General features: G+C 48.0%; 1 protein-coding gene and 2 long non-coding RNA genes across 6 annotated transcripts; 2 read left to right on the forward strand and 1 right to left on the reverse strand.

The window, feature by feature from the left end:
- Positions 1 to 18,503: 18,503 nt before the first annotated feature.
- Positions 18,504 to 37,033, reverse strand: LOC136338302 (uncharacterized). Of its 4 annotated transcripts, XR_010731947.1 has the most exons (5): positions 27,071 to 27,281; positions 24,011 to 24,081; positions 22,691 to 22,885; positions 22,318 to 22,461; positions 18,504 to 19,457 (listed from the first exon to the last, which is right to left on the reverse strand). It is a non-coding gene; the product is annotated as an uncharacterized lncRNA (long non-coding RNA). The 4 variants fall into 4 exon arrangements; XR_010731946.1 differs by lacking the exons at positions 22,691 to 22,885; positions 27,071 to 27,281 and adding an exon at positions 36,903 to 37,033 and having other exon boundaries at positions 22,318 to 22,640; positions 24,011 to 24,293; XR_010731945.1 differs by lacking the exon at positions 22,691 to 22,885 and having other exon boundaries at positions 22,318 to 22,640.
- Positions 37,034 to 47,372: 10,339 nt separating this feature from the next.
- Positions 47,373 to 112,051, forward strand: TAPT1 (transmembrane anterior posterior transformation 1). Its single transcript, XM_066279170.1, has 14 exons — positions 47,373 to 49,702; positions 60,702 to 60,832; positions 76,823 to 76,941; positions 90,367 to 90,529; positions 91,822 to 91,957; positions 93,310 to 93,407; positions 93,587 to 93,656; positions 95,088 to 95,168; positions 97,065 to 97,174; positions 97,940 to 97,999; positions 98,382 to 98,450; positions 102,193 to 102,269; positions 107,228 to 107,388; positions 109,156 to 112,051. The coding sequence occupies exons 1-14, from the start codon at positions 48,901 to 48,903 to the stop codon at positions 109,371 to 109,373; spliced, it is 2,295 nt and encodes a 764-aa protein (XP_066135267.1). The 5' UTR covers positions 47,373 to 48,900; the 3' UTR covers positions 109,374 to 112,051.
- A 6,699-nt stretch (positions 112,052 to 118,750) lies between these two features.
- LOC136338572 (uncharacterized) lies at positions 118,751 to 121,311 on the forward strand. Its single transcript, XR_010731976.1, has 3 exons — positions 118,751 to 118,955; positions 119,169 to 119,262; positions 120,828 to 121,311. It is a non-coding gene; the product is annotated as an uncharacterized lncRNA (long non-coding RNA).
- The last annotated feature ends 21,735 nt before the right edge of the window (positions 121,312 to 143,046 follow it).

A 143,046-nucleotide genomic window follows, 5' to 3' on the forward strand; every position in this document is an offset into this window, starting at 1 on the left:
GGTCTCACGTAATAAAGATATTCTAGCATCCCCCCTTCTCTGAGGTTCACAGTTTCTTCCTCCACGGCTGTCCATGCTCTTTTCTGACATCTCTCCTTCACGTAAAAGGCCGTTACTGTTCTCAAGCTCCCAGGAAGTTCCTCCAGAAACAGGTGAGAGCCATCCTGCGGGACCTTTGTCAGGATGTTAAATGCTGCGTGATGGAGAAGAGTCCACACCGACAGACTCCGTTTTCCGGCTTTGTACTCCTGCCACTTGGTCCAGCAGGCTCAAGGTCCACTCCCAGTCCCCCTCCCTGGTCCTGGTAGTACCTGCTGTTGGTCCTACAGCGCCTTTGGTACACAATCTCTTTTTTTGCCAGGTGGGATTGACACTTTTCTTTCTAGTCATGTCCAGCTGAGACTTAACTCTAAGAATGACTCAGGTGGACAGCAGGAAAGGTGAACAGAGTCTGATAAGGGCCAGTATTCTATAGGAAATCGCCTGCTTCATTTTAGGCCTCTGTATAGTTTTCAAGCAAGGGGGATCTCTAGCCTCTAAAAAGAAAGGGGGGCCACTTCTGCAGGCCCAGAAGGTTCAGGGGAGTCTGGGTGTCAACATCTCATGTTCATCTATCTTGCCACATATCCCCATCCTTAGCCTCAAGGTGCCATTGTTTTTGTATCCAATGACTTTTTCATTTTCACTGGATACTGGCCTACGTTGATCTTTCAGACTTATATACAGTTCTGTTATTCTTAAAATTAAGTCTTGTGCCTAATCTTAAGCCATGTCTGCCCTGTAGCAATAAAGGCCTTTCAATCCTGTCAAGAATGACCTATGACTCTCACACTTTGCTTTAAACTGTTGATTAATAGATCTGACACTGTTGTATTTCCTTTTTAATAAATCATTGTTGCCTAGAAACAGACACCTGATCCCACAGTTCTTATAGTTGTTATTTCTATGATATTTCTCAAGTGCCAAAGATATTGTACACTTACTGGTACAGTAAGTGTATATCCTTCCAGTCGTTCGTCACAGGTCAGAGTCTCAGCCATCATAGCACTTGACCATGCCAGGAACACCTTGTCCTCCACCCTACCCCAGTGCCCTTTGCCATTCAGCCAGCAAGAGATCCAATTTGAGATCCCCATCCTAAGACCACACACTTCTGGGGCCAAACGTCATCGCCCTGGTTTCTAGAAGCAGAGCCTTCTCTAGAAACTGAGTACCCAACCAACGACAGGTGTTCTCATTCCAGGGATTTACTCCGGAAAGACTGTTCAGAGAAGGACAAGTGCAGAAGGTGGACAGCTGAGCAGGAATATGGTCTCGGTTGACAACTAGCTTCAATTTGATCTCATAGCAAAGCCTTGGAAAACAACCTGTACCGTGGAGTAATCTCCACTTCGAGTCAATGAACCAGCGTTTTGGTACCTCCTGCCAGTTAGTCATGGCTCTGGTCTACCTCCTGAGAGGAAGGGCTGGCTTTTGTTTGGCCGAAGAAAAGTCTATGAAGGAGGTGGCACAGACGTGACAGATTAAGTGGGGAGTAGCTGGGAGGGAGGTGAGGTTAACAAAGTTTTTTTTTTAAACTTTGCTATTTAAAAAAAGTTTACTGTTGGGAGTGATCAAGTAGAAAGTGAAAATGGAAAGCTAAGTAAGAGAACTGCTGTAGCTGAGCAATAAGTAGGGAGAGGCTCCAGTTTAAAAATGAATGGGGACCCTGGCCATTGGCTCAGTGGATAGAGCATTGCCCGGCCTCTGGACATACTGGGTTCAATTCCCAGACAGGGCACACAAGAGAAGTGCTCATCTGCTTCTCCAACTTACCCTCTCTTCCTTCTCTCTTTCTCTTTCTCTTTCCTCTCATTGTCATGACTTGGTTGGAGCAAGTTGGCCCTAGGCACTGAGGATGGCTCCATGGCTTTGCCTCAGGTGCTACAATAGCTTGGTTGCCAAGCAACAGAGCAATAGCCCTGGATGGGCAGAACATCCCTAGTCAGGGGCTTACCAGGTGGATCCCAGTCAGGGCGCATGCAGAAGTCTGTCTTCTCTGCCTCCCTTCTTCTCACTTAAGGAAATAATAATAATAATAATAATAAAATGAATGTGGCTGTTTCAATAAAACTTTATTTATAATAATAGGCAGCAGGCTGGATTTGGTGCATGGGCCAGAATTTGCTCATTCTGTTCTAGATTATTTTCAGTGGCAGCTGTGGAATGCTCCTTCTCCTCTCTCAGCTTCTAGACATGCTGTTCCCTCTCTGTGCAATACTCTTGCCCTTCTCCCAGCAGGCTTTTCTCCTCTCATCCTTTAGCTCTGGACTAAAGCATCACTGCGCTGGGGGAAGGTGCTGTCCACACCTTTACACTATCACATCCCCTGCTCAGTGCTTCCCAAATGGATTTCCACGTTCCTAACCCCCTCCCCCTTTATTGTAATTACATGTTTGGGTCTTTCTTCCCTGACACCAGGAGCCTTGCAAAGACAGGCATTGGGTTTGTCTTCTGCACCACCTGATCCCCAGGGCTTAGCCCAGTTCCTTGCGCACAGTAGGTGTCTGATAACTACAGGGGGAGAGACGAACGCTAGTACAGAGAGCGTCTAAGACACACTTCGACCACGTTGCACTGAGTCTACGCCACTCTACGATTTTTCCTAAGGCTACTTTGTCCCCAAGAAATGGATTCTGTGCTTGGATATTTTGTTAAACTCACAGGCAATTTGGTTTCGACCTCATAAGGTAAGACTCAAAATGAGGGGACGTCTGCGAAACACATGTCTGAGGCTCTTTCTGTCTCTCACCGCTATTTCCCAGCAACACTGACCTTTCCGTTTCGCCTGAGTGTAAGTGGGGTTGTCAGAACATCAGCTTACATTATGCTACGTGGCTTTTTGTGCCTTTTAAGGGTGGTGTAAGTTCCGATGAGGACGGCACTGCGGGAAAGGTGCCCTGGTGATGTTATCGAAGCCCCCGCAGCCAGGATGAGTCTGGAAATGGCTCAGCAGGCAAGAAGACACAGGCTTCCAGGAAGTCAGTTTCGCTGGAAACGGGTCCTCATTCATCTTTCCAGAAAATACATCACCCTTAGCTCTCTCACGGCCTCGCCTCTTCAGGCCGACTGGAGTGAGCCCGGTGTCTGAGGGAGATGCGTGGAATTGTGCCGCGGGCATTATTTGATTCTTGCAGGGGTGGCGTGTGGCCGTGTGTGCTGGCACCTGCCCTGAATGGTGGAGTTGCTGGTTGTCCCACCCAATCTGAGTCCCAGAGGGCTCCCAAGGGTGGCAGGCAGTTCCTCCTAGGCATGAGCACCCCCCACCCATCTCTGTAGCAGTTTCATGAGCTGCTGCTCCACCTTCTCATTGATAATCAGTTCAAAGGTGGAGCTAAGCAGCTCGCAGGGTCCATTTCTTCAGGGCAGTTTCAGAGGCCTCGCTGCTGGAGGGCCAGTTGTGTGGGCTGCAGGCAGGAGGAAGGGGGGGAATCGCGCCCCAAGGGATGAGGCACGGGCTTCTGCGCGTGCTGTTGTGTTGCCATAAAACAGAGACCTCCTGCTCTGCTCCCATTCCCGAAGAACGTGCTGTCAGCGAAGACTGGGAAGAGAGAGGGGAAGCAAACGGTGCAGACAGAGCTTTTCAATGGGAAAGAACCAACAGGGCTCCTAGCTTGCTCTTTGGGGAGCTGCAGTGTGGCGTAATCAAAGGACACCTTCTTGGGCTTTCCCCCCACCCAGTTCCCGTTCCAACAGTAACAGCCCCACATAAATGTAGTAGTTAAACCCACTTGTTGCGGACGGGCAGAATCATCTAATACAAAGAAGAAACGGATTCGGCACTGACTGTATTCCAGGCACCATTCTGATTGCTGTTCACTGTCAGGCAGAGGCATATGAAACTGACATCCTCCTAGGCTAAGAATGGCTAAATACCAGCAATGTCCTGTTTCCATCTAATATTAGCTCTTTTGATTTGTATAACAACCCTCTGAAGACTGTTGTTTTCCAGTGCGATGAGCTCTGGTGGAGTTGGAAACTCACATGGGCCACTCTGATCAAGGTGGTTGGTTTCCCTTTCTTGTAAAAGGAGGCTAACACTACTACTTGCTTCACTGGGTTCTCGGAGCACCCAGGGACTCAGTAAATGCAGCAGCGCCTGGCACGGAAGTGTATAGGTCATTATTGTTTGCTGTCCATAAAGTGCTGTTTAAGGTCTTCATTCCAAATATTCCTATGCAATATTCTTCTTCTTCTCCTCCTCCTCCTCCTCTTCCTCCTCCTCTTCTTCTTCCTCTTCCTCTTCCTCCTCCTCCTCCTTCTCCTCCTCCTCCTCCTCCTCCTTCTTCTTCTTCTTCTCTTCTTCTTCTTCTTCTTCTTCTTCTTCTTCTTCTCCTCCTCCTCCTTCTTCTTCTCCTCCTCCTCCCCCTCCTCCTCCTCCTCTTCCTCCTCCTCCTCCTCCTCCTCCTCCTCCTCCTCCTCCTCTTCCTCCTTCTCCTCCTCCTTCTTCTTCTCTGATTGCCCCTCAATTTCCCCTTCAGGTCACTCATCCTCCTGTTGCTAAGGCTGTCAGCCAAGGACCCTTGACTCCCCTGGCTTGTTGACAGGAAGCAGTTTGCCACCCCAAAACACGCCTCTTTGGGATATTGATTATTTTAGAGAGAGACGACTCAGGAAGACCCTCTGGCCTTCCTCCTAACTGCCTAAAAGAGACTTTAGATAGAGAAGCTGTTCTAGGAAAGCTGTGATCATCACAGGTAACTGCAGCTCACCATGCACTGGAGTGTGATCAGCGAGGAGGAGCCTAGCGAAGCCGACTACATCGACCTCTCCAGGCCCCGATATGACATGAAAGATGGCCCAGCAAAGATTCGTTTACCAAACATTTGCTCTTCTATCTCCATGTGAGTTGCCTTCCTTCCCTTTGAAGTTCGAAAATACAACCCCCCTTTGTCTTAGCCCAAGATGGTACGCGAACCTCAACAGCCACATCTCCCTATATGCACATAGCCAACAAATTGGGTTACTTTGGCCCGTCGGCATCTCATGAATGTTGTGTTAAAGCAGCCAGAAGAACGAAAAGGGCAAAGAGGGGAAGTACTCCCTCCCCCACAGGCTTTCCCTGTGGGCCAGGGGGTCTGTCCCCACCTCCCCTGTGTCCTGCACTTCCCGGAAACCCCCCCATTTCCTCTCATTCTGCAGCTACTCTGTGTCCTTCCAATAAACTCCTTTTTTTTTAACACAGTCAGGGAGGGAGACAGTGGGTAGAGGAGATAATTTAGCAGACTGTTAACAAGTTAATTGGTTTTTATTGTTGCAACCAAAGATCCTTAACATACATATCATCGGGAAGAGGCATTTTAACCTATTCTTTCTAAATAATGAAATTAGTGAGCACGTACAGACTCTCTGTCTAGACCTTCCTTCTGTGGTTATGTGTGACACCACTCTGCAGCCGCGGGTGTCATCGGCCCCTTTCACGGAGAGGGGAATAGAGCCCTCAGATTATTCAGGCGCTGTGTCCCCCAGCAAGGCTCTGCACCTCTCTGACCCTCGGCCTCCTCCTGTGGGAAGTGGGAAGTGGGGTCGGTGGTGCTGCCCAGCCCCTGGGCAGCTCTGAGAGTCAGACAGAGTGATGGGGGTGTAAGAGCACCTTGTAAGCTGGTTAAGTTCATATGAATTTAAATCATGCCGAAGGATATGTTTTAACTCTTCTTGGTGCCTAATTTAAGCCATTTGCTCCTCTTTCTACCTCATCATAATACTTTTAAAGAAACAACAAGTATTTAAGTGAAAGTCCTCGCAAACCCGCACCCCAGGGTAACGAGCGCCCAGTTCTGGAAAGCGACGCTGGGCCCAGGGACTGCCTGCCGTTCCCACCCTCGCCGGGCCGATCGTGGCTAAAGCTTGTGTTCTTTGCTCTTCTGATCAAACTTTGAGCCCCTTTCTCTCCTGCGACTCTTATTTCCCGCCTGTCTTTCCCAATCTGACAGCCCCTCCCCACGCACCCAAAAATGCCAGCAGTGACTACACACAGCCATAGCACGGCCTTTTAGTAAATTAAGGATTAGATCCAACTTCCTGTAATGAGGACTAGGTGAAAAATAAGCAGGAATCGTGAAAACTAGGGATATTATTTCCAAATGCTAGTATTTTAAGTAGACAAATTATGCAGATCAGGCTGCAGTATATCAGCAAAGGATAAAGAAAACTGAGAGGTAGGTAAACATTTTATTTGTGCCCACCGGATGAATATTCTTATTGGCCCATAGTGCCATCTTGTGGACCTGTTTTTAATAGGATTTAGGTTTTTTGGTTGCAATGACATCAGCTTGGCTATTCTTAATCGCATAAAGCGTCCGTTAGAGCAGGCAAATGACTCCCTGTTAAGGCAGGAGGGTCCAGACGAGCACACTGGACAGAACTCATGTGTTTGCTGACCTCCCGAACTTGTCAGGCACGGTCAACCACTCGTCCATGCTTGAACTCTTTCCTTCCTGGCCCTCTGCAATAGTAGATGTCCAGCGTTCTTCTCTCTGACAACTTCCCCCTAGCCTTCCTCACCAAATCCACTTTATCCAGATAATTCCTAAGTTGTGATTGTTGTTTTCTAACACTATGTGCAGTGAGTGGTTCTCCACCTCTTCCTAGGTCACATGCCTCATAGAGCACCTGTGGTCAGCCAGGGACCACGGTTCTTTTCTTCCAGAAAAGGGTACTCAGATAAGCATCCACCACACGCATGTCTTTATTACAAACACACACACGTACGCATCCACCACACACACGTCTCTAACACAAACACACACACATACGCACCCACCTCACACGTCTCTAATACAAACACACACACATACACACACACATACATGCTCACACATTTTTTGCCGGTAATTTCAAGGAAGTCATGAAGCTCCTAACTCCATATTTAGAACGTTAGCTGTACATGGTTTCTTCAGCGATGTTATGGAATCCCAGACTGGCAACTGTCACGTCCATAAAGAAAGACATCTCTCAGATTGCCCCGCTCCTTTCTGTATGCCGTCCTTCATTTGTAACCGCCCTCCCTATTCCCAGTTTAAACACCCTGCCAGTGCCTGTAGCTAGCCTATAATCATGTTGGGCCCCTCTCATGAAGTGCCTCCGGACACATGCAAATACTGTCCGCCATTCAAAGCCTGGCTCATCTACCCCCATCTCTGGGAAGCCAACCTCTAATCAGAGAAAAACAAACTTTCCCTTTTGTTATCTTTTAGACCATTTTTTTAAAAAATTCTTTGCACAAAATATTTAAGGCTTCCCTCAGTTTATAAATGGCCAAATAGATAGTACGGTCTTGAGAAACAAAGACAGCTTATCCTATTTATCTTTGCGGCTTCCATAACACTAGAGGGAGGGCCTTACCTTGTAGCCTTTCCATTATTATCTGCGATGTCGGGAGACTTGGTTGAATTTCTCACCCTGCACCTTACTGTAGGAGCATGAGCAAGGTTAAGGTGCCCAGGCTTGGTTCCTCCTCTGGGCACACGGGTCTGACGGCTCCTGCACATGCGTCCTTGGGGAGATTTGGTGAGGTGGTGCACATAATGCCCTTGCTACATTTCCTGGCACATAGTGGGGGTCAGAGTATGTCTCTCTTTTTTTCTTTTTTTTCTTTTTTATAGTGACAGAGAGAGAGAGTCAGAGAGAGGGATAGATAGGGACAGACAGACAGGAACGGAGAGAGATGAGAAGCATCAATCATTAGTTTTTTGTTGCGACACCTTAGTTGTTCATTGATTGCTTTTTCATATGTGCCTTGACCGTGGGCCTTCAGCAGACCGAGTAACCCCTTACCCGAGCCAGTGATCTTGGGTCCAAGCTGGTGAGCTCTTTCGCTCAAGCCAGATGAGCCCGCACTCAAGCTGGCGACCTCGGGGTTTCGAACCTGGGTCCTCCACATCCCAATCCGATGCTCTATCCACTGCGCCACCACCTGGTCAGGCCAGAGTATGTCTCTTGAATAAAAGGACCATCATGAGAGGAAAAGGGGCTCAGGACACTGTCTCTGAAAAAGATCTTACGATATAGAAAATAAAAGTCTTGTCTCTTTTTTCAGTAAACAATTATTAAGAATTCTCTAGATGTTTGGAACCAAACTAGATACTAGAGATACAAAGATGAATCAGCACTGTGTCCCCATACGCCCAATCTTTCAAACTTTGCAATCAATACTGAGACCTCCCCCAGGAGGCATTACTATACTAATCAGATTTACAGAAGTGATTGTTTAAAAACCACTATTTTATGTCGGCCCATGCAGCTGGTTTTTCAGGCTGAGCAGGTGGTTAGCAGGGGAAACAGGAGGTGGCCAGTTTCGGGCCCGTGGAAACAGTGGTTTGCACAGCACCTGTAAATCATCCGTGATGCAGTAGAAAAAGCACTAAAGTTCAAGGTAGAGAGTCTAACTCCCAAGGACGAGACCTTGCCTCCAACACGCTCTGCTCAGAGAGGAGTGAACCTGGACTTCCGCCCCTCACTGAGGTGCTCACAACTGTTGATATACCATATTTTCCCACATATAAGACTCACCTTTTTTCAAAAAGTTTGGGTTCTAAAACCTGGGTGCATCTTATACAGTGGTTGTAGAAGTGTGTGGCATTTCCAATGCCATAGATGGGAGTGAGGACGAGGCAATATATGAAGACAGTGATTCGTCATCAGACACAGATGAGGACAAGCTAATGGATGGGAGTTTTGGCAGTGATGAGAAATTGTATGAATTTTATGATGAATAAAACTTGAGTTCAATAACTTTAGTAATACATTTTTTTTTTCAAATTTTGGGCCTCAAAATTAAGGTGTGCCTTATACATGGGAGCGTCTTATACATGGGGAAATACGATAAATGTGCTGATGCCCTCCAGCGTGATTTTGGTGCAAAGTTCTATTGATGAGTGTATAGTTTTAATTAAAATGTGTTTATGTTATAACTGAAAAAGCACCTTCCTGACTTGTGCCATATTGCTCGCCAGATGCCTCCCCAGGACGCTGACCCGGTTAAACTCGCGTTAGCTCAAATGTTTCCCTGCCTCCCTGCCACCCCTGTGGGACTTCCTCTTCTCCCACGATTGGAACAGGCCCCAGGTGGCGTCTCACTGCTCTCAATCTCCCTGTGGCCTTTCCCGCCAGGCACCGCCGACCTCTGCACTAGCTTCCGGGGGCCATCGACACAGCACCTCACGTTGTGTGGATGAGAGAAAAGATAGGTATTGTCTCACAGTCCTGGAGGCTAGAAGTCCAAGGTCAAGGTTCCCTCTGAGGCCTCTGAGGAAGGAAACCTTTTCCAGCCTGTCCTCTAGGTGCTGGTGGTTCGCTGGGTGCTGGTGACCTTTGACGCCCCTGGGCTCGCCGAAGCCCGCCCCGGTCTTTGCCTTCGTCTTCACGTGGTGCTCTCCCCCTGGGTGCCTGTACCCAGAATCCCCCTTCTACAAGGACGCCAGCCACACCGGAGTAAGGGCCACTCTGACTTTAGTCTCACCTCATCCTAACTAATTATGTCTCAAATGACCCCATTTCCAAAGAAGATCACATTCCGAGGTACTTCAACATCCACATTTTGGGAGAAATGCTTTAAACTAGAACAGCCTTCAGAGAACCTGCCAGGCCCTCTGCCCTGAGTGCTGGAGTCTTATCATCTACTCACCTCCTTACATGTAGAGCAGAGTGAAGAGGAGGATCGCCCTCGCCTGCGGCGGGCACTGCTTCTCTGTGTCTCCAGCAGGGGGCGGAGCTGACGCCACTGTCTTCCCGATTTGCAGAAAACAAGGGAGAGAGAGCAACAAACAGTGCCTCTCTCTCCACCCTGAGCTGCCATCTCCCCTCCAGATTGTGGCACGGCCCCTGTCTTACCTCTGGGGGTGCAGTACAGTTTCCATGCACGGCCTCAGATCTCCCACCTTCTATATTGTTTCCTCCATTTCAGAGGATGCTCTCCAGGGAGGAAGGCACGGTCCCTGTTTATTCAGCCGTGAGTCAGAATCAGAATCGTCCTTTGCCTGAAGCTGTTTTCTCGACACCTCGGTGTGCGAGCCAACTGTCTCTGACAGAAGGAAGGCCAAAAGAGGAGCTTTCACAGTTCTCACAATGGAGGCACAGGGGTAAGTAATTAGAGCTCAAAGTAAAGTTTTAAAATACCGTTTAAAGTTAAAGGTTTTTGTTCAGAAAAGACTAAGCAGCTATAGAAAAGCGAGGACATTGATAAACGATGGTTTTCCAGACGTGCTCATGGTTGAAAACAGGACGCTTGTTAAAGGGCCATAGATACAGTTGTTCCTCTTCTCAGCATTAGTATGAGTCAGAGCTTCTCAGCATTAGTATGAGTCAGAGCTTCTTGGCGTGGTTCTTCGTCCTGGGCTAAGGCACCTTGACCAGCTGCAGGTAGTGGCAGGGGCCCCTGGACGGAAGGCAAAATGCTCGGGGCCTTGCCATTGTCACTTAACAGAGTCACCTTGAGCAGGTCACTATGCCCCATTTTTCCTCTCTGTCAAGCAAGGAGTCACATTCTCCAAGTTCTCACCAAACTCAACACAAAGTGATGTTTGCTTATCATGGAGTCAAGATGGGCGTGCATTATATTTTTTGTTAGTTTCTCTGAGAACAAAATGAAACTACATCAGTCTCCAAGGGATTTTGCTCTTCCTTCCTCTCATTTAGTTGGCTCACAGATAGTTGAGATAACCTCGCTGAAACGGTTTGAAACTGAGTAGTGTTACACATCTGATGCTAACATGCAGTTTACAAGCACGCAAGCGATTTGGCGTGAATGTCCACATTTTTCTTTGGATAAAGAATGCATACATTCTGAAAACTTCTGAAAGAACGCAAAAAAAAAAAGCAGGTGCTCTTTTGATTGAAGGAATTTACTTCAAAAAGTGAAGGAGTTATAACAGGCCCCTTTAAAAGGCTCGGCATCCACCCGGGAGCCCTGAGGGTCAGAGTTTCCTCTTCTGGCAGAGAAAAAGACCCAGGCCTCCGGCCCGGGGCACCCAGGGTGCTGGCCCTTCCGAGAGAGGGACACCCACCTGCCATGCAGGAAGGAAACATACAGTGTCCTCAAAGGTCCTTTCAGTTTAGAAACCATGCTTTCCTGTTGTGGTTGTTTTTTAAATAGACTTCATTGTTTCAGAGCAGTTTTAGAGCAAAACTGAACAGAAAGGAGGGAGTTTTCAGAAGCCCCTGCCTTCCTGCAGGCCCGGTCTCCTCACGATCAAACCCCGCGTCCGACTGGTACAGGTGCGGCCACTGCTGGACCCGCACGGCACAGCGTTACCCTCCAAGTCTGTGACCGGCGTTGGGGTGCCCTCTGGGTGGTGCACGTTCTGTGCGTTTGGACAAATGTGCAAGGACAGCTCTCCACCGGCGCAGTATCACACAGAAGAGTCTCACTGCCCTAAAAACCCTCTCTGCTCTGCCAACATCCCCCCAACTCTTACATTTAAAAAAAAATCTCAACAAACTTTTTTATTTCACAATAATTTTAGATTTCAGAATAGTGGCAAAGATTTTACACAGAATTTCTGCATGCCTTCAACCAGTTCCCCTCATCATTAACGTCTTCCATTTCCATGGTTATTTGTCAAAACAAAGAAACTGACAGCGATCTGTTGCAGTGAACCCGAGATTTTATTTTTAGTTCACATTTTTTTCTCAGTATTCCTTATGGTTCCAGGATCGGGCTGAGGATGTCATGCTGCGGTTGGCGGTCACATCTTCCCAGTCTCCTCGGCTGTGGCCTGGGCTGCTTCTCAGTCCGTCCTTGGTGGTCAGGACCTTGAGAGTCTTGGGAAAGACTGAGGGGAGATTTAGGTTTGCCTGATGTTTTCTCTCATGATTAGCCTGAGAGTGTGGGGGGTTTTGAACAAACATGCAGATGTGCATCACCCTCCTCATGACATCACATTAGAGGATGCATGATGCTGTGTGACATAGTACCCAGTGTCATGCTAATGGGGACTTTCATCATCTGTTTAAGGTGGTGTTTGCCAGATTTCTCCACTGTCAAGATACTTTTGTTGTTTTCTTTTCTTTTCTTTTCCTTATACTATTATTTGGAGGGAGTCACTGAATATAAATAACTCTCAGTAGTGGGGGAGGGGACTGGCTGTATAGCAACTAAGCTCCAACGGTTGAAGGGCAAACAATCAACATATATTATTGGGAATTTTCCTTTATTGCTTATTCTTTTGATGTATATGTTTTATTTCATTTTGTTTTGTTTTGTTTCAGCCATATGCCAGTGGTGTGGAACAGTTGCTCATACCAGCTTGACAGAGCCTATTGTTAAATTTTAAGAGATTTTGCAAGCTGGTTGACATACGCTGGCAGTCTGTAATCAACCATGGTGGGAGTATTTACACCACAGATACTGGCAAACACCACATATCTGGGCTTCCACCCCCCCCACCCCTACCCCACCTCCAGAGAGCTGGTTGTTAAACAAATACCAGCACACCTTCATGTAGTATGCATGACAAATAACCATAAAATGCAAAAAAAAAAAAAAGTGAAAAAAATTTAAATATTAGTATGGGCCCTTTATTTCTTTGCTGATTGAAACAAACAAAAAAAAGGAGTCAGAACATGGCCCCTCTCCACCACCTCACTCTGACATCAGACTTCCACCATCACATACAAAGAGGCTCAGTAGTAAGTCTAGACAACCCTTCTGCTGTTTGCCCCCATCAGTGAGTAACAGAGAGCACTCTGGGATTTCCAGCTGATATGCTTTTAATAGCAATACTTATTTGTATTATCCTGAAGGAGAACATGAAGTTTCCAGATCACAACAGGCATTATAACTTAATTGCTAACATAACTGCATCCATTGCGCAGGTCCTCAGTGGGCCCCCTTCTGGGTGATACAGTGAGAAGCACACGGGCACAAATGGAGGAGGGCACCCACACCCACGAGGGAACCTGGAAACGTGAGGCTCATGGCTAATATCCATAATGCCCCTCCACCCAAGAGGAAGAAAGAGAAACCTAATCTCGACAAGTATGTGCTCTCTCTGGGGAGAGAAGGGAGGGTCCCTGGGTTTTTACCCTTTAGAATAGAAATAAATGTCTCCGGGAAGTAGAGACAACGACACACTGGGGTTTTTAACCAAGGGTTTCTCCCCTTTTGAGTTGTAAACATATGGGGAGAGAATCCCTAAATCCTTCCTGAGGTCTCTGGGCTCTTCAGTCACGCTTTAACTTCCCAGGCTGGTTCTTCAACCCACGTCCCAGAGTCCCGTGCTCAGCCCTAACCATGTAGAAACATAACCCTGTTTCCTCTGCTGTCCCACACCAGCTTCTGGAGGAGGCAGAAGCAGTACAGATTCCGAAGTTTTATTTAACAAGAACTACAAGGAGAATGAAGCTCTTTGGCTGTCCTCAATCTCTGGGGTCTTGTGTTTTCTTTCGTTATAATCCCAACACCAGTGTTATGGTTTTATCAAAAGAGGAGAGGCAGGCCCTGGCCGGTTGGCTCAGCGGTAGAGCATCGGCCTGGCGTGCGGAGGATCTGAGTTCAATTCCCGGCCAGGGCACATAGGAGACGCGCCCATTTGCTTCTCCACCCCCACCCCTCCTTCCTCTCTGTCTCTCTCTTCCCTTCCCGCAGCCAAGGCTCCATTGGAGCAAAGATGGCCCGGGCGCTGGGGATGGCTCCTTGGCCTCTGCCCCAGGCGCTAGAGTGGCTCTGGTCGCAGCAGAGCGACGCCCCAGAGGGGCAGAGCATTGCCCCTTGGTGGGCAGAGCGTCGCCCCTAGTGGGCGTACCGGGTGGATCCCGGTTGGGCGCATGCGGGAGTCTGTCTGACTGTCTCTCCCCGTTTCCAGTTTCAGAAAAAATACAAAAATACAAAAAAAAAAAAAAAAAAAAAAAGAGGAGAGGCAGCCTGTTGGGCAAATGAGTTTGTAAAATTTGAATTTCTTTAGTTTGCTCACTTTTATTGTTACAAAATGGCACTGGGCAGCGCCAGGTATCTATGGTCTGTGAAATTGCAAATTATCTTCCTGCTTGGGAAGGACCATTGTTTTTGCTAATGTTTGCTGGAGGAGAGGTTTTCATGCCAGAAAGTTTTAAAAAGAGAGAAAAAGGACAAGAGGCAGAAAGAAGCTATGTTTCGGCAGAAAGAGAGCACAGAGAATGCAGAGCGCCCAAGAAGAAATCAGTTTGTGCAGAGAGAGAAGGTGTGCAGATGGGGAACCAGAGCTGAGGGGCTTTGCGAGCTCCGCTGAGACTGGTGGGGCCTTTGATCCTAGGAGAAAGCAGAGAAGATTCTCCTGGGTGTGGCACCCAAGAATGTGTCAATGGCTTTGGGAGCCCTGAGTGAAAGGGAAATGTTTTCCCTGTGTTTGCTCGTTGGCCGGTGCGAGACTTTAATAAAGGAATGGCCCACCATTTTTTGTCTCCACTCTTTCTTTACCGTCTGCCCAAACTCAGTGAGAACCTGCATGTGAATGGCCATGACGGTCGTGATTACTGGCCCTACACAGCCCTAATGTCTAGAAACCTAAAATTGAGCACATAACATTTTTAAGCATAGCGTTTGGTCTTGTGAAGAGACGTAACAAATCCTGCTTCTCCCGGAAAGTAACGAGTAAGTAAGCTCATCAGGCAGAGTTGGTGACATGCCCTCAGCGGTCATCCCAGATATGCTGGAAGCCCTTTTGAGGGCAGTGATCTCAAACAGAGCCCATGGCCACTCTGTCTCCATCACTAGGGCCCAGTGCCGAGACCCTGAATGGGCATCTCTGAGCTGCTGGTGCCGGGAATCCAGAATTTCACAGTCTCCCGGTGATCCCACAAAGCAAGCGGATTTGGCCTCAACTGCTGCTCCAAGGTTCCTCCCAGCTGAAAATATGTTTCTGGAAAAGGTCACAACCCCACTTACAGGTGATGCTCGGTTTTGCAGAAACTCAATATACACTGTCAGCATAAGATACGTTTAAACCTGTAAGAATTCTTTATGAGTTTATTTGAGCCAAACTGTTGACAATTGCTGGGAAGCAAAGTCTCAACAGACTGAGAAAGTGCTCTGGGAAATGGCGGTTTCACCACCTATTTTATACCTTAGAATCAGAGGGGAAGACAGAAGGGGGTTACGTGAAATTGACTGGTGATAGATTAGGGAGGGGGAGAAAGCAAAGTGGGGAAATCAATCTCTGGGATTGGGGAAAAAGTAAAATGTATACCCTGAAACTTCTTATACGTGGTCAGGAATAAGATAGTTAATGGTTAATTTTATAAAATGACAATAACAACGAGGAGGTAAGAAGATGACCCTTACATTTCCAAGGCACATTATCAGGTTTGTTATTGTAGATGCCAAAGACAACAGGCAGGCTCCCTAAGGTCCGCGATGACCTTTGTTAGAGAAAAACACCTGCCTAGGATATGACTACCGACCGTGAACCAATTTTAGTGAGAAAGTTTTTATTTCAGACCCTCCCGTGTGGTAACTTTGGCTTTCTGAGTCTGCAAGGCCACCCTGCTGGTCTCCCCTGAGCTTGTCAGATTTAGTCTGTGGTCCTGTCTTTATTTTTCTTTTCTTTTTTTTTTTCCCTGTCTACAGCACCAAGTTCCCAGAACGGGCCGGCTCTGCCTGGCCCCTAGCCCGCACGCTTCCACGGTCCCATCCAGCCTCCGAGGCTGTTTGGGTGATGCGTATGCACCTGAGATTGTGTGTGCGTGTGTGCACATGCATGTGTGTGTCCGTAAACATAGGCTGTTTCATTCATCTTTCTCGAAAATGAAAACTTAGAGATTAAATAATATTTGAATTGCAGCAAGGGCACCTGACATTCCAAGTCATTTTTTCAAAGACTCCCTTTGTAAGGGGAAGGCTGAGTCTCTGGTTTTGTGGTGTCTTGCTGTGCAAACTCAGATGTCCCTCTACCCGTATCTAGTTTACTTAAAGCATATTACACAGAGAGAGAGCATAGGCGAGAACACACCTGAATTGCCTGGGGAGCCTGTGATGCTCCTGTCAGGTGTCATTTGTCATGTTGGAGGAGGGAGCAAGGTGAGAGAGAGGAGGGGAACGAGATGGGTAACTCACACTGCTACATTTTAAAATAAAATTTCCCTAGACCAATCCCATTGTTTTACCACTACACAAGTGGTTTAGAAACTAAGAGGCATTAGAGGGACCAGGATGGAGCAAACTGAGACATCAATTTTGAACCTAAAATGACCATAGGTTGAGTGGGAGTTGTACATCCTTAATTCTCCCGTCTGACAGGAATTTCCACGTGATTAATGATAGCCCATTGTACGGCATTACCAGGAGGGAAACAAGTCCAGTCACCAATGGAGTTGAGCCATAACTGCGGCGCAAATGATTTCAATAATGCAATAGAATGGGCTGTCTGGCCATTACAGGGCAGACCACTCACAATGCTAATTGAAGGTTAGTCTGCCTTCTGAAAGTAAATAATATTAACAGTAAAATTAACAGTAAAAAACCCAACTAATATTAGGTTTGATTTTGCTTGTAACCAAGGGGAATGGTCTGCTTCTTTAATTACATTTTCATTAAAAAGGTAATCCCGACTTGCTGCCGTCTCTGTTGGAAGTCAAATGACTTCAGATTAAAAACGCCAGGAACAGAATGATACTGACATGAGGTTCAGGGGTTGAGAGGAGAGGTCAGGAGTCAAGGGTGTTCAGGCCATAAGACAGACTTGGAAACAGACAATCTTTAGTTTTCAAAGTTGCCCAAATATACTCAGGCAGGAGGACATAACATCTCAGAACCTGGTGAGCGAGAGGGAACGAACAAACAAGGAAATGGCCAGTATGTCATCCTCCTAACTAAATCCTGTCTTCTCCAGTCTCTCTTCCATTACCCAAGTTGAAACCCTACCTCCCACCTTCTGGTCCTAATTGTCTTCAAGTTGGTTTCCTTCTCCCTCCCTCCCTCCTTCTCCCCAGCTGGACCTACCTCTGGCCCGTTCTGTACGTAGGAAATGAGGCCCTTCCTCGCCCGCCTGAAGCCCCATGCTTTCCATCTCTAGGGGCCAGGACCTGACATCTCCTTTCATCAAAACCTTTCTCTCCCCCCATTCTGTACAGCCCCTGGAAGACAGGGGCACACGACCTGAGTTGGAGCCACCAACTCATTGTCTGCGGGCGCCTAGGAATGGAGTCCGTTATTCCCGCAGAAAGCAGCGCCCTGGATCTTGAAGGTTCCTGAAGCTATCCTCCCCAGCAGATGTGCCGTCGGGGACACCTCCCCTCCTGTCGTTAGGCCAGATTCTCCAGCTCCCCTCTCGTTCCCTGATCCTCTCAACAACCCCCTCTAACAAACTCCCCTGTGTACAATTGTGTGGCTCTCCATAAAGAAACCCAGTGGACCCACCTCTCCGGCCCTGACGCTAGATCCCCATGGCGTCCGGTGGAGAGGGAGAAAGAGGGTCGTGACTGTCCGGTGAGTGGGGTCCGTTCCCGTTTGGAAGTGGCCTGGGAGTAGAGGACATCATCAGGTGAGGTTTGGACCTCATTTCCTCCACTTCGTAGCTGTCGCGGGACCTTGGGCAAGTGGCTCACAAGGAAAACGGGAAGAGTGAGGACACATCCCTCCCGGGGCTGCTGGGAGCACGAGTCGGGGACACGTGTGGGGTGCGCAGCGCAGAGCAGCGCAAGGCGCAGAGCAGAGCCGACCGGCGAGCCCTGGGGGCAGGTGACAAGTGCTTCTCCAGACTTCTGAAAACCGGCTCCAGGTATTTTCACCATAAACTTTTTTTTTTTTTTTTTGCTATAAACATCTTTGCTGAGAGCGTTTGTTTGTTTGTTTTTTCTACAAACATGTTCACTGCACAACTAATTGGCCGTGAGGCAGTTTCGCTGTAAAAGATGAAATGACTGGTTGCCGGTTCGGTTTACACTTGGCAGACGTGCTGAAGGGAGCTGTCGGTTTGGTTTCACTTCTCTGCTGCCGAGGTTCTCACAGGGACCCCATTTTCCTGTTACTTGATCTCCCCGTTCTTTGGGAATGGCCTCTAGGCAGTGAGGAGTAAGTATAGTCTCCCTAGAGAGAGGTCTTAAAATAGCGGATGGTAACAACTACACGGATAAAGCCAGGCTGCAAAGCCACGTGGGAAGCCAGATTGCGTCCTGTGCCTGAAATGATCGCACAGCAGCCTGCACACCTTCCGGAGCACGGAATCCCCTCTCTCACACACACCTGTCCACACCAAACCCAGCCCCCGCGAACACGCGGGAGGCAGCTGCTCATTCACAGCCGACTTCCAGGGTCTTAATTATCGATCCTTTAGATGGAAGCTGACATCTCCCTTAATAAAGGAAGAAACTTCATTGCTTTTTTTTATGTTTACAGAAAAAGAACAAAAAGTATTCTGTCAAACAAAAAGATGAATCAAGAAGCCAAAAAAAAAACAAACCCGTATGATATAATACTATGAAGGAAAGACGTTGAAGACAATGTATTTTCATTTTTCACAGTAAAATCTTTTTAATTTTAATTTTGTAACTAAGTGTTCATATTTTATTATGTCCTATTAATGGCTCTCTTTTATTTATTTATTTATTTATTTCCATTTTTTTGTTATTTTATTTATTACGGTGAAATTGCCTTACATACAATTATAGACACCGCGAATGTCATTGCTGGGAATTTGACTATTTTGTTAGTCTTTTCAAAAACCTTTTCTAAAATTCATTTGTGTTGACTATTATTATTTTCATTTCCTATTTAATTTCTGGGAGATGCAGGCCAAGTCGGAGTGCTTGCTGGGAGGAGCTGGTGGAGGAGGGCCCCTTTCTGTAGACAAACACTGAAACTCATGATGACTCTTTTCCCTCAGAAATTCTCCTCTGTTCTGAACTTTCACATCTCTAAAAAAAAATGATAGTTTTCAAAACAAAGTAAGCTATATGTAAGGATAAGACCTTTTTAAAATATAGCATGTTTTGTAATTTTATTTTAGTCCTCCAAAAATCTAACTCCATAACTTCAATCTTTTTTAAAAAGAAAGGACTAAACATGCATGTGATGCAGACCTCCTATTTTCTCAGAAATCTTGCTTCTACCGGTGTTTTTTCTAAAATGTTACACAATTTGGAAGAAGCATAACCCTTAACCAGAATTCAGATACAAATTCGGACACAACGCCGCATCTGAATCCTGAAACAGCTCCTCTGCCATTCCACTAGGTGGCAGCATGCAATAACGAATGATGGTACTCCAAGGCAATAAATAACAGAACCATGAAAAGCAACTTAACAAATGTCAGCCTCGCAGAGATTCAAAACAATAGAAAGAACTTTAGAGCTTTTCCAGCTTAACTTCAAAGGACAGTGGATCTATTAAAGGCATTGTTCTTCTCCACACGTTCAAAGCAAAGAGAGCTCTCAACAGACACCACCAACCAGGTATAACAAAGCCTTTCACAAAATCAGATCTTGAATTGTATTTGGCAATTAGTGACCTAGAAAAGAAAATCGAAATTTTAACTAGGGAAACACACCAAAGCAATTGAGATAGTTAAGGCAACAGATAGCAGCATGGCAGTCTACAAATTCAGGATGTGATCATGTTATGCTAGGCTGGAGGAGTGCACGTGTGTGTGCGCGCGAGCGCGCGTTAAGATTTGCCTATATTTAAATTTGACCTGTTTCATACAAGAACTCAGATTTATGCCTTCTCTGGAGCATCCAGACGATCTGCCTGTATTTTCACACATAACAAGAGGCTGGGGTCAAGTGCTAACTACCCTGTTTAACCAAGCAAGAGCCCATCAGTTTTCCTTGTTTGCTATCCTAGCTCTATTAGCTTTTAAGCCTAGTAATTTAACCAGGAATAAAGATGCTGTGTTACTGATTTGCTGATATTAGCCTGACTAGCCATAAAATAGAGCTAAATAAGGATGTACTAACAAGGTGAGGTTAGAAAGAATTTCTATAAAAATGTTAAATCTAGTTTTTCATTCTTATAACTATGATTCAATATTACTAGTTAAGTGATCACAGCGTTGTATTCTGTAACAAGTCAAAAGTATATCATGGATCCTGTGCTTTCACCTCTGGCTAAGTTCTTGCTCCAGGTAAAAAGCCTGTTCTCTGGCTGACGCACATCAAGGGTTAACACCCGAGCAGGAAGAATAAATGTCAACAGCAGCTACATCTCAACTCCCTCCACCTCTCATGCTGAGGCTTACAGTTCTGATCCTCGCTCGAGGCCAAGAGGACAACCTGACTGGGAGCGTGTGACCACCTGTTACATAGAGCAGAAACCCTAGTTTATAAAGTTGCTTGTTAGCTTCAGTTTCTGTAACAACCAAAAAAGTACTCTGACCTTCAGATGAGCCCGTTCTGGGGTCTTTGCTGACCTTCAATCAGTTATCTGAACAAGCTGTGCTGAGTCCCCTCAGCAAACTCCCAACCCCCTCCTTCTGATTCCTGTCGTCTGTTTGTGCTTATTCCCCCCTTCTCTCCTTACAGCAACCCTGCCTGCACCGAAAGAGAGAGGTGGGTTTCTGAGGACAGGAGTCCCTCCATTTTCTCGGGTGGCCAGTACTTGAATTAGCCACGTTCCTTCCCATTAGCATCTATGTCACAATTTTGGCCTTTGTTGGCCAAAAAGCAGCTGGACGCACAGGTCATTTTTCCAGTTACAATCATTGTATCAGCATAGCTGTTGCCTGCACCTTTAATGCGTGATGTGTGGGAGTGTGTGGTCACCAGGCCCCATGCTTTCCGCACTAGTATACACTGAGGGCTCAGCACAGAGAGCAAGGGACTCTCAGTCTCTCCGCCTGTACATGCTTCACACTTTTCTCTGCAGCTTTGTACACCTGCCTGTCTCTGCATTATCCTCACTCTTCACGTGTGCAGATACTAAAGTATCAATAGCTTTGTTAACTACGCATCTATCACAGGATTTACATAAAAATCCTGCCAGCCATAAGCTTACCCTAGCAGACTCTGGGACTAAAAAGCCTCATTGCCATCAAATAATTACATGCAGAGAACATCACATATTTATTTATAAATACTGCCAGTGGGAATAAGGTTCTTCCATGGAGTCACAAGAAAAACATGTTGGGCACTTAAGCATAGGAGGTTGTGAGCAATTGTGACAAGGTTCACTGAAGCGGAAACAAAAGACTGTTCCCAGGAGCCCGCTGTCTCATCCACAACCACACAGCTGACTCCACCCTGCTGTGGGATAATCCCAGACTCTGTGGCCAGAGCCCACACTTCTCCTCGCCAAGCCCAGGAGGACCGCGGCCCAGAGTTCCAGACCTTCTCTGTGTCTCATTTCCCCATCCGTATGTCTTCTGCCCAGGCTGCCCTTAGACAGTGACTGGTACTGCTCCAAGGCCCCCACCTGGGTCCCCGCGTGGCCGAGGGAACGTGCCCCCACCTGGGTCCCCACGTGGCTTAGAGAATGTGCCCCCACCTGGGTCCCCGCGTGGCTTAGAGAACGTGCCCCCACCTGGGTCCCCGCGTGGCCTAGAGAACGTGCCCCCATCTGGGTCCCCACGTGGCCAAGAGAACGTGCCCCCACCTGGGTCCCCGCGTGGCCAAGAGAACATGCCCCCACCTGGGTCCCCACGTGGCTTAGAGAATGTGCCCCCACCTGGGTCCCTGCGTGGCTTAGAGAATGTGCCCCCACCTGGGTCCCCGCGTGGCCGAGAGCACGTGCCCCCACCTGGGTCCCCGCGTGGCCGAGAGAACATGCGATCGAAAGAACGCATAGGTGAACAGGAAGAGGGAATGGCGTTTGCTGGGCTTTGGTTGTATCTCTTTGGGTTTGGGAAGGGGCAAGCTTTCTTTCACACTAACCCATCTCTTTCCTGTTTCTTCACTGGCTTGTGCTGGGGAAGGGGCAGTTGTCCCCTGGGGAGATCAGAAAGCCAGAGTGGGGATGGTAATCCCTGGGCGGGGCAATTCTACTGTTCCCTGGGGATGTCTGGAAACTCTAGCTCTAGTTAATCTGGCTTAATTACGTATCTGACTCCCTTCTCTTTCTTTAATATCTGCCTAGCTGCCTACGCTAACATAGGGAGTCATATGTCCCCCCAGTGAGCCAGGACCCACCCGGAGAAGGTGGGAAGGATATGGCCAACACACAGCAGGGAATCTGGTTTGGGGGGGAATCCGGGAAACCTATGCATCCAGATAGAAAGGAAGAAGGGCTAAAAATGGAGGTATTTTGAGGAGGGAGGCTACAGCTCTGGTGGCCCTTTGTCTTTGCATGGGAAGGAGGTAAAATGGACAAGGGCAAGTTGGAGCTAGAGAGAAAAAATTTTGACTGCCACTGTGAGGAGCTGAAAACACACTCACCACAGGAGGGCAGCAGCGAGTCCGCTCGGGGCCAGCTGTGGTCAGAAGTCATCAGTTCCCAATGGTTCCGTCCTGAGTCAGTAATGTGTCTCTTCTGAGAGTCCTGGTCCTGCTCTCTGCCTTTCCCGTGCAGGCTCTGGGGCACTTTGAAAGGCAGAAGATACGTAATCTTACACAGGCATTATATCCCTCCGGGTGATAAGTATATAGAAGTGCTACAACTGTTGTGTCGTCATATGTCCCTAAGTCTTCTTTCCAGTTCAACATCTCAGCCTGGGACTATTCCTCAAACAGCCGTTGCTTTACCATCTTGGCAGCTTTCTCTTGGAAATAGACAAATAACAACAAAAGAATTAATAGTTCTTCACGTTACCTTAAATGATGGTTAATTTTTTGTGTCCATTTGGCTGGGTTACAGTGCCCAGAGATTTGGGCACATTGTTGTGATGTTTCCACAGAGGTGCTTCTTGGATAGGATTAGCATATAAACCGGTGGACTGTGTGGGTAAAGCCGATGGCCCTCCATCACGTGGCTGGGTGGCTGGGCCTCACTCAATCAGCTGAAGGCCTGAGTAGGAAGAGACTGATCTCACCCATGCAAGAGGGAATCCGGCCATCAGACTGCCTTTGACTTTGCAAAACATTTCTGTCCCTGGGTCCCCAGCCTGCTGGCCTACCCTGAAGATCTTGGACTCACCAAGCCTCCAAGATTGTGTAAGCCAATTCTTTAACATATATCAATAAATGATAGATAGCTGATAGATAGATAGATAGATAGATAGATAGATAGATAGATAGATTTAAAGATAGGTAAAAAGATGAACAAGACAGAGATGGGGATAGAGGCGTCCTCTTCATTTTATTTCTCCGTGGATCCCTGGCTGACACACTGTATAAAAAGTACTTTCACCCTGGCCGGTTGGCTCAGTGGTAGAGCGTCGGCCTGGCGTGCGGGGGACCCGGGTTCGATTCCCGGCCAGGGCACATAGGAGAAGCGCCCATTTGCTTCTCCACCCCCTCCCCCTCCTTCCTCTCTGTCTCTCTCTTCCCCTCCCGCAGCCAAGGCTCCATTGGAGCAAAGATGGCCCGGGCACTGGGGATGGCTCCTTGGCCTCTGCCCCAGGCGCTAGAGTGGCTCTGGTTGCAGCAGAGCGATGCGCCGGAGGGGCAGAGCATTGCCCCCTGGTGGGCAGAGCGTCGCCCCTGGTGGGCAGAGCATCGCCCCTGGTGGGCGTGCCGGGTGGATCCCGGTCGGGTGCATGCGGGAGTCTGTCTGACTGTCTCTCCCCGTTTCCAGCTTCAGAAAATGAAAAAAAAAAAGTACTTTCACGCAAACTCTCCAGAAGGAACATGGAGCAAGTCATCCATGTTAACCAGCTAGTTCATGCAGCCTTTTCAAACTTTCTTCACTTGGAAAAGGACATAAACATTTGTTACACCTTCTGCATTTCTCCACACCAACGATCATTTCCAACCTCTAAACCGCACAGAGTCCTCCGAATTGTCATGATACCTGGCATATCTATTCAATATACAGATCTTAAAAGAGTTACACAAAAAATATTAAGGCTCAATTCATTGGTGACACTTTGAAAAAAAGAATTAGTGGCTGAGAGCTTGTTTATTCCCCAACTTTCCCAGTGACCCCCCTAATAAGTGACTTTATTCAAATGCCGCAAGGTTTTTCACATACCTGTTGGGAATCAGACTCCTAAAGTGGATTTGGAATTCAGCACTGAATCTCCTGAGAGTAGTGAGGGTTTGCTGGAACAAAGATGATGATGAGTGTATTATCAAGAGCAGCAAAGGTGCGGCACGGGCTGATGTACACATGTATTTCCACAGCGGACAGCCTTTCATGGCCCCATGGTAGAAGACTGGCACCCTTCCCCGCGTGCTGTGCTCCCGGGGCCTTTCCTTTGACCCAACTCATGGACAGATCCTTCCTTTCAAGCAAACCGACCCTTGTTCACGTACTTAGGATGAGACATAAACCAGAGAACAAAATACATGGGATTAGTTCTCTCTCGAGTTACGTAGCTGCTTCAGAGCGTCGGCACCAACAGAGCCGACCCAGATGTGAAAACAGGAGACTTGTTTTGTCCCTGTTGGCAAACATCTGCTACCCTATGCAAACCCCTTTCCCTCGGGTCCCCTTCTTTGTTTGAGAGGAGTTTGTCTGTCATACACAGTGACTAGCTCTGGGCTTCAGCCAAAATTTTAAGAAACAGAAAATATCTCACTTCTCATCCTATCTACTTTACTTAAAACATTGTTTTTCTTAGTATCAAATGGATTAGCCCATTACGATGCCCAGGTAAATAAATACTGACCTATGAATCTGGCGTCTAACGAGATTAGGGAGGGTGGTAGTGTATACCCAGGCCTCTTCTTTCTGTTTGCTCAGGATATTAGATTACAAATCCGAATAGACATAAAAACCAGTACCGTAGACTAGTTCGTAAGAAGGGTCATCTGGGTGATATTTGAGTTTCAGAGAGGATGATAATTAATAGCTCCTTCTCTTCAGACTTCAGAATTAATGAAAAAATAGAGTCACAGGCATGGAGGCCAAAATGTCAGCCTCCTAATCCCGACAGGCTGGGCTGGAGAACGTAGCTTTCCCTGTGGGAAAGGTGGGTTTCCCACGACTTCCCACCACTACCACCAGCTCGGCAAGGCACGGCAGAGGCAGGGGCCGGGAAGGCGTGCTCATGCTCGCCGTTGGCAGGCAGATCACAGAGACAGAAGCACCTGGCCTCTGGTGAAGGGAGCCACCCACCAGAGAGAAGCTCGGGCGAACGGAGACCAGATGTTCCCTGCCTTCCAGCCGAGAACGGAGAAAGAGGAGCGAGGGCTCCAACAGTCCCTTGCATCTCCTTCCCGCCTTCCTCCTTTAAGGAATGGTGAGATGGGGGTAAGAATGCCCCTCCCAAGAGAAAGCACTAAGTGCTATTAACACCCAGAATGAAGGGAAAGATCACCTACAAGTGGGGAAACCAAGGGAGGACAGCATCGTGATGTTCATTCCTCTGACATCAAGGTTTAAACCCAAGAGCTCGGATGGAGGCGAGAGACGGAAGCGGCCGTCTGCAGCCAGGCTAGGGGGGATCGCTGTCCCAAGCCAGGGAATCTGCATACTGTTTGGTCACGGATTAAAGACAGTCAACATTTTCGAGTGGGAGAAGAACATAATTATAGCAATGTTTTAGGAAGATGAAGTGGGCTGCAGGATGTGGATTATCTGTGGAGAGTTTGGAAGCAGGAGACCCATTAGAGGCCCCCGTTTGAAGGGAAAGTAACATTAACTAGCGTCATCGCAGATGGAAGGCAAGTGACATCGGTGTGGTGCTGCAGGTTTTACAACGTTCTTGTCACATTTACTACCTCCTTTGGTTTGGCCACTGTAGGCAGTAACGAGCTCGGTAATGAACATGTTGTGAGACTGTTTGCACCAGTAAATGGTCACTGAACCAGCCCAGAGAAGGCTCTACAGGACCCGGTGACCACCCACAGGCAGGAAGGCAGGTGGGGAGTCAGAGATGACTCATCACCTTCAAGATCTAGAATAATCCATTCACTCATCAAATTTTTATTGAGCATGTACTATAGTTCCAGGAACTGTTCCGGATGCCAGGCTGCAGCAAAGAAGTGTTCGAAGACCTTGGGGAGCTCATATACTACTGAGAGTGGAACATCTGTAGATATATAAAGTTAAGCATTAAGGAAAGAAAAAGATCAGGGTAAGAGACTAGAACAGTGGTAGTCAACCTGGTCCCTACTGCCCACTAGTGGGCATTCCAGCTTTCATGGTGGGTGGTAGTGGAGCAACCAAAGTATAAATAAAAAAATAGATTTAACTATAGTAAGTTGTTTTTATAAAGATTTATTCTGCCAAACTTAGCAAAAATCTGACACAAAGTACTTGGTAAGTAATTATTATTATATGCTTTAACTTGCTGTAACTCTGCTTTATAAATTTTATAAAGTAAAGTTACTTCCCTACTTTATAAATCACCATTACTGTGGAACCGGTGAGTGGTTAGAAAATTTTACTACTAACAGAGATACAAAAGTGGGTGGTAGGTATAAAAAGATTGACTACCCCTGGACTAGAAGGTCAGGGAGGTGCTTTTTTAGAAAGTGTCATCAATCAGAGAAGTCCTCTTTCCGGAAGTGACGTCTGAGCAGAGACCGGAAGGGATAAAGGGTGTGGTCCACACCCCGTTCTGCAAGAGTGTTTGGGGCGGAAAGAGCACTGGGGTCAAGGGGCACCTGTCTGTGTGTCTGGAGGCAGCAAGGAGGCCTGGGTGGGTGCAGCGGGGTGTACAAGGGGGCAGGGGTTGTAGGAAATGAATCCGGAGGGCTAGGCAAAGGCCCAGGCCCGAAGGTCTTGCAGCCTGGTTGAGGACCTCTGGCCCTTGTGTGGAGGTATCATTTGTTGAGAGAAAGGGAGGACATGAGGGGCCAGAGAGAAGGCACAATAGGAGTCCCGGCAAGAGAGGAGGGTGGCGTGGACTCCCGTGACATTGTTAGAGAAGACGAAGAACAGCCAGACTCCCAACGTGCGGGAAGAGAAAGCTTGTATGATATTTGAATGTATTTGATGTGGAGTTAAAGAAAAAGAGGGACACTGAAGACACGTCTGAGGTTTCTGCTCTAAGCACGTGGGCACCGGGTTGTGCCCTCGGTGCGAAGGGAGAGGAGAAGGGAAAGGAGTCCAGGTTAGAGATAAAAATTGGGGACGGCTTACCCATCAGCAAAAATAGAGAAGCCGAAGGCTTAGAACTGGAGAAGGCGAAGGCAGGGAAGGTGAGCACAAGCCTTCGTTCCCACGCCCGTCCTGTCCTCCTGCCGGCATCCGTCGTTCATACTCCACCTTCACTTGATCCTGTTCTCCTGGCTTTCTATCGTCTCTCTCTTCTTCCCACTGCCTACTGTCCTCATGTGACAGCCTCTCTCCAACCCGCAAGCTATGAACTGAATCATCAAGAAGACTATCCGATCAGGAAGTCGGTCAAAGGTCACCCTGAAGAAACACGTGCTGTCATGGATTCTGTAAAACAAACACAATCTCTCTTTTTTTTTTAACTTAGTTGATTTTTAGAGATAGAGAGAGAAGTATTTATTTGTTGTTCTGCTTAGTTGTGCATCTATCTGGACACTTCCCCTTTTGATCCCTGACTGGGGATTAAACCTGCAGCCTTGTTGTTTTGGGAAGATGTTCTAAGCAGCTGAGCTACCCAGCCAGGGCTGAAGAGAATCACCTGAAGGACACTTTCAATCTGGAAGAATTCTCACAATCTGTTAACAGTGGTCACCCCTGGGTCCTGGCCAATTGGAGGTTGTGATGGTGGATGATGCTGGTTTATTTTTACCATCGACACCATTTTATTGTTTTAGGCCAGAGGTCCCCAAACTACGGCCCGCAGGCCGCATGCAGCCCCCTGAGGCCATTTATCCGGCCCCCCGCCGCACTTCCGGAAGGGGCACCTCTTTCATTGGTGGTCAGTGAGAGGAGCATAGTTCCCATTGAAATACTGGTCAATTTGTTGATTTAAATTTACTTGTTCTTTATTTTAAATATTGTATTTGTTCCCATTTTGTTTTTCTACTTTAAAATAAGATATGTGCAGTGTGCATAGGGATTTGTTCATAGTTTTTTTTATAGTCTAGCCCTCCAACGGTCTGAGGGACAGTGAACTGGCCCCCTGTGTAAAAAAGTTTGGGGACCCCTGTTTTAGGCGGTTGTTGTTGTTGTTTTACAGCAACAACAACAACAAAAATGTGTTGGCTTTCAAATTTTACATATTATGGTTAAATGAAGAAAGACACGGTCTCCATTCTTCTCCTCTGCAGAGGTGCAGTTTGCCTGAGACCGTCTCTATTTCTTCTTTTTTTCTTTTTGTTTTCTTCTCCTCCGTCTTTGGCAGCCAGAATAAACTCAATGGAAATGTTGGCAAACTCTAGAGTCAGACGTTTGTTCTCTTTAATGTCATCACCAGTTTGAAATAATTGTTCTCCTATATTAATTGACATCTAGCTTTTAGTGGAATTGGACCTTTGCATATCCAGAAGCCACTTATGCAAATGAAAGCAATGACTCCACTCAATAAACCGGAACGATAACCACAGTCACTATGACAGTAAGTGAAGCTAATCAAAGCCCCATCTTCATAATTTTTTTTTTAGAGACCCACAGCCGAAACAAGTGGAATCAGGAAGGGAATAAATGGCCACTTATTCCAGTTCCCATTATTTATAATAGTAATAAACACCACAAATAGAAAACAAATTAAGCACCGTTCCCTCCAAGCTGATCAATTACCAAGTCCTGACAACTTTACCTTTTATCACTGGCTCACACAGGCCCTATCTCTCTCCCGTGGACCGTGTCCACAGCCTGACCAGTCTGGTCTTGCTCCTCTTAAATCTATCTATCCTCCACCCTGGTCACTGGAATGAACTCTCTAACACAGAAACCAGGCCACTAACTCAAAACCCTCTATCGTGACCCCAAAGGCACCGTGAGATGTTGACGCTCTAACACAGCATGCCAGACCCTTGTTCTCCGCACTTCTCATGCCAGTCTTCTTCTAACTCAGGCTCCAAGTTTCACCCTCTGGGGAAACCGTGCAGAGCTCAAATCCGTGCTGGGCCCCACCGTCCCCTCTGGGGAAACCCTGCAAAGCTCAAATCTCTGCCAGGCCCCACCGTCCCCTCTGGGGAAACTTTGCATGCTCTCCTGTCGGGGCCACCACAGTGCACAGTGGCAGGGATTCCTAATTTTTCACATTGGGTGGAAACAGTTGGTGCCTGACTTCCTTCCTTCCCAGATGGTTTTTAGGACCCTGTGTAAATATATCCATTTCCTCCCCAAGCCTCTGCAAACCGAGATGTCTTTGCTAAACCATAGGATTAAAAAGAGAAAGGAAAATAAAAAAGTGAGTTGTACACCATGCTCTAAAGTGAAGACATACTCAAATTCTTATATTTACATAAAGGGTGCTGCTCCTGTCTGACTTCCTATATTTCCCTCTAAATAAAAGCCTCCACCATACCAGGCACCCTACTACCTATATATCAATATAATAGGATTTGTAGAAAAGCCAGCTCTCTATAGATACACACACACACACATATATATTTTAAATCTTCCTATCTCTGCTTAGAAGGTTACCTATCTGATAACATCCTTTCATAATATTATTGCTGCTTTATAGGGGGTGGAACAGATCATGTCCTAGGATCAAGAGCACTAAGATTAGATCCTTTCTGACATTAACCAGAACCCAAAGGAATCCACCTTCTCAATGAACTGTTTATCAGTTTCTTCTGCAGCAAACTTCTAAAGGAAAGAACAAAGGAAGCCAGTGACTCCAGACTCACCACGGAGCGTTTTCAGGAGCTGTTGAAAGAGCTTCAGAATCTATAGCCCTCAATCACCCAAACACACAAAACAATACCCTCCCTACAGTGCTTCCTCAATCACCCAAACACACAAAACAATACCCTCCCTACAGTGCTTCCTCAATCACCCAAACACACAAAACAATACCCTCCCTACAGTGCTTAGGACCCAGTGACTCTTCGTAAAGCAAGGTTCTCAAACTTGGCCCCTTCAAGCCCTTTCATCACATGTAACTGTTCTTGCAAGATCTTACTCAGACCTCCAGAAAATGGTGACAGCAGAGACAGGCATTTCTACTGAAGGCCAGATGGGGCAAAACTTGAGAAAAAAGTGCTGAGCCCTTTGACAGTAGTAAAACTATCTACAGGGCCCGGAGACATAGTTGACTACCAAACTATGGTCTTTTTAATAGATCCTTAACTAGATACACACACAACATAAAATTTGACCACATGTCTGTCTTCAGGTCCTCCAGTTTTCTGAGGTCGCCTATTCTTAAAAGTCCAAGTTAAAGCAGACAGGGAGCTTATTTAAGGACGTCAGGCAAGTCTAGAACTTCTGGGAGGGCCGGAGTCCTGCCTGGACCTATCTCGGTAGGAATAATCTGACCCAAGTTATAGGAGTCCTGTCCATTTGGCTTGAGATTACTGGGAGAGGTCAATACAGCTTTGTGTCCTTGTTCACATTATAGTTTTGCTTTTCTTTCCCCCCAAATCATAAGAACCTCATTACACAGCACATGCCGTGCTTGCCCCAGGGCTCAGAGAACACAGGGCTCCATTCAGAGCTCCTCAAGGTCTCCCCAACTAAAGGGCTTGATGGCATCCACTTCCCACTTGAAATTTACTTGTTTCTATGGGTTAAACTTTATAAAAAGCAGGGGAGGGGGACTTCCCAATAAGTTAATTTCATTAAATAGAGAGTGTAACATATCGCCATAGATATTTGCTGCTAGATGTATGGTATATACCCACATAACACAGCTACGGCCTTGGAAATAGCCCCTGGAGTATCAAAAACAAATGTCTGCTGCTTCACTTTTTCAGGGATCATTATCCCTTAAATATCTTTATAAAATTACCGAGGCCCCATACCTTCTACCTTGGGAAACTCATTCCATGTCAGGCACTGTTTAAAACAAGCGCTTTCCCATATTTTATTTCATTTGATCCTCACCGTAACTCTGGGACAAATAGTCTAGTGCACCTCAAAGGACAGGAGGAAAGTAAGGCCCCGGGGTTAAGTCCGTTGCTCAGGTAGTCAAAGCTGGTGAGTACCGAGCAAGGTGTGAAACCGGGAGTCCGGCTCCGGAATCCGCTCCAGGCTCTAAAATCACCCAGGGGGCCCGTGCTGAGGGGCTGTCCTAGGGCAACCTTAGCTGAAACCCAGCAGAGCCAGAGCAAACATCTGCAGGGTGGATGCCCGAGAGGCAAAGAGAGAGTGCAAATAACTGAGGTCTCTGGTTTCAGTGGAGCAAGGGAAGGATTAGGGATAGCAGGAGAGGGAGCCACAGCGCCAGGGGTAAAAAATACTATCTTCCTGTGACGCGGGTGAAGTTGGCCGAGGTTGGGAGACATCCTGGTGAAATGTCTGAAAGGGGGGTCTTACCCTGAGCGTCTCCTTCTTACCTCTGTCCTAAGGCACCCCCAGAGGAGGATTAAGGTCGGTTGAGACCCAGGCCCAGAAGAAAATATTGGGCCCCTTAACTTAGAAAAAAGCGTCAAGTTGGGGTTTTGCGGAGCCCTTCAGAAGTTGAGACCCAGGCCGTGCGCCCGGTGTGCCCACCATTAAATCCGCCTCTGGATATCCCATCCATCTTCCATAACCCGGCATCGTCACACATGTCCTGTCCTCTGATCTCTCAAAGTGTCTTCTCAGCCCTGGCTGGTTGGCTCAGTGGTAGCGCATTGACCTGGCATGTGGAGCTCCCAGTCAGGGCACATAGGAGAAGCAATCATCTGGCTTCTCATCCCCTCCCCTTCCCCCTTCCCCCTTCCCCCTTCCCCTTCTCTCTCTCTCTCTTTCCCTCCTGCAGCCAAGGCCTTATTGGTTCAAGTGCATCGGTCCCAGGCGCTAAAGATGTCTCCATGGAGCCTCTGCTTCAGCTGCTAAAACTAGCCTGCTTACGAGCATCAGCCCCAGATGGGCAGAGCATTGGCCCAAGTCAGGGTCACTGGGTGGACCCCAGTTGGGCGCACGTGGGAGTCTGTTTCTCTATCTTTCTTCCTCTCACTTAAAAAAAAAAAAGTATCTTCTCAAGAAAGTACCTACTATTGACATGTGAGGGGTGATTTTGAAGACATGTTTATTTGATCTTCTGGGTTCCTAGCACAGAGCTGCTAAGTCAGGGGTCCGGAACCTTTTTGGCTGAGAGAGCCATGAATGCCACATACTTTAAAATGTAATTCTGTGAGGCCCTGGCTGGTTGGCTCGGCGGTAGAGCGTCGGCCTGGCGTGCAGGAGTCCCGGGTTCGATTCCCGGCCAGGGCACACAGGAGAAGCGCCCATCTGCTTCTCCACCCCTCCCCCTCTCCTTCCTCTCTGTCTCTCTCTTCCCTTCTTGCAGCCAAGAATCCTTTGGAGCAAAGATGGCCCGGGCACTGAGGATGGCTCTGTGGCCTCTGCGGCCTCTGCCTCAGGCTCTAGAATGGCTCTGGATGCGACAGAGCGACACCCCAGAGGGGCAGAGCATCGCCCCCTGGTGGGCATGCCAGGTGGATCCCGGTTGGTCAGGCGCATGCGGGAGTTTGTCTGACCGCCTCCCCGTTTCCAGCTTTGGAAAAATGAAAAAAAAAAAAAAAAAGTAATTCTGTGAGAGCCATACAACGACCCGTGTACCTTACGCATTATCCAATAAAAATTTAGTGTTGTCCTGGAGGACAGCTGTGATTGGCTCCAGACACCCACAACCATGAACACGAGTGGTAGAAAATGAATGGATTGTAATACATGAGAATGTTTTATATTTTTAACCTTATTATTTTTTTAAATTAAAGATTTGTCTGCAAGCCAGATGCAGCCATCAAAAGAGCCACATCTGGCTCGCGAGTCATAGGTTCCCGACCCCTGTGCTAAGTGATCAGAATGTTAAAGGTGCCTTATATAAATTATTGAGGTAGGTGTATTTTGGAAAGCATCTAAGGAGGGGGGCTGGTTGGCAGGGGAACCAATCAAAGGATTAGAGGGTTGAACCATTGAGTCCCATTCCCTGACCTCTGGGGAGAGAAGAGGGGCTAGAGATTGGGTCAATCTCCAATAGCCAGTGATTTAATCAATCATGCCAATGTCATGAAGCTTTACAAAAGCCCAGAAAGATAGGGTTTGCAAAACTTCCAGGGAGGGAAATAAGAAAGCATCCACGTGCCACTATGCCAAGCCTCAAACTCCACAGGGACAAAAGCTCCTTTGTTCAGGATCAGCCAATCCCTTCATCTGGCTGTTGATTAGAATCTTTTAATACCCTTCTAATAAACTGGTAATCTAGTGAGTCAACTGTCTTCCTGAGTTCTATGAGCCACTGGAGAGTGGAAGTCAAGGACGGAGTCATGGCAACCTCTGATTTATGGTCAGTTGTCAGAAGCACAGGTAACTTGGACTTGCAACTAGCATCTGAAATGGAAGGCTGCCTTGTGGAATTGAGCCCTGACCACGTGGAACCTGCTGCTTTCAGCAGATAGCGTCAGAATGGTGTAGGATTATAAGACACCCAGCCGGTGTCCAAGAATTGCCTGGTGTGGGGAAAACACACACACATTGGAATTGGTACCCCAGAAACATGAGATGCTATTTGCACACTCATGTCAGCAAACATGCTCTCACAGGGTGGCGCTGATTGTACATAGTGGTCTTATCCCTGTCAAAAGAGTCAGTGACAGTGAAGGGACAATACTAGAGAGGAGGCTTTCTGCAATCACAGAGAACCTATCCTGCGTAAGCTGATGACAGTCAGCCAACTGCCAAGACAAATCCAAACAGCCCCACAGCTCAAGGTCTCCCATGAATACAATGGCTGTGGACAGGCAGGGTAGTTTCTTGGGGTCCTCCCACAGGGCACAAAAGCCAACAGGACTAGAGGACACTTTGGGATGTCAGCTAATCCCCCAGGAATTCATGCCTTCTTTAGAAAATGTTCTTGTTTAAGAAATCTTCTTTTAAAAAAACAGGTCCCCCCCCCTCTGTCTCTGTCTCTGTCTCTGTCTCTCTCTCTCTCTCTACTGCCTTCTCCCCTAGTTGTCTTAACTTAAAACAAGGCATTGATAGAATCAATGGGAGTGGCTCAAGAATTGAAGAATGCACAAGAATGGATCACAAGATGGAATTTATCAAACTCTAGCCTTGCTTGTTAAAACCTTTTTTTAAAATATCTGTAATGGTACTGACTTTGCTTGCTCTGAAGTAGCTCTATATTTATTTATTTATTTTTTTGCAGTAACCATTAGTTTTTTAAGTCTTGTAGTGTTAAGTTATAGTGAATACTGCTACAGCAATTTCTAATTTTTAAGAATTGAGTAATGGTGTAGAACACTAATTCATAATCACTCTAATTGTAATCTGAATAAAGTGTAACATTGTGTAGCCTTTTTGTATAAAATAGATAAACAGACACGGTCCAATTAGTTTCCTTTTTAATATGATCAAATTAAGCAGGTGGATCTATTTCCTGTTTTTGACTGGAAACTTTGTTTGGGTTATGTATGGGTGGGTAATCAGTAAGGTGTGATTGAAACCTTGTTTTGGACAGTTTACCAGTTGCTTTTTATCTCAAAGTTGTGTAACCTGCTGTGATACAATGCTTCGAGAGAAAATGCAGTTATAAAAATGGTTCAGAATTAAACTTTTAATTCATAAAAAAAAGAAAGGCATTGAAAGGGTCAAAGTACTAATCATCTATTCATGTTGTCACTATTTATAATGGCAGAGGACTGGGACAATTCAAACGTCTATCAATAGGGGAACTGTACATTGTGATAGGCTCCCACAATTCTGTATATTCAGCCTTGAAAAAAAACTAAGAAGATCCCCACGTGCGAATCCATGGGTACCGAGATAAAAACAAAACAAAACAAAAAAACAACAACACGTAGGTGGCGAAAGCAAGGGGCGAAGTGCGAAGTCGTACGTCACCTTTCATACACGTGTTCTTACATTTGTGAAAAGGGACCATGGAAGAGTAAGCCAGAAACAGGATTAATTAGCCGTCAACGGCTGGCGACATGAGTTAGCAGGCGAAGGGGAGGACAGCCAGGAGGAGGAGAGCAAGAGCACCCTGGGTGGGACTTCAGCGTTTCGACTTAAAAATCACACAAACGATTGCAGTATTCCCAAAGTAAGGTTAAACATTAAAAAAAAAAAAAAAAGGCGACAATGATATTGTGTGCAGAAACTGAAAGGAGATCATTTACAGAAGTAATCCACAGATAAAAGTCAAAGCTCGGTGTGCGGCTCTAAGTCCAGCCTTCAAGTCGGAGAACCTACTGGTGCCTGGTGCCTGCGCAGTCCTCTGCATGGCTTTCCCAGCCCGGGGCAGGCGGGCGTGGGGGCGGGGACGGGGGCAGGGAAAGGGGGGGCAAGGGATGGAAGGAGGGCGGCAGCGTGGCCCAGGAACACGGTGGCCAAGAGGAGGAGGCGGGAGAACAGGACGAAGGAGCCGTGGCCTTCCCAGTCATGTTCCCGGCATCTGCAAGACCCTCCCCCTCGGTCTTGTCTGCCGCCTTCGTCCTTTGCCAATCCTTTTTAAATATAGTTAGAAGTATCTTTTATAAATATGTATATCCTCTTCCCTGTTAGCACTTCTGCTTGTATGGCAAGACACTTAAGATGATAAATTGTAATGTCGCGTCCCTCCTCTCTGTCCCCGCTGGAGCACGGAGGAGGCGCTGCCTCTGTGTGTTCAGGGCCTCGGGGAGGTGAGAGGGGAGACCCGGAGAGCTGTCTGACATTCGCTACCCTACCCCTACCCACCCTGGGGACAAAATAACACCTGGGTCCTGAGAACAAGACCACCCGTCTCTCATGCCCTGCAGAGAGAGGATGAGCACCGAGGACGGCTGTGTGGCCAAGACCCACCGTGGACAGCCTGGCCTCAGTCCCGTGCCCCAAGCGAGACGGGGAAGCAGCCGGGCCCAGCCGGTGTGAACTGTGAACAACGACCAGAAAGCTCCCACCTATTCCTTGGCAGGGGGACAGGATCCAGGAACTGTGACACACGTTGGGGGGTGGGGGGGGAGAGAGAGAGAGAGAGAGAGAGCCCGGGAAGGAGCGAGGGTCCCGTTTCCTTTCCTTTTTCCAGCAGCCTGCCATAAGGCTGGTCTAAAGAGCGTGAAATTGGCATACCGCTCATTGCAATGTGTTTATTGCATGCTTCAATTTGGGGGATGAAATTTATCTCTGATTCTTCCGCAACCGAATCAGACAGTCCCACTCTGACCACAAGGGGAAGAGCAACTTGGTGCAAGGAAACAAACGACAGGGTGTCTCTGGACTTCGGAATCACATAAGCGTTACCGATATTCAGAAAGTGAAGTGACCTGTCCCGCCCACATGGGCTGCCAGGGCCGGGGTCCAGCGGCAGCGGCCCAGCAGTGGGATCAGGAGAGCAGAGAGCAAGAAGCCAAGACCGGCCTCGGAGAGCTCCTCAGAGGAAGATGCAGGTCAGCGCTGCTCCGCCCACCTCCATTTCCTTCATGTGCCCAGAACTAAAGTCCACGGAGGTCAAACAAATAGGCCTGACTCAAGAACAGCCAACAAAATTGTCTGGCTCTTTGTCCTGAAGGGAAAAAAACAAGGACCAGAACGGGGACAAGTGGGAGGGGGTGTTAGCTAAAAATAGAAAGGGACACAAAGAGAATGTCCTTTCTTCAACGTCCTGGAGACTCAGTAGCTCACCTTGGTTGCTACATAAGGAGACAAGTTTCATTTTTTAAGGTCATTGCCAAGCTGGAACGTAACCAGCTTCAAAAAACAAAGTTAACCTTTGGAGCTGTGTGAACTGGCAGGTGAGATGATTACATTAGGATAAGCAGAGCGCCTTTCATATGTCTGATTGGCCTCCTAAGATTGTTATGGATTCTACCAAAAAAAAATCCTTAAAGCGCTCTCCCAGCCCCTGCTCACCCAGACAAACTGGTTCTTCACCGTGCCCACCTGTCACCCAGTATCGCAACAGCAAGCACACCTGCACCACGGGCTCCACGAGGGCTGGCGCGGCGTCTCTTTGTGTTTCAGCCTCCACGTGCTCAATGAGCAGGCTGGCTGGCTCGGCAGGCGCTCCACGGATGGACAGGGGATGCGTGTGTCGGTTACAGCCCTGTTAGTTGTGAGCAACCAACCCGTTTGGCTATTGCTCGTGCTATCTCAGGACAAACGGGAGGAGCAGGGGTGGGAGGGGCCACAGCAGTTCTGTTCTTTCCTCTGTCTGACCTGTGAGTGATGGATATACAGCTCAGGGTAGAGCTCCGGGTGCAGTAAGGCATCGGGATTATTCGGGACATCGAAATGGAACCCCAGCGGGGGGGGGGGTGTCAAGTTATGATGATTGTACCTGGGGGCCCATGGCGGCTGGTGACCCGCTGGGGGCGGAGCTGCAGACAGCAAGACTGATGGCAGCTCCCATCCCCTGAACAGTCTGGCGTTCTAGCGTGCTTTTTTGAGGTCTCATTCCAACTGTCCTGTTGGTTCATCCTCTCCCTCCAACCCACTGACCCTTAACCATGCTCAAGTGTTCTCTTGTTAAAAGGACATAAACCAGTCAACAAATAAGCAAACAAGCTCCCCTTCCTACAGCCGATGTTAGTTGTACACATGCCCCCACTCTCCTCCTTCTCTCTCGTGGTTGTTTCTTCCCGCAGGCATGGGATGGCTCTCACTGAGGATAGTCATGCTGTCACTGGTGCTAAATCTAATAGACGTGGTGGAGCGTCGGCCTGGCGTGCAGGAGTCCCGGGTTCGATTCCCAGCCAGGGCACACAGGAGAAGCGCCCATCTGCTTCTCCACCCCTCCCCCTCTCCTTCCTCTCTGTCTCTCTCTTCCCCTCCCGCAGCCAAGGCTCCATGGGGGCAAAATCGGCCTGGGCCCTGAGGATGCCTCCATGGCCTCTGCCTCGGGCACTAGAATGGCTCTGGTTGCAACAGAGCAACGCCCCAGATGGGCAGAGCATCACACCCTGGTGGGCATGCCGGGTGGATGCCGGTCGGGCGCATACAGGAGTCTGTCTGACTGCCTCCCCGTTTCCAACTTCAGAAAAATTAAAAAATTAAAAAAAATTTTTTAAAAATTAAATCTAACGGACGTGTCCCACGAGGTATATTACAGCCTCTGCAGTACCATCCTCACTGGCCTCTCCTCTGCCTTGATTCCACGATGATCTCTCTTATGGGTTTCTTCCTACCCCCGGCCCCTCCTCCATAGACTCCTCCTCTTCTGGTCATTTCTCCCCCGGATGTGGGTTCTCCTTCTGGTTTTCCTGGGTGCTCCTCTCTCACGCTACACACCCTCCCATGAGTTGTCATCCATTCCCTTGGCCTCAACATCCAGATGCAAATGACTCCTACATCTACATTTGACCTCAGATTTCTTTCTAAATTACATATATATATTATATATATATATATTTCCTATATCCTGGACACCTCCTGCTGGCTGTTGACAGGCTGAAGTGTGCCATTTTGATTCTGTCAATCTGAGGTAAAGTTTGCTGTAAATGAAAAGTTGACTTGAGAATCACATATCATTACTACATTTAAAAACTGCAAAAAATGTTTCAGGAAAATACGAGGCTTGATGTAAAAATACATGAATGACAGCTTAGGGTAGCAAGAACAGCAAATCGTAAAAAAAAAAAAGCATTATTTCTCACAAATTGATGAAAAAAAATCAAAATTTTGATTAAAGTTTGTAATGTGGAAAACTTGACACAGTAAATTTACCATGGCTAAATTGGGGACCTACAAGAAAACTCAGCATGGAACAAAGGTATAATCTGGAAAATTTTGACAAAGTCGAAAATGGAAAAATCCAGCCTTCATTGTACAAATGTACACAAGGGAGATTTTATCCTGATGAGAATAATGTTGGTAAAATAAAAATAACGTGAACTCTGTTGGAAACACTTTAAATATGCCATATAGGAAATGGAGCGAGGAATTAAATTGGCTCAGTGGAGTGCACCCCAAAACAAATCTTTGCCACAAAATTCACCAGTGTTGAGATCATCCTTACGGAAATGTCTATATTTAAGGGGAAAAAACCCAGCAGGGCCAAAATAGTATACAAGAGCTCAGAGCGATGAAGTCAGAGTGTCCTGCACTGCCCCCGGCTCTTCAGACCCCGGAGTTTCCACACTGGACTCCCGTCCCATTCCCCACCTGCACCCCAAGCCATTTCCCTTCCCTTATTTCCTCTCCCTGGCTCCTCTGCCTTCCCTACTGATCATCTCTGATCACACCCTGCCATTTCTGGCTCCTAAATGTCTTCTCATCATTCCACTCTTATTGTACTTCCTGCCATGGCGGCCATCATCACATCCGGACAACATCTTCTTCCTAGTCCTACTGATGCCCTGGGCTCTCACACCACTCCACACGCTGCCAAGGGTGACCTTTCTGAAAAGCAAACTGGTCGTACATTCTTCACAGGTTTCCTGTGGCACTTACAGCTCCAGCCTCAACCCCGTGGCCGCTCTCTGTGTCTTGACTTACTATCATTTCTCTGGCTCAAACGCATCACCCATACTTTTAGCCCAAACCCTGATGCCTTCGTCCTGACTCCTAAAACCCGTACCAGTGAATTCCCATTCGTCCCTCGATACTTTTACTGCAATGGTCTGTTTTCCTGTCTGTCTCTCCTACTAAAGTTCTCAGGCCAGGATCATACTTTCGGGACCAAAATATTTTTAGTACCCCATACTGGGCCTCACGCGTAAGAGGACCTCTTTATGTTTTGGCTAAGATGATGGATAGATCTTATTTAACATTCACAAGAATCCTGCCCAGAAGGCATTACTACCTTTATTTAAAGAAGCTCAAAGAAGTTAAGTAACTCGATCAAGTTCCCACAGCAAGGAAGTTAAGATTTAACCCCTAACAGCTGAATTATAAAGTGCATGTTTTTTCTGTCCTGCGATGCAGTACAGTATTTTAACTAGATGCAACCAAAATACAGATGTGGGGACAGTTTCTACAAATACAGCGTTGCAAACCAACGGGGCAGGCTGACGCCTGAAAGAGAATTATGACACAGTGTGCTCCTGCAGCTGGAGATGCACAGACAATGGGGACATCCAGAAAGGCCAATGGCCACTAGGGCAAGAGAGGTCAGGAAGGGCTGCAAGGGAGACTATTGGAATTGGAGCTGGGGTGTAAAGGGTACGTGAGAGCTTGGCTGGCAAAGGTGGGAAGCCAACTCCGGGCAGATGTAGAAGATGCTTTTAGCTTTCTTATACATCCTTTGCTGCATGAGAACAAGCTAAGGAATTAATATTCCCTCTGAGTGCAGTATGGATGACAAAGCTGCTAATGCCAGTATCTTCTCATTTCAAAGCACTGGAGTGATTAAACGCCTAAGGGCAGAGGTGCCAGGGACAGTATTTCTGAGAAGCCCCGGGCACTGTGCTGCAAGCCCTTTCTGGGATGTTGCCCGAGTCCTCAGGCCGGCCATTGTGCAAATGCATCTTCGTCTTGTACCTCACCGACCTGTTCTGCTGTCTTCCAAGTGCTAATTAAAATTGGACAATGACGGCCAAAGTAAAAGCACTTACATTAAAATAATACATCTAAATTAAATGGCTCAAAACACAGTGATTCCAAGTTGACACATAGTTCTTACCCCACCCCATAATTCTGGGAGTAGAGGACTGAGACACAGATAGAAATTTTCTGGTATTTCTAATTGTTCAAAATAATCTAGAACTTTAAAGTTTACAAAGAGCCACTTTTTTCCAGCCATCATCTTTTTTTTTAGCCTTGACATGGTCTGATGTGGGCTTTCAAGGTAAAATGAGGTATTTTTTATGTGAGGAACACACTGCCTACTATCAAAATGTATCTGTGATTCCATCACAAACCTAATTCTTTGTCTTAGAGCCTTTTGTCATTGTTTTACAAATGTTATACTGAAATAAATTGTCAACAGAAAGATGTTGGTGAACGTTCTTGACTAGATATTGGACTTGGATCTGAGCATGAGGCTTTTAATACACGACAGATGTTAAGAAAACAGAAAGTAACATTCTGTTTTACCCAACCATTATGGGCAAGCAATTCTCTCCACATACGAGGCTGAAAAGCTATCGATTATTCATCAACTTGTGAAGAAAGCCCAGAGGTTGTGTTACTAACCTTGTATTTCCCTAATTCTTCATCCCACTTCCAGACCACGCTTACCCACTCTCCTGTCCGGGTCGGTCTTAAAGTTCTATTCAAGCACTCTCTCATGCTGTCCATGCTCCTCAGTCTGTCTGTGAGTCCCATCAGGGGCCTCCCTCAGCCCCATTTTCTATCTGGCAAACCCATCTTCCCAGACCTGCTCACATGCCCCGGCCTTCTCAGCGACCCTGGCTCCGCCCCCCGGAGCGGAATTGATCGGTCTCCCCATTGAACTGTAGCAGCACTGCACTCGTTCCTCCCACGTGGTCCTTACCACACTGCCATGCAATTATGGGTGGACAAGAAACACACTGTATCTATCTTCGTTAGTCCAGGGCTTTATACAGTACCTGGCACACGCAAGAACATTCAAGAAATGTTTGCCGAAAATGAAATACTCATCTGCTGATTGAAGGTAAGCAACGGAACACAAACACGACGATTTAGAATGGGGTACTTGAGTTCATCAGAAGAAAAATAATACTAGAAGCTTACACCAAGTCAGCATTTCACTTCAGCCTTAAAATAACCCCAGAAGTACCGATCATCTATCTCATACTTCTGGAACTGACGGGAAACTTGGGAGACGATCCGGTCCACCCTCTGTAATGGGGATGGGAAACGAAGGCCCAGAGCGCATCCCAGGCCTGACGACTGACCAGCGGCGACACAGAATTCTAACCCCGGCCTCCTGACGGCAAGTCTAGACCCTTCCCCATCTCACCCTGCTGTCTCTTTACCTGAACGCCTCTCCTAGTGTACGGTCATCGTTTGACATGGAATTCTATGGTCTAGTCTCAAACACTTTACCCACGTTGGCACAGAAGCAAAAAAAAAAAAAAAAAAAAAAACAAAAACAAAAACAAAAAAACCCAAAACAGACTGTTTTGAGAAAAACCATCCGTTAGCCAGAAGCAAATGTTTGCATGGGTGAACCCACCTGTGTGCTTCTAGAAGCCTCTGGAGGATTCAGAGACACTGCCTCTTTGAAAATTTAATTTAAAAAAAAATAGAGATTCAGAAAGAAAATCCTTGCTAATGTCTTATTTTTCAAATATATTCTTAATATGAAGAAAACTATTTGCTTTCATGGCAGAAGCAAGTTATACCACCATAAAACAAGGCAGTATCCCATAAAATGTCAGGCCAACTGGGTTTTCTCTAGGCAGCAACAACACTAAAATGCTCAGAGGAAAGCAAATGGCAGAAGTTTTAGAGTGGACATTCAGTTACCCAGAGTCAATGGAATCAACTCACTTTTGTATATTTTATTACTTAACGTGGGATTTTATTTTCTACATTAATATAAACTAGACACTGTGAAAGAGTATATCAAACTTGTAAAAAATAAAATCAAATTTCTTGAAGCTCAGTGTTGCTTAGAAAAAGGATACCCAGCTCACAAATTCCAGCACCATTAAAACAATAATTTGAAGCACTAGTAATACATTTTTATACAAGTGGTGTTACTACACCATTGAGTACATGGATGAATGGTGGAAGTGAAAGTTAAGAGATAATCAGCATCTTATTTAGCCTCCATTTTTTAATAATCAAATACTAATGTATGAAGTACACATGTCAGATTTTTAACCCCAGTATGTATCTGTCACCAGTGGGCATATGCTCAGGGAATGAGAATTCATGTTTGTGTCAGCTTAGGCAAAGCATATTAGGAGTCTAAAACTGCCCCAAGACAATAATGTTTGCTACAGACACAACACATGTTTTCTCTTTATTGCTATTTTGAAAAATGAGCCATCGTACTGTTTTCCTCCATGAAACTGTATACCTAAGTAACAGCATTTATTAAAGGTTCATACAAAAGAAAAGAGCTCAAAGTTGTTCATTTTTGAAATTGATACTAAATTAGAAAATGTCTAAAAGTACAGAAGAGTTTTATGTATAGATATAAACTTTAAATACGGAAACAAAGATGGGGAATATAGCAGATGCATACCAAAGGGCAGTTTGAAAATGTAAGGCCTTGAACTCAGATAAACATATTTCTAAATCCTAGAAGACAGAACCTTCAAAAAGGATGGTTTCAAGAATCTGATCATTTATTATGCATTTGCAATATATTTTGGTACACGAGACAAGAGAGAGAGAGAGATAAATAGTTAGGCTTGCACAGAAAAAGAAAACAATAGATCTTTCTAAGACCCAAAGAGTACATTGACTTTTAACTATCTCAGAAACAAAAGGGAGAAAGAAATAGGAAAAAGATTAGAATGCAAACACTGATGGAATGGCATGAAAGCTAATTACGAGGGTAGAAAGGTGTATGATCACAGCCCAGAGGACCTGAAGGAAGTGAAAGTAAAGAGGAAGATTATTCAGTTTTCTTGATCCATGCAAGTTCAACTAGACACACCAGGGAAAAAGTAAAAATGTATCCTAAGTATCATGTAGAATCTTTTGATTACCAACTACTCTTTGAAAAGTGGCCAAAAGAAGCAATAAATAATTCACCAAAGAGGACTAATGAAAACAGGGCAACAAAAAATTCTGAAAGGCAGAAGCAAAAAGCTCTAGCAACATGAACTAGGAAATAAAGAAAATCTCTGTTTTGGGAATTCTCGAACTAAAGCTGTTGCGAACTGGAATTAACAAAAAAGAGGATATTGATAGTTATCAATACATTTATTGGAGGGTCTGAGTTCATTCTGCAAATAGATTAATTAACTGACTAAATGATTAAAACCTTTCTAAAAATGACACACCTATTTTTATTTTATGGGAATAATGAAAATGGAAGTGTTCTTTCTCCTTAAAAAGAGAAATCTGGAATGGAAAGCTTGCTAAATCATTACCACGGTCCCTTTCAAAGTATTTTGGAACTTTACAGAAATTTTAAATCTAATACAAAAGAAGCCTTATATCTGATCATGTATGAAAGATTCTATTAGCCAATAAAGTATGGATTTGTGTTCACATACTTTTACCACATAAACAAACCAACTTTAAGGTCTTTAGAACAAAAGAGCTTTAATAAAACATCTCTTTTTAACAAAATATAGTTTGCAATATGTCCTATTTGGAATGGTTTTAGTCCTATATTCTTGTGCCAGAGAAATGCTTTTAGAAATAAGATTTTGCTCATGATCGTTTAGTTAAGTTGTAACTGGTATATTAGAATGAAAGGCCCATTATTCAATCTGGGCTACATCTTCCAGAAACATACTGACTTGGTGTCCTTTAGAAATACATGGAATAAAGCCCAGACAGAATAAAACCTAATGAATATCAGTCCAAAAATGATCGCTCAGGATAGAAAATATTATTACTGAAACTCAGAGATGCAATAAACTCTAGCCCAGCAATATAGATTTTTTTTAGCACATTCGTTGCAAAGCTGTTCTGGTTATTTATTTATTTATTTATTTTTATTGAATTTACTGGGGTGACACTGGTTAACAAAATTATACAGCTTTCAGGCACACAATTCTACAACCCATCTCTGTACACCGCATTGTGTGTAATGGTGACAAAGCTGCTCTGGTGTTTTCAGAACATCAACTCATACTTTTCTCTTTGAAGAGAACACAGTGAATAAATTAAATTCAGAACCTTTTGTGAATTAAACACAAAGCATTCATGGTTTAGAAAATAGAAGTCACGTTCTGCTGAAATAAATTTTCAAATGAAAACTACAGAATTAAACCCTAGTCTATTCAGTGGTTGAATCTATATTCCGAAAATTGTGTACAACAGTAATCATCTCAAATCCCATTTCCGTTGCTTTGAATGCCACCTTAGAGCAGTGTTCTTGGACTTATGCAGGTCTGGGTACAATATGGGAAGCTCGTTCAAAATGCAGGAACCCTGAAGCCTGGGGTGGGGACTGAAAAGGTCATCAGAACCCATCAGTTCCCATGCAAAAGGGATGAAGAATTAATGCACAGATAATAAAGAAATTTCACTCAATACTTACAGACCTTTCACGTGTTACTGCATTTGAATTCCATGCACTATTTTAGACCTAACTACAAAGTCATTCTCTAATTAAAGATGCAGTACTTTTCTACAAATATCCACAATGTAGGCATATCTAGCTGTTTTTTAATCCAGGGGTTCATGAATGTGAAAATAAGATTAGCAAGGATTTTATCACAAAATTCTGGAGAGGCCATAGAGTGCTCTGCCCAACATTCTGTAGTGAGGAAAATGAAGCGGAGAGAGGTCACATTGTTACCGTAGACAGAAGACCACTGAAGAGTCAGACAGAGTCCGGCCTTCAGGTTTCTCTAAAGTCCTCAAGGTACTTAATGTTTTTCCATTCAGGAAAAGTACGAAATTAATTTCAAACATATTTTTGAGGCAATATACTACTATCAAGAGATACATTGTTTTGTAGTTGAAAAGTAAAACCCAGTCTAAATGGAATTCAGTTGCCACTAAGGAGAAACTGAAAAAGTAACAAGGGAAATTGAATTTTTTTTAGCTCTGTATCTAATATAGAATAGCTATGCCCACTTACTAATGAAAGACACCCAGGGCTAGTGTTGATCAGCTTCATAAGATAATTTTCTGGAGCGTAAATCCATGGTTAGTACTCATTGAGTTCAATGTCTTTTGTTTAGTCTCAGAAATCACAAGTATTTAATCTTTAATAATATAGTTACTCATTTTATTTTTTTAAATTGTGTATATTACTTGTTTTCATGCTTTTAAAATATATTTCATGGTTTGCTATTTTCAAAATACAATAGCCACATGAAAGATACTACAACCAGAAGATACAAGAATACACACTTAAGAATGCATGTTGTAATTCTGCAAACTTTTCACTGAACTTAATCACAATTATTATGCATGTATAGTAAAATATAACTTTGAATATGTAAGTCCATTTAACAAAATTAACTCATTGAATATTTTTGTTCTGTTGTTTACATATAAGACTCTCATTCTTGTTCATTACTTTTCTCTGTTGAAACTGTTTCTTTCTAATACAGCATTTCTTTCACTAGAAGCTAGTACAGGGACATGCCGACAACAAGCCACTCACTGTTTGCTGAATTAATGTTTAAATTGAATTGTTCTAGCTCATTGTCATCCAAATCCTGTTTTCACCCCACAAGTTAATTTGGAATGTTATTTGATGTCTCATTAATGGTGGGGATTGTCACGTTTTTGAAATAACCCTGCTGTTTCCTAATGGTGATATTATAAATCTCAGCCTCTTTCTTTTAATGACTGATTAAAGAACATATTTTAAGTGCTATTCATTTTCCTTAGACGACTTTGGTTCTTCTATGCTGAGTAACTACTTACCTTCAGATGACTTGTAATTTAGTACTTTGAGGACTTAGCATATACATGGATGTGTTCCTCAGCATCCACAGGCGACTGCTTCTAGGACCCCACATGTACCAAACTCTGAGGATACTCAAGTCCCTTATATAAAAAGGCATAGTACTTGCATACAACCTATTGCACATGCTTCTGTATACTTTGTCATCTGTAGATTACTCATAATACGTAATACAATGTAAATACTACGTAAATAGCTATGATACTGTATCATTTAAAAAACACTTCCTGGAATTTATTTTTTAGTTTTTTTTAAAAATTTTTATTTATTGACTTCAGTGAGAGAGGAAGGAAGGGAGAGAGAGAAAGGAAGAAAGAGAAACAGACAAGAACATCGATCTGCTCCTGCATGTGCCCTGACCAGGGAATCAAACCGGCAACCTCTGCTCCTGCATGTGCCCTGACCAGGGAATCAAACCGGCAACCTCTGCTCCTGCATGTGCCCTGACCAGGGAATCAAACCGGCAACCTCTGCTCCTGCATGTGCTCTGACCAGGGAATCAAACCGGCAACCTCTGCTCCTGCATGTGCTCTGACCAGGGAATCAAACCGGCAACCTCTGCTCCTGCATGTGCTCTGACCAGGGAATCAAACCGGCAACCTCTGCTCCTGCATGTGCCCTGACCAGGGAATCAAACCGGCAACCTCTGCGCTTCAGGACAATGCTCTAACCAACTGAGCTACCTGGCTAGGGCTCTGGAATTTTTTCTTTTACAAATATTTTCAGGTCAAGGTTAGTTGAGTCCCATTCAGATTTCCCTGCTAGGGAGGGCCCTGAGGGGCAACTGGATTTGAAATACCCTTACTTAGATTGTTAATAACTTGCAATAGTTTGAATTAACTCATAGTAAACAACTTTTCATATCAATAAGCTGGTTATCTAATTTTCAGTACCTCCCCCAGGGAAAACTAATGTTAACTGGAAAAATTACTTATACTGATGTTTGTTTTTTAAATGCGTTTTAGCATGTTTTCTTCACTGTGGGTTTCATTGTGCAGTTTCACAAAGTGTCTTATAAAATAGCACAGCTCCAGGGAAAAGACCCAGCTGATGAGAAATTACAAATCCCTGAGCTTGCCCATTTCCAGTTGCTCCTTTTGCTCCCTAACACGTTCAGTTCCCGGACACAGCTTCTTCCTTTCCCTGTTGCCATTCAAAAAGATAGGCACAGCCTTTGGTACACGATGTTTGCCCTCAAGACAGAGAAAATGAGATAAATCCATTCCTACAACGGAATGCCTAAAGAAACAAAAATTTAGGTGTTTTTCCCTTCTGGCTCCTGTTGAGTTAAAGGCATGGGCAATAAGCCAATAAACGCAGCTAGACAGCAAGTGGGAGCTGACACACAAAAATAATAAAACCCTACTTCCTTCTTGATAATCAATAAATAGGGATAGGGTAGGTTTACACTATAAAAGATCAGAGAGTAACAGAATTTGAACTGTATGCAACCTTATAGAAGCCATAACATTTTTGGTATCTTTTGATATTCAAAATGATTCTCATGATTTGAGCAGAGAATTTATTTTTGGTGGATTAAGGTTCAGTTTTGGCCAAGGAATACGCCAAACAGAGTTTTATGGAGGTTGGTCAGAGGCATGTTTACAAATGTAATCCGGAGAACTGTTTTTTAGAAGGAGGATGAGTATGTTCCAAAGGCAATCAGTTCCTCCTTTCAGGGAAGGACTGAGGGTAATGACTGCGCCGCAGCTGCGGGGCTCAGTCCATCTTGGCCCCTTAGTGCCACTCTGCCCTGCGGTCAGACTGTCAGGGGCCGGCTGTCCTTAGCATGCTGCAGAGAAAACAGCCACTCTGTTCTTAACTTGCTGCGATTTTGCAACCAGTTACTAACTAGTGTCAACAAATCCTCAGGGTGTTTTCAGGAATGAACACGAACTCGATTTTGGTCTTTGCAGGTCCTTTACATCTGGTTCTCAAGTCTAGGTCTAGGAGAGTTTGTAGATAGCTAATGTTCGAGGCGGAATTAGCCTTCCTTTTCCTTATCAAGAGGGTTTCAGTGACCCGTGAGTTCTGAGGTTGGCATATGGGAAACGGACTTGCCACGGTCCCCTCCAATGGAGCGCGCAGCAACCACGTGGGAAGTGGTGGCAAAGGTCCCCGATTCTTCCAGGACCATCTGCACTTCCGCGACACCTGTGGCAGGTGGGCTGACCCTGCGCTTGGTGCCGAATCAACGGCCACAGCTGCAAAGGACGATCCGCCCCAAGCACAGCAGACACCCAGGTGATGGAGCAAAGGCACAGCGGCGGCCAAGAGCCGTATCCTAACCCTAACCCGAAGGACAGTGTGGTGTGTCCCGGGCGCGTGCAAAGCACAAAACACCCCGCTACTTGCGCTGAGTCCCGAGGGCCGTCGCTCCCTCCGCGCCCCCACCTGTTGGACAGCGTCCCTGAGTTCCTTTTTGCCCAAGTACTTTGGAAACGGTCAACGGAAACCCAGAGCCCGGGGAATGTGACGGCTGACCATAACTATGCAGCAGGGATGGATCCCAAACAGCGGACACACGGGGCCGGGCCTGGCGGGGGTCGGGGAAGTGGAGCCCGGCCCTCGCCGCCGTGGTCGCGCGGCCGGTGCCAAGACCCGGCGGGCGGCGCCGACGCACTCCGGGCACCGAGCCTGCAAAAGGGGCCCCGAGCGCGCTGCCGGACACCCCGCAGACGGCGGGCAGCGCGCGCAGCGGCCGCCGCCCCGGGGCTCCTTTGCCGACCCTCCCGCAGCCGCCGCCGCCGCGCCCGAGCCGTTCCCGCCGGGCCCCGGCCCCGAGCCCCGGAGGCGCCCGCCGTCCCCAGCCGCGCGGCCCGGCGGCATGGAGCCCGGCGCGGCGCCCCAGCCGGCGGAGCCCGCGCGCCACGGCGAGGTCCGGAAGAAAATGGCGGCGGCCGTGGCGGCGGCGGCGGCCTCGCACGCACCGCTGACGCCAAAGGCGCGCGCCGGCAGACGGCCCGCGGATGGCAGCGGCGGCGGCGGCGGCCCGGGCTCCGGCGAGGGGCGGGGCGAGGCGGGGCGGGGGCCGGCCGGAGGCGGAGGCCCGGCGGGCGGCTGGAGGGAGGCGGCGGGGTTAGTTCGCTCTCGGAACATGGCGGGCGTCGGCGACTCGGCCGCCCCGGGGGAAGGCGGCCGTGGCGGCGCGGACGGCCCGGAGCGGGCAGGCCGCGGGCAGGCGGAGCAGCCGGGCGGCGCCGGGCACGGACCCCCGCCGGCGCCTCAGCACACGGAGACGCTGGGCTTCTACGAGAGCGACCGGCGGCGGGAGCGGCGCCGCAGCCGCGCAGGTGAGGCGGCGGGCGGCGGGCGGGCGGCGCTAGGCCGCGGGGCCGGGGACTCCGGGCTGCGATCCCCGCCGCCCCGCGGGCCGCCCGGGCTGTGGGTGCGCGGGGTCGCCGCCCCCCGACGCCGCCGCGCCGCTGACAGCTCCGGGGCGGGGCCCGCGCGGCGCCGAGCCCCCGCAGGTGTGTCCGGAGCGGGGGCTGCGGCCGGGGAGTCGGCGCAGGATCGCCCCAGCGCCCTCCCGAGGTCCTTAGAAAGGAGCCCCGGGCTCCCGCACGCCCTGGTGCCGTCGGCGAGCATCCCGGGGCTCGGGGAGCTCAGATCTGACAAGCTCCGGGCTGATGTAATGATCACGCCAAGGTGACTTCTGTTGTGTATTTTCAGCGAACTTGAGCCATAGAGACCTGTTAACTTGCCCTGCACAGTGCTTCCCGCAGCCGCCCCTACCAGTGTGGTAATGACCGTGGAGTTCAGGACTTTTGCACAGAAGTATTTAGCACTCCTCAAAATATAACCTGTGAACTTTTCCTAAACCGAAACTTATGCCACTAAAAAAAGAAAAAACCCAAGAAAAAAAAAATAATGGCTGCAGAAAGCCTACTTTCCATGATGAGTTTTAAGCATATTGTTCTATTTCTCTCAGCTATTGGAGTTTATTCTTTTCAAACCGTATTTTGAACTTTCATTTGTACTTATATTGCTGTTGTGTATGAGCCTTAAAAGGTAAAAACCAAGATTTTGAGATGTATGTTTAATCGAATGTAGAGGGATCACAACATACTTTAGATTTATGAACAGCGACCAAACCATTAAATTTCTCCCCCACTCCCCAAAATTGCTTATGGTGCACATAATAGCTTTATTAGCTGTTATTTTTTGCAGTGCATGCAAGTAAATGTTTAAGTCATAATAAGGCTTATGCATTGATTGTGCGGAGTGTTGAAAATGTAGTAGTGCTTAAATATTCAAAGGGCAGTCAAGGTCCTGATTGATTTACTATTTTGCAGAAGTAAACATAGATTAGATTTTGAAGAGGTCCCCACATCTTTGGAAAATCAAGTATGGACTGTGCCGTCTTAACTGTTTGGTTTGGTTTAGTTGTCAAACATTTGCTCGCAAGTTTTGAATTGGCAGGGTCTCAGTAAGACAAGGTATTAAATCTCTCAGCTGTCTGTTGACTTATTTAGACTTCAATATTTAGATGCAAATAGAAGCAAATGTAGCTAGAAATCACTATAATATCTTTAAACTATTTCTGAGTTTTGGGAAAGCCAACATTATAAAAGCTTTTTTATTCTTTCTTTCTTTCTTTCTTTTTTTTTTTTTTTTTTTGTATGCACAGAAAATGAAGTTGTCAGGAGCCTTCTGATGAGCCCAAATGTTGGGTTTTTGGGGTAGCCTCTAACACCCTCTCCCTGACCCTTCCTGATTGGGTCTGGATACGAGGTGCCATGGACTTCATAGACTTTATCACCCCACAAACCCCTTCTTCATCCACATGGGATACTGAGCAGGGTTTACTTAACATGTGTGAAGCTGGGCTTTTACCTCATAGTTGCAAGAAGTCATTTTCAGGGAGACAAATCCAGCCATAGTTGTTCGGGTATTCCTCACTGTTTCCCAAATTCCATGAGTTGTTTGTGAGGAGAGATGCCAGTGACAACACTTGGCGATCGATCGGTCTTAGGTGAGGATCCCAGGAATTTTTCAGCTGGAGTCACCAGTCAGTGGTGTTCCGTCAGGGCCACCGCGAGGGCCCCCTTATTCTTCCCTGCAGTGTCTGTCTGTCTGTCTATGTTGTGATTGTCACACAGCTCTTGCCGCTGTCTGTGACCAGCCTCGAACTCGGATGCTGCATTGGTCAGAAGCAGGGAAGACAGGATTTTTTCAGCCAATTTTAAATGCCCAGGCTGCTGCGTGGCTTCGGTGTTCGTCCTGACCCTCCAGCCTAGCTCCTTTCCACTGCTCTGTAACCTTTCCTTCCTCTTCTGTCCGGAGTTTAGAAACGGCCCTAGGGGCTGGCCTGGGGTGCTCAGAGAGCCCGTGAGTGGGGCTGGCCTGGGGTGCTCAGAGAGCCCGTGAGTGGGGCTGGCCTGGGGTGCTCAGAGAGCCCGTGAGTGGGGCTGGCCTGGGGTGCTCAGAGAGCCCGTGAGTGGGGCTGGCCTGGGGTGCTCAGAGAGCCCGTGAGTGGGGCTGGCCTGGGGTGCTCAGAGAGCCCGTGAGTGGGGCTGGCCTGGGGTGCTCAGAGAGCCCGTGAGTGGGGCTGGCCTGGGGTGCTCAGAGAGCCCGTGAGTGGGGCTGGCCTGGGGTGCTCAGAGAGCCTGTGAGTGGGACCACACAGCATCACGTGAGAAGCATTTCTCCCTGAATCCACCGTCTCCCAACTGAGAAGCTTGCACTTAAGATGTTACTGGTCCATTTTTTATATATTCTGGTGCTGCCTCTGATAGTCCATCTCCCCAAATTAGAGCAGCCTTTGTCTTTTCTTTGGTGTCTTGGTAGCCTAACCAAAGTCCCTGTTAGCCTTTCTCCCAAGGAATTCAGGGCTCTTATAAATAAGACATTTGTTGGCCTATCCTAAGAGCCTAGGATTCCATAAATTAATATACAGAGTAGGTGCTGCCTTTGTCACTTACGCATTTAGAAGATACACATTAATACTAGTTAGTGTATACACAGCTGTATTTGCCGTTCACATATACCCACATTAGCTTTCTTTTTGTTCCTCTTTTCAAACTCTTCTAATCACTGGGTTCTCTGAACTTCCTTTTCGACTTATATGTTGCCTGGTATTGGACTGAAACTTTTCTCAGGCACTAATACTTGTATCTTAACATAGCTAAAAGTTGATATCCCATTTCTCATTCCTCTTTCCATTCTGTCTCTCACTCAGAGTGGTCATTGTGTATTCCAGTGTGGCCTCATGCGGTCACCAATCTTGGACTCAGGGTATAGTGGTCGTCGGAAACTGCAGATTCATCTCATCTGTCTTTTTACCTACTCTTAAAAATACTCCAAATTTCTATTGTCCTTTTTGACCTAAGACCAAAGAATAAGTACATCTTACCATGTTTTTGTGCTTGTTCCCCGCTTGACTCCTCTGTAAAAGTTCTAACTGGGAGAGTTTCTTTATAGCCATATTCCCACTTAGGAATCTAGATCTAGCAAGTCAGCCTTGGACTGAGAATTAGGCAATCTGTTTTTGGCTCAGTATGGTTGTTGAATTGTTTTGTAGACTCTACGCTTGCCTAACGCATTTGCCTGTTTCATAACTTCACTACTAAACAGTATCTAAAGTATATAAGTTGGCTGCAGTGACCGTGGGACTTAGCAGTGGAAGACTTGGTGTAGAAGAAGTAAATATAACATGTATTGGTGAGGACGAAACAATACCTATATAGTGCAGGCGTTGCAGTATGCGTAGGGATGGGTACTGCTTATAAAACTAGAGCCTGAAGTAAGGGGTAAGGTATGAGTGGACAGAATGGTTTCTAATCATAAAAGAACTGGGGGGCCCATTCTGTCCCTTCTTTTAAATGGTGACTCTTCACTTCTGCAGCTTATGCTTGTTGTCCGTCTGTTTAGCTTCACTTTTCTGCCCTTACTCATTCTAGACCTCTTCCTTCACCTTCATAAGAATGAGAAGAGGCAGGATGAAAGAACAAACCCCAGAAAGGCCAACTGATCCCCTTTTTAGGAACTCCCACAAAAATTTCGAGTGGGACAGAGGCTTTTACTGTTTATATTCCCTATGTCTTATATCTTGTGTAATTGAAAACTGAAGTTCTTCTTACAAATAACATATTTTTATTAAAATGTTTTTAGTTAACCTGGTGCTCCTCCTCCAGAGAATATCTTACTTAGTATCACTGTGGCCCCAGAATTATCCTAACCGATGATCTAAGGCTGTGATTCTGAAATTACGCTCTAGAATGAATACTTGATTTCTCATTTACAAAGGAAAAATAAGAGGAACTGTAAAACTGGCTAGGAAATGACTTGGTGGGGGGGGGGGGGCACAACCCTGACACAAATAAAGTAAAACTGACTTCTGACCAACTACTGCTCTGCCTTTAAAACTCGCACTTGCTTCACCGAGGTAATACATGTAAACAAGCAAGCAGCGAGAAGTTAATCATTTTGGTCTTTGACCAGTTCGATATCTTGGCCTTTTAAAATATTTAACTTCAGTCCTAGCAGCTCATTTGGGGCCCAGTTTGAGAAAGTTTGCATAAAAGAGGCCTTTGGAAAGACTATATGGCATTGATTGTTAGAATAATGATATTACATATTTATGAAGAGTCTATCTGTTCTTTACTTCCCTAAATATAAATAGTTTGAGGGTCTGACTTCAGAAGGCAGAATTGCTGTTGTATTGTTTCCTGGTTAGTCTTATACAACAGTGTGCCTCTATATTGTGTAATAAACTCATATTTAATATTTTAGTGTACCCTTAGTGAAGTTTATTGAAGTTTTACATTAGTTAAGACAGTGGAGGTTTGCATGTTTTATACTATTTTCCTAACAGTTAACCAATATTACTTTCCAATTTTTTTATAGTGCTATTTTGAGAAAAGTATATTTAGACATACTACTGAACATATAAATATGTTTGTGATTAGTCATTACTTTAATTAATGGTTTTCTGTCCTGGTTTCTTATTTCTAAAACATGTAATTGCAGTAGATACCTAACTAAACATAATAGTTCTTTTAGGGATGAGGAAGAAGCAATTTTTACTATACTTATCAATTTCAGATATTGAATCATAGCATTTCTGTGGTAGGAGGTGAATATTGATTAAAAATACCCTAGGTGATTGATTTGGATTTATGATTGGTATTATTTATGTTAAGTATTTACGGTTGATAAAACTTGTTTTTCCAATGTAGAAGCACTTGTTTATATTAAGTAGTAAAATACTTGTATTTTTAAAACTTTTTCTTATTTATTGATTTTTAGAGAGAGAGAAAGGGTGAGGGAGAGAGAGAGACATCGGTTGTTATTCCACCCATTCATGCTGTCATTGGTTGATTCTTTTTTTTTTCCTTCTTTTCTACGTGAGAGGAGAGGAGATAGACACACTCCCGCATGCTCCCCACCCGGGATCCACCCAGCAGCCCCCACCTGGGCCTGACACCCTGCCCATCGGGGCCATGCTCGCAACCGATCTATTTTTAGCACCTGAGGTGGAGGCTCCACAGAGCCATCGTCAGTATTGAGGACCGATCGCTCAAAGCAAGGGAGCCATGGCTGCAGGAGGCAAATAAAGAGAGAGAGAGAGAGAGAGAGAGAGAGAGAGAGAGAGAGAGAGAGAAAACTGGAAAAGGGAGGGGTGGAGAAGCAGATGGTTGCTTCTCCTGTGTGCCCTGACCGGGAATTGAACCCAGGACATCCACACATGGGGCTGATGCTCTACCACTGAGCCAACCGGCGAGGGTCATTGGTTGATTCTTGTATGTGCCCTGACTGGGGATTGAACCCATAACCTCATGACATCAGAATGAGGCTCTAATCAACTGAGCTACCCAACCAGAGCAATATTTGTACTTTTAAAAGACTTTTACTGAATGATATTTCTGCTTGGTAAGAATTGAATAAATGACTAAAATTGGTTGGCATCTAAAAAGTTAAGTCAGTGCTAGGGAAATAAACATATTCTTTTCTTTTGGAAAAGAATTGCTCTTAAAATATAAAGATATGTTTGTCATAACAGATGAGAGTGACAGTTTAGCTCAGAAGAAAGAAAATACCACCACAGTAAGGAGAAAGCGAGGTACCCTTAGCTAGCAGGATGCTTGAAGAGTGGTACCCGCAGGGTAAAGAGCAGTACCTTCCTGAATAATTAGGCAACCACACGGTATCAAAGGACAAGCAAGTTCAGGTAAGTCTGTAGAAAGTTAAAAACAATGTTTAAAGAAACAAAAACACTGAGACAGAGCTACAGTTTGAAACAGAAGGTTAAGTTACATCCTGCAAAACATGTCCATGGCCAGAGAAAGGTGGGAGTGGACCTGACCCAGCAGCAGGCCCGGCTGACTCAGTGGCTCAGGACTCAGGGCTGCAGGCGCCCCTTCATCCGAGGAGGAGTCACAGACTTTCTGATGGGTGGAAGCCAGAGCCATGCTAGCCTGTCTTCTCGTCAGATTGTCAGATGAGAGCTGATAATTATGGTATAGGGCAGACAGGATGCAGGGCTTGGAGTTCAAAGATCTAGGTTCTATTCCCTGTCGTTCCCTTAACTTTTAGTGACTTTGGACCAGTCTTGTGAGCCGCAGTTTCTTCATTTGTAAAACGTGAACACCATTATCTGCTCTCTTCAACTCCCAGAATTGTGAGAATTTTATGAAGCAGTATGTACAAGACCTCCTTAAACTGTCTCTTGCCATAAAGAGGGAAGATCCTAATCCCTTAAATAGGGCTAGTTCTCCAGGAGCAGGGGAGAAGGAAGTAACATAAAGCTTTTCAGGAAGAGAAAGCTTTTGAAATAGTTCACCCTGTGAAACGTGGTTCTTTTGTTAGTATTGCTTTAATTGTCCGGTAAAACCCTTCCCTAGCCCATTAGGGTGGTGCTAATTGTGCACAAACACACGCTTAGATTCAGAACCCACTGGGGACTGGATATCGAGAAGGTTCAGATGCAGGGCACCTGCTTTCAGAAAGATCTGGGCTGGAAGGAAGCTGACAAGTTAACTGCACCTTTTCAGAAGCAAACCCTGGGCTGTGGGAGCAAAGAAGAGGGAGGGTGGGGGAGTCCGGCTCTCCAGAGGGCACAGTGGCTGTTTACAGAAGCCCTTGAGACTGCAATAGTCACAAAAATCTAGTGCCCAGAGCACACGCTTTGGGGATAGACTGCTTGACTTTGAGTTCTGGCTCTGCCACTTGCTTCCTGTGTGAAGCTGGAGGCCTCGTGACCCTTCTGTGCCTTGCTTTTATCATTCGCTTTTTAAGCGCTTACTTTAAAATTCCCTATTGTGGAATGTAAATTGGTGTTTGTAACTAAAACTCTTGCATTTCTAGAGGTGGAATCCTGACACAATATTGTTTTTTACTTATAGTTAAAATACTTTCATAGGTTTATATTGTAAAACTGTTTCACAGAAAAGTAATTACATAGGTTATATAGTTTGTGAAACATACTTGTCAGATTACCTTTGTCCGTGAAAACAGGATTGCAGAAGTAGCATCAATCAATAACATTAGGTAACTGCCAGCTAGAACTGGTTAATGTACAGATCTTGTGAAATTAATAGGAAGTCGTTCAAGACATTGTGACATGCTTTGTGATTTTCACATACTTTCATGTGTGTCCCGTCAGTCCTTCAGCCATCCGACGTTGAAGGCAAGCAGGTAGCAGGTGTTACAAAACAGCCCTAAGCCTCAGTTCGTCCTCTGTGGAGTGGAGACTGTGACTTGAGCAGGGTCACAGGACTAGTGTGTGGCAGGCTGGCCCAGGACTCCTTCCTCTAGTTTCTGACCCGTGCTTTTTCCTGTGGATCATGACAAAACTCATCGTGCTGAGAGCTCAGGCATGTGCCGTCATCAAGGGGAACGCCATTGTGGAGTATAGCTTTTTCAATCTTGGAGTGGAATTTGCTTTTTTAGATTTAAAATTGTGCCATAACCTTTTTTCTGTATCTCCTCAACATGGTGACATACTAGCAGGCTGCCCAGCTTCCCTCCCTACACTACAGTGGACAGTGCGAGTCCACAGTGGAGGTCCGCGCACCTCTTGGGTGACCCTTGGCAGTCACCTAGATGCACACGGAGCAGAAGGTGCTCCTGTAGAAGGTGCTCCTGTTCGCTCCTGTGTGCAGTGAGGCGCCAGGAGCCTCTCACCTGCGCCTGCCTGCCTGTCTACGCCCCGGGCTCCGCACAGCTGTCTTTGTGGTGGGCCCTTTCTCAAGGATCTGCTCTTCTCTGCCTTTACCTCTGCTGATTTCTGGTTCTGGTTCTGTTCTCTGCCACACATCTCCCACCCTCCTTCCTTGTCTCTGACCCGTATATTATTTTAGCAAGCATTTGCTGAGCACCTATGATGTGCAGTGCCCCGAGGATGCCAAAGTAAAGGAGAACACGGGACAAGGAAAGGGGCGTGGTGGGGCGCAGGGGAGCACAGGCAGGGTGGTGCTGTGGGAACTGGGTGGGTCCCCCTTGGGCCCTGGGGCATGTCCCCAGAGCAGGCCGCGTCTGTGCATGCTCACTTGGAGAAAGCAGGCAGCGGATTCTCGGGCCAGTGAACAGTGAGCCAACTGACATGTTCGCAAGAAATGAAAAGTAGGGTAACTGGAGGTCTGTGACCTAGAGGCCCAGGGCAGGCCCGGTGAGGCACGCCTGGAAAGGTAGCCAGTGGCCGAGCTGTAAGGGATCCGATGTCCTCGCTGCTGAGGTGTGGGGCCCGCCCCGAGGTAACGAGGTAACGAAGGCTGCCTACTACAGCGGGTGACCCTGGCGTGTGCTCGCCCGGAGGCCAGGCCAAGTGGGGCTGACAGGAGGCAGGACTGGAAGGAGGGCGTGGGTCAGGACTCTTCTGCAGCAGCTGGAGAGGGTGGGGGCCAAACGAGGCTGGAGTGTGGAAAGGAGGGGGAGACGTTCAGTGTTTCAGAGCAAGAATCAGCAGGCTTGGTGGGAGGAGAGAGGTACCATCAGAATCTGCCCTGAGCTTCCAGCACAGAACTGCCTGCTGCTGCCCTGAGCTGCAGCCGGGCAGCAGGCAAGGGGGCCTGGGACCCTGAGTTTGGTTCTGCAGGTTAAAGGTGTCGGGTTTCCAGGTGGAGTTGCCCAGGAGGCAGTTGGCAACGTGGGTCCAGGCTCAGGAGTCAAAGCTAAAGATACGGTGACTTTGTTTGGATGATGGTTAAACTGTCCAAGGCGAGTATGTAAAGGAAAAAAAGAAAAAGAGAAGGTAACAGGACGCCTCAGGGAACACCAGCCTCCGGCCTCCAAGGGTGACCAGCATTTTACTGGAACTTGGGTTTGCCGGTGTGAGTGGGCCAGCAGCCGTTTAACAGTGAGGTGGAGGGGGACACCCAGGAGCCACGGGACAGGCAAGGGGCCCTGAGAGAGGATGCCCGGCAGAGGGCTGGCAGGGAGCGGCGGGGAGGCCACGGGCGGAGGCTGCTCAGATTCCAGGGGCAGGACGCAGAGCTCAGTGGCATCAGCGACAGTTCTTGTAAGTGCAGTGTGTCCTGTGGCTTCTCAGTGTTTACACGAAGCAACTGGTATTGATATCTATCAGCCACTCCAGATGTGCTTTTCTTTCTAATTGGAAATCAGACTGAACGGAGAAGGAGTTTAATTTTTACTAGTTTTGGCTGTTCTCACTTGCAGCTCAGAGGGCTCTCTTTTCTCCCCTTCAAGCAGCAGATCGTGTTCAGGCTTTAGCCAGCCTACAACGTATTAGTTCCTAACCAAAAGTTTGACTCTACATTGCCTCGGTTACACTAAGGCCTTTTAACCGAAAAGCTGTTTGTACCTTCAGTAGAGTTCACATCTCCTGTGCATGGCTTCACCTGCCAGGGCACTGATTTGGCAAGCCCTGCGCTGGGCTGGAGCACGCAGACGTCTGTTTCTCCATCTGTTTCAATCCGCAGACACCTCTCATGGCATCACTGACTCTGGGTAGATTACAAACCCAGTATTTAAAGAAATGTGTGTGTGTAATTTTTTTTTTTTTGGTATAACATCTAAACATAAGCCACTTGACTTGATGCTCAGAGAACTAGCTGGAGGAAGTAAGGCGTGTGAGGCCCATCGACAGGTGGTGATGCTCAGAGAACTAGCTGGAGGAAGTAAGGCGTGCGAGGCCCATTGACAGGTGGTGATGCTCAGAGAACTAGCTGGAGGAAGTAAGGCGTGCGAGGCCCATTGACAGGTGGTGATGCTCAGAGAACTAGCTGGAGGAAGTAAGGCGTGCGAGGCCCATTGACAGGTGGTGATGCTCAGAGAACTAGCTGGAGGAAGTAAGGCGTGCGAGGCCCATTGACAGGTGGTGAGGCTGCCGCTCAGTCTTCCTAAGGGCCCTTCAAGGGTACTTTTGACTGTGTCATCTTTTCCCCATGCCTGCACACCTTAGCACTCACATAAGATGCAGATTATTCTGAGCTAAAGACAACTGAGACCCTGTGGACTCAATAGAAACTTCTACCTCGCCCCAACCCCCAACTATCTAGGAGAGTTTAAATTAGGGCCCCAGCCCGTGGTAAGTGTTACCATCAGAAGTAACCTTTTCCCTGCCTACATGCCAGGGCAAACTCAGAGTTACTGAACACTTGCAGCTCTGACACCTCCAGTGCCTGACATGAGCCCTAGTTTAGAGTGTCAGCTACACCCTGCATTCCCTTCTGTCTCCAAACCTCTCCCGTGTGTGTGCAGGGCTCCCACACATAGGAATATAATTGAATTTGGCCACTTTTTCCTAACAGGGTAAAGTTTCTTCCTCCCCCACACCAATCAGCATCGTGGTTGTAAGTGTTCACCTAAGGAATTAGCAGTCTTTAGACGCTTTTACAGGATCTCTGAGGCTGAACAAGTTACATGAGTATCTGTGTAGTTTACTCAGGGTAGTTCTTGGGCTGAAGCAATGCCTGGTAGTTGACTTGACTTCCTTTAAAAAATCAAGTATATACATATATCTATGTATATGCCTCCATTTTATATATATTCAATGTATACTCTTTTTACCTGCCTTCATAGTCCTGTGGAACCTGTAAGACCCATGACCGGGCTCTTGCAAAACCCTTTTCTGACTCCCTGGCACCTAGTGCTTGTCCTTCCGTTTTTCTGTGACAGTGGGATTTTTAATTTATACCACACAGAGCAGCAGTTTTCCCAACAGTCAATGCTAATGGTTTATGTGCAGTTTCTTTGGGCACAGAATTATAGATTCCTTTGTTTTATTCCCTCATTGTTTTGTATATGTATTACTACGTATGGCCCCAGCTAGCATGTAAGTTCCTTGATAAATACTGTTCTTTTGTTTTGTGTCATTTTCTTTCCTTGTAGAGCTTTCATTGTTGAGGTTCCTCAGTGCTGAACTAACGAGAGGGTACTTCCTTGAACATAATGAGGCCAAGTATACAGAAAGAAGAGAAAGAGTGTACACTTGTATGCGAATACCAAGAGAATTGGAAAAGGTACCTTTTTTTCTATTACCAGACATCATTCTGAAAGTTATGTCAATGTGTTAATCATACAAAAAAAAAAAAATAGTAGTGAACAGCTTGAGTTGACTTTTTAAATTATTGAAAATGATGTAATCATAAGTGATTAAATATATTCAGGGAGTAGAAATTCCCATACAGGAAGAGGCTTTAAAGAGTATTTTTTAGAGGAATAGCCAATTATTCTTGACTTTGCTTCTTATTACACTTACCTTGTTTTCGTTTCTGTCTCACCCAAATAGCTTTTCCCAAGGAATTAGTCTCCATTCACCCCTTTAGTTCTGTTCAGTTGTTTTACTAGAAGCAATTCTTTATTCCAAGCATGATAAATTCTTAATTTCAGCTTTTTTTAAAGTTTCAGTTTCTCAGTGAGCCCTCATACTTAAAAACGCAAACGACAGCCTCTTCAAGAAAAAGATGATTGCTTTAACATGCGTCACAGAAAAGACCTCCCAGGTCAGCGCAGTGGCAGCAGCACTGAGTCCTCACACACCGTGCCCCTCCCTTGTGTGTCAGTCTGCTAGGACCTGTCACCTGTGTCCGGAAGGCCACTCTTTCCTCCGCATGGCTGGCGCTGGCGACTCTGAGCACTTGCTCAAAGGAAAGAATTAAGAAATAATTTGGCTTTAACTATATTAAAACATGTTTGCATAGTTTTATAGTAACATAAAACTTACAGTATTTCGGTCACTTCCTTAGAATCCTACCTTCCATTAGAGTGTCTTGTCAGAGAAGAGTGTCGTTGATTTGCTTTATCGTGGATTATAATGGCGGGAGGCAGGACGGACCCTGAGAAGTCAGGCTCAGCTGGTTTGGCTGATGTTCTGTTATTTCTGACAGTCCGTCAGTTTGGGAGAAGGACCAGGGTCAGATGCAGAGTGATTACTTGAGACCTGTTGCTTCACCTAGGTTCTCGGTGGCGTGGCGCGTGCGGGAGTCTCAGGGGCTCCACCTGGGGTGAGGCGCAGAGCGTGGGGAGAGCACAGCCTGGCGCCCAGGAGACCAGGCACTGAGTGTGCTCAGCTGGTCCTGCCTGTGTTCTCCGGGAGCTGTAGGGGTCAGAGCAGGGACCAAGGGACTGGGATATTGAGGGGAGTGCGTGGGGCGCTCTGCAGCCCCTCCCCCAGGCGGCACCTTATTTTGTATATTGGAGTTTAAGATTTTGTTGGATCAGGGCAGTAGTGTTTCTTCTGCTTGCAAAAAGAAATAAAAAATTAAACTAGTTTTTGTATCTTTCTTAAAACATAGTGAGCTGTGAGATGACGTGTGAGGCATACTACTGAGGCAGCCGGAGGGAGGGTCCCCGGGGCCTGTGTTCTTGTACAGGGCAGCGCGGGCCAGCCCCATCAGTGTTAGCCCTGGTCTCCTCAGGGAGCGGCTTCTGTCCCCCGCTGTGAGCAATTCTGGACTTCTGTTTTTCCCTGGGGACACAGGGATTTGCCTGAAACCCGCAGCCGAACCGTGGACACAGCTGGGGACTGCTTCAAAGCCGGAGGTGTCTGTCCGTCTGACCCTTTTTATCACCCCCCCTGTGACAAAAATAACGAGCAGTGGCAGCATCCTTTTATAATTCTGCCCCTTCATCAGAGGCAGGTTCAATACACAGGTCATTTTCTCTTCTTTATTAGCAACATTGAACTAACAAGTTTCTGAGTTTAGATTTCTCACAGACTCTTGTAAGCATTTCATGTTTGTTATTGTGAGTATTAAGGTGTCTTCTGGGGAGAATGCCTACAGATCTTGATAATCAGTGTTTTTCAAACTGTGGTCCATTACAGGACCAATGATGAGGAAACCGTATAAGTTGTAATCAATTAAGATTTTTTTTTTTTTAAGAGAAGAACAGGAAACTATTGGAGTGCATTGCCCATACGAGGGATGTTTTCTCATGACACTTCATTCGCATTCGTGTGTGTGAAGTGAATATTGTCAGGAAAGTCGAGTTGCCCCTGGACATGCACAGTTGTCATCATTTTCTAACCCTGTTTCTGGTGAAAGGGGGCTTTGGCTTTCGGCCTAGTGGGGAAAATTTGAATGAGCCTCTTAGCAGCACTATGGAAGCTTGACTGCTGGAATACTCGAAAGAAAGTCATGTATTTCAATTTAGCGCTATTCTTCATTTGTAAGAGAGTGAAGCCTAGAGGAAAGATGGATTTCAGTTCAGTTCCAGGCCGATGTGGCTCACCCCAGCACCAATCACCCTGATCCCCTGAGGCCTTGAACTTGTGTGAGTATTGTTTACTGCAGGCTTTCCTTACCGGGTGGGAGGCTATCTACACATTCATGTCAATCTGAATTATTTTACTGGTTTCCTTGGTGTTTATGTTGTCTATTCTAATACATAATAACTTATTCATTTTTGTTCTTGTTTTCAGTAAATGTTATGACATTTTCACCAAACCTTTTGAAGGAGAGAAACTTGATAATTATAGAGCACTTTGCTTCTGTAAGGGTTGCAAATACTATAAAACATGTAATTAGCGTTTACAAAGTTAAGAGAAAGGTCAGTTCAGTGTGTTTTATTGAACCTCTTTACCAGTGTAAAAAAATCCCAGATTTTTGTCCAAGGGCTAATTTTGTCATCTGTGTGAATCTAAAACTGCAGGAAATAGTTTTAAATAAATGCTCATCACAGTCTTTTCTAAAATTATCTGATATATAAAATATATATAAATGTATATATAAATTTATATATAACTACACACACACACTAATTTAAAGGACCAGAGATCACTTACTCATTTCTTTTCCCTGTCTTTGTTTTGAATACTTACTATGTCTTGGTACTTTTACCGTGTGGAAGTACAGAGATAAAGCTAAGACTTGCCAAGGTAATGGCCAGGTGATGAGAAAATGAGGTGGATGTTGTGTGTGCGTTGTAGGCGTGTGTGTGCACGCACGGGGGAGTGCATGTGCTAGGAAGAGCGGGGTGGGGGGTTGCTAGGTACATGTAGAAGGACAGGTGCACTGGCAGGCTGGCTGGGTCCAGGCTGTTCTCAGTGGTTAGGCTCAGGGGTATGGCCTGGCTTTGGGAGGGACCTTTGAAAATAGGTTTCTTAGGAACACTTTTAGTTGTGCATATACAGAACACGTAACAGTTAGCTATGTATGTAACAGAATACCTACCAGTGCCTTAAACAAATGAGACTTTTGTAAAACAGATTCAGAGGAAAGAGATCTCAGCTGTTCCAGCAGATTACTGAAGCCAGCATGGACTCAGCCTTTTCTCTCTCTCTAGTTTGCCATCGTTGGCAAATTGGCTTTTGGTCCTCTTGCTTGTTGCCTTTTAATGAAAGAGGACAGCTGCCACCTCGGGCAGCACACCTGCATTAGAACCAGAAAGGAGGGAAGATGGACAGTGCCCCTTTCTGACTGTCCCTTCTGTAAAGGTTTAAACGCTTTCCCGGAATGCCCGTTATACTTCCTTCTGCTTATGTCTCTTTAGCCAAATGGAGTTATGCAGCCGTCCACAGCTGCACAGGGCCCGTGGTATTGTGCTTTTCCAACAGAAGGAGAAACAGATTGAGAGGTAATTGGATTGGCCACCCCTCAGAGCTGAGCTTCTGAAAAATTAGTATAGTAATGTTCAACATGGATTAAAGATAAGATCTCAGGATCTGTCCGTGTGCATGATCTCTCCTCCAATTAACTATAAGTAAAGTATCGATTCACCTCTGAGAAATTTATTCCTCATGTTAAATACATGTCTGATGTAGGTTGTAATTATTATGAAGCCGTTTATCAAAATTACTTCTTTTCTGTGGTTATATATATTTGTGTAACCTTGCCTCTCATAAAAGTAAAAATGGTGAGAATACTTTTCTGACTTTTTCTACATTGTAATTCTATATTTTTCCATACCCTTATTTCAGTGTTACCATGCTTTTCCTGAATACATAAGTATTGTCGTAGGTATAGAATATTGTTATTTTTAGGCATCGACTATTGTTGTTATTGACACAGAAAGGGAATGTTTGGGGTCAAGGGTCAACACCGCTACTTCTCATCTCAGGTCTGCAGGTCGTAGCGAGTGGCCTGATCAAGGCCTTGGACCGTGTCTGGCTTTGACCTCATCTGAGATTAGAAGGTTGGACGAGGGCATCTCAGGAGGGCGGATAGTCCGCAGATGAGTTGGCATGTGAGGAACAGGAGAAATGGGAGCAAAAGGAAAGATCTAGAATGTGAAATGTTACATAATAGTGGGGTAACTCAGTTCTGCTTGTTTTTTGAGGGTCAGAGAGGGAAGGTGACATCGAGGAAACATAATTCAAACCGTTCCTTTCAAAGTAAGGAGCTTCATCAGAATGTCATAGGAAGTCTTTTGCTGTCTCTCGCCATGAGGTGCCTGTTAAAGTGCAGTCATAGTCGTTGTGTCACCCTTAGTCCTGTCACTCAGTCCTGGGATTTCATTGTGAAACTGATCGAGGGCCGACTTGGACCCATGGTGGTGGCAGTGATTTCTTGGGCATCCTGCTCGGTTTCTGATTTCTTGCAAACACGTTTGGGGCACCTGCCCTCTAAATTCTTCCTGTGATGTGGCCCTTGTCTGAGCCCCACCCTGACTGAGGTCCTGCGCTCAGCTGCTGAGAAGCAGGAAGGTGTGGGGTCGCACAGCTCAGACCCTCGCGGCCGCCGAGGAGAGTGGTGACGGCAGCTTCCCCGTCCCTCGCAGCCGCCTCACCTTGCTCAGCTCTAGGGCCCAGGGCCAGCCTGGCAGCAGCACCAGGAGCCCCCCCCCCCCAAGCAGGCTGGGAGCTGCCAGGCAGGCATCCAGAGCCTCCTTGGCCCAGTGGAGGCCCTGCTACCTGCTGGGCAGAAATGACCATCAGAGGGTCCGAGGACAGCCCAGCTAAGACTTGAGGCTCCTATCACTTTGGTGAATATATTTAAAAGACAATCTGTGGACCTAGCACTGTGGAGCTATCTTTATCTTTTTGATGAATCAGTAACTTATTTCTGTCACATTAGCTTTGGAAACAGTCTTAACCTCTTTTCTTCTCTCTTTCCATTTGCTGTATCAGCTCATTGTGACCCTCACTCAGACTAATTATTGTCCTTAACTTGTCTCTGCTTATTCTCAGTGTGCCATAATGCTGCTTACTGCTGATGGCCTAAACAGTCGGTTTGTGCCTATAATGGTAGCCTGCGGGCATTGCTAAGACCTCTGATCCTCAGTGTGGCTCAGATGTGCTGTGGACCCCAAGAGGACAGCCAGCCTCATGTCCATTCCAGCCTGGTCCTGCCTGGCCCTTGCAGCATGCCAAGTACTGGTCCCTGCCTCCAGGGTTATTGGGGGGCTTACATAAATTAATGTGGGTCACGTGCTTCCACTATAGCAATATTCAGACATGGGCTGGAATTCAGAGAAGCAAGAAAACCTCAAGGCCTCCCCATGTGTGTAGTGAAAGGGACCAGAATTTTGCCACCCCAGAATGTTGGGATATTGATGTGAAGCTGGATATTAAGAAACAAAAGACTCAGAACCTTTGACCTCCTCCCTTTCCTGCCAAGAGGTTCAGATGGAAGGGCCTTCTTCAGGAAGGGAATTTTAGCATACTCACGTTAGCATTAGGTAGGAAGGCTCCAGGCGGGCCTGACAGCTAGACGGCCCCCCACCCCGGCCATTGTTTCTGGGTTGTCTGATGAGAATTTGCCTGATATGTGTGTTCCACTCTTCCTCTGTAAAATGCCTGTTTCCTGTGAAATCTCCAGCCCCTTTGCCCCTAGTCCGTCATGGCACAGAAGCCTGAACCGCTCAGCACACGTTGGGTCTCATATCTTACAAAGCCCCAGCAGATACATTCGTAACCAACGCTGTGTGTTTTCTCCCCTGAATCTGCACCTGTTAGTTTGAATAGTAACCCAGCCAGAGGAACTTAGAGGTGGGAAGAAAAGTATGTTTTGAGCCCCACAATAGTCTTTCTGAATATTAAAATCTTCCATTGATTTATTTACCTCTAAAAAATTTATTCTGTGTGTTAAATATACGTCAGGCATTAGTTGTATTGATTGCCTAGCCTTTTATCAAAATGACTTTGTTTTCCATGGTTACGTTTGTTTTTGTAATCTTGCCTATCATAAAAGTACCGGATTTGTAGTAATCCCTTTGTTCATCATCTCTTAGAGTGTGTAGACCTCTTGGGGACATGAGTTTTTGAATGCAGGTCAATATTTTTTTTTTATTATGGGGTTTTCTTGAATCTGCAGTAATTGCTTGCAGAATCAGTCACCTGTAAACTTTCTTATTGATAACCCATTCTCCTTGACATTCTTGTAATCATGGATTCCTGTGTGTGGGTTTGTTGAGAACTTATAGAAAGTAGGACAAAATTTGTGCTCCTTAGTAACTAAGTAAAGTTGATGTCTGCCCCTTTTGTATAATAATTGCCTTCTGGTCACATAGCTCCTCACTCACATTGTACCTGTGCACACTCTTCTCTTTGTTTGGAATTCTGTACCTCCTTACTGCGCCTGGCAAAACCTAATGCCCCTCTTGTCTCCTCTGTGGGAGGTCCATGCTGGCTCATTGCCCCCCCCCCCCCCCCGCGAGCACATTCCCCATGCCACCCTCCACTGCCACCCACACACCACGGAGTCCTCCTCTCAGCCAGTGCTCACAGGGCACGTCACTCATCGGGCACTAACCACGTGGTCTGTGTCCAGCTCACTAGATTGTGAATTCCCTAGGGAAGGTGCCCTTCCTAATGGCCTCACCCTCCCATTGTAGAACTGAGCGAGACAGGGCCTTGGCTCTTGCAGGACCCAGAGCCAGAGCCATACAGACAGTGAGACCACGGGAGGGCGGGGACTGCCCTTTCCTGCTTTCCCCCTAACCCTCCAGACCCGCCGTCCTTGACAGCAGGCTCCTGGACTAGCTGGTGGCATCTGGTGGTCATGGTGGCAAGATGGTATTCGGAACTGTCAGAAATGAGGTGGGAATTCCAAGAAGCCTGTTTGAGAATCATTGTGTTTTCATTTTAGCCGTAGTATTTTATTTGTTTTGAAATTTCAAAGGGCATTAAATGGAGGGCGGGAGATTTTTATCAGAAAGGTGTTTGTCATAGATTTTTTTAAAGTTAAGAAACCTTGCTCTATTCTCCACAGAGAGAGGCTGGCATTTTTATTTATTTATTTGGAAGCTAGTATTTTTCAAATGACTAAGAACAATAGTAGTAGGTTCAAAGTTAAATGTGGTAAGAGCTGGTGTGAAAATTTTCACTAGCATGTGATCTTTGGTTGACATAGGGTTACAGAATTGTTGCCATTTTGTATTTTTCTTAACATTGAAATTCAAATGTTAAAACTTTGCTAACCTTGTTATTTTGTAAATAGATGTGGTGCCAAATCCATGGCGGGGTTAAGGCTGGAAGGATGAGTGACAGGTGGCCTTGGTAGAGTAGAGCTTCCGTTTTCGAAGCTGTGCCTTTGGCAGACCCTCCGGAGCCTGGCCCGCCTCTTCTGCTCATGAACTTGGGCACTTCCTTCCCTGAGCTTCTGCAGAGGGGAGCTGACGGCCTCGCACGCAGAGCCCCGCCCAGCACCTGGACAGTGCCCGGGATCGCCCTGTACCTGCAGCAGACCTCTGAAGGCCTCCAGACAGCGTGCCCTGAGAGACAGAAAGGCCAGTGGACATTCCTGTCCCTGTTTCCACGCCCACTATTTCTGTTATTTCAAAGAGGACTCCCAAGAACTGCCTTATGTATGCAGAGGGTTATTTTGAAATAATTATTTTTTGTGTGTGTGAATTTTTATAAATCTTTACCCCCAAAATGAATTTTGATTGAACAGCTGCAATTTGTAACTTCATGCCTTTCATTCATTTTTGTGCAAACCCTTCCCAGTGGCTGCAGTGCAGATGGGTCTGCAAAGCCCCTTGCAGCCTCCGTGAACATCTGCACACAGCTGTGGTGGCCGCGGGAGGGCTGAACCCCGCAGGCCTGCCTCTCCTGGAATCTCTTTTCAGACAGTGAGTTCTCACCCCCTGGTGGGGCATGAATTTCATGAGACCAGCATTGTTTTTAAAAAAGGAAATAGAAAATATCAGCCAGTATTTCACTGGAGTACAACTTAGTATTTACTTAGTAAAATGATACTAAGTATTTCACTTAGTATTATTTTAGTGAACCTTTCATTTTGGCTTTGTGTGTGTGCGTGTTTGTGTACTTCAGTGTGTATATAGTGAATTGCAGTGTAAAGCATATTTGTATCTGGGTTATGATTAGAATTTGAATCCTCTCCTTTGGGTGTTAAGCTTCTTTGCAAGACTTTGTTCTTCTTAAGACAGTGAGCATGTATTTTATGCAGCTGTCACAATCTCTGCGACATTAGGGCTGTGCGCTAAATGTTTAGGATGGGTCAGGAACCTATGGTTCCCGAGCCAGATGTGGCTCTTTTGATGGCTGCATCTTGCTCGCAGACAAATCTTTAATAAAAATAATAATAACGTTAAAAATATAAAACATTCTCATGTATTACAATCCATTCATTTCCTACCGCTTATGTTTGTGGTTGTGGGTGGCTGGAGCCAATCACAGCTGTCCTTTGGGACAACATCACATTTTTATTGGGGCCTGACCTGTGGTGGCGCAGTGGATAAAGTGTTGACCTGGAAATGCTGAGGTCACGGGTTCGAAACCCTGGGCTTGCCTGGTCAAGGCACATATGGGAGTTGATGCTTCCAGCTCCTCCCCCCTTCTCTCTCTCTGTCTCTCCACTTTCTCTCTCCCTCTCCTCTCTAAAATGAATTAAAAAAAAATTTTATTGGATAACGCGTAAAGTACACAGGTCATTGTATGGCTCTCACGGAATTACATTTTAAAATATGTGGCATTTATGGCTCTCTCAGCCAAAAAGGTTCTCAACCCCTGGTTTAGGAAAACAAAGTAGAACAAATCAAAGATTGTTAGCACTGGAAAGTTTTGCACAACACCTTGTGTAGCATTTTGTCTTCGGTCCCCAGGAAAATGGGAAAACCCAAAATCTCCAGTGTATGATTTCTTTTTGAGGTAGTATTTTCATACCTAGTATTTACTTTGAAATTTTAGGTGGTACTTCAAGGAGGACCAGAGATTTTTATGTTTCTCAAAAGGGAAACAGAGAGTGGGATGACACCTTTCTAATGACACCTCATATATTTCAGGAGAAATTTTCTTTAGCTGTTACTTAAGACTGCTTGAATATTTTATGGTTATTTGATCCAAATAGAAAGGAAAGAGTAATTGTCTATTTTATCAAGGTGCCATACAAATTAATCAGAGTGTGAAAGTCTACATTATTCCCATTAGTAATATACACTCAAAGCTTTTTATTCTTAACACATTTTCACAGCTAGCAATAAATGTGAATATGTAAACATTTTGTGCCTTTTGTAAGCTTGATTCATTAAATGCCCATTATTTTTGCGTTTTGTGACACCAGGCAAATTGGCAAAAAATGAGGTAGCCCAAAGGAAATTAGCGTAGCCCCTGTGCCTCGTAAAAGTAGTGGGTAAAACCTTTCCAAGCCTCCAGACTGGTTTCCTCGAGCGTGGTGGGGGGATGGTCGCTGCCGCGGAGAGCGTTGCAGGCTGGGTGGTGAGCCCTTCCCCCTGCCCGGAGGACCGCAGCGTGGGGCAGCTTTGCACAGCCTCCAGGTCCTGGGCCGCGGGGAGGCGCGACGCCAGGTTCACATCTGGCTGGGCACCAGGCTCCCCCACACCCGGCACAGGCTGTTTACCCCCTTTGGGCAAGGTGAATGCCATCGGGGTTGCATCTTGTTTGCTCTCTTAGGAAATTTTCATTTGTAAAGAATTTAGAAGAATGATATACCTAATGAGAAAGGGTAACATTAGAACAATAGGTCCAGTAGCTGGGTCCCTTTTTCATGTTCCCAAGCTCTGAAAGGCATTTCTATTGCTGGTGTATTGTGTATCCTCACATCCACTGATGGTTTCTTTCTACCCAGTTGCAATTTCTTTAGATCTCAGTCAATGTTGAGATCCAGTTACGTAGTCAGCCTACGGTGCGAGGTGACTGCTTGCCCACTGAGTTTATTGGGCTGGTTTAAAGTGTGACTTAGAAGTCCCTTAGACTTTAGTTACTATTGTTTACCATAAACCATACTAATGCCAAATTCCTCTAAGCCAAAAAAAGGTAGCTGGACTTCTATTCTGCAAGAAAAGGCCATTTTCATACTTACTGCCTCTGTGCTCTTGCCCCTGCTCCCTCCCCCTGCAGCGCTTCCTCCTTACCCCTACCCTACAGAGTCTCCATCCCACCCCTAGCCCTCCCCTACCCTACCCTACAGTCTCCACCCCCACCCCTAGCCCTCCCCTACCCCTACCCTACAGTCTCCATCCCCACCCCTAGCCCTCCCCTCCCCTACCCTACAGTCTCCATCCCCACCCCTAGCCCTCCATACCCCTACCCTACAGTCTCCATCCCCACCCCTAGCCCTCCCTACCCCTACCCTATAGTCTCCATCCCCACCCCTAGCCCTCCCCTACTCCTACCCTACAGTCTCCACCCCCACCCCTAGCCCTCCCCTACCCCTACCCTACAGTCTCCATCCCCACCCCTAGCCCTCCCCTACCCTACCCTACAGTCTCCGTCCCCATCCCTAGCCCTCCCCTACCCTACCCTACAGTCTCCATCCCCACCCTAGCCCTCCCCTCCCCTACCCTACAGTCTCCATCCCCACCCCTAGCCCTCCCCTACCCTACCCTACAGTCTCCATCCCCACCCCTAGCCCTCCCTACCGCTACCCTACAGTCTCCATCCCTACCCCTAGCCCTTCCCTACCCCTACCCTACAGTCTCCATCCCCATCCCTAGCCCTCCCCTCCCCTACCCTACAGTCTCCATCCCCACCCTTAGCCCTCCCCTCCCCTACCCTACAGTCTCCACCCCCACCCCTAGCCCTCCCCTACCCCTACCCTACAGTTTCCATCCCCACCCCTAGCCCTCCCTACCCCTACCCTACAGTCTCCATCCCCACCCCTAGCCCTCCCTACCCCTACCCTACAGTCTCCATCCCCACCCCTAGCCCTCTCCTACCCTACCCTACAGTCTCCATCCCCACCCTAGCCCTCCCCTACCCTACCCTACAGTCTCCATCCCCACCCTAGCCCTCCCCTCCCCTACCCTACAGTCTCCATCCCCACCCCTAGCCCTCCCCTACCCTACCCTACAGTCTCCATCCCCACCCCTAGCCCTCCATACCCCTACCCTACAGAGTCTCCATCCCCACCCCTAGCCCTCCCCTACTCCAACCCTACAGTATCCATCCCCACCCCTAGCCCTCCATACCCCTACCCTACAGTCTCCATCCCCACCCCTAGCCCTCCATACCCCTACCCTACAGAGTCCCCATCCCCACCCCTAGCCCTCCCCTCCCCTACCCTACAGTCTCCATCCCCACCCCTAGCCCTCCCCTACCCTACCCTACAGTCTCCATCCCCACCCCTAGCCCTCCCCTACCCCTACCCTACAGTCTCCATCCCCACCCCTAGCCCTTTCCTCCCCTACCCTACAGTCTCCATCCCCACCCCTAGCCCTCCCCTCCCCTACCCTACAGTCTCCACCCCCACCCCTAGCCCTCCCCTACCCCTACCCTACAGTCTCCATCCCTACCCCTAGCCCTCCCCTACCCCTACCCTACAGTCTCCATCCCCACCCCTAGCACTCCCCTCCCCTACCCTACAGTCTCTATCCCCACCCCTAGCCCTCCCCTCCCCTCCCCTACAGTCTCCATCCCCACCCCTAGCCCTCCCCTACCCCTACCCTACAGTCTCCATCCCCACCCCTAGCCCTCCCCTCCCCTACCCTACAGAGTCTCCATCCCCACCCCTAGCCCTCCCCTACCCCTACCCTACAGTCTCCATCCCCACTCCTAGCCCTCCCTACCCCTACCCTACAGTCTCCATCCCCACCCTAACCCTCCCCTACCCCTACCCTACAGTCTCCATCCCCACCCCTAGCCCTCCATACCCCTACCCTACAGTCTCCATCCCCACCCCTAGCCCTCCCCTACCCCTACCCTACAGTCTCCATCCCCACCCCTAGCCCTCCCCTCCCCTACCCTACAGTCTCCATCCCCACCCCTAGCCCTCCCCTCCCCTACCCTACAGTCTCCATCCCCACCCCTAGCCCTTCCTACCCCTACCCTACAGTCTCCATCCCCACCCCTAGCCCTCCCCTACCCCTACCCTACAGTCTCCATCCCCACCCCTAGCCCTCCCCTCCCCTACCCTACAGTCTCCATCCCCACCCCTAGCCCTCCCCTCCCCTACCCTACAGTCTCCACCCCCACCCCTAGCCCTCCCCTACCCCTACCCTACAGTCTCCATCCCTACCCCTAGCCCTCCCCTACCCCTACCCTACAGTCTCCATCCCCACCCCTAGCCCTTTCCTCCCCTACCCTAAAGTCTCCATCCCCACCCCTAGCCCTCCCCTCCCCTACCCTACAGTCTCCACCCCCACCCCTAGCCCTCCCCTACCCCTACCCTACAGTCTCCATCCCTACCCCTAGCCCTCCCCTACCCCTACCCTACAGTCTCCATCCCCACCCCTAGCCCTCCCCTCCCCTACCCTACAGTCTCTATCCCCACCCCTAGCCCTCCCCTCCCCTACCCTACAGTCTCCATCCCCACCCCTAGCCCTCCCCTACCCCTACCCTACAGTCTCCATCCCCACCCCTAGCCCTCCCCTCCCCTACCCTACAGAGTCTCCATCCCCACCCCTAGCCCTCCCCTACCCCTACCCTACAGTCTCCATCCCCACCCCTAGCCCTCCCTACCCCTACCCTACAGTCTCCATCCCCACCCTAACCCTCCCCTACCCCTACCCTACAGTCTCCATCCCCACCCCTAGCCCTCCATACCCCTACCCTACAGTCTCCATCCCCACCCCTAGCCCTCCCCTACCCCTACCCTACAGTCTCCATCCCCACCCCTAGCCCTCCCCTCCCCTACCCTACAGTCTCCATCCCCACCCCTAGCCCTCCCCTACCCCTACCCTACAGTCTCCATCCCCACCCCTAGCCCTCCCCTCCCCTACCCTACAGTCTCCATCCCCACCCCTAGCCCTCCCCTCCCCTACCCTACAGTCTCCACCCCCACCCCTAGCCCTCCCCTACCCCTACCCTACAGTCTCCATCCCTACCCCTAGCCCTCCCCTACCCCTACCCTACAGTCTCCATCCCCACCCCTAGCCCTCCCCTCCCCTACCCTACAGTCTCTATCCCCACCCCTAGCCCTCCCCTCCCCTCCCCTACAGTCTCCATCCCCACCCCTAGCCCTCCCCTACCCCTACCCTACAGTCTCCATCCCCACCCCTAGCCCTCCCCTCCCCTACCCTACAGAGTCTCCATCCCCACCCCTAGCCCTCCCCTACCCCTACCCTACAGTCTCCATCCCCACTCCTAGCCCTCCCTACCCCTACCCTACAGTCTCCATCCCCACCCTAACCCTCCCCTACCCCTACCCTACAGTCTCCATCCCCACCCCTAGCCCTCCATACCCCTACCCTACAGTCTCCATCCCCACCCCTAGCCCTCCCCTACAGTCTCCATCCCCACCCCTAGCCCTCCCCTCCCCTACCCTACAGTCTCCATCCCCACCCCTAGCCCTCCCCTCCCCTACCCTACAGTCTCCATCCCCACCCCTAGCCCTTCCTACCCCTACCCTACAGTCTCCATCCCCACCCCTAGCCCTCCCCTACCCCTACCCTACAGTCTCCATCCCCACCCCTAGCCCTCCCCTACCCTACCCTACAGTCTCCATCCCCACCCCTAGCCCTCCCCTCCCCTACCCTACAGTCTCCATCCCCACCCCTAGCCCTCCCCTCCCCTACCCTACAGTCTCCATCCCCACCCCTAGCCCTCCCCTACCCCTACCCTACAGTCTCCATCCCCACCCCTAGCCCTCCCCTCCCCTACCCTACAGTCTCCATCCCCACCCCTAGCCCTCCCCTCCCCTACCCTACAGTCTCCATCCCCACCCCTAGCCCTCCCTACCCCTACCCTACAGTCTCCATCCCCACCCCTAGCCCTCCCCTACCCCTACCCTACAGTCTCCATCCCCACCCCTAGCCCTCCCCTCCCCTACCCTACAGTCTCCATTCCCACCCCTAGCCCTCCCCTCCCCTACCCTACAGTCTCCATCCCCACCCCTAGCCCTCCCCTACCCGTACCCTACAGTCTCCATCCCCACCCCTAGCCCTCCCCTCCCCTACCCTACAGAGTCTCCATCCCCACCCCTAGCCCTCCCCTACCCCTACCCTAGTCTCCATCCCCACCCCTAGCCCTCCCGGGGCAGCAGTCCCCATGTTCTATATGGTGAAGGGTCTCCTCTTACGTGGAGCTTTCCCTGAATCTCCCCAGGTTGGATGGGCTCTGCTTTTCTTCAGTTCTGTCACAACACAGTGACCACCATGGTGACCTTCTTTGTCTACATGCTGGTGCCTCTGTTCATAAGCTTACTGAGGGCAGGAACCCCGTCCTGGTGTCCTGCCTGGCTTTGTGCAGCTGGGCTGAGCATGTGACTTGGGTCATATGCACAGCTTCCTGGGTGTGAGATGAATGAGTCATGTGTCCATCCCAGTTGAGGTCACCAGAAGACAGCCACGTACTCTCCGCCAGCACGCTGTTTCCTTACACGTGCTCCCCGCGACAGGAAGAGGCTCTCAGTGACAGCAGCAGGGATGATACATAGAGACCACTTGGTGTCTGTGGGCGGTGCTCAGACTTCTATAAGTGTGCACAGCAAGGAACACATAGATCTCTGTGCTGGTGACCAGCTCTGACCCACTGCCGTGCACAGAAGACTGAAAAGCATCGTCTGAGTGCTGACGGTTCAGCACTGTACCCTGTTGTTCATGGGTCTGCGCTGTCTTTTATAAAGTTATATTTACTTGTATATGTATATGTATATATATGAGAAGTATATTTTTAGGCATCTTGCAAAAAATTGTTAAAATCTGCCCTTTCTTTTCAAAGTGTGTTGTTAGTTTGCAAGGGCTCTGTAACAAACTGGCTGGCTGAAGATCCCGCTCAGAAGCTCAGGGCGTCAGCAGGGCTGATTCCTGGGCTCTGTCCTCGCCCGCGGTGGCTGTCTCCTCCCTGTGTCTCTGCGCCACCCGCCCCGTCCCTGCCTTGTCCACATTTCCTCTTCCAGCGGGGATACCGGTCACACTGGATTAGGGCCTGCTCTAATGAACTCCTTTAGCTTCATTACCTCTTAAAGACCCCCATCTCCAAATAGCTATTCTGAGGTACTGGAGGTTAGGACTTGAACATATGAATGCGGGGCGTGTGCAACTCTGCCTGTCACAGTGCGGATTTTACCTATTTCATATACTTCTGTAGGACGGTTTACTGACTGAGTGTCGTGTGTGAGGGCATATTCTTCATTCTGTTCTTGTGTGTCAGACAGGAAGTCACTGCTCTTAGAGTTACAGTTTGATAGCCTGGGTGTGGCCACTTCTCCCAGCCATCAAAAGGCTCCTGCATTTAAGGGGTTAAAATGTACAGTGTTACAAAAAATAGGAAGGATGTGGTAAGTATACAAGAAAGAGAAAGAGATGTAAACATTAGCAGCTACCACTCCAGTGGAAATAATGCCTTCTGAATATAGCAAGTTCAGATACGCATGAAATTGTGTTAACATCGGTAATCAGCGTACATATTTTAACTCAGTGTATATCCCAATCTTTCCCTTCCATGAAGCACTCTGATAAACAGGAAATAGTAAAACTATAAAGTTAAGGCTCTGGAAGAAGTACTGTGAATTTGCACTTTGAATAAAAGGTTTTTCATTAAAATATGACTCATCTAGACAAGTAGAACTTTAACTTGTTATTCCCATAGCTAAATTATGAGAAATGAATTTCCCACAAAGTTTAGAAATTCTTGTTTAAAAATGTTACCTACAATTATTCAGAGGATACTTATTGTGTATTTTGTTTTCTTTTCTCCTTGTAACGTGCAGCTGATGGTCTTCGGCATCTTCCTGTGCCTGGATGCCTTTCTGTACGTGTTCACCTTGCTTCCTCTGAGGGTCGTCCTGGCCCTGTTCCGGCTCCTCATGCTGCCCTGCTACGGCCTCAGGTCAGTGGAACAGCCCTGTTTCAAAGGTTTAAATTATTTTTACTGTTTGTCGTTGCTAAAGTAAATAATTACATGGATAGGTTTTGCAGAATAGGGACAATTCATACACTTTCACTCACACTTTGGTTTTTAATGCATAAAGTGATGCTGTTTATCTTTTTAATAAATACTATGTATGTTTGTAAAATGTTTATACACACATTTATTTTCTGAATGATTTTGACCAGAACCTTGCTTTGGCCAGGAAATGAAGTTAAAAATGTAGGAGGCTGTGTGTTGGAGGTGTAGGAAGGGCCTTGGAGCTGAGGGTCAGGGACCTCACCGCCGCTGTGCTACCTCGCCCTGTACCTTTATGGTCTTGAAGGCCCTCAGCCACCGGGCGTCATCTGTGAGTGAGGACGAGGCCCTGGGTGGTAGGTGGGGGCAGGTGGTATGAGACTCTCCTCAGGAACCGCTAGGGCAGGGCTTCCTCCCCCATCCCTGCTCAGTCACTGAGTGGCCAGGAAGCCCGAGTGACTGATCGGAGGTGAGACTCCCTCTGACTTGTGAGGGGGAGCTCTTGAAGACCATTCCGAGTGGGGAGCATCGGACAGCCCGACTCAGCACTGGTGAGCTGGGGAGTGCGGGCAACTGCCCACTTCCCTCAGCCTGTTTCCCCATCAGTGAAAGCGTTATTGAGAGCCCAGCATCTCTCACCACAGAGGCTGCGAGGCGGTGAGCACACCCAGCGTAGTGCCTGGTTCACAGCAAACCAGAACACATGCTCCTTTCCTTCCCTTTCTTCTCTACCAGAACTAGGAACAGAAAGGTGAAAATGCAAAGCTTAGTGAGTCTTGATGCCTTATTGGGCCCAAGGTTAGGGTTTGGGTCTCACAGTTTCCGTTCCTGGTAGTGGTTCCTGGATCAGCACACCTCCACTCTGTAGGTGCGCCCTGTAACGTACCCTGCAGTCCTCGGCATAGCTACTCGGGGTGCGCTTCTGCACGCATCACCTCTATGGCAGTGGTACATCAGCACACCCCGCTCTGTAGGTGCGCCCTGTAACGTACCCTGCAGTCCTCGGCATAGCTGCCCGGGGTGCGCTTCTGCACGCATCACCTCTATGGCAGTGGGACATCAGCACACCCCGCTCTGTAGGTGCGCCCTGTAACGTACCCTGCAGTCCTCAGCAGAGCTGTCCGGGGTGCGCTTCTGCACACATCACCTCTGTGGCAGTGGTACATCTGCACACCCCGCTCTGTAGGTGCGCCCTGTAACGTACCCTGCAGTCCTCAGCAGAGCTGTCCGGGGTGCGCTTCTGCACACATCACCTCTGTGGCAGTGGTACATCAGCACACCTCCACTCTGTAGGTGCGCTCTGTAACGTACCCTGCAGTCCTCAGCAGAGCTGCCCGGGGTGTGCTTCTGCACACATCACCTCTGTGGCAGTGGTACATCTGCACACCCCGCTCTGTAGGTGCGCCCTGTAACGTACCCTGCAGTCCTCAGCACAGCTGCCCGGGGTGTGCTTCTGCACACATCACCTCTGTGGCAGTGGTACATCTGCACACCCCGCTCTGTAGGTGCGCCCTGTAACGTACCCTGCAGTCCTCAGCACAGCTGCCCGGGGTGTGCTTCTGCACACATCACCTCTATGGCAGTGGTACATCAGCACACCCCGCTCTGTAGGTGCGCCCTGTAATGTACCCTGCAGTCCTCAGCAGAGCTGTCCGGGATACATTTCTAATATGCATGACTTCTAGATACATTTCATTCCAAAAAGGCTTTAAAGTGCTGAAATGGACAGTAGTATATCAAATTTTGTTTAACTATAAAGTAGGTAACTATTCCATGATATATAAAATATATAATTAATAAAATTATTATCAATAACTAACCATAGAAACTGAGTTACAGAATCATTGGTGTCAACACATGGATTTATATATAGTTTTTGAAGACTAAGGTCATAGAAGATTCTCTTTTAAAGTACTTAAAGAGAATATACTTAAAATTTAGTCGGCATTGAATAATACATATAGTTCCTTTAAAAATGAGCCTTACTCAGTTTTAATAAGGAAGAAATCCTTCCAATATATAAGAAATCCTTCCAATATATGTGGAAGAATTTATTAATCATGATGATCATATTGTGAAAAGGAAGAGTAAACATTTTTTTGCAAAATCTCACAGAGTAAAACAATTGTAAGAATATCACATCATTGTTATATATGATACTTTTCATTCTGCAATCTTACTGTCCTTCCAGAATGAGAAAATTGTTATATATTTTGTTAATTACATGTTAATCAGATGGAGGATATTTTTAGGAATTTACCATCAACTTTAAGGTATTCAAGTACATCCTTTATACCTTTGGGAGAATTTTTTTTTTTTTTTTTTTTTTTTACAGAGACAGAGAGAGGGACAGATAGGGACAGACAGGCAGGAAGGGAGAGAGATGAGAAGCATCCATTCTTTGTTGCAGCTCCTTAGTTGTTTAGTGATTGTTTTCTCATATGTGCCTTGACTGGGGGGGGGGGGGGTTACAGCAGAGCGAGGGACCCCTTGCTCAAGCCAGTGACCTTACGCTTCAATCCAGTGACCTTTGGGCTTAAGGCAGTGACCATGAGGTCGTGTCTATGATCCCATGCTCAAGCCAGTGACCCCTTGCTCAAGCTGGTGAACCCATGCTCAAGCCAGACCAGCCCGTGCTCAAGCGGGCAACCTCAGGGTTTCGAGCCTGAGTCCTCTGCATCCCAGTCTGACACTCTATCCACTGTGCCACTGCCTGATCAGACAACCTTTGGGAGAATTTTTAAGAAGGCTTTATTTCATTGGCAAACCAATCTTTTAAGACCTTGTAGCATGGTACTTGGAATATTAACAAAGCTTAACCTCCTATACTATTTTTTTATCACTATTGGGAGTTCAGTAAAATCATAGCTATCTTTTTAAAACCACAAAAAGAAACCTAATAAGATATTACTACATATAAATCTTCACATGTGGTTATCTAACAAGGATGGGCACATAGGCATGCGGATAAAGGCCCAGGGAAGCTGCCTGACATGCTGACCAATGCCATGTAGGGATTTTCATGTCTACACGATGAGCTAGGTGACTTTTTAGCTGTTTTTGATCAACAGTGTGAGGCAAATTTGTGTTCTAGCCATCTTTAAGTGAATGGCTTTTCAAGACATGTCCTGTTCTGTGTGGCCGTTGGCATGATGAGGCAAAACATTAGAAGGACTCTTTTGGATTGGGTTCTTCCTTGGGTCTGTCAGCGCACAGTGGAGTGCCTGAGGGAGGGGCCGTGAGGGAGGGGCCGGGGGTTGTCCGGAGGGCCTCTTTTTAAGGCTCTTGTTTCGAGACCCATTTTGTTGTATAGGCATCTAAACTGTGTCATTTCATTGTGCCCCTCTTCATTTGGGGAAGCAGGGCACCAAAGTAGAATTCAAGAAGTCTTTTTATTGTCTGTTCTGAAAACTAAAAGGTTTTCTGGGAAATCTTCAGTCCTCTACTCCTATTTGCTTTGTTTTGTGAGTGGCCGATGGTCCCTGGAGCCAACCTTTCTTCTATATATTTTAAGATAGTTTTAATATATAAAGTAAAGATGACTGATTTTGTATATTACTTTATACTTCTTAATCTAAATTAATTTCAATCACATTTAAAAACAAAATCAGTGTTCTATTTTCAAGGTTTTGTAGCTACAATGACACTAGAGGGCAGCGTGTTCACTGTACGGTTAAGACCCCATCCAGTAAGTTTCCCTGTGCTAACGGTCTTGCTCTTTCTGCAGCTGGGGTCATTTTATGCCGACACTAATAAATACACATTATGTGTAAAATGTGAAATGCAGTTAAAATTATGCACCAGAACGTCGGCAATCTTGAGTGCTGTGTAGGCCAGATCACACAGACGAGGGAAACACTGTCTACGTTTTAGTGCCCTCATCACTTTATCAAAATGCAGTCATTTATGCTTATAATAAGTGGGTTGCAATTTATATTTCTCTTTGGGCAATTTAGAAAACAGTGTACTTTTGAGCATTGTTTTTTAAAGCCGCAAACTTGAAGTAATTTGAAACTTAAAATGTGAAAAATTTTATTAACCAATTATATTATGAAATTGTTAATATTAACTCTGAGAACGTTCAGATATTTAGGGGTGTAAGAGTGCCTTCTGCCTTCACAAAGTGTGATTATTCAGGAGCCCAGTTCCGCCTCCCTGTCCCCTTCCCCCAGCTGCACCCCGCAGGGCTCTTGCCCTGTCCTCCTGTAGCCGTGCCCCATTCCCTCTGTCCGGCCAGCAGAAAGTGCTCTTTCCTTCGTCTCACTTTATTTTCTTCAAAGGGATGAGAAGAAATTAAAGGGACCAGCAAAGAAGTTGATTATATTCTTTTATCTATTTTCTTTTTCTCTTCTCTATTTCAGTCTTCTTTCTGTTTAAAAAAAAAAAAAAAAAAGTTAATCTCTTCCTAGTCTCTGCGTTCTTTGAAATGATTCCCCAGAAAGGGGGAAAGGCTATTTGTCAGTCATCCAGATGCTGACATGAGAACAGTACCGTGCCTCTTTGTAGCCGCGTGCAGTCTGTCTCTGCGTCACCTCTGCGGTGGAATCCCATCGCCGCCTCTTCATGTTCGACACCAGTGTTCTCGCCTCCTCTCCTGGCAGTTTTATCTGGTACCCATTTGGGAGAGGCTTTTGAAAGCTGCCAGCCTCTTGGGTTTTCTGCGTTAGAATTTACTGTATTCTTTGAACGTATTTCTAAATCTTCTGCAAGCTTGCTGTGTTTTCTTGGATTGGGTTTTGGGTTTTTGCTCATGTGACAGCTGAGTGAGTAGACGAGGCCTCTCTGCCTTTCACAAAGGCTGAGGGCCAGGGCGCCAAGGGCTAGGGCAACGCTGCAGCCCCTCGTGGAAACCCAGCCGTCGTCACGATCGCTCCACCGGTGGGCGTTTCGCCAGCTCACTGTATTGTTCATTTCAAGAGGTTGGCAGGGTTATTAGCTTGACTTGGTGTGTTGTCTGCAAAGGATGCACTCACTGCTTTCATAAAATGTTTGCGTGCCCCCTTAGTAATCTCAAGAATGTGGCACTGAAAACTGTTCCTAATGAAGGAACAATCATGAAAAATCTTTGCCCCCAAATATTTTACTATGGTAGACCAAAATACATAGAGAAACACATCTCGTTCTTTCAAAACAGATTCAGTTATGCATTTTTTTCTCTTTCTCAGACAGGGTATCTCTTTAGAAAAACATTCCAGATACTTTGTGAGTTAGGATAATTTTTTAAATGATGAAAACATGGAAATTAGAATTCAGTCTTGATTCATTCTGTGAGGTATCTGTGTTTCTTGGAAGAATAAAAGTATTTTGTTATGCTAAATGAGGTATCAAACCTAATTTTTCTAGTTTTACTTATAAATTTTTCCTAATTTACTTATAAAGAATAATTAATTGTGTAAGTATTTTTAATTTGCCTGGCATCTTTGTGACTCTTTTTTCCTCTTAAAACTTGTGACTTCATTCTGTGTGTTAGAATTCTGAGCCATATTTGAGTTAAAAATTGAGGCTGATTATAGAGAAAAATACTACTATCTAGTACCAAGATCTGGTAGTTATTTCTGAAAACTTTTAAAGCATTTTAGACAGGAATAAAGTGTAGAGGAGGTTTAGATAATAAATGCTAAAGTATTTTTCTTTTACTCTAGAGCAGATAAATACGTGCAAATTTTCTGATGATCTCACTCTGGTTTTTAGTCATAACTTATTCTTGAACTTTTTTAAAGAGACTATTGTGTCTTTTTCTCTTGAATACTTACCTTATAGGAAAGCCCTTATGTCCCAGAAGAATTATGAATTTAAAATGCTTGAAAGTTTCTTAACCCATTGGGTTTCCTCTGTATGCCTCACTTCCTTCAGGATGGCCCTACCTGAAATTACACACATGCACACACATGAACAGGTTTTTCTCTTTTAGACGTAAGCCTTAATTTTGGCCTAAGTGCTTAATGCCACCCCTGTAGCACCTGTAGGAAGAGCTCCTGATAACTGTTTCTGGGGAAACGAGTGAGTGTTATTTCCTCACCAAGGCTGACCCGTGTGGCTGGTGTGTGGAGAGCACTGTGTTTGTTGTATCAGAGAGTCCCCGTACCAGCAGGTGGTGTTGTCCCTTGTTTCCTCACCTGGCGCGCTCTGTAGCGTAGCAACATTACAACCTTCTCTCTTTCTTTCTCTCTCGTAAATCAGACCGAAGGGAGGAGCACTTTCACTTCCTTTATAGAATGGAATGTGCTGTCACAGGGACTCCTTGTGGTGAGTAAACCCTGATTTTTCCTTCTATTCTCTTGGCCAAATTGACATCAGTACAATATTGGTTATAAGAAAACAAACCAACCAACCAACCAGCACAGCAGACATACCGTCTGGTAACAGACCCCTTCTGAAATGCGAGGTCCCCAGTCCGTGCTTGCTGGGAGCTTTGTCCACGGTCTGCAGGATTTGCCCATGATCTCACCCACCAGGAAAGTCCCTTGGTAAAGTGATCTTTAATGACACTTGTTGGGCCAGACTTGACGGCAGGCACTTGATCCCCAGGCCACAGCGGTCAGCTGAGCCTCGTTCTTCCGTGTGAGCAGTTCTTACTGTGTATCACTCCAGACACCCAGCCTGGCTGGGTAAGGCCAGTTACTCTCTTGTAGTATATTTGAAATTATTTTAAAGCCCAAGGGAAACTTGAATCATTCAGTTTAAGCATTTAGTAGTTATTATTCTACTGTATGTCATGAAAACTTACTAAGAATTAATATTTTCAATTATCTAATTAAGGGAAATGTCTTAATCTCAATACTTTATTCCAACTTAACTTTAAAATTATAGAGGGCCTTACCTTTCAAATGAGAACTACATTTAATATTTTACATTTTTCATTTTATGAGTATTTGTATTTCTTTATTTGTTAAATTATAGTATAAATAGCTTAAAATGTGTAAAGAGATAGAGAAAGAAACAAAGCTCCAGCCTAAATAGTTAAATTTTTTTTTTAGAGAGAGAGAGAGAGAGAAAAAAAAATTGATTTGTTGTTCCAGTTATGCAGTCATTGGTTGGTTCTTATATGTGCCCTGACTGGGAATCGAACCTGCAGCCTTGGCCTTTCAGGATTATGTTCCAACCATGTTACCCGGCAGGGCAAAGTAATTTATAACGAAGTATCTCATGATGCATACCTTGGTGTAGTTCACACCGACTTGAAAATGAACTAGGCAGGGTTATCCCATTTCTCTTGCTCATTGTGTTGCCTCCTCTTCCTTCCTGATCTTTCTGTCTGAGGCCAGTTTTTACTGGTCAGCATGTTATCCTCTGCTACACAGGAGGAAGAAGCCTACCTTGGTCATCTTTGTCTACGATATTCTGTTCCCACAAATCTGGGAGCTTTTCGAAACAACGGGGACGCTTCAGTTGGTAATTGTTCAAATCTAATGGAAATATTTGAGTATAAGATAAAATGTAGAAATGTAAAACATTTCATTTCTAGAAGAGCGATGTAACTGAAAATTTAAAACAGGTTTAAGTTCTGTTAAATATCTGGCTTAGTATTATCTGGATTACGATAAGTCGCAGCCAACCTGTAAATTAGATTAGCGGGTTTTCACTCTGTTCAACAGCTTATTCTGCTTGTTTCTGTGCTTGCACGGGGTTTTCACCATTTGCAAAACGAGCTGCCAGTAACTACTTTTTAACAGGCATTTATAAAGAAGAACTTTGGCCTGAAAGTATTGTTCAAAAGCCAATTTAGAGTTGATTGGCAGGGCTGCGGATAAGCTTCTCACAGAGTTGGAAATGCTTATCAGAGTGTCATCTAAAAATACCCTGGCCGAAAAGCGAACAAATCCTGGGACGGGGTCAAGTTGTTACAAACGAGGCAAACAGTTTGGGGTTAGGCGTTTTCTTAATCAGGCTATGAGACATACACATGTCTTAAGATGCCACCTTGTGAACACTTGCTTTATTTTTACAACTATCCTTTTTCATTAACAGGCACATGACCCGTTTTTCTTAAGAGTTCTGCTTTTGTGTTTTACTTGACTAATACACCTTATTTGGAAAATCAGAATCCTCTCTCCAAAATCGACTACTCTAGACTTTCAGCAGATCCTTCGTCTGTGGTCCTCCTTTGTCTTTTTTTTTTTTTTTTTTTTGGAAATAAAGAGCAAAAATGATGGATATATTTGTTTTTTAGCACAATAGAGTTTCCAAATGAGGTGGCCATGCAGTGGTAGGTTATACAGTATGAATCCCACTGAGAGATAAAAGGTGCCAAGTTGTTGATTTCTAAGGGAGACCTAGCCTGGCAGATGGCAGTGAGGAGCACGCCTGCGGGAGCCAGGCTTCCGGAGCTCAGACCCTGCTCCCCGCCCCGGGACCCCAGCTGCCCCGCTGCGGCACTCTCCTGACTGCTCCCCGCCCCGGGACCCCAGCTGCCCCGCTGCGGCACTCTCCTGACTGCTCCCCGCCCCGGGACCCCAGCCGCCCCGCTGCAGCACTCTCCTGACTGCTCCCCGCCCCGGGACCCCAGCCGCCCCGCTGCGGCACTCTCCTGACTGCTCCCCGCCCCGGGACCCCAGCCGCCCCGCTGCGGCACTCTCCTGACTGCTCCCGCCCCGGGACCCCAGCCGCCCCGCTGCGGCACTCTCCTGACTGCTCCCCGCCCCGGGACCCCAGCTGCCCCGCTGCGGCACTCTCCTGACTGCTCCCGCCCCGGGACCCCAGCCGCCCCGCTGCGGCACTCTCCTGACTGCTCCCTGCCCCGGGACCCCAGCTGCCCCGCTGCGGCACTCTCCTGACTGCTCCCCGCCCCGGGACCCCGGCTGCCCCGCTGCGGCACTCTCCTGACTGCTCCCCGCCCCGGGACCCCGGCCGCCCCGCTGCGGCACTCTCCTGACTGCTCCCCGCCCCGGGACCCCGGCCGCCCCGCTGCGGCACTCTCCTGACTGCTCCCGCCCCGGGACCCCAGCCGCCCCGCTGCGGCACTCTCCTGACTGCTCCCCGCCCCGGGACCCCAGCCGCCCCGCTGCGGCACTCTCCTGACTGCTCCCCGCCCTGGGACCCCAGCTGCCCCGCTGCGGCACTCTCCTGACTGCTCCCCGCCCTGCCCCGGGACCCCAGCTGCCCCGCTGCGGCACTCTCCTGACTGCTCCCCGCCCTGCCCCGGGACCCCAGCTGCCCCGCTGCGGCACTCTCCTGACTGCTCCCCGCCCTGCCCCGGGACCCCAGCTGCCCCGCTGCGGCACTCTCCTGACTGCTCCCCGCCCCGGGACCCCAGCTGCCCCGCTGCGGCACTCTCCTGACTGCTCCCGCCCCGGGACCCCAGCCGCCCCGCTGCGGCACTCTCCTGACTGCTCCCGCCCCGCCCCGGGACCCCAGCTGCCCCGCTGCGGCACTCTCCTGACTGCTCCCGCCCCGCCCCGGGACCCCAGCTGCCCCGCTGCGGCACTCTCCTGACTGCTCCCCGCCCCGGGACCCCAGCCGCCCCGCTGCGGCACTCTCCTGACTGCTCCCCGCCCTGCCCCGGGACCCCAGCTGCCCCGCTGCGGCACTCTCCTGACTGCTCCCCGCCCTGCCCCGGGACCCCAGCTGCCCCGCTGCGGCACTCTCCTGACTGCTCCCCGCCCTGCCCCGGGACCCCAGCTGCCCCGCTGCGGCACTCTCCTGACTGCTCCCGCCCCGGGACCCCAGCTGCCCCGCTGCGGCACTCTCCTGACTGCTCCCGCCCCGGGACCCCGGCCGCCCCGCTGCGGCACTCTCCTGACTGCTCCCGCCCCGCCCCGGGACCCCGGCCGCCCCGCTGCGGCACTCTCCTGACTGCTCCCGCCCCGGGACCCCAGCCGCCCCGCTGCGGCACTCTCCTGACTGCTCCCGCCCCGCCCCGGGACCCCGGCCGCCCCGCTGCGGCACTCTCCTGACTGCTCCCGCCCCGGGACCCCAGCCGCCCCGCTGCGGCACTCTCCTGACTGCTCCCCGCCCCGGGACCCCAGCTGCCCCGCTGCGGCACTCTCCTGACTGCTCCCGCCCCGGGACCCCAGCTGCCCCGCTGCGGCACTCTCCTGACTGCTCCCGCCCCGGGACCCCAGCTGCCCCGCTGCGGCACTCTCCTGACTGCTCCCGCCCCGGGACCCCGGCCGCCCCGCTGCGGCACTCTCCTGACTGCTCCCGCCCCGGGACCCCGGCCACCCCGCTGCGGCACTCTCCTGACTGCTCCCGCCCCGGGACCCCGGCTGCCCCGCTGCGGCACTCTCCTGACTGCTCCCCGCCCTGCCCCGGGACCCCAGCTGCCCCGCTGCGGCACTCTCCTTCAAAACCTGCGGTGACAGTCCCTCCTCGGAGGGTTATTGTGAAACTGGATGGATGTGTGCAAAGTGCCTGGAAGGGTGCCTGCCATGCAGTCACTGGATTGTAGCAGAGGTGTTGCTGCAACTTTTCTGTTCATTTTATAACGTGGTTTAATGCTAGGCAAGGTGAAGCTCATTGAAGTTGTTTATGCTCAATTTGTAAGTTTTAATTATTTTGGTTCAAAATGTGGCCTGACCTGTGGTGGCGCAGTGGATAAATCGTCGACCTGGAAATGCTGAGGTCGCCGGTTCAAAACCCTGGGCTTGCCTGGTCAAGGCACATATAGGAGTTGATGCTTCCAGTTCCTCCCCCTCTTCTCTCTCTCTGTCTCTCCTCTCTCTCTCTCTCTCTCTCTCTATCCTCCCTCTCCTCTGTAAAATAAATAAATAAAAATTTAAAAAATTAAAAAAAAACCAAAAAACAAAATGTGTGGTATTGTGTTATTTTGGGATACATATTTCCAATGTTTGGTAGTTCTTATTTCCAGAAATGACTTGTGTTAACTATAAGAGTTCTTCATGAATAAGCTAACACATTGGGCCTTTGCTGCAAATGTTTATAAAGAAATACGATTAAATATATGCGTTAAGTAGCCCTTTATCTCTTGAATAAGGTCGCTTTGACTGGGACCACTGAATTAAATAGTTGCCAATCTCGTACCAGAAACTCTGAGTATAGGTTTCTACTTTAATTAGTTACAAAATCATTTTGGTAATAAATGCAGAGTCATGAATGCCACTCTGCTTTGGTTTTTATCATTTTCTTAATTCATGAAGTGTGACGTATGGCTCTTGAATGCAGAGGTCCAGAACTGTTGGCGATTGGTGACTTTCAGCACATGCCCAGTTGTGCTCCACCTCGGCGGAGGAGCCAGCAGGGGGAGCTGTGTGCAGAAGCCTCACGTGTCCCAGGCCATGCCGGAGGAGAAGTGGTTCACGTAGGCCAGGAGCTCAGGGGGGTCAACATGTCCCCTCTCATTGTTTGAATTTAAAAATTTTAGCTCCAACTCTCAGCAAATGTAACCACTTTTCTACTTTTAATCTTTTGGAGGTGAGGGCAGGGAATTAATCCCTTAGTAGTCCCTTGACACAGATCTGCATTCTGCGCTAGGTATTTGGAAATAGGAGATGCAGTTCAGTCTGGGTTTCCTGGGGAGAAAAGGGCCAGAGTCTGCCTGGAAGAGAGAGGAACAGCAGTGGAGAAAGGGGGACAGAGAAATGGCGACAGAGGTTGCTCAGCTTTGTCCTGGATACATTTTACCCAGACCTTCAGCTGCTAAGAATAATTTCACTTTCTCTGTCTCGTCTGTCTCAAGAGTGTTGTCTGACTTAGATGAGTTCTGAGCTGATCTCCCTTTAGGCTCATTGGTTCGGCTCAGTGTTTTCCCACCTTCTTCTAGTCCTTCCTGGACATAGTCCTCACAGCATTTCCCTCATTTCAGGACTTTTGCAGCACCCCATATTCTCTTTGCAAACAGACGAAAGTCACTCCTGACTGGAAACCACAGGTAGTGTGCGTCGTAGAACACGAGAAAGGTTCTGTACCGCGCACGCTCCCAGAGTCGCGTTGCGTGCACCGGCCTTATCTCGTAGAGCAGTGTTCCAGGGAACAGCAGGAGACTCACAGAGTCCTTGTTAAACTCTACAAGGATTTTGAAGGGAAAGAGCTCCTGACCTGAATGTGGCGGAGGGTTAGGAAAGCACTCCAGAGAAAAGGTAGCCAAGGAATACTGAGTATTATCAGTAGCTAGCTCAGAACATCACGGCCCAGCCAGAAAGGGAGCTCCCACTTTAGAGTGTTGTCAGGATGGGTGGAGATGAAGAGGTTTGGCAGCTCCTAAGGACAGTGCTTGGGCCTTCTGTCGATGACATTATGCCTGAAAGCTGCCATAACAGGGGACAGAGCATCTTCTCTCGAGTCAGCCGGCAGTAGGCCTAGAAAACGCTTCTTCTCCACTCTTGTCCCAGGAGTTTACATTCAGTGAAAAAAGTCGTGAATTTCTTTTCTACTGTACCTTTTGCTGTGTCTTAGTAAGATGTTTCCATTCTCAATTTAGGTTTAGCTCTTCATACTCTAACCTCAGTAGTGAGGAATGATTTTGGTTTGTATTAATTAGGGAAAAGCTCTTTCCAGCTCCTGTCATACAGCGTTAACTTCTGTAATGTAAAAGCTATTCTGCAAACCAGTAAGAAAAAGATATAAGGAGAGAATTCATAGAAAGTGTAAGTAGATTAAATACATTAGGAAGAGGTCTGCTGGTAAAAGAAATTAACATTGGGACTACACTAGATGCCACTTGTCAGCAGTGGATTGGCAAAGATCAGAGTTGATCAGACACTGAGCTGATGCCCGTGGGCCACAGGCTTCCTCCTGTTTTCTGGTTGTTTAAATTGTGACTCCTGCAGAGGGCAGCTCGGCCGCTCCTGTGAAAGTGTCTCTTGACCATGACCTTGAAATGCCAATTTTAGGCATTTATCTTGTAGACATACTTTCACATACGAAGCATGACATGTACATTGCCTCATGGAAATCTATCAGTGATATGTTAAACAATTTATGGTACAGCCACACAGTGGAATTACCCTATCATAGAGATGTGAGTTCCTTATGAACCGATGTGGAGAATCTGTTAAGTAAAAAGTACCCAGCACAGAACGATGTGCACAGAATGCGCACGTGTGTACAAGGGGCCAGCCGCGGGCTGTCGGGCTTCACGATGGGGTCAGAGGCTCGTGCCATTCTCGTGGAAATCCATCGCTTCACGCGCTCTATCCACAGACGCCTGCCCTCTGCGCTCCCTGATTACAGGTGCCCACTTCCAGTAGTAATCCCGGTGTATAACTCTCATATTTTGAACTTGGGCAGAGAAATTCACACCGTTTAGTCATTAGTTATGTATAGAATACAACGTTCCTTGTTAGACCGAAGTGTGTAAAAGACGAACCTAATTCTCATTTCCATCGTATGCCAGTCTGTATCCAGTAAAGAATCTTTATTTAGAAAACATAGAAAGTAAAACTCATATTTTTATCCTGTCCTATGTTGCAGGGACCGACGTTTACTGCAGCCGGCCCAGGTGTGTGACATTTTGAAGGGTGTCATTTTGGTGATCTGCTTTTTTATGATGCACTATGTCGACTACTCCATGATGTACCACCTGATCAGAGGGCAGTCTGTCATCAAGCTCTACATCATCTACAACATGCTCGAGGTGAGCAGGGGCCCGTTTGCCACCAGGTCAGCCCGGCCCCCACTGCGCAGGGGCTCAGGGCCGACTGCTTCCCTGCGGCTCCGGTGAGGGTGCTTCCGCCTTCAGGGCTCGTCCCATCGCTGGGGACCCTGCTAAACTGCATGCAGGTTCTGCCCTGTTAGATCTGGGCGGGGACTGGAGGAGCTGTGGCTCTGACCCGAGGTGCCTGTGCTGTCAGTGTGGGGACGCGTGGGCAGCAGGGCAGGTCCGGACAGGACCCTCGTGTTCTCAGTGAGGAAGAAGTTCTGCCCGCGGATGCTGCTGAGCCCTTGCCTGCTGTGCAGTGAGCTGTGGAACGGTAGAGAGAGGTGTCTCGCGAAGTCCTGGGAAACCCACATCTACTTTCTGCTGCAACTTCTATAATTATGAAGAAAATGTTGGGAGTATACATATATGCTTGCTCTAATGGATTTGTATTTTTAATGCTTTGAGTTTTTCACACAGAGCAGTAAACATAAGTTTCCCAATATCTCTACGTACTGACATTTGTAATGCAACACCTCTCACTTAAAACTTAGAGCAGTCAGCGTGAGAAAATCTGCGTTTGCAGAAAAATAGTTACATAAAGCAAAAGTACTTTATTTTATGTACTTTTATTTTAAGTATAGCACATACAGCAGCAGTTCTCAACCTGTGGGTCGCGACCTCGGTGGGGGTCGAACGACCAAAACACAGGGGTCACCTAAAGCCATCGGAAATACATATTTTATTTAAAAATGTAACATATAATAAATATGTATGTGCTTTATTTCATTTCTTATACTATATTCATGGAGACCAGTATCTGAAAATGTCTTTAGGAAGTAAATCTGCATATTCTATAGAATAAACCTCAAGCAAATTGCAGCCACCATTGTTTACTAATATTAGGTATGAATAGAATGGGTCAAGTGATATATTTGTCCTAAATGATTTAAGTTGGAATCCTGAGTTTGAAGCTAGAGAGTTAAAACCAGAGGAACTGAGATTCTGACGTGTCCTCTCCCTTTTATTTTTGCCAGCACGTTGTAAGACTGTGGTTAAAACGTAGCTAATTAGACAGGGTCTCCTTCAAGGAAGGGCGGTTCTGAGGATGCACTGTGTGTCTGAGTGGAGACGGGGCCTGCCCTTGGGGAGCGCCCCTCCCAGTGGGATTTCAGGGCTCTATTTCTGTACAAATGCAGATCTCTCGTATGTGAGTTGCTTCTGAATTTTAGTAACATGTTTAAGTGGAATATTAAGAAGCCCCTTTTTAATAATTTTTTTCTCTTTAGGTAGCAGATCGTCTATTTTCCTCATTCGGTCAAGATATATTAGATGCTCTCTATTGGACGGCAACAGAGCCGAAAGAAAGAAAAAGAGCCCACATTGGGGTGATTCCTCACTTTTTCATGGCTGTTCTCTATGTCTGTATCCTTTTAGATGTATCAGAAATTCCAACAGTCAGTGTGGATTCTACATTATGTTGTTTGGTTAGCTGTTTCTTTGATTTAAAGGGGTGTGTGTGTGTGTGTGTGTGTGTGTGTGTGTCTGCTGAACATTAATGTGAACTGTCTGTTTGCTTTTGAGAAATTAGTAAAATAGTCATAAATTAATTTAAAGAGCCACATGTATACATGTTGCTTTGAACTGCTGAAAAAACAGTCTGTTTTCAGTGTAAACTGATTATGTGGAAGGGTTTTTGACTGAAAAGTATTATACATACTTTACAGATCTGTGTAAACTTTTTCATACTTAGTTGGAATTTTTTAAAGTTATCTTTAAACCTATGATTTCTTTGTGATAACCTGGACTTAAAATGTATGCAGTTTATCTAGAAGTAAAATTTAGAATTGATTGGGGGGGGGATTGTGGAGGTTTTATTCTTTCCTTATATCTCCATCTTAAGGGTTTTTTTTCTTCCTTGAAGAGTAAAGGCTTTATTATATATAAGCAGTGTATGTGTGCCTGTTCAAATCTATTTACATGCATGAGCACACGTACACTGGAGTCCCACGCGCTCCGAGCTCATTCACAGGAACGTGTCTTGTGATTCCTTCATGCTCTCTCTGAAACAGAACTGAAAGAAGTGGACGCCTGCTCGGAAAGTCAGGGACTGACTGGGAGGGGTTCTGTGGAGTAAAAGCATGTTCCCAGTGCAGTGCAGCCAAGGTTACTGTTCTAACTTAAATAAATGGTTTCAGGTGTAATACGAATATAATTCTGCAACTTGTAATGTCTTCAAAAATATCACATGGAGAAGAATCTTAATTGTCAGATCATTCCTATTGTCTCGTGTTCCCTGTCCCCTGAAGAACCAGAGAGGAAAACCACTTCCAGACCTCTCCTTTGTGTTTTCTTCTACTTTAGAATGCAAATTATGATCATTCCGAGTGTATAGTGTGAAGTGTCTTCTTTCAGCATTTATTATAATTTACTCCACTTATTTAACAAACTTTTTAAAGGGCCTGTTTCCCAAGCATTGTGCCAAGTGCCAGAGAAGCAGAGGTAACAGGACGGCCGTGTTCCAGGACTCGTGAATGGGTGCACGGAGCTGTGTTTCTGCCTTTGTTTGTTTCGTACGGGCGGCACACGCCTTAGTCCTGGCCAGTGTGGATCGACTTAGAGAAAGATTACAAAGAATAAAATTCTTATGTAAGCCTTGATTTAGAAAACAATCATCTTTTCCCCCTCATTATTCACTTTGAAATTTGTATAGTATTACCTGTTAATATAATATGAAAACAGACTTAGGTTTTTTCCTTGACGTCACTTACTGCTAGTTTTGCATGCAATTCTTATAATGGTTCAGGCAACAACTCTCAACGTAGCTTTTAACTCACACAACAAGTCACTGCTTACTATCATGATGTCTAATAATGTAAGTATATGACTTTTTATTCTACACTTTTGATTAAATGGGCACTTTAGCAGCAATATTCTAGATGGGATAAATTATTTTTTTCTAAATGTTATGTATTCGTCAGGAAGTTTTATATGTACTATGTCTATTTTTGAAACTTACAATGACAAGCGTAATATCTCTTTTTATTATTTCAGTTTGTTGAAATTAAAGGAAGTGTTTTCAAGAAGTTTGAAAAGAACAATCTTTTTCAAATGTCAAATAGTGGTAGGTACCACTCGCTCCTGCTCGCAGCTTTACGCAGTGTTACCGTGCGGTTCCTTCTCAAACTCCACGGCATTTCCTGTGGGCTGTTGTGTCTGACTTAAGCTGTGCTTTCTCTAGTCTCCCAACATCTTTACTGAGTCTGTTTATTATTTTGATTGTTGCCATCTCAGGATGTTTAAAGATAGTAAAAAATTGTAACCTTTATATAGCACCTTACTATACTTTCAGAAACTTCTCATGAATCCAGGAATTTCTTTGTAGAAGATGATACTATTCCATTCTGTAGCCATGAAAACTAAAATGAGAAGTAATCTGATTTTGCCGAAGTCACTAAGCTACTGGGAGCAGAAGGATGACAGCTTAGCCCCTCACACGTAAGGGCCAAGAGTTCAGCTCCCCGGACAGGAAGGTGCTGCTGCTGACGGGAAGGAGTTTAGGGGTGTAGGGAACACACACATGCAAATGCCAGCTCACTTCCAGAGCCCAAGGGCTAGCTATAGAAGGAAAGTCCAGGTCACTTGCTGTGGAGGAACAGGGAAGAGTGGAAATAAGAAAAGAGAAGGCAAGACAATGCGAGGAGGAAAGACTTCAAGGTGAAACTGAAATGCAGGGGACGTAGGGCCCACAGCTGAACGGCAGGGTGAGCCCAGAAGTGCAGGGACGCTGGCCCCCTGGGGAAATGGCAGTGGGGCGCGCACAGGCTTCGAGGGCACTACTGTGTAAGCAGTGCGCCCCCACTGGGGAGACACACACGGGGTGTTTCACACGGTCGCAGGCACAGGGTTATCTCCTGGTCTTCCTTGACTACCTAGTACCTTAGACTACACTCAGGAAATAGCTTTAGAAGTGAAATGTGTAAACTAGGTTTCCGCAGGATTTAGTTATTTGTTTTATTAAACTCATTCAGACTAAGATGAGACTACTTAGTAACTTATCATGAATACTATGAAACAATTTGCTATTGTCCCTCCCCCACTCCCCCCAGTTCTACATATAGCTTAAGAACTGCTTTTGTAATTCTAATACTCCGTCAGCTCAGGGACTGGCCAGGCCAGCGCCTGCACACGGTATGCACACCAGTCTGGTATTCTACTCTCTGCTTTCGTTTGTCCTTCTGCTGTAAAATGAAGACAGTCGTATGTCCCCGAAGATCACTGGGGGGAATCTGACTCGATCTGAGCAGATTGATGGTTTGAATATTTTTTGAAATTTGCAGAAAACTGGAATTTCCATGCTAGAATTATGTTGATGAAAGAAGTAGATGGCTTACCAGTGTAGCAGCATTCTCTACATAAAATAGGGTATTTATTTTACAGACACTTATACATAGTATAATAATTCCACATTTTGACTAAAAGAAAATGATTTTATATATACACTATATTATGTAATTTATATGCACTATAAATTTACATGTTAACTTTTTTTCAGATATTAAAGAGAGATTCACAAATTACGTGCTTTTGCTTATAGTGTGTCTAAGAAACATGGAACAGTTTTCTTGGAATCCAGGTAACTTCTGACAAATACAGTGGCTTATAATTTTACTCTCGAACTCAGAATCATCCTTTGCGTGGAATAAATGGGTATTGCGTGCACTTTAAAGCACTGTAGCTGCCCCTCTGTGCGTGTGAGCGCTGCCCATCTCAGTAGAGGGGGTGGTGTGGTGGTCGCGTCCCACCGCGCACGGCGGCTCCAGAGCTGTGTTCTCCGTGGCCGAGCGCCCCCTCCCCACTCCGAGCGCTGTGGCTTCCTCTCTACTGTTTTGCCCTGTAGTATACTGTGGTTACTAAATGCAGTCTGATTTTACACGTTGTAGGGGTTCACTAGAGAGGAACTTGTGCTCTTTTCTAACATCTGTCTTTTACTTATTCACTGTCACTTAGCATTTGGAATAACAACAAATTAAGGAAATATAATGTAAAGCCATAAATTGTTACTTATGTTGAGGCTGACAAGTTGTCAGGATCCCACGAATTTTCACCATCAGTTCAGTTGGCAGACATCACTGCGTGGCTGGCACGTGGCTCGTGTAAAAAGTGGCATCTGTTAGGGTTCACAGGCCCAGAGAGGAGGCAGGAATGACCGCACAGGCGGGGAGGGCTGCAGAGAGCTTGCTGGGACGTGACCCCGGGCTCAGGAGTCTCCAGTAACTACAGTTTCTAGTGTCGGGCATTCTCGCACAACTTTGCTCTTAAGAAGCGAGATCATGTTTTGCATTTTTATTACTTGCAGACCAGCATGCACAGGCATTTAATAACTTCTTGTTCATTTATTTTGATTTGTGGCTAGTTTTCAAGTACCTATGAAAAATCAGAAACAAATATAAAATAAGATCTGTGATCTTGGCAATATATATCTAGAAGTTATTTTCTTTTACAAACCATAAAATCGGGTCCCCTGATTCCCACAAGCTCAGCATGATGTCAGACTTGCGGAGCTGCTTCGCACTGCCTGCCAGCTGCGTAGGGGAGCCCTCTGTCCCTCCGGCTGCCCAAGGTGCCAGCTGCGTAGGGGAGCCCTCTGTCCCTCCGGCTGCCCAGGATGCCAGCTGCATAGTGGAGCCCTCTGCCCCTCCGGCTGCCCAGGATGCCAGCTGCGTAGTGGAGCCCTCTGCCCCTCCAGCTGCCCAGGGTGCCAGCTGCGTAGTGGAGCCCTCTGTCCCTCCAGCTGCCCAGGGTGCCAGCTGCGTAGGGGAGCCCTCTGCCCCTCCGGCTGCCCAGGGCGCCAGCTGCGTAGTGGAGCCCTCTGTCCCTCCAGCTGCCCAGGGTGCCAGCTGCGTAGGGGAGCCCTCTGCCCCTCCGGCTGCCCAGGGCCTGCGGCCCACGTCCTGTCAGTGCCTCCAGCTTGCTTTCTGCGTGCTCCCATTCTTACAGCCTTTCTTATGCTCTCAGAGTTTATCTGTGGTTTTTAATCAGGTGCTTGGTACTAAATTGACATGTTAATAAATGTAAAGGTGAGCAAATTTGACAAATTAAGTCTTTATGACAGTGAAATAAATGAATGAGCTATATCTGTAAGTCACAGTGATGAAAGGGGAACTTGCTCAGTTGATTTCAGCACATGTCCCTACTAGCTCTGTGTGTCTCCCTGAGGCAGCTCGGGAGGGACGAGTTTACAGTGAGTTGCTTACTCAGCCTTCCCCCCCAGGGGTCACCCTCCCCTGCCCTCCCCTCAGTAGTGCCTGCCACAGAGAAAGTACAGAATACATACCTGTTAGATGAGTTGTCCTTTAACTTGATAAAATATGACCCAGTTGATAATTATTGAATGTGAGTTCTCTTATCATTTATTGAAAACATTACAGTTTTGCCCTGTGAATTTCAGATTTCTGTGGTAGCCTATGATAATGTTGGTTCTACTTATATTAAGTAATTTAATTGTCTTTTCCCCCCCTATACTTTATAGATCATCTCTGGGTGTTATTTCCAGATGTCTGTATGGTGGTTGCATCAGAAATTGCTGTGGATATTGTGAAACACGCCTTTATCACCAAGTTCAATGACATTACTGCAGATGTATGTATTTTCATTAGCAATTTAGTGTTTGATGTTGACTTCTGCTCAATATCATAAAGTTATAGAATAACAAGTTTAGGTTTACTGCGTTTATGAAGATAATAGAAGAGTACCACTACTTTAAAGTTAGAATTATAATTCTAAATTTCTAAAAATTATTGCACTACATAAAGTAAGTATAATATTTCAGTATTAACTCTGATACCACACTTTTGGGTGGAGATATAGATTGACTAGGAGTTGAGATCAGAGTGTCACTAACTCAGAACCATTATAAACCGTCAATATTCTCATTATTTACTTAAACTTTTAAAAATCACATTGTTTCTATTTGAAACATTATTCTATCAGAGCTTGATTTTATATCTTGCTCAGCATCTGTTTTTCTAAGAAGGCATCATTATTATTAGATATAATAATTTTTAACTGTTTATTTAATTTAAAATTTCCAAATTATTATGTATATTACACTGATTAAATAGCCACTATTCTCAAAATTCTAAACTCTCAAGATTATAATCACTGAGTGTTTATCTCTCTTTGAAGAAAAACCTTTAAAAGGCCTATGAACACAATAGTTGGGGGAATGGAGGCTGTTTTACTCTTGTTATAGGAAAATAAGTAGAGAAACACTACCCAGCTGTCTGCTTGGCTATTAGGACTGTTTTTCTAGTTAACTGTTAAACGTGTTCATCTACAAAGTACAACGTATTCATGTAATATATTTGTACTGTAACCTCATGTTGCATTCTTACTTGTCTTTAGGTCTACAGTGAATATAGAGCCAGCCTTGCTTTTGACCTTGTTAGCAGCCGACAGAAAAATGTGAGCATCATATCAAAGACATAATCTGAAATTAATTGCCGGTGGTTTAATTTAGCACAAAACAAACACTAGTTAAGGGAAAATGTCATCAACTTCAACTCCCTACTTATTCTTGTTCCTGACACTGAGTTTTTACAAATTAATAAAAATAATACTAATACTTAACATAAATAGGGTATGACTTTTGCAGCTTTCTAACAGTTAGGCAACTTTGTATTTAAAACTTCTTATGAACATTTCCATTTCCACATCAGTTTGGAAATTATATAACAGGTGTAGGTGCTCTTCCTCATACCCTCACCTGTTTAGAAACTATGCGGACGACGAGTGAATAGGCCTTTACACGGTGGTTTAAACCATGAGCTTCTCCCTCTCTGCGCAGGCGTACACCGACTACAGCGACTCCGTGGCGCGGAGGATGGGCTTCATCCCTCTCCCACTCGCTGTCTTAGTAAGTCCGACTCTCTTCTTGTTCTAATGATGCATGCTCCGCATTATAGAATGTTCATAAGGGGATTATCAGTAAGTTTGTTTTAAAAGGACTTGATATAAAAATGAAAGGTAAATGACTTGGAAGGAAATTATTTTACCCTTTTGTATTTGAGCCATCCTATAGATAAGGGATATTAAGTAACTGTTTTTGCTTAATGGCCTAACAATGAGAACACTCTTTTTTGCTTGTTCATTTGGCAGAGATTTTTTTTTCTTTTTAATGGACATAGCTGGTGGTAGGTGTGGGCATGGCCACTGTAACACGTGCTGGTAGAAGTGTAAGTTGATCCAGCATTTCTAAAGGGGAGTTTGACAGTTTTATGGAGTAATTCCAGTTCTAGGAATTTATTCCAAGGAAATAGTTGTAAAAGGCACATGATGATTTATAGATGAAGTTATATATTACAGTGGCATTTATAGTAAAAAGTTGGAAACAGATGAAGTAGGTTCAATTATGATATGCTCAAATGAAGAATTAGGCTGTATTCATTTTCCAAAGTTTTTACAATGAAAATTTCTACTCTTATATTTAGGAATTAAATATTTTTTTCAGTAATAGCAGTAAAATTTACTAAGTCAAGTCAACTAAAAAATGCCATCAAGTCTATATCTTAATGACTTGCTCAGAACACACAGCCTTATAAATTGTTACTGGCCGCATCGGGCTCCAATGATGTTCATTATTAGAAGGTTGGCTGGCTGCATGGTATTTGATTATATTTCTTATTGGCTACCTGTTCTCACATCAAAACAAACCTGGCCTTTTTCTTTTTTCTTTTTTCTTGTTATTTTGCCAGCGGTCGTCTGGCACTCTGAAGTAGTGCAGAGTCTCACAGAGTCACCGAGAGGGGGACAGAGCTGCAGGTCCCACCAGCTGCATCTGATCTTAGACCAGCCTCCTGACTCTGTAGAGGGTCGATGATTAATAGACTTGATGTTATTTGTTATTTACATTTCAGCACAGCTCTCCAGATAACCAGATCCTAATTTTTTTTAATACAGCTTTGTTTTGCTTGGGAAAAGGAATTCATAGAATTTTGGAAAAAAGAAGGGTTTTAAAGAGTAAAATAATTATTTGTTAAACATCTCAGAGGTTGGTAAAATAGAATATTAATTTTTCTAAATTTGTTTTCTAAAACTAGAAACACACAGACAATGGAAGGATAACCCTGGATAGCCTGGCTAGTCTTGTTTTAAAGCAGGGGTCGGGAGCCCTTTTGGCTGAGAGCTCCATGAACGCCACATATTTTAAAATGTAGTTCCGTGAGAGCCATACAACGACCTGTGTACGTTAAGCATTATCCAGTAAAAATTTGGTGTTGTCCCGGAGGACAGCTGTGATTGGCTCCAGCTACCCGCAACCATGAACATGAGCAGTAGGAAATGAATGGATTGTAATACATGAGAATGTTTTATATTTTTAACATTATTATTTTTTTATTAAAGATTTTTCTGCAAGCCAGATACAGCCATCAAAAGAGCCACATCTAGCTCTCGAGCCATAGGTTCCCGACCCCTGTTTTAAAGGGTTGCTTAGATGATTGTATTTGAATGTGGCCCTGCCTGCTAAATAATATCTATCTAAATCACTTATTTGCCAGAAAACTCTATTCATGATTAGTATGGATTTTTAATTTAGTATTTAAAGGTTTTTTGTTTTTTGGGGTTTTTTTTGGTCTTTTAATGAGTTTTTATGGTTGTTATACCACAAGATTTAAGCTTAGTAAATAATTACAGAACGCTTCTGGAAGGCCAGCCTTTCCGCAGGGGATCAGGAGTGACCTAGCGGTGTTTTCCCACAGTGCCTTCCTCCCGACCTCCAGAGCGACACCGTGGCTCTGGCGGACAGTTAGGGGCGCCGAGGAATAGATCGAGGCCTCGGGAATCGGGTCTTTACTTAAGGCCCAAGAGAGGCCACGCTCACTCCAACATGCCACCATAGATCTTAAAATAAATTCAGATCGCCCTCCTTCAAAGTGAAAGACATCAGAATTAGGGTCTTATAGAAATGAAGTTTTAGGTGTATGTATCTTAAAGTTACCTAATAACATACTAGATAAAAATGAAGTCATTTAAGCTTGAATAGGATCCTTGGCAACCCTTTCATATTAACAGATAAAGTCCTGGAGCCACAGTGATTTCCATCACAAATGTTTGCCCAGTCGTTCCCCTCAGAGGAAGTGATGAGGGCTCACTGTCAGTTTCTGATAGGAAACCTGACTGAACACAGGACAGTCCATCCCCTCACTTCCTCCAGATGGTTTTTATTGACAGCATTTTTAAAATATTGTTTACAATGTACCTTATGATGTTTACTTAAGACACCCTAAAAAACTCTTACTTGATGATAATGAGGTGATAAGGTCAATTATTTTCCCTGATTTTCCATTTCCATGTAGCAGTCCCCCTAGACTCTAATGCAGCTTCCCCCGCTATCTGAACAGAGAGCGTGTCTGTGGAACCTCTCAGGAGCCAAAATGGCATAAATCGAAGAAGCAGTTGACATTAATGTCTATGCCTTCATTTTGTTCACCATCATCAAAATGCTTAGTTACGCCCAGTTTAATGCTTAATGTAGACACCTTTCCAAGCTTCTTGGGCTTCTCTGATACCTGAGGACACATCTTACTGACAACATAAATGGACGTAAAGTGCGGACGCTCACAGACGCGGTGGCCTGAGGCCGAGATGCTGAGTGTGCTTCCCTGGGAAGGAGCTGAGTGTGCTTCCCTGGGAAGGAGCTGAGTGTGCTTCCCTGGGAAGGAGCTGAGTGTGCTTCCCTGGGAAGGAGCTCGCTGCTCGGGCTGAGCCGCGTCTGCAACAGCTCCCTGCAGTCAGCCACTGAGGGCCGTTTCAAAAGTGGCCTTTGGGTTTGTTTTCAGTTAGGAAAACAGCTACCAGTGTAGGTCTTTGGTAAAGCAAAGCGGTGTGACCTTCTGAAAAGTGGAGAGGACCTGTATATGGGCACTTGATTAAGCCAAAGCTAAAAATGATTTCCAGTGACAGGGCGCCTGGACTCATTCAGCAGGCTGCCGGGTCCTGGGTTTAAATAAATAAAAAAGGAAATAGGTGTTTAAACACAACTGTCCAAAAGAGACAAATCATTCAATCTTTACATAATTGATTTTGTAATAGTATATAATTTTTTTTAGCTGTCCATATCTCTTAAGGTTCATTCTTCTCCCTGATCCCTGCCAGTCACTGGGGTGGCGGTGGGGGGAGGGGAAGTGTTCTTACAAAGGGTCAAAGAACAAGGACAAAAGAAAACAAGAATAATGGAAATATCCACTAAATGGTTCAAGCTCTGGCATGGATACATGTAGCATGATGAATTCATTTGTATTTTCCAAAATTTTTCATTTTAAAAATCAGATTTGAATCTATTAGGCCGAGCAGATGTGTCACTAATGAGCTAGGTATAGTGTCTGACTTCAGAGAGTCAGCGGCTGAACGTAGCCTCAGCCATGGGCATCAGAGATTTGCCTGATCCACTCGAATCTACCACAAAGGGCTTCACAGGCTGCCGGTTTGGTATGAATGAGCAGGTCTAGAACTGCCTGCTGGGCTTCAAACAGAGGCCACGGGCGTGTAGACTGTTAAAATCAGCACAGATAACTCTCATTTAAATATTAACGAATAACTCTGTGGTTGTTTGTTCTGTCTGTGTGTTTTTGTCGTTTTTGTGGTTTGTTTCTGGCTAGCTCATCAGAGTTGTAACAAGCTCAATTAAAGTGCAAGGAATCCTGTCTTATGCCTGTGTCATACTCTTCTATTTTGGGTAAGATGAACCATTCTTGAATTTGTTTTTGCCTATGCAGTAAAATATAAATGCAAGATGTAATGGAAGTCACTAGCAATCAAGTCCTACCACACCCATGCTAACTGTGCGGGGCTCCCGTAACACCTTCTACCCCCAGATGTGTCTGACTCACTGCCACTCTGCTTCAACTAAATACGCTGCCATTTGCTAACAGTCTTAATAGCACTTTAGATTTTGTTTTAACCTTTAATGAAATCTTTTACTTAAAGCTCTTTTTGCTTAGGAGTTAAGTTTTACCCATATTTTCTTGTATAAAATAAAATCTGCCATTGCATTCAGGCATTTCTCTATGTTCAAAAACCTCTTTCAGTTTCTACTATGTGCAGCAGGAATGATTTAGTGTGCTCAGGGCGGTGTCATGGGACTCAAACAGGTACAGAAAGGTCGTTTCCCTGCCTGGGACTGGCTGATTCGTTATCTGCAAAGTTGTTGGTCTTGCTCAGCGTACACTCGGTCAGGGAGGAGACGTGGTAGGAAGTAACTATATAAAGTGATGTTCCGGCTGTTGTCAGTTTTCTCAGGAAGTGAATTTGTGGTCATGTGGCCTGTCCCAGCGTTAGCTTCACTTGGTGAGGAGAGAAGGGACCCCCCCCCCCCACGCTGGCTTCAGCAGGGCCCGAGGGGCTGCACTCCAAGCATCGGCCCGTGAGACGGTCAGAACTGAGTCGGTGAGACGGCCAGAACTGAGTCTGTGAGACGGTCAGAACTGAGTCTGTGAGACGATCAGAACTGTCTGCTCTTCCTAGTTTCCCATCTGAGCGTGTTTCCCACGTCCTCTCTGCCTGGCGCCTGGCCCACGGCAGGGGCACAGGAACGGTCCCTTGTCATTGTCTCACCGCCAAGCTCAGGAGTCGAGAACCGCTTCCCAGCACTCCCGTTGTCAGGCCGGGTGGCTGAGTTCAGCGACACAAAGCGAGGTATGTTCTGATCCGATGACAGACCGCTACCGTTGTCGGCTGAACGGACACGTTGCTGCTTACCGTGTTCAGGTAACGCCACAGTTTTTCGACATTGAAAAAGCTGAGACCTTCCTTTCAGACACACATCCTCACGCTGCCCTGCAGAGTTCCGGGCGCGGTGCCCTGCCCGCCGAGCGGGGCTGCTGTGGTTGCCCGTCTTTGTTTAACAGGCTTTTGTTCTAGTGTTGTTGTTGTTTTGACGTAAACAGAACAGGACGTAGAGCGTGTACACGCTGCATCGGAAAACCTGTGTTGAGCTCCCCAAAGTAGACGTGCTTTACTTCCCGTTACTTAACTCCCACAGCCACCCGTGCCACCCCCACCCCGTGTCACCTGTTCCCCAATGTCTCACCCTTTCCACCCCTCTGGTGTCCGGCAGTCACATCTGCCCAGCCGTTCTGTTCTATTGACTTACTCTGATCACCCTGGGTCAGGGTCACACCCACTACCCTCTTTTCCTTCAGAGACTTTCCAAAGCCATCTGTCTGCGAAGCCCCCCTTACTCCTTAACCCCAGCAAATCCGCAGAACCCAGTCGGAACCGGTTGGGCCTCCTGACATGGAATGCTAGACGTTCCCTGCTCTCCCCACGTTCAGCCCCTTTCCCGGGGCCAGGCTGGGGGCCCCTGCCCTCACCGCTGTCCTCAGGGAGCTGCGCTCGGTGCTGGGGCCGCTCTTGCTCCCAGCACTGGTCTGGGGACCGGCCCAGAACAATGCAAGTACCTGCCTTCCTGTCACTGAACTCTAGCAGAAAAATAGGCAGCCCTGGCCGGTTGGCTCAGTGGTAGAGCGTCGGCCTAGCGTGCGGAGGACCCGGGTTCGATTCCCGGCCAGGGCACATAGGAGAAGCGCCCATTTGCTTCTCCACCCCTCCCCCTCTCCTTCCTCTCTGTCTCTCTCTTCCCCTCCCGCAGCCAAGGCTCCATTGGAGCAAAGATGGCCCGGGCACTGGGGATGGCTCTGTGGCCTCTGCCCCAGGCACTAGAGTGGCTCTGGTCGCAACATGGTGACGCCCAGGATGGTCGCAACATGGCGACGCCCAGGATGGGCAGAGCATCGCCCCTTGGTGGGCGTGCCGGGTGGATCCCGGTCGGGCGCATGCAGGAGTCTGTCTGTCTCTCCCTGTTTCCAGCTTCAGAAAAATGGAAAAAAAAAAAAAAAAGAAAAGAAAAATAGGCAGCAACCAGAAAGGGCCCTCTAAAGTGACAGTTGGTAACAGCATCAGGAAGAATAGCCTTGCTTGTGTCAGGGGACAGGGATGGAGAGTGACCACAATGGCTGTTCTGGAGAGAGCAGAGAGTGACCACGGAGGCTGTTCTGGACAGAGTGGAGGGTGACCGCAGAGTGTGTCCCGGAGAGAGCTGAGAGTGACCGCGGTGGCCGTCCGGGAGAGAGCAGAGGGTGACCGCGGAGGCCGTCCCGGAGAGAGCGGAGGGTGACCGCGGAGGCCGTCCCGGAGAGAGCGGAGGGTGACCGCGGAGGCCGTCCCGGAGAGAGCGGAGGGTGACCGCGGAGGCCGTCCCGGAGAGAGCGGAGGGTGACCGCGGAGGCCGTCCCGGAGAGAGCGGAGGGTGACCGCGGAGGCTGTCCCGGAGAGAGTGGAGGGTGACCGTGGAGGCCGTCCCGGAGAGAGCGGAGGGTGACCGCGGTGGCTGTCCCGGAGAGAGCGGAGGGTGACCGCGGTGGCTGTCCCGGAGAGAGCGGAGGGTGACCGCGGTGGCTGTCCCGGAGAGAGCGGAGGGTGACCGCGGTGGCTGTCCCGGAGAGAGCGGAGGGTGACCGTGGAGGCCGTCCCGGAGAGAGCGGAGGGTGACCGCGGTGGCTGTCCTGGAGAGAGCGGAGGGTGACCGCGGAGGCCGTCCCGGAGAGAGCGGAGGGTGACCGCGGAGGCCGGCCTGGAGAGAGCGGAGAGTGACCGCAGAGTGTGTCCTGGACAGAGCGGAGGGTGACCGCGGAGGCTGTCCCGGAGAGAGCGGAGGGTGACCGCGGTGGCTGTCCTGGAGAGAGCGGAGGGTGACCGCGGAGGCTGTCCTGGAGAGAGCGGAGAGTGACCGCAGAGTGTGTCCTTGACAAAGCAGAGTGACCGCGGTGGCTGTCCCGGAGAGAGCGGAGGGTGACCGCGAAGGCTGTCCTGTACAGAGCAGCAGGAGGCCGCTCTGTGAGCTGCGGAGTGGGCCGAGTCAGAGCCAGCTGTGCAGGGGCAGCGGGGGACAGACAGGCCGGAGCAGTGCAGGGACCCGGCCGCAGCTCCTAGGCAGGGAGAGGCCCTGAGGCTGAGCAGAAGGCTGGGTCCCCTTGGCTTCTTGCCAGCGCCACCCTGGCTGCTCTGGAGAGAGGAGGAGCAGTCTGGCCAGGTCGCGGGCAGGTGACCACGCTGGCACTGGAGTGGTGAGAATGTGTCAGCGAGGGGTCTGTTTTGAAAGGAGCTGGACGGGGCTGGTGAGTGAATTGGTTGGCTGTGTGGCGTGAGGGAATGAGGGGACTCATGGGTCCTTAGAGTTTGGAGCCCAAGCAGTCAGCGCTGCGATGGGGAAGCCTGTGGCGGATGTGCTTGAGGCTGGCTCTGCTTTGTTAGCTTTTGGGTTAGGCTGGAATCAGAGTTCTGGTTGGATCTAGTCAGTTTGAAATCCTATTGACACCCCCTAGCAGTCCGAGGGAGCCGGGGAAGGTAGGAGTGAGGCTCGCTGGGGAGAAGAGAAGGAAGATGGGCGGGCGAAGCGGGAGGTGTGTGCCCGCAGGAGGACCCTGGGCCGTGGGCCTGTGTGTGTGTTCTTCCCGCCTGGCTCCCGGAAGCCCAGGGGACGGAGGTCTGTTTGCTTCTTGCTGTGAGCTCCTGCCAGGCCCCTCCTCACACGGCGGCCCACCCGGACCTATAGCCCCCATTACTGCCAGGATTTCATCCCGACAGCCACTCAGTGGAGGACTGGCCGGGAGGCCCTGGGGCTGTGTCATTTAAGGGCTCCAGTGGGAGGGGATTTCAATGTGAAGTTTTTTCAGAATTTTTGCCTGATTTGTATTAAATAACTGAAATGTTATGTACCTTTGGTCTCAAAATCTGACTTCTGTAATTATAGCTATCTGGGAATTTGTTTTAAGGAAATACAGATTAATATAAGGTTTTTTTTAATCAGAAACTTTTTAATAGAAGAAAAATATTCAAAATAATTAAAATGTCCAGAACCTAAGGGCTTTGAGTGGGTTCTGGTACATGGTGACTTAGTGCAGCTAAAGTAGTGTCACTGAGGAACACTAACTGATAGGGAAAAATAGTCGTCATGTGTTTTATGTAAAATAATAGTGTTGATAGTAAAGTGACAAGATCAGGTGACATTTCTGTGTGCCATGCACAATTCTGAGCCCCTAACCACAATCATCCGTGTGGATTGACTGTCTAAGAAACTCAGGCCCACACAGCTACACAGTGCGGTCAGGGTGTGACCAAGACCCTGGCCCCAGGGTCTAGGCTCTGACTCCAAGCTCCTCCCTCCCATGTTCCTGAGAGACTTCATTCTGAGCAGCGAGATGTACAAACCAGAATACACACGTAGCAGGTCAGCTGAAAGGCAGTGCAGGAATGTCGCAGTGATCAGCACTGGAGTGTGGAGGTATAAGCCATTATATGTATAATTTGTTCATCTGCATTTACTAAATATATTCGTTTTGTAATAAAAAATCTCAAGTGATTGGGAAGGGCTATAAAAGGAAAATAAATGTTAGTTAGAAGGTATAGCTTTTAAATGGTAGGATTTCTTCTTACAGAGAGAAGTAAGGAATTTATCATAAATTCCCCGTAGTGAAAGGAATCCTCAGGAAACTGGGCTTTGTGTTAGGAACTCGGAGTTAGCGTCTTAGGGTCGGGCCCTCGGACTCCAGACCCTGTTTCCGCAGGGCAGTAGGTGCTGCTCAAAGCGACTGAGATGAATTCCAGCGGTGGCCACGTGTCTTTCTCTGGTTTTAGGTTGATATCCCTGAAAGTACTCAATAGCATTGTGCTGTTGGGAAAGTCATGCCAGTACGTGAAGGAGGCCAAGATGGAAGAGAAGCTGTTTAACCCACCCCCCACCGGCACTCCCAGCAAACCGTCCAGTAAGTCGCAGAGCAAGTGCAAACCCTCCCAAGGTACGTGGGTTCTTCTCGTCACTTCCTGCGTCGTTTCTCAGAGGGCTGTCTGAACTCCCCCCAGAGAAGGATCCCTGCTCGGGCACGATTTGGTCTCACTTTGCTTAGTTGTTGCTGTTAATGTTTCTGTGTAGCCCCCATCCCAGAGGCATGTCCTGCAGTGCCCGTCCAGTAGGTCACCAGGGGGCACCTGTCCCACAGGGACGGGGACGGGGTCGGGGACTGGATGGCAGTGACAGGAGAGGCGGAGTTTGTTCTGGGTGGTCAGGGAGAGGATAATCCGATGAGGGAGCCCGCTGTAGCAGGGCGGAGGGGACAAGAGGGGCCCGTCCTGCAGGCGTGGTGCCCGGGCTGAACCCTGACGCAGGAGAACTAGCGGGTGAGCTGGGTGAAGAGGGGCCAGCATGAGCTAACCCTGGAGGCCCAAGAAGCACCAGAGGAGTAGCGCTGTGGTTCCGGTTCCGAGAGGAGCATTTTCTCAGCGGGAGAGATACGGCCCGAGCTGGGCCCAAGCGCTGTCTGCAGGGAGGGCCCGGGCCGTATGCAGCGTGTGTGCGTCACAGGGCAGGGCTCCTAGTGAGCGGATGAAGCGTAGCCTCACTAGGAACAGGGTTTTCATTATAAAGGACATGTAAGTACTGTTAGTTACATGGAGTCGCATTTGCTTCGCCACCTGGATAGATCACAGCGTTCACAGAGTGTCCTGTTATGTAGGCTCTTTCGGCTCAGCAGGACATTAGTGTCAGTCTTGCCTCAAAGGAGCCTGCAGACTAATGAGGGGACCCTTAGGCACAGGTCAAGGCCACTGAGTCCAGGCAGGGCTGTGTGTAAGGAGGGAATTTCGGATTGAGTTGTCTGCGTGTGTTTGTAGATGTCTTGGAGGTTGAGAGACCACAGTCCAGAGAACATTCAGGAAGGTGTTGCAAGTCAGGCAGCTCAGGCCCCATTCAGGGATGAAAAGAGGGACCAGCTCTCAAGACGTGGTGTTCATGGTGTTTTAAAGGGAGTGAAGCACAGCCGCCAGGTTACGCAGAGACAGACAAGTGAGCTCACTATCCCAGCTGTGGGGATGGTTTCAGCAGGTGCATCCGTCATCAGCAGTCGTTAGAGTGTTCCTGGTCGGTGTGTACAGTCCGGCTGTCTCCCTTGTCTCAGTGACTCTGCTCCTCTGGGGACGGGGTGGGCGCCTCAGAGGTCGCTGGGTCCCCAGCCCAGGCGTCCCCAGCCCAGGTGTCCCCAGCCCAGGTGTCCCCAGCCCAGGTGTCCTCAGGCCCAGCTCCGGCATCCCCGTGGCCCCTGATAAACACTGGGCTCTGTTTATTGGTCTGTTTTTACCTCCGACATGGCTTCCAGCGGGGGAGTGCTGACCAAGTGTAGCCAAGACTGCAGGACAGAAGTGGGCTGTGTCAGAGTCATTTAGCCCTGCTGCCGACCAGAGGGGCCACTGTTGGCGTTTCTGCCTTGGCCACAAGCCGGCCAGGACTTGGTTATGTAGGAAGGAGTTTCTTAGGGGAAAATTCTGATTTTTCCAACATCAGGTAACAGAGTTACTGTGGGAAGCGATCCACATCATAGCCCTTCCATAAGAGTTTGGGTAAGCAGACAGAAATGACGTAGCCTGAGTTTCAGTATAAATTATGGCTGTCACACAACATGCTGTTTGCTATCATTTACACTTTCATTCAGAACCACTATATTGATAAGCTCATATTTATTATAAGTTTAGAGGAAATCTTTTTCTAATTAAAGGCTCTGTTCCTCCCCCAGAAGAAAACCTGTCTGCCTCAGTCACCAGCCAGCCTAGCCATCAAAAGGAAAATGTCATACCATTACTTGTGACAAGCAGTTCTGATCAGTTTCTGACGACTCCAGACGGCGAAGAGAAGGACATGGCGCAGGAGAACTCGGAACTGAAACACAGGTCCTCGAAGAAAGACTTGTTGGACATAGACCGGTTCACAATCTGCGGAAACCGGATCGACTGAGTTCTGCAGCTCTGTCTGACCAACGCCGCGTCCTGGAGTGGCCAGGCTGTGCTTCCGGGCGGACAGATGCGGAAGAAGCACTTAAATATTTATTTAAAAACTTAAGTTATTAATGGAAAGCAAGTCCTAGTATCTTTCTTCCAGTAACGTGGTCTGGTTGAAGGTCAGGTCACAGAACAGCGGCGCCCTCCAGTCTGACTGTGCGGAGGCTTCCCCCCATGGGGAGAGGCAGCGGTCACATCCGGCCCGATGGGAACGGCGCAGAATCCCTTCTGCCCTGTCCGTCCGTCCGTGCTTCCAGAATGTCGGGTTTGGCCTGAAGGGCTTGTTGGGCGGAGGACACGCCCCCAGAGAGCTGTGGCGCTGCTCCGCGCGGCGCCTGCGCACTGCACACCGTTCTCACAGGCAATCTCCAGCCCCACGTCATCTGCCAAAGCGTTTTAAAACAGAATTACACTAAGTCATGATAAATGTTCTTACTACCAGAATAATCCTTGAAGATGTATCTGAAGTGATCAGAATAAAAGGCTACCTTAAATAAGACATGAATAGTAGCATTTTATAGAAAAATAAAAGTCCTAAGCCAATTTGTCTATTTTAAAAATAATGAATGAAGGTTATGCATCAATGAGAAATTGGGTCATAATTTTTCAGTTTACTCTTTAAAGGAAAATGTGAACCATGTATTGTTGAATTGCAGTAGATAAAATAGGAGTTACCTTACAAGAAGGTCCATTTTATACCGAGAGAGCAGAGCAGTGTTAACTTAAATGTATAGTTCACTGATCTCACTTTAAAACTAATTGCTTCACCAGCTGTTACAGTTCAAAGGATTTGGTGTTGAATAGCCTTAAGAATTGTACAAAATTCAAAGGTGTTGACTGTGAACTGAGTTTTTTAAGTAACAGTTTTAAGGTAAATAAGTGATTGAGCAGCGTCTTGCGCACTGTCAAGCGCATTGGTTTCTGTTTGGAGCGTCCGTGCGTGTGCCTGCGTCTGCCCTGGGCTGGCTTGTGTCTGTGTGTGTCTGTGGGGAGAGATGTGATTGGCTGTGTCCGTGCCGGGGGGAGGGGCAAGCCCTGTGGGGAGAAACTCAGTGAGGTGTTTGGGGTGTGTGGGTGGGTGTCTGGGTGTGGGGAGCTGTTTGTGTGTGGATGTTGGAAACAGCAACCAAAAGGTGCTTTCTGGTTTTGTTTGAGGTCAAGATTCCATTTCTGCTTGCTGACTCGTTTGTGGCCTGCACCATAGGACAAGTTATTTTTCACCACGTTTTATCTTGAGAAACCTCTTTGCATCATTATAAAAAATTTTACTGCAGCATCTAATTTCAGTGTCCAGATGTCACTGTTAACTGTTACCTCCGTTGACGGTTTCCTTCTGAGGTTCAGCGGCTGCGCTGACATTTTGGCCTGTGATGTTCAGGGGTAGATTTCAGGTGATGTGTCTGCTTCCTGGGGGAGACACGAAGCAAGCTTGAATGCTTTGTTTGCCTTGTTCATTTGACACACGGAAGTGAATTTTAGCGTTTTGCATTAAACTAAAGGAATCTGAAGATTAATGTTCGCATAGGGTCAAAGGAAACTGTACAGAAATGCTTTTGTGAGACCATGAAGTGTTTCAAGTTTAAAATGAAAAAGACTTTTAATTGCTTTGTATGTGTTTCAGTGAAGCCCCTTTTTAGAATTTTTTTTTTTTCATCTTCACCAAAAGGAATGGTGTCCACGGTGAATAGGAATAGTTTGGAGGGAAAACTTTGCCAAACACAGCCCTAATCAGCACAAGAATATGTTGGGGGTGTATCTTTCAATGCAGCTTGAATTATTCTGTGACTGTGCTGTCAATTTTGGAAGGTGTTCATTTCCTTGGCAGAATATATGGGAGTTCAGAAAGATGTTCAGTTCTTCTGTCAAAATGGCATTCAGTACTAATTTTATAAATGCATCTTGTGTGAAACTCAATAAATTTCAATTTTGTAATCTTTTCTAACAAGGTCACTGAATTTATTTTGATGATGTTTACTGTTGTATTTGGTGGAGTGAATTTCCCGTTTTATAAGTATTTCTAATTGACAAGTGACAGGATTGTCTAATTTGAATTACTCTTTTGGTCTTAAGAGCGACAAAATGTTGACTTCTTAAAAAAAAAAAAAAGGCTTGGCCTTGGATCAAGAACCAGTTCGTATCTGTCAGCAAATGAAGGTCCTTGCATTTTACACATGTTTTGAATGTCACACAGTGTGCTTTTTACATCTGGGTGTCAAGGTCAAGACAGTACTTTGGTTTTAAGAATAAGGCACATCATAGGTCAGACTTGTACTAGTGTTTTCTTTGGACTTAAAGCGCGAGCGCTGAGGCTCACTCAGGAGCCGGGCCAGATTCTCTCTGTACTTGGTACTCTTGTACTCCGGCTGGCATGTACACTTGACACTCTTTATTATACATGTCCGTGGAAGATACTTGCTATTATTAGATCCCCTAAGTTTTTCCTTCTGGAGATGTATTCATCCCCTACCTGTCAGGAGCTGATCTAGGGCTGTGTCAGCAGCGAACACAGCCCCTTCTCTGCTCTGCTCAGGAGACGATAGCAAGCACATTGGTGACATGGCGTGTGCTGGAGACGCAGCCTGTCCCGGATGATCCCTGTTTTCCTTCAGTTCGGAAATAAATCTAGTTCTGTAATGTGTTTATCTAAGTCTGATTTTTCTTTCCTATTGAATTTGCTTAAAATAAGGTCATTGTACAGCAGTTCTCAGTGCTTCTATGAAGTGTAATGAAGAATATGTCTGTAAGGCCAGTACTCACCGCCATCGTGGCCATTTACACGCAGGTTCATGTTAGATTCAGGCAGATGGTAAAGAAACAGCAGAGCCAAAAAATGGTGGGCCATCGTTTATTCTAGCCTTGCACTGGCCCGCAGGAAAACAAACAGGGAAAACACTTCCCTTTCACTCAGGGCTCCCAAAGCTACTGACACATCCAGTTTTTCTTAGAATCAAAGGCCCCCACCAGCCAGTGGTGCAGCGGATAGAGCGTCAGACTGGAATGCAGAAGGACCCAGGTTCGAGACCCCGAGGTCGCCAGCTTGAGCGCGGGCTCATCTGGTTTGAGCAAAAGCTCACCAGCTTGGACTCAAGATCACTGTCTCGAGCAAGGGGTTACTTGTCTGCTGAAGGCCTGTGGTCAAGGCACATATGAGAAAGCAATCAATGAACAACTAAGGTGTCACAATGAAAAACTGATTGTTGATGCTTCTCATCTCTCTCCCCCTACCAGTCTCAGTGGATGGAGCTCACAAGAGCCCTGACCTCTCTTCCTCATCTCCTTCTCTGCTCTCACTCTGCAAAAGGGCTTCCTTCTTTCTCTCCTCCTTCCCTGCTCTTTTCAAAACTTCTTGGTGCAAAACCCCTCCTCCAGCAAACATTAGCATAACAATGGCCCTTCCCAAGCAGGAAGGTAATTAGCAATTTCACAGTCCACTGCCATTTTTTTTTTTTTTTTGTACTTTTCTGAAGCTGGAAACGGGGAGAGAGACAGACAGACTCCCGCATGCGCCCAACAGGGATCCACCTGGCACACCCAGCAGGGGCGACGCTCTGCCCACCAGGGGGCGATGCTCTGCCCCTCCGGGGCGTCGCTCTGCCGCGACCAGAGCCACTCTAGCGCCTGGGGCAGAGGCCAAGTAGCCATCCCCAGCGCCCAGGCCATCCTTGCTCCAATGGAGCCTTGGCTGCAGGAGGGGAATAGAGAGACAGAGAGGGGGTGGGGGTGGAGAAGCAAATGGGCGCCTCTCCTATGTGCCCTGGCCGGGAATCGAACCAGGGTCCCCCGCACACCAGGCCGACGCTCTACCACTGAGCCAACCGGCCAGGGCCTCCACTGCCATTTTTAACAGTTAAAGTGAGCAAACTCAAAAATCATATTTTACAAACATTTGACCAACAATGTCCTTTTACCAAAGATGCTAGTTGTCCATAGGGACATACAGTTGTACCTGGGCACCAAGCTGTCTATGTAAAGACTACACCCCCGAGTTCCTCTTGCTGTTCCCAGTGGCCTAGGGACTGGTTCTCATGAGGGGGTGAAGTTGAAGGGGTGTGTGCCAGTGTGGGTCCCCACACCTTCTCTCTGCTCCCACCAGGTGTGCCCCTATCACGCAGACAAACGCTCAGCACCGTGGCATGCAGGAGGGCTGGAACCTGGGTCCCTGAAGGCCTCCGCGGAGCCGAGCTGCCCATCAACCTGGGACACTCAGCGTCGCCTCTACACAAGAGAGAGAAACGCCTTTGTTCCTAAGCCACTGAACCTGGAGGCTCTGTGCCAGCCCACATCCGCACACTGGGGAATCCGAAAGGGCCTATTTACAGACCTCCACGTCAAAGGAGGGAGGTGTTAGACCTGGATCTCGACAACACATGCTTCTGAAAATACCCTTGGATTCGCATTTACTATTTGTTGTTTTAGGGGAAAAGATAAAGATTACTATGCCCCACTTACTCAGCGGCCAGCCTCCCAGTACCCTGCGCCATTTTGAACTGAACGCTACACTTACTCTCTTCAGTGGCAAAGCCCGATGTGACCATGGACCCTCCTGAGCAGCGTTTTGGCCCCTTATCTCTCAGGAGCGTTGTACGCACAGTAACAGAGTAAATGAATGTAGCCTACCAGCACAGAGACGTGGGAGAAAAATAAGTTAATGTGTCAAAAAGCAGCAAAAATGTCACATGGGGCCGATTTGAGGAGACAAATGCCATCCAAGTGAGTGCTGGAAATAGCCCTATGTCATGGCTGAGTGGGACAGGTGACGTTTCTAAGTGCCTGAGATGTCAGGGGTGGTGTAGGTTATGTTTAATCTGATTAAGGGAAGAATATGTACAATTGAGGGTGGAAGTTGTTAAGGGAAATTGGCATTTCCAAGGTTGTTTTAGTGATCTAAAAAGTTTGCTACTGCTCAGCAGTGCCGGCGAACACGGCTTTGCTGTTCTAAATTTCAGTAAGGAGAGACAGTCAACACGTACAGCAAATTAGGAAAAGGCACGTCTCGGCACAGTGTAGTCAAGTTGTATTTGAAGTTGATACTGAAAGTAACAAAAAAAGAAGGGTAGGTGTCTGCACAATGATTTGGCTTTTAACGGACAACTCTGTTTTCGGCAGGTGAGGAGACTAAGGGTGAGGGGCTCTTGAAAGTACATTTGGCACCTTTTTAAGGGGATAATTTAAGACTTACAGAATACGTAAACTCTTGGGTGAATGAGCTGCAAAGTGGGTCATTATTTTTGATAATGCAGTTATTTTCAATTACCATAGTCTCATTTCATTTTAGCTATGCCTACATAAGAATGTAAATTCTAGGGAAAGCCAGAAATAGCGATAATGTCAGGGTTGACGAGGTAAGTGAAACACAACCCCCAAAAAACTGCATTATATCTTCTTGGGCTCGATTTCACAAATGTTAATTGCACAGTCAATGTACAAAGCTCAGACGCTCCCTGCTCACAAGTCTAGCTCCAGCGTAGTGGGGGACGGACAGTTAAGCCCGGCAATGACAGTCCCATGGGGTGAGTGCTCCCGGAAACAGGTCCTGGTGGTAGCGGGACGTCTAGTTCACATCCTTCACCAGGCTCACCACTGGCGTCTTGTGTGTGGCCTTAGCATCTTGTACATTTCGTGGCCCATGGAGGCACTCAGTATTTACTTGATGAATAAACATGGGAGCCATTGTGGAGGATGTGTTCCTGGGCTGCCCTGAGAAAAGAGGAATGAAATGGTTAAGATGGGAAAGGCAGGGCAAGCCAGACAGATGGGAAGGAAGCACCCAGCACCGGGCGGCACCCACTCCCTGGCACATGTCTCAGTGCCTGGTAAGTGCCAGCCATCATGCTGAGGACACAAGAAGAAACAGCTTTGCTCCAGGGGAAACCGGAGGGGCGGGCAGGGGCTAGATCTTGTAAACTGTAAAGTGTGACATAACTCGTTCGAGGTCACCCAGCTAGCATGTGGCAAAGCAGAAAGACCCTTTTTGTAGCTGGACAACCTGTGCTCACAACCTTGGTGCTGTATGCTGCTTGTGAAAGGGAAGCCCAGCCACGGAGACCCTTACGGAGGCAACGGCCATCATTTGTGCCAGAGTCATTAGACTGAAGGGGTGCAGGGTGCAGTGACCTGTTTATCAGAGGTCTGGGATGGTTACCCCTCCAGGACGTGCAAGGGAGGGCCAGCTGGTGTGGGAGCCACGAGCTGCTTTGAGTGGCACTGCCAACCTCAGTCTGTTCATCTGTAAATTGGGAATGACACCCACTTCTCAGAGAAGCAAATAAAAATTCATCTAAAACTCTTGTTTATGAATGCTAAACCCCTGCACAAATCTAAGTTGTGTAGACCTACATCGCCTGATGCCTCATGGTCTAGATTAGTGGTCCTCAAGGTGTGGACCCTGGGCCACCGGCATCCCGTCACCTGGAACATGTTAGAAATGCAGTGGCTTGGCCCTCACCCAGATGCTGACTCTGGGAGTGGGGCCCGGCCACCTGCTGTTACAGCCCGGGGGGGGCCTCACCCTTCAACATGAGATCCACTGGCCCAGCGCCCTCGCTCTAGGATCTGGACCTCAGGGTTGTGGGGCCAGAACCACTCCGTCTGCTTTACAGAAGGTAAAGATGGGAGAGACAGAAGTGGAATTTGGGGCCAAAGCTCTTCAGCACATGCCTACATTTCAGGTAAAAGGTTGCCTTTTACTGATGTCTGGCTGCTCGAGCCCAGGCCGCAAGATAAGGCAGAGCAGGGCTGCAGACCGGGGGCCCCCAGGGTTCCTCAAACCTCCAGCTGTGAAGGCCCCATCCCCTCCCACGGGGGCGGGACCCCTCAGACCAGTCACGCAGAAACCAGAGAGCACCGGGTCAAGACGCCACAGGATGCTCCAAAGCGCTAGTCGCCACGTGGAGGGCTGGGTGCAGCTGAGCACCGTCACCCTGCGCGAGTGACCCCTTCCCGCTCTCGGGCACCCTCTGCTCTGGGAGCTGGGCTCAGCACAGACCGGGCAGGCGGGGTCTGCTCTTCGGAAGCTTCTAGTCCAGTGGAGAAACCAGATGATGAACGTGGGAACGCGGAGTCCTGGGGAGGGTACTGGGTGCTGTCTGTAAGGACCAAGAGAAGATCAGAAAATAAGCAGGGCACTAATAGAACAGGGAACTTAAGGGTTACAGGCAGGTCCTGCTCCTGTTCTGTTAGGAATAACATGCCCAAGGTCCTTCAAGAAGCAGAGACAGATAGGGACTCTGGGAGGCTGAGAGAGAAGAAAAAAAAAAGGAAAAAGAGACAAACGTTTGCATTCTATTGGTTAAAAGACCCTTATCAGAAGTTTAGGTTTGGAATTCGCCAATGAGCTAGACCCCAGCCCCTGCTGCTATGCTATGTGCAGCCCTCTTAGCAAATAGGTTACCGCCACATCTGCTTCTGTATTAGGCTTGCTTGCTTAGCTTATAAAAAGATTTAGCTGTGAGCGCTAGGTGCGATTCCCATCTGTAGCTCCTTGTGAGCATGGTGTCTCTGGACACCTAGGGAATTTGCCCCTGCGCAGGTAAAACTGGCCAATAAAGTTACATCTATACTCCTGAAAGTCTCCGACGTTTGTTCTTGTACCCAGTGGATGCTACACTGTCGAGAGAGTAAGGTAATGAATGAGATGGGGAAGTGATGCTTTCTCAAGACTGGGTGGTCAGGAAGGCCTCCGAGAGGTCATGCGTGAGCGGCGGCGGAATCCTGTCCAGGCGGATGGATGCCAGCAAGTTCCCAGCTGCAGGGTGAGAGTGCGCGGGATATCCCGCCGGCGGACGTTCAGGGGTGCTGGGGGACATGGGAGGGGGGACAGTCTGCAGCGTGAGAGTAGTAAGGGGCAGAGAGCAGAGGGCTAGACGCAAGTCCAGGGCCAGGAGGAGTTAGGATATTGCCTTTTCTGCTGTGTGGACGCTGAGTCCCAGGGGAGCTGGCCTGCACTGAGGGACCGCAGTGAGGGGCTGTCTCTACGCAGTAAACTGGGCTCAGGCAGCCTGGAGCCAGGCCAGGCGGTGCCAGAGGCCCCCCACCTACCCCGGCTGACCTCGCGCGGTCCCACCTCGGAAGGCAAAGCAGCAGACCGCAGGAACCGCTCCACCTCCAGGGGCCACCTCCAGGGGGGGCAGGGACAGGACAGGACTCGGCCTGGACTTCCTCCCTTCCACGCTGACACAGCAGGCAAAATCGGTTTCTGTCTGATTTTCTGTTTCTTGCGCGGATGACGGACCATGGTAACGAGTGACCTCCAGATCTGCCATTGTGAAATGATGCCCAGCCGCAGGTGGGATGATCTGCTCAGGAGCCCGGGACGGAAGCCGCATTTCCAGGAGGGGAGTGGAAGGAAGTCTCAGGAGACCGGACTCGGCTCCCCGACTGTCAGGTCTGGACCGAGAGCTGGTGGTGGGAAGGAGCTGTGGGCGAGGGGAGATGAAGCCTTGCCGTTTCAGACCCTCTGCACCTTTAATTGACTCCCTTGCAGCGATGATGGAGATAAATGTACTGTTCATTTCTCCTTCCAAGATCACACATTGAAAGACGAAGTGGGTCCCAGGCTGATGGAACCGCCTTGAAGATGCTCTGATGAGGCACCTGACCTCTGTCTACCAGGTCCAACCTCTCCCCCCCACACACACTTTTAAAAAAAAATTAACTTACTTTTCAATTACAGTTGACATACACTATTATATGTTTCAGTGCGCAACACAGTGGTTAGGCATCTATGTGCCTTATGAACTGCTCCCTCCAGTAAGTCTAGTGCCCAACTGACTAACCATACACAGTTATTAGAGTATTATCGACTATTTCCAGTGACTGTCCTTATCACTGGCAACTTGCTTCAAGCTGCTTTTCTCCTGTATCACTGATAAGTTGTCACCCGGCTGTGGCTTGAACAAGAGCTAGAGTAGTGGTGATAATAATAATAGCCTGACCAGGTAGTGGCACAGTGGATAGAGCGTCGGACTGGGATGCGGAGGACCCAGGTTCAAGACCCCGAGGTCGCCAGCTTGAGCACGGGCTCATCTGGTTTGAGCAAAAAGCTCACCAGCTTGGACCCAAGGTCGCTGGCTCGAGCAAGGGGTATTCGGTCTGCTGAAGGCCCGCGGTCAAGGCACATATGAGAAAGCAATCAATGAACAACTAAGGTGTTACAACAAAAAACTGATGATTGAAGCTTCTCATCTCTCTCTGTTCCTGTCTGTCTGTCCCTACCTATCCCTCTCTCTAACTTTCTGTCTGTCCCTGTAAAAAATAATAATGATAATAATTCTTAAAGCTGTACTTAATTAGGCATCTATCACAAATCACCACACAAGGCTCTTTTAATTCATACCTCATTTAACCTGTGCAATGTCCCTCCCTGCAAGCCCCACTTTACAGCTGTGGACACTGAAGTTCAAGAGGCTCTTTTCCCAACCGTCACCCAGCGAGGAAAGAGCAGGGTCCCTCTGATGGCAGAGCGCCAGTCCTCCCCTCTCTGCGCCGTGCATGGACCTCAGGACTGCCCGCCACGAGAGCCCTCACCAGCGCACACAAGGTGTGCTTCTTAAGTCAAATCATTTTCTAACAAAAGCACGCACAGTTAACCAACAGCCCGTTCCTTTGCCCCTCCTCTCGGGCAATGTTTGCCAGGCTCTCGCGGGACGCTAATCCTCCGTGGACTGGCCGTGCTATTTTTAGAATTTGGATTATGAACGGAGTGTTTTGGTTTTGCTGCCTATAGTTGTATCACCTTTCTTTTCCCCCTAAGGAGCCACGGCAGACCGAGGCACAACAATGTGGGTTTATGTGATGCCTGGCACTTTGCAAATAGTCTCCGCGTGGCTTTTCACCCCCCCTGCAAGGTGGGTACAGTGGGATACTGATGTCCTCGTACCAACCAGGAAACCAACGCCCTGATTTTCCAAGGTTTGGGTGCAGTCCCCAGGACCCGGGAGGAGGGCTCCCCACCATGGGTCGGGCGTGGGCTTGCTAAACACACATAGTCATAATACGCCTGGCATTGCTGCCTCTAAGCTAAGGAGGGAGGGGACAGCGCCCCTCTTCCCGTCCTGAGCAGTGGCAAACACCACACATTGTTAAAACTTCTATTAGCTTTCTTTCCCCAGTGATACATATGAGTTATGAAGAAGAGAAGTCAGAAGAGTATTCCGATAAAGGGAGGGGAGAGGGTTACTTATCATTTCACCGTCTAATTTGGTGCATGTTCCTTCTTTCCCACTGCTTCTGATAATATCTGCACACACATGGGTTTCTGCATGAAAATATATTCCAATGGGATGCCCCATGCTGCTTTATGACATACTTCATTTCCTTTACATGTGGTGGGAATTTTTCCGTAGCAACAACTGACAATATTTTCAGTGGCTGAATAGAATTCCAGATACGGTTGGATCGTAATTCACTGAAGCGTTTCCCATTGGGCATTTGTCGGATTATTTCTTCAGGATAAATTCCTGGAGCTGCAGTTACTTGGGCAAAAGCGCCCCATGTGAGTCATGAAATTGCTTTCCTGAGGGACATGGCATGGGGGCAGGCCTGGAGCTCCACACCCACCTCAGTCCTAGTCGGATGGCTGTCATGCATGCCAACCTTACAGGTGTTTAAAAACGGTACTTAGTTCTAAGAGTGTGATTAGGCATTTTTAATGCATTTATTAGATATTTTTTCATTTTTTCTTAGGTATTTTTTCATTTTAATGACATTATTCATATCTTTTTCTTTTGGGGGGCTCAGCCACAAGTGGAGGGCTGGAAGACAGGGACTCGAAAACCTCCTGATTGGCTCAGTCCAGCGTCTCTAGAAATTTCTAATGGAGTGCCATAATAGGAAAGGCATTTGACATTGACGCCCAGTGTGCAAACACATGTGTGACTGAAAAGTGAAAAGAAATTAGACAATACTTACCTTTACTCTGATTTATTCAAATATTTTGTTTATGTTTTTTTAATGTTGTTCATACCCCATTAACTTGGCAGCATAATCTTGGGATGGGCTGCGTCCTATAGTTCAAAAAATACCAGCAGCTTAAACCAAATCTCTCACGCAGCCTGGAACGTAGTGGCACTGAACAAAATAAAGGGTCCATTAGCACAGAATGAGAGTGGAGGCCAGGGCCACCCAGAATGGAGCCAGAAGGATGGACAAGGTGCGGACAGGTGAGGACTGGGACAGGGCAGGGGGCTGAGGACACAGCACTTGGCTGTGAAATGACCCCCATTCCATCTAGACTGGACACAGAATCCCCCCAAGTGGAGGGCTTTGCTCAGTCTCCTTTGTGTTCAGAAATGACTCACTCTTGTTTTCACCAGCGGTGCTTTTCCGTTCTGGTAAAAGAGTGCTTCACCCAGGCTTTGATCGTGGCCCATCCTGGTGTTTTTAGTGAAAGTCCTGGCTTCTGTCTGTTTAGGGTGTCAGCTTCCTTGTCATGAAGAAGAGGGTCGGTGATGACGGACAGAAAAGGGGTCCCATTCCCACGATGCCTTTGTGACTGTGCTTGTAAGGGGGAGATTGTCGGACACGTTATTCGTGGACGCTGCAAAAGTGTGTGCTCCCCGAATGAAGGAATCTTGCTTAAAAGAAATCTCCACTTATTTTCTTCCATTCACTTATTCATAAATTCAATGAGCCAAGAGAAGACGCCCCTCCCCCAATCACTTTTACTGCCCTGCAGTGCCTGGAAGCAACAGCCCATGGAACTCACGGCAGGAGTTACCGGAATGATGCTGTGCTATGGATGTGTTTTCATGTGCTGCCTCGAGTCCTTGGAAGACGGCGATCAGTCAAGAATTAACGAACAGAGAAACAAAATCTCCATTCTCTGGCAAAGTTGGGCTCCCCTGGACTGATGGCTGAGAGAAATAAATGATCACGATGTGATGATAATAAAACCTTGTGTTTTGGTAAGACCTGATACTTTCCGGACTTTGTTCTCATCAATTATTTAATGGAGGAAATGCGTTTAATTACTCTCATTTTTCAAAGTAGGAAAACAAGACCTGGACAGGTGAGATAACCCGCCCTACGCTAACCTGGCTGGTGATGGAGACAGGACTCCCGCAAATGCAGGCCTCTGATCCACAACTCGGAGTGTGTCGCTCCACGTCCTGTGAGGGGAACACCCTACTGCCACCGCAGGTGAAACGCCTATGATTTCCTAATTAAAACGACGTTAATGAGCTCTTGTCATTTTACCATAGATGACTGCTCCTGATGTAATCTTTTCTCCATCTTGCAAAGATCCTTTTCCTTCCCATTATTTAATTAGGTCACAAGATAGACCCCTGGCAAGCCGCTGACTGGGTTTGCAAAGCTGAGGCTGTAGCTCAGTGCAGAAGGAAGAGCCTGAGTGTGAACTCTCTCCTCTCTCCCTGTATTTGCGAACTCAGTCTTTGCTCACAGAGGCAGCCTCGCAGGTTCTGGGGTGGGGGTGGGGGTATCCTAGGGTGGGCCGTGTTCCCTCTCGTTGTTTTGATCAAATGACAATAAGCTTTTATTTTTAACTGGCCACTTACAACTCACCAAGAGCCTGCATACCCTAGCTTACCGGCTGTTCACAGGGCCCTGGGAGTTTATACCCAATCCCACTGCCTAGTGTTTATGGGGTGCTTCTCACCATGTCTGGACTCAGCTAAAATACCGTAGGTGCCTAGGTCCCTCATTCTGCACAGACATTCTGAGCTCAGTGCTCGCCTATTTTTATAGATGAGGCTTTGAGACTTGGGGGAAGCAGCAGGTGCACAGGAGCGCAGTAAGCGGCAGTGGCGGAAGTCAAACCGAGCAGGCTGGTCCAGGCTCCACCGGGACCCGCGTGCTGCCTCCGCACTCCCTCCGCGGCCCTGGGGTGTGTGTGCAGGTGGCCCCTGGTCCTGTCCGCAGAGCGGGCGGGGGCGGCAGAGCAACAAAGGGTCTCACAATCGTCCTCTCCTCTGGGCAGCATGGGCGTCAGCCGCTTCAGCACAGGGAGCCGCAGGGTGCAGAGGAAGGAACCCACTTCTGTTGACGGTCTGCCTCCAGCCCAGCAGAAGCCTGGGAACTTGCCACCCACTGTCTCCATCCTCCCGGCGAGGGGATCTGTCTTATCTCAGGTTTATAATCGAGGAGCCGGTGGTGAGGGAGGCCAAGGGAACCCGCTAAGACCGTGCAGCAGGTGGAGATGAGAACTGAACCCCATTTGCTGACACCGAAGACCAGACCTGTGTCCCGCCAACTGAAGAGCGGCGTCATGGCCCCACCCACGATCAGAGGAGGCAGTTTCACTGGCTGGTGCCAATCAGGACGGAGCGTGGTGCCGGCCAACAGGACACCCGTGTAAACCGGCCTCAGGCAGGAGTCAGAAACCCTCAATGATGCCAAAGCTTCTGTTTTTTGAGGATCAGGCCCAAGGCACAGAACAGATGGAATGCCTCATCCTTAGGCAGGCCAGACGTGGTCGGTCATATCTAAGAACAACACCTGCTCACACTGAGGCGCTGCCGCCTGCTGGGCGCGGGGAGTGCCACCAGCCAGTGTCCCCGTGGGAAGACTTGCCGACTCAGGACCCCCCAGGAGACCGGGGACCCAGCAGAGGAGCTGTACAGCAGCACATCCAAGCAGAGGGCTGTCTTCTGCCTCAGGAGGGTAGGGTTTCTAGACGGGGCTGGATTAATGGAACACTGGGAAAGATGCGGGTTCGGGGGGACCCCCTTCCTGTGGGGTTCAGGGAGTGAAGCTCTTCTCTGCTGCCCAGGGCCACCTCCTCCACCCCGGCCCCAGCATGGGGTGTTGTGAGCACCTGTAGGTCCTCCGTGGTGAAGGGTAGGGGTAGAGAGACCCTGGGGCCCCTCCCAGCCCCGCAGGAGAGCTGAGCCCCTGTCTGGCGGAGGGCTGGAGAGACGGAGAGGCCGGCTCTCCCCAGTTCCCCATTCCCACAAATCATGCGGTGAGGGGAGGCCTCACAGCATCCAGTACTGAGAGGCTCAGGCGCTGCTGCGCCCTTCAGACTCCAGCAGGCTTTAAACCGAGTTCCGGTTCAGCAGTTGCTCTAAGGGTTGCTGCTGGAGGTGGGGAGGGGGAGGGACGCAGGGAGGGTCCAGGGACAAGGGTGTTCAGGTGTGGGCAAGGGGACGTGGGGAGTCCGGACACAGAGGGTCTGGGGCACAGTAGTGTCCTGCAGGCAGACTCCCCCTTCTCACTCATCAGCGTGACCTATGGCAGCTCTCTGGGGGCTGCCTGTGGGAGATTGCAAATGGCAAGGCATTTGTAAATTTGAGGTTTAGCAAAAGGCTAAGTTCTCCCCCAGCCCACCTCCATATTGGCTAAGAAGCTGAGTATTTGCACTCATCCCATCCCCCCACTTCACTTGCTTGCTTAAGTTGCTAGAAGGAATTTACATGCCCTTCCTCTCACCATTTGTTTGTTCAGATGTTGGATGATTTCAGTTATGCAGGGTGGGGGGGATTCCTGTTTAAGCCTTAAATGGATTCCTGTGTATGCCTTAAGAGAATTCCTGTTTTTGCCTCAGATGTGTGACGTCGTATCAGAGACTTCCTTATTTGCATATGGCTATATAATAAAGCAAACTAGGGGCTGTTTCACTCTGTTCTTGCCATCAGCTTGCAGAGGCCTCCCAATCCCATCCTATCCCTCTCTAAGTCTATTTTCTTCATTCTGCATCGTTCTCCCTCAGGACCTGGAATTACTAGCCATCCTGGTCCGTGGCAGCTGCCCCTGGGCTCCCCAATCCTGGACACCCTGTTATCTCCCCACAACCCAGCCACTCGCCACATGGGGCACAGCAAAGACCCAAGCCTGTTCTGATGGACAGTTGCCTAGGCCTTTGCATTGTGAAATATTTTACACGGCACCCTTGGTTCTGAAGAAAATTTTATCTGATTAAAAGTTACCACCACTTAAAAAAAAATTGGAAACTTTTCTCCTCCACAAACCACCTCTCCCTACGTCTGAGGGTCCGAACTGGGGCCACCATTGATTTCAAACCACACGTGTTCCTAGTTGGGGCCGTTAAAAGATGTTCCAAAAATCAGAAAATGTTGCATCAAAATATAATTCCTAGTTTTTAAGTTGCCCTAACCCCATCTCCCGCTCTCCAGCCTGACAATAATCTTGAAAAATAAGTCCTCTTCCCCAGTACTAGACGAGCAAGAAGGGAGCTGGGATTCTTTCAATATGCCATCCCCCCTCCCCACACACACAAATTGTCATTATTTGAACCATCTAGTAGTTCTTGGAAGACCCACTAAAAAGGCTTATCTTTTACTTAAACTCACCCAGTATGAAAGTCTCTTGCACTAAGATGGTCATCATAAAAATAAACATAATATAAAAATAAGAAGTGTTGGCAGGGATGTGGAAGAGTTGGAGTCCTTGCACATCGCTGGTGGGAATGGACAAAATGGCAGACACTGTGGGAAGCCACTGAGCCCTTCCCCAAAATGCTCAACAGGGCTATCCCATGATGCCGCTCGAGTTCCAGTGTCAGACAGGCTGCAGTTCGATTGTGGCTCCTGCCGTTTACTAGCTGTTTAAAGCCTCGGGCAGGTCATTTGGTGCCACTGCACCTCAGTTACTGATCTGCAATATGGGGCTGAGTACGGTGCCTGCTTCCTCAAGTCTCTGCCTGCTCATTAATCGAGGCCACCTTTGTAAAGCACTTGACTCAGTTACTGGCCCTTACTAAACACTCCACAAACATTCACCATTTTATGTCATTAGATTTTTTTTAGAAGAACACATGATGTTTCTCACAGGGTTCTTGGGGTTCAGAATGAGTCAGCCCAAGTCATACTCAGTGGCATTTGGATTATTTTAAGCTAAAGGCAACCAACTGAGACCCTGCAGGCTCAAGAGAAACTGTCACACACCTGCCCCTTAACTACTTTAAAGAACTTAAACCTAGAGGTTTTGCTCATATAAGAGATGACCTTTTGACCTATCTAGCGGGCAGGGTGAATTACTAATTCCTGAACATCTGCTCTTCTTCTTGTCCTGAGAAGGCCCTTCCTTCCCTCTGAAGCCCCAGGGTGCCTAACTGTATCCCTACCGCAGAAAGTCATATATACATATATATATATATACACACACACACACATACATACATATATATACATATATACATATATACATATACATGTGTGTATGTATCTATATAATGAAGAGATATATTTTTTTCCCCTTTTTGTCTCTGAACCTCTCATGTATGTGGGTATCTCTGCTCTCTCCTGTATGTGGGGCTCCCATATATATATATATATATATTTATATATATGTATGTAATTAAATTTGGTCATTTTCTCTCGTGAATCTGTCTCGTGCAGGTTTAATGATTAGAAGAGCGGGAAGAACCTGGATCGCTGGAGGAAAGTCTTTTTCCTCCCCTACACTGTTAACACAAGTTAAGGTGATGCCTAGAAATTTGTAGTGTTAGAATAAATTATAGTTCATCTATGGAGTGGATTTCCATGCAGATACTTTAAAATGTACTAAAACCTTTACTGAAATAGGAAAAATGTTCACAACATTATTGCCAAGTGAAGAAAAACAGGCTGAACCATAATAACATGAAACTATTTATACAAAAAGTCTTTACAAAGGTTCCAAGGTCAAACTGTTGAGTGATCATGTGTGTGTGATCAGACTTTTAAGTGATTTTAAAAAAATAAACCTTGTGTTTTAAAGAACAATTTTAGGTTCACATCAACGTAAACAGAGAGTGCCCATATGGTCCCTGCCTGCCCCTACACCCACAAGCTCCTCCCACACTATCAACACCCCCACAGAGTGGCACATTTGTTACAGTCCATGGCCCTACGTTGATGCACCATTTGCACCCACAGTCCATAGAATTCATGAAGGTCATTCTGGGTGTTGTACATCCTATGGGCTTGGACAAATATCTCATGGCATGTATCCATCCTCATAATATACAGAATAGCTCCACTGCCCTAACCCTCCTGTGCTGTTTGCTCGTCCTTCCCCACCACCTCTGCATACACTGATTCTTTTACTATCTTCGTAAGTTTGCCTTTTCCAGAAGGTTACAGAGTTGGAACTGTACAGCATGTAGCCACTTCAGACTGGCCTCTTTCACTTAGCAACACACACTGAAGGTTGTCCATGTCCTTTCATTGTCTGGGTGTATTACCGTTTATTTATTCATCCACCTACTGAAGGACATCTTACTTTCATGTCATAGGAATTATAAATAAAGCTGCTAAAACATCAATGTGTTGGTATCTGTGTGGACATAAGCTTTCATATTTTTTTTAAATAACAGCTTTATTAAGATATAATTTACATACCATACAATTCACCCAGTTAAACTGTACAATTTCATGATTTTCAGCATCGTTATAGCATTGTGCAACCATTGCCTCTCAATTTTAGAACATTTCTGTAACCCCAAAGGAAACCCCCCTACCAATCTGTAGTCACTCTCCATCCTCTCCACCCTGCCCTTCGGCAACGGCTAATGTACTTACCACAGATTTGCCTGTTCAGGACATTTCCTGTAAAGGGAATCATACAGCATGTGGTCCCCTGTGCCTTCTTTCACCTAGCATATTTTCAAGGTTCATCCCTGCCGTAGCATGTATCAGTGATTTTTATCTTTTTTATTGCTGAATAACCATTGCATGGATATACCACCTTCTCTTGAACTCTCTATCAGTAAATGGAAGCGCTCACGGAGAGATGGGGTTCAGAACTACTCCCTTATCCCAAAGACGCTGGGGTTCAGTTTCTCTTGAACTGATCTGCTCGCATCTGATCGTGCTCGTGGGTGCTCAGAACTCGGTTCCTGGAGGGCTGTTGTCTGGATGATTCCTGAACTCCAGATGGCTCAGGGATGTTTTCTTTTTAAAAAAAATTTTTTTGATTGATTTTAAAGAGACAGAAAAAGGAAGAAGGAGAGAGAGAGAGGTATTTACTTGTTGTTCCACTTAGTTGTACATTTATTGGTTGCTTCCTGTATGTGCCCAGACCAAGATTCGAACTTGCAACCTTGTTGTTTCAGGAAACACTTAACCGACTAACTTAACTAGTAGCCAGGACTCCGGACTTTTTCCTTTTAAAAAACAGCCTGACCAATCGGCGCAGTGGCTAGAGCGTCAGACTGGGATGCGGAGGACCCAGGTTCTAGACCCTGAGGTCATCAGCTTGAGCGCGGGCTCATCTGGTTTGAGCAAAAGCTCACCAGCTTGGACCCAAGGTCACTGGCTCGAGCAAGGGGTTACTCGGTCTGCTGAAGGTCTGCGGTCAAGGCACATATGAGAGAGCAATTAATGAACAACTAAGGTATCCCAACAAAAAACTAATGATTGATGCTTCTCATCTCTCTCTGTTCCTGTCTGTCTGTCCCTGTCTATCCCTCTCTCTGACTCTCTCTCTCTCTGTAAAAAAAAACAAAAACAAACAAAAAAACAAAAAAAACCCTAATGATACAACAAGTCACAGAATTCAAAACAATAGTTAGGGCAGCAGCAGTCACTGTGACCTGAGGACTTAACACCTCCCACCTTACTAGCCATTTACATACGTTATCTTCACCTGTTACACTCAGGGGCTTCCTTTGTGGCTTCCCATTTCCTCGCCTTCCAGAACGTTGCAGACCCCACTTCTCACCCAGTTGGTCAGTTCTGCAGTAATAAAGAGATTGCTCCTGTATTAATTTTATCTTTTATATTGTACTTTTAATGCTTTGACGTCTTGGGGCCTTGTTGATTCTGGAGGGATTGCCCTTCCCAGAACTGGCTAATTCTAGCGAATGGCTGGCCTGTCAATGTGTCTGTTTGCCCCCCACACACACACACACACACCTACCTCTCGTGGAGGCTCCCACACCCAGGGCCAGGCACCAGACAACTAGGGACAGCCCCTGCGTCCCAGACCCTACCGACATGACTCACAGGCGCTTACCCTGCAGGAAGTTCTTCCTGGGGCAGCTGCGCTCAGACTCCGTCCCCGCTTCTCCCTGGTTTCCTCTGTGCCCTGCAGAGCAACCTGCTCCTACTCCTTCTCGGGATCTGCAGGGATAACACGCTTTTTTATGACGGTCACTTCCACAGTGGTATGTTTTCCCATACCTGATTACACAAATCTCAGCTGCTCTTTAACTTAAATAATTGAATTTATGGGGATGACAGTGATTCACAAAACCATACAGTTTTCCAGTACACAGCTCAGCAAACCCAACATCTGCCCACCCCATTGTGCGCCCTCTACCCCTAGCCATGTCTCCTGTCCCTGTTTAACACACCCCCGCCCCCCACAGCCCCGCCCCCTTTCCCTCCGGCCATCACTCACAGGTCTGTGTCTCTGTGTTGTGTATCCATGTGTTTTGGCTAATCCCTTCTCCTTCCTTCATCCAGTCACCGCCTGTCACTCCCACCCCCACCCCAGACCAGATACTCTTTTAAACACTTCTGGAAACCCAGCCTTTCCTCAACAGCCTTCAGATAATTTGGTAAGCACTGATTTCCTGCACTAACTCTCTTTTGTCCTAGAAACCAGAGGGTTTTGTTTCCTGCAGTAAACCCTGACGGTAAGCCACTCTCCATAGACTGGCCAAGAAAAAAGGCCCCCAAGGTCTGCCTCAGGTACCCAAGCCAGGGGTCCCCAAAATTTTTACACAGGGGGCCAGTTCACTGTCCCTCAGACCATTAGAGGGCCACCACATACAGTGCTCCTCTCACTGACCACCAATGAAAGAGGTGCCCCTTCCGGAAGTGTGGGGGGGGCGGCGGCAGATAAATGGCCTCAGGGGGCTGCATGTGGCCCACTGGCCGTATTTTGGGAACCGCTGACCCAAGCCCTCAAACAGAAGGCCCAGCTCCACCCACGGCAGCCTCAGCCACTGTCCACGGGCTTCAAAGTTGTCCTCTCTCTGATAGCATTTTCCCCAACACAGAACATTGCCCAGGCCATTATGAGACCTATTTCTGGCCAGCCTCCAGGCATCTCTGTTGAAAAGTATGTTTTGAAATTCCTTGAAATCTGAATCATCCTCCCCCCCCACACACACAACGCTAACCTGGGCCCCAGGTGTCTGTCGTCCCTGAAAAGGGAAATGTGAGACTGCCCTGACCCCTGACCCTGAGCTGAGTGTTCTTTCTATATTGGGGAAAGCCCAAGGGCGGAGAGATCTTGTTCTTTCCTTTCCTTTTTATTTTGTATTTTTCTGAAGTTGGAAACGGGGAGGCAGAGAGACAGACTCCCGCATGTGCCCGACTAGGATCCACCCGGCATGCCCACCAGGGGGCGATGCTCTGCCCATCTGGGGCGTTGCTCTGTTGCAACCAGAGCCATTCTAGCACCTGAGGCAGAGGCCATGGAGCCATCTTAGTGCCTGGGCCAACTTTGCTCCAATGGAGCCTTGGCTGCAGAAGGGAAGAGAGAGACAGAAAGGAAGGACAGGGGGAGGGGTGGAGAAGCAAATGGGCACTTCTCCTGTGTGCCCTGGCTGGGAATCAAACCTGGGACTTCCACATGCCAGGCCGATGACCCAACCCACAAGGGCCCTTTTTTTCTCCATCTCACATCTCATTCAAAGCAGTGGCCCTTCCTCCCCCATGTGCCTCGCTGTGCCTGGATCTTCTAGAGTCGGGGGAGAAGCGTGGGCAGGAGAGAGAAGATGGATGGGAAAAGCCCTGCTGGACTCCTGAGATCTGGCATGGGGCAGACACCTTCAGGTTGGCCCTTAGGTTGACTTCCTAAGGCTGCTGCAAGCTAAGTGACTTAAATCAACAGAAATTTGTCCTCTCACAGAGGACTTTCTGGAAGCCAGAAGTCCAGAACCAAGCTCTCAGCAGAGCTGTGCTCCCTCTGCAGTCTCTAGGGGAGACTTCCCTTCTAGCTTCTTCGAGCTTCTGAGGGCTCCCGGCATCCCTTGGCTTGTGGCAGCATCACACCAGTCTCTGTGTCTGTCTTCACGTGGCCTTTTCCTCTGGGCCTGTGTCCGAGTTGCCCTTTAGTTATAAGGACACCAGTCACTGCACTCTGCTTCAGTGTGACCTCATCTTAACTAATTACATGAAGCATATCCCCATTCCCAAATATGGTCACGCACATTTACAAGGACTGGGGGTTAAGACTTAGCATCTCTATTTGGGAGACATGCTCCATCAATAAGAGCCCTCTTTCTCCCCTCTCTTTCACGGGGTGCTTTGAGGTTCTTCAGAGAGAGCCCTCCCCCACATCCACGCGTGCCACCTCCTGGTGTGGGAGGTGCGTGCTCTGTTCGATGGCTCACAGGTCCTTCGTAGCTCTCCATCTTTTATCCGAGGGTGGACCTGCAGGGTCCCTTGCCTAGCAGGCAGCCCTGGCAGGAAGGATTTTTTCCAGGATGGCTCCTTTATTGGCTTCCTTTGGCCCACAAGGAAATTCACACAGCTGCAGGAATACAGGTTGTCCCCTTGCGGCCCTGACTCTTCATTGTCACCCAGGCAGCTCCAGGAACTGGGGTGCCACTTGCCTGCAGCCTCCACGGTTCAGGAGGCCAAGCCTCCCTTGTCGCCTTACTCTGCCCTGGTCCCGCGGTGGCCCGGCCTGCCCCTTAGCAGCTCAGCAGACACTTGGTGCTGTGTGGGCACCAAACCACCCTCCTGGGCTCTCCCAGGGCTCCGCCTCCTCGCCCCGCCCCTCACTGGGCTGGAGGAGTTGACCTCTTTCTCCTTCTGGTCATAACATTCTCTCCACCTGTCAGTCTGTCGGAAGGACAGCTTTCTCTGATCGGTGTCCTCTGAACGTGTTGAGTGGTGAGCTGGCTCACAGGATTTTGCAGATCTGGACATTTCTATGAGGACATCTACCATCTCCTTTCAGAACGTGTGAGAACCTAGTGCCTTTGATTTGGGGGACTCAAGCAGTTTCACCGGACAAGACCGGTCTCAGCATCCTGGGCGATGAATGCCACTCCTGGTTCCTAGTAGCAGTAAACGGTGGCCTTGCGAGTCCAGATTCCAGCGCCTGCAGTCCCAACATGCTGCCACTTCCCTTCGAGATATACCAGTGGCCGCAGGACTTCAGGAAACACGGCCCCCTCCAAAGCACGCTCTCTCAGAGACAAGTACCCAGTCTCTACTCTCAGAGGTTTTATGCGGTGGCCCCCCAGGGCCCTCGGCTTGGACGGATGGGGACTTGGGCATGGGTGACCGGCATGGGTAACTACGGCCCCTTCACGCAAAGGTGGCTTAGTCCTAATGAGCACACCCCAACCCAGCAGGCTCTGCCCCTGCCCCTGCCCTTCCTAAGTGTGTTCAGAGCAATTCTCACTACCTAAAGTTATAGTAAATTATAGTTTGTTCGTTTACCTCTCCCCCAGTGGAATATAAACTCTACGAAGCTGGGCCCTGTCTGCACGTCTCCTGTTAGATCCAGGATTTTTAGCAGAGCCTGGCGTGCGGTGGGTATAGTGGGCTGAAAGGCGGCCCCTAAAAGATACGTCCACGAGAATCTGTGCATGAGTTTATTTGGAGAAAAGGTCTTTGCATGCATAATTGAGGATCTTAGAACGAGATCATCTTGATTAGGGTGAGCCCTAAAAACAGCGACAAGTACCCTTACGAGAGAGAAGGGAGAAGACAGCGATGGGAAGCCCACGTGGAGATGGAGGCAGAGCTGAGAGTGTGGCAGCCACAAGCCAAGGAGTGCCTGAAGCCACGGACGCTGGAAGAGGTGGGAGGACCCTCCTCCAGACCCTTCAGAGGGAGCACAGCCCTGTCCGTGCCTCGAATTTGGACTTTTTGCCTCCAGAATTGTGTAAGAATGAATTTCTGTTCTTTTAAGCCACCAAGGCTGCGGTAATTTGTTAGGTAGCCCCGGGAATCTCATACAGTAGACATTCGGTGAGTGTTTGCTGAATGAATGAGTGAATGAATGAGTGAGTGAATGAATAAAAGAAAGAAAGAAAGAGAGAGAGAGAGAGAGAGGGAGGGAGGGAGGGAGGGAGGGAGGAAGGAAGGAAGGAAGGAAGGAAGGAAGGAAGGAAGGAAGGAAGAACCCTCTGAAGCAGGGGTCCCCAAACTTTTTACACAGGGGACCAGTTCACTGTCCCTCAGACCGTTGGAGGGCCAGATTATAAAAAACTATGAACAAATCCCTATGCACACTGCACATATCTTATTTTAAAGTAAAAAAACAAAACGGGAACAAATACAATATTTAAAATAAAGAACAAGTAAATTTAAATCAACAAACTGACCAGTATTTCAATGGGAACTATGCTCCTCTCACTGACCACCAATGAAAGAGGTGCCCCTTCCGGAAGTGTGGCGGGGGCTGGATAAATGGCCTCAGGGGGCCGCATGTGGCCCGCAGGCCATAGTTTGGGGACCCCTGCTCTGAAGCAATATTCAGTGCCTTCTGTGGGATCCTAGAGAGCCCATTGCATCTAGAGGTCACCCCTAGAGGGGGAGGAGGTGTCAGGACCATCGAGTTTAAGTCCTGGCACTGCTAAGTGTCAGTTCCCTCTCCTGGCCTCAGTGTCCTCGGTTGGAAGAGTTTGTCTCCAAAGCCCCCGGGGTCTCCATGGTCCAGCAGGAGCAAGCACTGCAGAGACCAGGAAGACGCCCAAAGCAGCTCCCCCCAGGGAGCCCCCAGGCCCCGGATCCGAGGCCGCAGCTGGCAGGGGCCCCAGGACTTCCTCCAGAGGAGGGCACGACCGCGTGCCCAGCAGTGGCAGCTGCTGTGTGTCTGCGCTGGCCCCCTGCAGGGCCCCGTGGTTGTCTTAGCAGCCACCTCTCTCCCAGGGCTCCCAGCAGCAGATGGGGCCAGCTGGCGTGGGTCTCGCTGAATTGTCCCCTTGCTGGGAGACATACTTTGTGTGTCTCCAAGGACTTTATCTGTAGCTTTGGGTGGGGTAGGGGGTGGACAAGTGGCTTAGGGAAGTTACTTCAGAGCTCAAGACTTGTTTCCTGCTGAGTGGATGCAGGGAAGCCTCATGCTGTAGCATATTCTGGCTGGTCTTCCCAACACAGGGAGGGGAGGCTATTCTTGGAAACATGTAAAGATCTACAGAAATTTATCCACAAACTCTGCCTCTGTATTCTCTCGAGATTTCTCTTGGATGGCCAGGTCTTGGTTAATTTCAGCAGGCTGGCGTGGGTTTTAAAAGAAATCACAGCCCCAAATATTTGAATTGTAGTTCAGCCAACCTCAATCTTCTGACCTTTCCAGTGACTGAGTCTTCTTGGGCAGCTGCTACCTTTTGGAGTGATCATGGCCCTTGGCAGCTGGGTGGAGCCAAAAGGTCATGGGGTCGGCCCAAGGACACACAGGCGAGCGCTAGAACGACCTGTGTGACTTTGGGGAAGTTCCTAGATCTCTCCGGGCCTCAGCTGACTCATTTGGGAATCAGCTCATGGTCTCCCCTGCGCGCTCCTCCGGAGGGAGGCGGAGGCATGCAGGCAGCAGGGTCTTTGTGAAGACTTCCTGAGAAAGTGGAGCACCAGACCAATGGAGGGAAAGGCTGGAGAGGATCACCCTGCCCCAAAGAAAGGTGTGACCTTTGCCTCTCTTCCTGGGGGTCACCTTAAGTCTTTGAAGTGTGCCCCCTGACAGGAGGAGCCTTTTCACCTCGGCGGTTTCCACGAACAGTGTGATTTTCAGAGCAGCTGGATACTGAGGTCCTACCCGTGACTACGAGGTCCATCCCCCATTAAAACCCTGGCACTAAGGCTGTAGTGAGTGCCTTTGGCTGGCGATACTCAGTGTGTATATCCTGGGAGACCTGAGCGCTGTCCGTGACTCCACTGGAGAGGACAGCAGCGAGCCGGTCACTGGAATTCTCCCGGGCCCTTCCCTCTGCCCCTCTTCTTGATGCCGATCCTAACCTGTGCGTTTTTGCGGTAATGAGCCACAACTGAGTGTGACAGCTTCTCTGGGTTCTGCGGGCACTTCTGATGAATTCCTGAACTTAAGGGTGGGCTGGGGGCTCCATCGGACTGACATGTGGAGAATGGGCGACATAAGGAAGGGTTCAGGGTCCGAGAAGGCAGGAGCAGGTCCCCAGGAAGGGTGGGGCGGGCCCCTCTCCCAGTTCCCAGGGCACTCACCGCTGCTCTTCTGCACTCTCACAGCTGCCAGGCTCTTGTCTCTGCCACCAACACAGGGAGGTATCTCCAGGGACCCTGCATTTTCACAGCACCCCCTCCAGATTTGAATCCTAGTAGGGAGCATCTGTTCAGCTGAGTCTGGAATCAGGGTCTCCTAGGAGCTGGAAGAGGCTTTTTATGGTGGAGGGGACCATGCCTCCCACCTGGTTAGATACCATGGGCCGTCCTTCCATCCCCCAAATAGGAAGGCTGTTCTGATGCTGAGCAGAGAAGAAAGCTACCCACTCCAAGTAAACTGGGTGTTCAGACCATCTCAAAAAATTCCGCGATTCCCAGCCAGGGCACACAGGAGAGGCGTCCATCTGCTTCTCCACCCTTCCCCCTCTCCTTCCTCTCTGTCTCTCTTTTCCCCTCCTGCAGCCAGGGCTCCATTGGAGCAAAGATGGCCCAGGCGCTGAGAATGGCTCTATGGCCTCTGCCTCAGGCGCTAGAGTGGCTCTGGTTGTGACAGAGCGACGCCCCAGATGGGCAGAGCATAGCCCCCTGGTGGGCATGCAGGGTGGATCCCGGCCGGGCGCATGCGGGAGTCTGTCTGACTGCCTCCCTGTTTCCAACTTCAGAAAAATACAAAAAAAAATTCCGACTGAAATTGAAGAAGAGAAGGAAACGGCTCAGAGGCAGGCTGGCTTCCTGGGCGGGCCCTTGTGTAGGCACACTTGGACCCACGCTGGTTTCAATGTCATCATCTTGAAACTCTTAATTCTTTCTGAACAAGGGACCCATGTCGGGTTTTGAACCAGGCTCTGAGAATCACATAGCCCGCACTAGAAGGCATCAAGCATCTGCTTATCACCTTTGTTTTACCAGCAAATGATTGAGTTGTTTTCACAGCTTCCTCTTACTTTTTCAGTATTTATTTTGACTTAGACTCAAGGAGAGTACTATTTGTCCCCCTTGTAAGAACCCCTGAGCACCGCCCGCCACGGGCAGCAAAGGCTTCCTAGACACCACGTGCTCTCATGGGCTCAGCTGCTGTCACTCGCACTGGACTCTGAGCTCCTGCTCCCCCCCCTCCCCGCCCACACTGCCCTGGTTTGCCCCCTTCCCCAGCTGCTGCTTCCTCATCGCCCGTTGGCTGCACCGGCTCTGCTTCCTCCCTGCCCCCCGAGCTTAGAGCTACCCCCAGGGTCAGTGCTGTTCCCTCCTGTGCCCCTCCCCAGACGCACCAGTTTCCCCCTGAGAATTCAAGCAGCACTTGTCTGCAGAGGTTTTCCAGACGGTTGCTCTGACGGGCATCGCCGCACGGCTACCACAGCGGGCCCGAGCCTGGTGTCATCAGCCCGGGCCACCTCCCCCTCACGCCATTTCCTGATTCTGCCCATGGGACCTTCATCCTTCTAGCTTAACTGGTCTCAAACTTTCCTGCCTCCATATTGTTATTATATCTAATACCTGCCTGTCAATAACACCGTTCCTAATAATTATTCTAATAGAGTGGAGGGTGTATTCAAATCTTTGGGCAGGAGCTTGGGGTGGAAATGTATGTAATTAGCAGAAGCTCTTCAGAGCTTCCGTAAAGAGCCCCAAGGACAACACTGACTGTCTCCAAGTCCTGGCTCCCAACGGCCGGTGTAGAATCAATGCCCAGGAGTAGGTGGCCATCTGTCTATTAGTTATGATATTTATTCCGCCCCAGTCACAATATTCCAAACACCAATCAAGACGGATGTTTATGTCGCTCTGACAGTACAGTCTGCACGGCTGCAAACCAGGTCTGGTGTAGCCATGCCATCAGCGCCAGGGACCTCGTCTCCTTCCGCCTGGCTGCTTCACATCCTCCATGTATGGCTTCTGCCCCACAGTCCAGAATGTCTTCTAAGCTCTAGCCATTATTTCTACCTTCCAGCCAGCGGGAGGCGGGAGAGGAAGAAGGGCAAGCCCCTCAGAATCTGGACAGGACGTTGCGTCTCCTTTCCGTTAGCCAAGTTTCTCAGCTGCAAGAGGTGGTCTTCAGTCCACACAGATACGACTCAATTCAGTAAAGATGGGACTCCTCTATTTCTAAGGAGTTGGTGTCAGGGGACAAATGGGATCTCTATCCCAGTCATACAAACCAAAGTCTTGTACGAACATCCCAGAAGGGTCATTGCAAGGCAGGGAGTGTATGCTTTTGCTTCTTCCATTGTCCCCTCCTGACCTCCAATTCAGATATCCTGTATCGGAGCTCCAACAGCCTTCTTGGATCAAGTGGTGACCTTGAGGGAATGTCAGGGTGGGAAAAGCAAAGAGATCGAAAGAGCCTAGACCACGATGGCCATGGGGTCTTCGTTCTACCTGAGTGCCCCCTCCAGACTCCGTTACATGAGGAGAAAAACCATCTGTCTCGGTTAAGCTGCTGTCAACAGATGGTTTAATCACGTGTTGGAATGCTAATCCTAAGACCTATATGACGCCCATGTGAAATGAGTCCCAGGCTTTGCAGACAAACTCTAATTGTGACTTTCCTGAGAGATGGGTGAATTTACACGGCCACCAAAAGTGCTGGGGACCCTGGGACAGAGTTCAAATGAGGAAGTGGGATTTTGGCAAAACAAGTCAGATTCAAGATGTAGGGTCCGGGAAGAAGTACTGGGGATCCGAAAACAGTTTGGAAGCTGATATTTGAGATCCATCCTCACCCTGTTCATACACATTTTGGGATGAGAAAGGCCTGGAACTACTTGTAAGCCATAAGGATTGCTGTCAATATAATCACAACTACAGTCTGGGCAACCTCGGGATAGCAAGGTGTGTGTGTGTGTGTGTTCAATGCATTAGTCAAATTCTAAATTTGGTCTAGCGAAGGCAATGCTGCATACTACAATCATAGAATGGAGTTTCAGGAGTGTATGATGAAGTGGCTCCTCCCACCATGAGGCTGCCTGGCCCACGGGAGGCCAACTACCTCCTAACTAGATGCTGGGTCCTAACTAACTAGAACAGAGTCGGTATCATCAGTGCCATTCCCCAGCCAGGGGCACAGCAGGGCCAACAAATAGTTGCTGAGGAAACAAATGAATGAAATATGTCCTGTTCTCAGGGCCCCTGTAACCGAGAGGAAGAGGGTAATGATTAACCTTTACAGACTGTAAGATCAAATAAGAGCTACAACCACAGGGATCGTATTTTCAGAACCAAGCCCTGCAAGAATTCCGGTTAAAAAAAAAATGCGTTTGGATGTCTAAGTATATTTAAATGAAAATTTTACAAAGGTTTTTATGCACATCTGGCTGCTTTTAGCAACGTCCACGCCTTCCGTCCTGAAAGGAGCTGCATGGTCTCGTGTCTGACCACTGCGGTCACTTCCTAACTGTCCTCACTGTTTCCCTTTCTGACCTCCATGTAAGTGGCTCAGAGGGTTTTATAAGTGGACACTGGGCAGGGGAAACACTCCCCTCGACGGTCCCAAACCAGTGTCATGGGATGGGAGCCCCGGGAGCTGGTAGTCAGGTTCTCTGCTACTGGAAGAAAGTCAGGACGATAAAATGAACAAAGCCCTGGCCCTGGCCGGTTGGCTCAGCGGTAGAGCATCAGCCTGGCGTGCGGGGGACCCGGGTTCAATTCCCGGCCAGGGCACATAGGAGAAGCGCCCATTTGCTTCTCCACACCCCCCCTTCCTCTCTGTCTCTCTCTTCCCCTCCCGCAGCCAAGGCTCCACTGGAGCAAAGATGGCCCGGGCACTGGGGATGGCTCCTTGGCCTCTGCCCCAGGCGCTGGAGTGGCTCTGGTCTCGGCAGAGCGACGCCCCCTGGTGGGCAGAGCCTCGCCCCTGGTGGGCGTGCCCGGTGGATCCCAGTCAGGCGCATGGGGGAGTCTGTCTGACTGTCTCTCCCCGTTTCCAGCTTCAGAAAAAATGCAAATAAATAAACAAATAAATAAATAAATAAAATAAAATGAACAAAGCCCTGGCAACATCCTTTAAGTCACGGGGTTGGCCTGCGTTCCTTCTGGATGCCTAAGTTGCCGACTTCCCTTTAGAGTTTAACCTCCCTTGGAGTCAAGTTTCCGTCACATGCAAACAAAAGGGCTCTGACAAGTGTAATTTTCTCATTTTTCTCGTTTGCAAAATAAGCCACCTCCTCGGCCTGTTGTGAGGATCCAATGAACTCATATTGCACCAGAGCTTTGTAAATAGACGGTAAAATTATTCATTGTCACGGACCCTCCGAAAGCACTCAGTGAACTAGGGTTGCAGGAGATAGGGCAGGCCACCCAAGTTATTTTAAGTCCTGGCTCCTCAAAAGTGTGGTCCATGGACCAAGGTCAGCATCATCTGGAATTTTCTTAGGAATGCAGATTCATGGGCGCTGAGTCCAAACCCCTGTGTTATAAGAAGCTCCCTGAATGATCCTTATGCACACTCTAGTCTGGGAATGTGTCTTAAACAAAAAAGGATTTCTTATCTCATATAACACACGTTACAAAGGTAACTGGGAGCAGGTTGTTTCGTCGTACAGAGGCCCTGGGTGCTTTCCACACTGCTTCTGGGTTTCCTGGCCCTCGTCCTCAGGTTTATCTCATGGCTGCAAGATGGTGGCCTCAGCTAGCTGATCCCATAGCATATCTGCGGAATCACATCTAAGAACAGGAGGGGGAATTTCTCTTGATGTCTTCTTTTCGTCATAGAGAAACCCCTTTCCCCCAAGTCCCCAGAGTCCTCCTTTTGCATCAGAAGCGAGGGTTACATCCCATGCCTGTGTCTGTACCAGCGGTCGGCAAACCGTGGCTCGCGAGCCACATGCGGCTCTTTGGCCCCTTGAGTGTGGCTCTTCCACAAAATACCACGTGCAGGAGCTACCTCAATAAGGAATGGACCTACCTATATAGTTGAAGTTTAAAAAATCTGGCTCTCAAAAGAAATTTCAATCGTTGTACTGTTAATATTTGGCTCTGCTGACTAATGAGTTTGCCGACCACTGGTCATACGATTACGGTCATGGGAACAAAGGGACCCTAAGTGGCTTAGACGAAGCCTCCTTCATTGCCTGTGGCTGCAGAGGGACTAGCCCCCCCCCCCCAGCATGTGGGAGAGTGAACACCCAGACCTGGTCAGAGCTTTGCCAACCAGGCAGGAAGGTAGAGACAGCGGCAGGCTCCGACCAGGAGGGGCTGGCCCACGTGGAGTTGGAGTGCAGTCTGAGCACGGAGCAGTTATGCTGCTTTGTCACTCAGAGCCCTCAACCAATGGGAAGTCCAAGTACCGGGAGCCTGCTCCATGTCTTGGGAACGACATCCCTGGGTCTTGAGTGATAGATTTCTCGAGGTGCATCAGATGAGTTCTGGGTTAGCTCAGAAAAGCCAAGGAAAGAGGCTGGGTGGCCAGAGGCCACCTGGGGCACCACATGCCCCCACAGGTCTATTTAGTGTGGACATGCCAAGCCTTTCCCATTGTCAAGGCCATACCCACGACACCAACAATGTCCCCTTATCAGGCAGTACCTCACAACAGTGTCACACATGCGTAGTTATCCCTGACATGCTCAAGCTTCCAAGGTATTTGTAATTCCCAGATTCATGAGTAAGGACCACTCAGAAACCAGAGGGTCTGCCTGCACGCAGGCCGAGCCCCCAGATGGAGGACGTTTAGAACTCGACTGAAAGGAGGAGCACCCTGCTTCCAGACTCACTCCCATTTGAGAAGCTTTGCAGGTTCATCTACAGGCCAACCAGGCCGCGGCCTCCAGATGACGCTTGGTCAAGTGGGCGTCCGCAGGTCCCCTGGGCTGCCCGGGCCTCTACTAGACCCTGGTTTCCCAGCGACGCAGGAGCAGCTGCTGCCGGGAAGAAGCTCGTCTCTGGGAGAGCTTCAGAAAGAGCGAGAATACCAAGAACAAGCGCGCTCCGGAGGGACCCATGCAGCAGTGTGAACCCTGGGTCCTTGTGGCCCTCCAAGTTGAATTATTAACGATGCTGCCTGAGTCGGGTTGAGGTTTTAATTAGCATCCTGGGAAAAGGCCGCGGCCTTGCAGCCCTCCTGTGGAATCTCAGGCAAAGCGCTATGGGCCCAACACATTGCTTTGGTAACAGGATCAGCCACGGACTGCGGCGAGCTGGCAGCGCCGCTGCACGGCCAGCAGCCAGGCCCGCGAGTGCTTCCTTGCTTTATCAGGCCCGAGACGCTTCCCTTTATTTTGGAGTTGAGGTGGCGCGCGCGTGCGTGCATGCGTGCGTGCGTGGGTGTGTGTAAGGGTAGACCAGATGTCTGGCACTGGGCTGGCAGCCAGCAGGGTAGCCTGGCATGGCATTGCCCAGGGGCCCTGTACAGTCTCCGAGCAGGACCTGAGTGGCGCCGTGCGGAAACCCAGGGCCCGACAAGCCTGCTTCCACAGCAGGTTGGCCCCGCTCTGGCTTTGGAAGCACTTTGCGAGCGTCTGAAGTTCCAGGGAGGAGATGATCAGAACGACAAGCAGGAGGAAGCGACCGGCCCCCCCTGGGCTGCGGGGAAGGCAGGACCTGGGCTTGCAGGTGAGGGCCCTGGCACGTGATTCTGGGTCCCAGTTAGGGGCGGGATGGGGAAGCACACTGGGCCTGCCCAGTCAACCAGCCCTGCCCCTGTCTGGGTGACCTGTGTTCCACCTCTCTGTGCCTTGGGTCCCTTCTCTGTAAATTCCAGCAATGGTAATAACCTCACTGTAAAGCCAGTAGCCACAGCCACCATCACAGCTACCTGGCCCATGCTGGTTCGCATTTGATTCGAACAGATCATAAGTAAACAACGGAGCCAAGAACTGATGGGCCATTAGCTTTAATCCTAGCTTGCACCAGGGGGGCAAGAAATACACACAGTGGGAAAACACTTTCCTTTCCATTCAGGGCTCCTAAAGCCACTGACTCCTCTGAGTTTCCTAGAACCAAAGGTTTCTAGCTCAGCAGCCTTATTCACCTCTGTTACCCATCTCCTTTCTTCTCTCTGCACAAACTCTGCGCAGACTGGCTTCTGCCTTAGCACTCTACCATCTCGGCTGCTTCTCCTGACCTCCAGGTCAGTGGTCCCCAACCCCGGGGCTGCGAACCAGTACCGGCCTGTGGGCCATTTAGTACCGGTCTGCAGAGAAAGAATAAATAACTTACATTATTTCTGTTTTATTTATATTTAAGTCGAACAATGTTTTATTTTTTTAAAAATGACCAGATTCCCTCTGTTACGTTTGTCTAAGACTCACTCTTGACGCTTGTCTCGGTCATGAGATACATTTATCCATCCCACCCTAAAGGCTGGTCCGTGAAAATATTTTCTGACATTAAACTGGTCCGTGGCCCAAAAAAGGTTGTGGACCACTGCTCCAGGTGGCCTTTCTCTGCTTTCCTCTCTAATGCTAATCTTAGGAACCGAGAGATAGCAAGCTCCCGGTCTGCCCCATTTTATAGTGTAGAAACCAAAACCTTTAATCCAATATACAAACAAGGAAGTCTCTGATACAAAATCACTTAGGGTGGTAAAGGCTTAGTCTTAGAACTAAGCCTTATCCCTGGCCGGTTAGCTCAGTGGTAGAGCGTCAGCCTGGCGTGCAGGAGTACCGGGTTCGATTCCCGGCCAGGGCACACAGGAGAAGCGCCCATCTGCTTCTCCACCCCTCCCCCTCTCCTTCTTCTCTGTCTCTCTCTTCCCCTCCCACAGCCAAGGCTCCATTGGAGCAAAGATGGCCCGGGTGTGAGGATGGCTCCTTGGCCTCTGCCTCAGGCACTAGAATGGCTCTGATTGTGGCAGGGCGATGCCCCAGATGGGCATGCCGGGTGGATCCTGGTCGGGCGCATGCAGGACTCTGTCTGACTGCCTCCCTGTTTCCAAGTTCAGAAAAATACAAAAAAAAACCCTGTAAAGCCAGTAGCCAGGGCCACTATCACAGCAGCCTGGCCCATGCAGGTTCGCATTGGATTCGGACAGTTGGTAAAGAAACAACGGAGCCAAAAACTGATGGGTCATCATCTTTAATCCTAGCTTGCACCCGGCGGGCAAGTAAAAACACATACTGGGCTCCAAAACCCACTCACATTCAGTGCTCACAAAGCTACTGACTTATCCGAGTTTCCTAGAATCAAAGGTTTCTAGCTCACCAGACTTATTCATCTCTGTTCCCCATCTCCTTCCTTCTCCCTGCACAAACTCTGCACAAACTGGCTTCTCACTCAACACTCCGCCATGTTGGCTGCTTCTCCTGGCCTCCTCCACGTGGCCTTTCTCTGCTCTCTGCTCTCTAATGATAATCTCAGGAACCAAGAGCAAGCTCCCGTTCTGCCCCTATTTTATAGTGTAGAAATCCAAACCCTTAATCCAGTATACAAAATAGGGAAGTCTCTAATACAAAGTCACTTATCTGAGTCATGATGGGATTGTACCACCCCACATCAAAAAGGGTGGGAAAGGCTTACGCCCCAGGCTACAAGAATTCTGCCTGCTCACCGCCTGCCCCCAACACACATTAATATCACCTGGGCGACGGCCTCCACGCGGGCAGCGCCATCTTTAACAAAGTGAGCATAATACATTTTATCTGTCCCACACTCACACATCCAGGCACTCAGAACCCATGGTGACAGATG

Source organism: Saccopteryx bilineata, chromosome 5 (assembly GCF_036850765.1).
Source record: "Saccopteryx bilineata isolate mSacBil1 chromosome 5, mSacBil1_pri_phased_curated, whole genome shotgun sequence".
Taxonomy (NCBI): Eukaryota; Metazoa; Chordata; class Mammalia; order Chiroptera; family Emballonuridae; genus Saccopteryx; species Saccopteryx bilineata.

Bases quoted from the DNA above. Each gene is read 5' to 3' on its own strand.
- TAPT1 (XM_066279170.1), top strand. From the start codon at position 48,901: ATGCAGCAGGGATGGATCCCAAACAGCGGACACACGGGGCCGGGCCTG. The intron at 60,833-76,822 runs GTACCTTTTTTT...TGTAACGTGCAG, and splicing joins TACCAAGAGAATTGGAAAAG to CTGATGGTCTTCGGCATCTT. The intron at 91,958-93,309 runs GTATCCTTTTAG...ACTTACTGCTAG, and splicing joins CATGGCTGTTCTCTATGTCT to TTTTGCATGCAATTCTTATA.